General features: G+C 37.0%; 8 protein-coding genes across 13 annotated transcripts; 6 read left to right on the top strand and 2 right to left on the bottom strand.

Annotated features, from left to right (window-relative positions):
- Positions 1 to 8,328: 8,328 nt before the first annotated feature.
- On the top strand, positions 8,329 to 12,822 carry fgf8b (fibroblast growth factor 8b). Its single transcript, XM_052546414.1, has 5 exons — positions 8,329 to 8,521; positions 8,618 to 8,654; positions 9,730 to 9,916; positions 10,926 to 11,032; positions 11,276 to 12,822. Exons 1-5 carry the CDS (start codon positions 8,490 to 8,492, stop codon positions 11,549 to 11,551), a joined length of 639 nt encoding a protein of 212 aa, XP_052402374.1. The 5' UTR covers positions 8,329 to 8,489; the 3' UTR covers positions 11,552 to 12,822.
- A 4,285-nt stretch (positions 12,823 to 17,107) lies between these two features.
- dpcd (deleted in primary ciliary dyskinesia homolog (mouse)) lies at positions 17,108 to 19,790 on the bottom strand. Its single transcript, XM_052547046.1, has 6 exons — positions 19,581 to 19,790; positions 19,251 to 19,331; positions 19,042 to 19,157; positions 18,826 to 18,959; positions 17,796 to 17,898; positions 17,108 to 17,457 (listed from the first exon to the last, which is right to left on the bottom strand). Exons 1-6 carry the CDS (start codon positions 19,642 to 19,644, stop codon positions 17,353 to 17,355), a joined length of 603 nt encoding a protein of 200 aa, XP_052403006.1. The 5' UTR covers positions 19,645 to 19,790; the 3' UTR covers positions 17,108 to 17,352.
- Positions 19,791 to 19,873: 83 nt separating this feature from the next.
- On the top strand, positions 19,874 to 25,381 carry poll (polymerase (DNA directed), lambda). Its single transcript, XM_052547045.1, has 9 exons — positions 19,874 to 19,937; positions 20,161 to 20,292; positions 20,982 to 21,279; positions 21,368 to 21,476; positions 21,570 to 21,884; positions 22,062 to 22,235; positions 23,267 to 23,395; positions 24,498 to 24,666; positions 24,782 to 25,381. Exons 2-9 carry the CDS (start codon positions 20,184 to 20,186, stop codon positions 25,141 to 25,143), a joined length of 1,665 nt encoding a protein of 554 aa, XP_052403005.1. The 5' UTR covers positions 19,874 to 19,937; positions 20,161 to 20,183; the 3' UTR covers positions 25,144 to 25,381.
- Positions 25,382 to 27,142: 1,761 nt separating this feature from the next.
- On the top strand, positions 27,143 to 43,725 carry wbp1lb (WW domain binding protein 1-like b). Of its 3 annotated transcripts, none has more exons than XM_052545787.1 (4): positions 27,143 to 27,502; positions 37,844 to 37,943; positions 38,388 to 38,549; positions 40,893 to 43,725. In XM_052545787.1, exons 1-4 carry the CDS (start codon positions 27,443 to 27,445, stop codon positions 41,558 to 41,560), a joined length of 990 nt encoding a protein of 329 aa, XP_052401747.1. In that variant the 5' UTR covers positions 27,143 to 27,442; the 3' UTR covers positions 41,561 to 43,725. The 3 variants fall into 3 exon arrangements, with proteins under 3 accessions (XP_052401747.1, XP_052401746.1, XP_052401748.1); XM_052545786.1 differs by having other exon boundaries at positions 27,145 to 27,502; positions 37,841 to 37,943; XM_052545788.1 differs by lacking the exon at positions 27,143 to 27,502 and adding an exon at positions 36,618 to 36,929 and having other exon boundaries at positions 37,841 to 37,943.
- Positions 43,726 to 46,392: 2,667 nt separating this feature from the next.
- Positions 46,393 to 52,632, top strand: as3mt (arsenite methyltransferase). The gene is made up of 11 exons (XM_052546483.1): positions 46,393 to 46,518; positions 46,764 to 46,800; positions 47,033 to 47,160; positions 47,970 to 48,120; positions 48,457 to 48,593; positions 48,707 to 48,776; positions 48,970 to 49,051; positions 49,554 to 49,685; positions 50,092 to 50,234; positions 50,788 to 50,919; positions 52,062 to 52,632. Exons 1-11 carry the CDS (start codon positions 46,493 to 46,495, stop codon positions 52,164 to 52,166), a joined length of 1,143 nt encoding a protein of 380 aa, XP_052402443.1. The 5' UTR covers positions 46,393 to 46,492; the 3' UTR covers positions 52,167 to 52,632.
- Positions 52,633 to 53,787: 1,155 nt separating this feature from the next.
- cnnm2b (cyclin and CBS domain divalent metal cation transport mediator 2b) lies at positions 53,788 to 85,564 on the top strand. The gene is made up of 7 exons (XM_052544864.1): positions 53,788 to 55,698; positions 78,006 to 78,149; positions 78,449 to 78,586; positions 79,943 to 80,112; positions 80,418 to 80,511; positions 83,937 to 84,115; positions 84,860 to 85,564. Exons 1-7 carry the CDS (start codon positions 54,213 to 54,215, stop codon positions 85,070 to 85,072), a joined length of 2,424 nt encoding a protein of 807 aa, XP_052400824.1. The 5' UTR covers positions 53,788 to 54,212; the 3' UTR covers positions 85,073 to 85,564.
- Positions 85,565 to 87,904: 2,340 nt separating this feature from the next.
- Positions 87,905 to 113,943, bottom strand: nt5c2b (5'-nucleotidase, cytosolic IIb). Of its 4 annotated transcripts, none has more exons than XM_052545857.1 (19): positions 113,733 to 113,943; positions 111,752 to 111,875; positions 109,561 to 109,634; positions 102,372 to 102,489; positions 102,148 to 102,243; positions 101,949 to 102,040; positions 100,194 to 100,251; positions 99,651 to 99,701; positions 99,463 to 99,556; positions 99,213 to 99,266; positions 99,022 to 99,105; positions 97,229 to 97,270; positions 97,030 to 97,137; positions 96,169 to 96,235; positions 95,854 to 96,024; positions 95,320 to 95,371; positions 94,161 to 94,221; positions 93,563 to 93,739; positions 87,905 to 90,963 (listed from the first exon to the last, which is right to left on the bottom strand). In XM_052545857.1, the coding sequence occupies exons 2-19, from the start codon at positions 111,853 to 111,855 to the stop codon at positions 90,724 to 90,726; spliced, it is 1,743 nt and encodes a 580-aa protein (XP_052401817.1). In that variant the 5' UTR covers positions 111,856 to 111,875; positions 113,733 to 113,943; the 3' UTR covers positions 87,905 to 90,723. The 4 variants fall into 4 exon arrangements, with proteins under 4 accessions (XP_052401817.1, XP_052401814.1, XP_052401816.1 ...); XM_052545855.1 differs by lacking the exon at positions 99,651 to 99,701 and adding an exon at positions 93,297 to 93,384 and having other exon boundaries at positions 90,816 to 90,963; XM_052545854.1 differs by lacking the exon at positions 99,651 to 99,701.
- Positions 113,944 to 116,388: 2,445 nt separating this feature from the next.
- inab (internexin neuronal intermediate filament protein, alpha b) lies at positions 116,389 to 121,139 on the top strand. Its single transcript, XM_052544892.1, has 3 exons — positions 116,389 to 117,662; positions 118,447 to 118,571; positions 118,790 to 121,139. Exons 1-3 carry the CDS (start codon positions 116,625 to 116,627, stop codon positions 119,043 to 119,045), a joined length of 1,419 nt encoding a protein of 472 aa, XP_052400852.1. The 5' UTR covers positions 116,389 to 116,624; the 3' UTR covers positions 119,046 to 121,139.
- Positions 121,140 to 144,179: the final 23,040 nt, after the last annotated feature.

Here is a 144,179-nt window from a genome sequence, read left to right on the forward strand (position 1 = left end):
TGATGGTGAATAAAGGAAAGTCTGGAAGCAGATGCGAGTTAACAGATTTAATGAGAAGAGAGGATTATAAATCAAACAATAATGATGAGACGACGACACTCCGTGGTGGTAGTGAGGAGGTGAGGAATCCTGATGATGACGGCGTGTAGGCAGCAGGAGAGGATGGCACAGGAACTGCGAGGAATGGAGCCGAAAGTCAGTGTCCATGGCTGAGTGATCGTGTGGAGAGTGGATGAAGTTCTAGGGAAAACACAGACATCCAACGCATACAACACTAAAGCCAGATGAACAGGGTAACCACATCAAACATGTAACAACGATCTCACAAACACAAGACGTGAGACAAGCCAATATAGAGTGGATGAGTAATGAGTGGCAGCTGTTGCTGATGACAATTAACGGAGACGCCCACAAGCTAATCAGTGCAGACGCGAAACACACAGATTTCACCACAAAGTCCAAACACCCCGAGATCACGGTTTACCAACCGTGACAGTACCCCCCCTCTAAGAACTCCTCCTGGAGTTCCCAGAAGGGCCTACCTGCTGATTGTAGTCATCAATAAAGGAGTGATCCAATATGTCCCTAGCAGGTACCCAACTCCTCTCCTCTGGACCGTAACCTTCCCAGTCCACCAGATACCGGAGTAGGCGGATTAATACGAGCATAAAACACCAGAATCCACCAGAATCGCCACCAGAATCACTGTCTAACCAACCCATTAGTTCTACTTATCCCTGGGTGACAAGCCACATTAGAACAATGACCCCACTGAACAACTTCGGACCTTAACTCCTCCGGCACAAATAAATGGTTCGGTGGGCAACCGGACGGAGGTGTTACCCCCATTCGAGTGCTGAGACAACTAATTACTCAGACAAAATACACTTGGGAGTCACCGGGCGGGCGGAGGGATCAAAAAGAAGTGACAAAGAATCGGGTTTGACATTTTTGGAACCCGGGCGATACGATAGGGTAAATTCAAAATGACCGAGAAAAAAAAGTGCCCACAGAGCGTGCCTGGAATTGAGTCTTTTGACAGTTCTAATGTATTCTAAGTTATTGTGATCGGTCCAAACAATAGAGGGAACCCCTGAACCCTCCAACCAGTGACGCCATTCCTTTAATGCAAATTTGACCGCCAACAACTCTCTATTGCCAATGTCATAATTACGTTCGGCAGGAGATAGTCGATGTGAGAAAAACGTGCAAGGATGTACCTTATCGTCTGAAGCAGCACGTTGGGACAACACTGCTCCTACCCCAACCTCTGTCGTGTCAACCTCCACCATGAACTGCTGTGTGGGATCAGGGGCCACAAGGATGGGAGCCGAAACGAAGCGGTTCTTGAGGTTAGTGAACGCAGCCTCAGCTGCGTCCGACCACCTGAGCGGAGTACTGGGAGAGGTCAAGGCTGTCAGAGGTGAGGCTAGTTGGCTGAAATTACGTATGAAACGTCGATAGAAATTGGCGAACCCCAGAAACCGCTGTAGGGTCTTACGGGAATCTGGAGATGGCCAATCTATCACAGCCTTAACCTTATCAGGATCCATACGTATTCCCTCGGACGAGACGATATACCCTAGGAAGGGAACAGACTGTGCATGGAATACGCATTTCTCCGCCTTGACAAAAAGCCCATTCTCAAGTAACCTCTGGAGCACTCGTCTGATGCGTTGAACGTGTTCCTGGAGAGATTAAGAAAAGAATCAGTATGTCATCCAGGTAAACATATATAAACTGATCTACCATATCTCTCAACACATCATTCATGAGTGCTTGGAAAACCCTGGGCGAATTGGAGAGCCCGAACGGCATCAACAAGTACTCAAAGTGCCCTCTAGGGGTATTAAAGGCGGTTTTGCATTCATCCCCCTTCCTGATGCGTACCAAATGATAAGCATTACGTAAATCCAATTTTGTGAATATAGATGCTCCCTGCAACCTCTCGAAAGCTGAAGACATGAGTGGTAAAGGATAAGTATTCTTAATAGTAATGTTGTTCAGCTCTCGGTAATCAATGCAAGGTAGCAGAGAACCATCCTTCTTACACACAAAAAAGAACCCTGCCCCCGCTGGAGAAGAGGAAGGATGGATGGATGAACCCAGAGGCTAAGGAATCAGAAATGTATTTCTCCTTGGCCTCCCTCTCAGGAATAGAAAGAGAGTATAACTTGCCCTTAGGCGGAGACTTACCTGACACCAAGTCTATTGCACAGTCGTAGGGACGATGCGGAGGGAGAGAAGCAGCATGGGACTTACTGAACACTTCCTTCAAGTCCAGAAACTCAACGGCCACGTTTGGCAAAACCATGTTCTCGTTCTGAAAGACAGAAACAGGAACAACAGAACAAGCAGAAACCAGACAAGACTCATGACATCTTTCACTCCACAATGTGGCAGTGTTAGAACCCCATTCCACTCGTGGATTATGTTTGGATAACCAGGGGTGACCTAAAACAATGGGAGCAACAGGGGAGTTCATGAGAAAAAAGGATATGATTTCTTGATGGTTTCCAGATGTGATCAGTGTGATGGGTTCTGTATGGTTTGTGACGTGAGGCAGTTCCTGGCCGTTGAGTGCGGTGACATGGATGGGGAGAGACACAGGAAGAACAGGAATGTTCAAGTGATGTGCAAGTGAAGAATCAATGAAGTTACCTTTGGCTCCAGAGTCCAGAAGGCGTGACACTCGTGATGTTGATTCTTCCAACGCAGTTTCACCAGAAGAAGGGTCGATGATGTAGGTGAGGACTTCTCAGCGGAGATCCCACCCGATAGTAGCCTCAAATTTACTATCTAATTTACTAATTTACTTTTTACTGGGCATGAGTTGATGTTATGAGCAGAGCCTCCACAGTACAAACACAGTCCTTGGGACCTCCGCCGTTCCCTCTCCCTCCGGGACAGCCGAGCTCTACCCACCTGCATGGGCTCATGATCATCGACAGAACCGACCATGTTCTCTCGACTCAAGTGCCCAATAACAGGAGAGATGGTAGATCTAGAAGGATTGGGTTGGCGGCCCAGGCAATTAATCCTTGCGTCAACCTGTAAAACCAGTTCAATGAGTCCGTTGAGAGTGGGGGGCAGCTCGAGGAGGTAGATCTGCTGAACACGGTCGGATAACCCATGCAGGAATCTATCCCACTGCTCCGCCTCGTTCCACTGGCATGCAGCCGCCAGGGTGCGGAACTCGATGGAGTAATTGGTGACGGAGGAAGAACCTTGTCAGAGTTCCAAGAGACAATGGGCGGCTTCCCTGCCGGTCGCGGCCCGGTCAAAAATTCTCCTTATTTCCTTGGAGAGGGCGTGGAACAAGGCACAACACGGGTGTTGATTTTCCCACACCGCCGTCCCCCATAAGGCAGCCTTGCCCGACAGTAATGTGAGCGTAAACGCTACTTTAGACTCTTCAGTAGCGAAGGTGCGGGGCTTTAGGGCAAAATGCATAGAACACTTGGTTAGGAAAGTTCTGCAAAACGCTGGCTCACCCGCATAGTTCTCCGGCGCCGGAAGTGGTCCTGGAAGAAGTGGTCCTGGGGAATCTCCCGGGGGACGGACGGCGCAGGAGGTGCGATGGGCGCAGTGGGAGATTTGAGTTGATGGATCCTCTGGGTGATCTCGGACACCTGTGCCACCAGCACTCGGATAGCGCGTCCGGTGTAAGAGATGCTCTCCAGCTGCTGATCCATGCGTTGACCACTGTGATGCATAAAATCCGTGAGGGTGTTGGTGCTCGCTGCTTCCATGGTGGTGAGATCGTTATGTGATGGTGAATAAAGGAAAGTCTGGAAGCAGATGCGAGTTAACAGATTTAATGAGAAGAGAGGATTATGATTACTCAAACAAACAATGATGATGAGATGACGACACTCCGTGGTGGTGGTGAGGAGGTGAGAAATTCTGATGATGACGGCATGTAGGCAGCAGGAGAAGATGGCACAGGAACTGCGGGGAATGGAGCCGAAAGTCAGTGTCCATGGCTGAGTGAACGTGCGGAGAGTGGATGAGGTTCTGGGGAAAACACAGACGCATACAACACTAAAGCCAGACGAACAGGGTAACCACATCAAACATGTAACAATGATCTCACAAACACAAGACGGGAGACAACCCAATATATAGTGGATGAGTAATGAGTGGCAGCTGTTGCTGATGACAATTAACGGAGACGCCCACAAGCTAATTAGTGCAGATGCGAAACACACAGATTTCACCACAAAGTGCGAACACCCCGAGATATTTAGCCCTATGCCCTGCCGTTTTCACGAACCAATGGTTGTGCAGTTTCAGTGCTTGATTGAAAAAGGCTTCAGAAATCAGAGAAAATGACTTTTCCCGTAGTGTATTAACCTAAACGACTTATGACGGCAGTACTCATTCTGTATCTAAGGGAAATACCAAGGTTACGTCAGCAACCGAGTACGTTTTCTGAATGGGTTTTTGGTTAAATGCTCAAAATAAAGCATATGGTGAACAAACTCATATACATAAACTTTATACTTTCAAACTTTATTCTGTGGCACAATACATCACTAATACCTTACTTGTGATTTTTTAAAAAGGCTTTTACTTGTCTTGAAAAATGTGGTTGATAAGTGGTTAAATAGGACTACAGAGCTTGTCGGAGACAATAAACATGTTCACACTAAACAGATAAACTCATCTTCCCACTAGGCACTTTAACATAATGTTAATAATCGTGCTCTTGAAAACTAATCTTACTCAAACTATATTTTTAGATAAAGACTGACAGAGTTAAAGTAGTTTGTTTATGGCATTTTTTTTAAAGCTTTTTAATTTTGGCAATTGTGTTTAGGCTTCAAAACCTAGTTATCATGATGAACAAAACGTGTAACAAACATAAACGTTTATTGGTCACAGAACTTTGATTTGCTTGTGCTAAAACCATTAACACATGTCTGCTATCCAGGCAGCAGCAGTACAATCACAGCTGAATCCAGCATTTAGAACAGTCTCTGACAGCATGTATCATCCACAAGCGTATATAGTGATTGGTATTACTGGATGGCACCTGTGATCTACTGCCAACTTTGTTTCCACTTTCAGGCACATTCCGTTTTATTTTCCTCCATGGTGTCTACCTTTCCACCACTCTCCCTGTCTCACAGGCATGTGTATTTTTGTGCTTGGCATCAACTGGAGTGAATAATACTTTACTTAATGGAGTGGGCTCATATTAGCTGTTTCAGACATTTACTCATTCCCTTCTTCCTCTAAGAATAACTAGAGATCCCTGTGCCAGAGTTCTTGTTTCACCCTGTCTCTCACTTTTATTTTCCTGTGGCTATTTAGAAGGACAGGGACAATGTTTGGAAGAGCAAGAAGGGTAATACAACTCTGGATATACAGAAAGTCTATGGGAAGAAAACAAGTTTGGATTAAAACATGGCTGTGATATTAAAATGCACCCTTGGGTTTCCTCAGACTCGACAAAAGCATGACTCTTGGTTAACCACTGCTGCATTATTTTGGCTGTTTGACCACACAGAGTTAGAGTGAGGGGGAACAAAAAAGAAAATAAGCTCCTAACCGTGAATGTATAACATTGTTGTAGATGGTGTTTAAAAGATATGGGTCAAATAAAGGACTGTGTTCTGTTATATATACAAATTATGGATTCGAGTTTAACAATAAGAAGGAGGCAGTTATGTCCAGTAAAACTGACTACATGATTTGCTACATGTGTGTTATGTTGTCAATAACTAATGTAGTCAATGAGACCTTGTTGTAAAATGTTATCAATAAATTCAATGCAAATCAGTAAGGACATTTGTAACTTGAGTCATTTTGCCCTGAGTTCAGTGAAGTTTGTAAATCTGCACCAAAGAGCTGCTCCAAAAGTTTCTCAAATGAGCACTGTCAGTGCTCATGAACTCAACATATTTTTATTGCAGAAACACATTAAAATCCAAGACACGACCTGAACAAACGTTTCCAACACACAAATTAAGTGTAATATCTGAGAGAGGACCTGACTAACTATTGCACTGAATCATTCCAGGTGGCAAAATCACCCGTGGCCATCTCCCTCTGGATCTAATCAGTCAGGTACATTCTCACCCTCTAAGCCAGCACACAGACTGATATGAGTGATTTACGGGATGGAATTAAACCAATACCGATAATGACACTTTCTATGCTGCTTAGCAGCTGGTTTGTCGCTCCTATGTGTGCTCAAAGGTGTGAAATTTTTTTTTTTGGGGGGTTTTGAATCATGCATGGGAATTACAGTCTCAGTTTGAAATTGGTGGTATTTGCAGTGATCCGTTCTATGGTCATTGCAGCATATTGAAGGCTAGAGAAGAGAATGTGAAGAAAAAAATTCCCACTAGCAGATGAAAACATCTCAATATGCAATTGAGATACACCTTTGGATTCCAGTCCATTGATCCTCCAGCACCTTTAAAGCTTTGTGACAGATCAGTATTGAATTATACATGCCAATTTTATTGCATACAGCTGGTATAATGATATGAAATCGACAGATTACATTATCAAGCAGAAATATACGCTACATGTAATGCATGTATCTGTACAGTCTAGATGCTTTGTATTCTGGTGGATCTAATGTATCACAGTTAACTAAGCTGTTAGGAGTATTTGACAGTACATAACTAGCCATTATATGTAAAGAACTCTTGTGGAGCATATATTACTTGCACATGCATTGTGTGAATAAAAAAAAAAAAAAAAAAACTGGGGTCACCACAAAGGCACATTGAGGCAAAATCTTACAGGCAGTCAGGGAATAGTTTAATGTTGCTGCATATGTTCTGGAGTGGATATCAGAATATTAGCAATTTTCCTCTTTTTCTTTTGGGAGTTTTTTTTAAACAAAAATTCCTATTAGGGGTTGGGTTATATATTTATTTTGTTTGGGCTGGTTGAGAGCTGTACTTAAACCAGTACTTGATGAGAATTAAGTCTGTCATGATCTCAGAATGTTATGCGGGTAACATTAACTAAAGGCTATATTGGCAAAAAAAATAAAATAAATAATAATAATAATAATTATATATATATATATATATATATATATATATATATATATATATATATATATATATATATATATATATATATATATATATATATATATATATAATGCATATTTTCAATAATTTTAATTTTTGTTATATTTTTGTAGGTTTTTGTAGGCTGTGATTCCTTTTTTTATTTAACACTTTTAATCACTCTTGAATAGTTGGATAGCTTTATTTAGCTTGGATAGCTTAATAAAAATAGCTTTGGCTTTTCTAATAAAGTTTCAAAAAAGTAAAAGTATGTTTTATTTCTTGCTTGAATTGCAACTGGAAACAAATGGCAATTTAAGTAGCATTAATATTTGTATTACTCTGGAAATACTGAGGGAAAAGTTTTACTTTGTTTCATTTAATACTTTCATTTAATACAGTTTTTAATGTGAATTAATAATTTAATTAAATTGGGCTCTAGGTTTGATTTCATGATAAGACCAATGAAAAAGAGCGAACTTTATAATAGCCTACATTAACAATAGACCATTTAGATATTTAAATAACATAAAATATGTCTTAAATAGTTGTGTGTGCTGTTTGCATTATGACAAACTTAAAAATGCATCAACTCTTTTCAGTCCATTATTCAAACATTAAATTATCTTGGGATTAAACAGTTTTAAAGTGTAAAATAAAGTTCCATTCTATTGATAGTGGCCTGCATGTGTGTGTTTGTGTGTGTGTGTGTATACACACACATGCAAAAACAGGTAGCCTAAAAGTTTGTTTTATTGTTAAAACCGTTGTAACTAAAATACGGGGTTAAATTCAGTCAGTTGTGTGAGTGTATCTTTAACTTTATAAGCTTTTCTAGTACTGTTCAGGTTTAACGAAATGTCTGTCACCCTCAGTGAAGGTGTTTAAATGCAGAGGGGTGGGATGACGCTTCTGTGGAGGTAACGGGAGTCAGACTGCACGTGAAGAGTGGGTTTGACATCGGGAGTTTGAAAGTGGAGAGAGAGACACAGAGAGGCTTCTGCTCTCAGCCTCTCGCCAGGGAAACATCACAGATTATCAACCTACATGTGACTTCAGACTCTTCCACTGACATTTACATAAGCGCTGGAGATAGCGTGAGGAAACATAATGCAAAGTCTCTAGACGGGTGTGCGCACGCTGCCGGATGTTCTCTCTTAAGGTTTTATTTTTCGTATCTTCGCCTGTAATCGGACATCGATCATGATTTACGTTTGAGAACAGTCACTGTAATGTGCTTGAACTTGAAAGTTACGTGACGGATTAATTTGACATGGACTCAGCGGATGAATAAATCACTGTGATATCAGTATCCTGTCACTCAGTTTATTGTGATTTTTGCAAAAAGTCCGATGGACCGAACATCTTCACACAATATACACGCACAGAGGAATTAATGAAGAACTTGTTGTTTCGGATAATTATCAGAAAGGGCTTGAAAATCTCACAATGAGGCTGAAATCATCGAGGTTAGGTTACCTGTAAGTACACTTAATATAGACTTGTGCTGAATAGTTATTTTTATGCTTTTAAAAAAATCGAATTCCGTAATATTGTTTTTTTTTTTTTTTTTTCAGATTACTTCAATTTATGACTCTGTGTTTTTACACTCAGGTAAGTCTACTGCATTTTGTGTTTGCAAACAAGCATCTTTAGATAATAGGTAAACTGATGGGACTATGTTATGTAGTGTAATATCGGCTTAACCAATTAGAAATGAGTTAATTGGTGAAATCACCATCAAACACGACAACTAACCCTCTCAGAAGATTGAAGATTTTGTAAGTGTCTCTTAAAAAAAAAAAAAAAAAGGAAGGAAGGATGAAATAAAGAAAGTCAAATGTTTAGATCTGGTTTATACATTTAGAGATAGTGTTAGTGGATGTTAAAATACAGAACTGATTTAATCTGAACCAGCAGACTGTTTTCTTTAATTTTATACAGCCCTGTAACTTCCACAACTTTTTATTTTCATGTCAAAAATATAAATATCATGTCTGACCAGAGAAGGGGGATTGTGACAAGACTTTTCAGTGTATGAAAATCAACAAAATAGGACAGTGGAGTGATAACTTTAAGAGTGACACTTTTTTTTTTTAGCCTGACAATAATTTTTACAGTTTAGGAATAATTTAATAATAATGTATCAAATTCTGTATATAATTATAGGAATAGTGCAATAATAGTAACATGTTACAACACTACTCAGTCTTCCCATTCAAATATTTTCCAGTCAAATATAAGCAGGACACATAGTAAGCAATAAAAATGTTACTCCCATTAATCTTGTGATGTTATATGTGTGCAGTAAATGTGTTATAACCGTGCAAACAACTCATTATTAATAGAGTCATTGGCAAATTGTCAAACATCTTGAAAAGACGTAACCCCCTCACTTTAAAGGTAATGGCTCTAACATGTGGGCACGGCGCATAGCTGACTTACAAAAGAAAATTGTTATGAGAACGGGCCCAAAGAGACGGGGTGAAAGATCAGTGTTGGCCGACCCCTCATTGGCATGTCATTCAGAGTGTGGATGGGGCACTTGCCCTCAGATTGCCAACCATTGCTGCAAAAAAGAATGATTTGAATCTGATGAGAAACAGTATCACCTTTATTGTCCCTAAAAAAGTGTTGTTCTTATATACATCACCACACATCTGTATGTTCTTCTGTCCCATTTTTATAGATGACGATGCAGTCAGTCTCTGTACCAAATTTTAAGCACCATGTAACGGAGCAGAGTCGCCTGTCGGACAGGACGAGCCGGCGATTAACAAGGACTTATCAGCTCTATAGCCGGACGAGTGGTAAACATGTACAAGTGCTGGGCAATAAGAGGGTCAACGCCAATGGCGAGGATGGAGATATTCATGGCAAGTCACGGTCTTTGCAAACACACTTTCCTGCATTATTTTACTTTGTCAGCTTGAAACAACAGGACAAGACATTTCAGTTGAAGGTACTGCTTCAGAAAATCCAGTAAATGTCAATCCCAAAAAGTAACCTGCATAGTTTGAAATGGATTCTATATTGTTGAGCTTGGGAATCTCAAGAGAAACCCGTTTTGGTTCTGGAAAACACATCAGTACTCATCTTACCTCAGCCGTCTTAACATTTCCTGAATAGTTCTCCATATAATAAAGAGTTGTAGGACAGAAATATGACGTGCAATTTTGTAACCTTTCCTAACATCATTAGTTTTCATCTTTCATCTCTTCCTAAACAAATATGGTTATTGCAAATGTTCCTATATTACGCGTGAGGCAAGATGATGAGCTGAAGTTTCAATCACTTGTCGAGAGCTATTCGCTCCAAGATTACATGTGCATTTTTTTCTTTGCTAAATGGACGGTTGACATATGATTCATAGTGTGCATTGACGCTGCAAATAGGCAATGAAAAGTCAGTCTTATTTTAATTTGAACTCAATGTAATTTTAAAGCTATACAGTAAGGCACCTGTTAAGTGAGCTGCGCTACTTCTTCTCCAAACAAAACAGTGGTTAGAATCCCATCCGCTGGGAACTAATTCCTGTCACCGAAGTATTTCTGCGTGTCTAGCCATCTTTCCACTCGTGCAGTCCATCCACTTTGCCCACTTTTTTGGAGGGTCATTTTATGAGGAATTTTCATAGCTTTACAACTCAACATATGAGTCCGTTTATGAAGAGAGGTGAGGTCAGCGTCATCGGTTTATACCCTTCTTTGTTACTCTTACTCTTTACGCACATCTCGACTAAATATTGGCTTTTTCCCCGCAGACTACTTTACAACAATGTAAATCTCAAAACTCTCCAATATGCATTCAAAAGCATCATTCATTTGTACGTATCACATGAAAGTGGAAAAATTAACAGACTTTGCAATGCTTTAATAATTCCAGCTAAACTTGTTGTGGAAACCGACACGTTTGGAAGCAGGGTTCGAATCAGAGGTGCGAAAACCGGATACTACATTTGCATGAACAAGAGAGGCAAGCTTATTGGACGGGTGAGTTCAAGTAATTAAACATCTGGTGTGTTTATGTTTAATTATTCTTCAAAATTATGTTGTTGAAATCATACTTTGAGAAATATAGACAACTAAATTGGTTCGAACGGCACTAATGATATCACAGGTAAACCCATCATGCCCTAAGAACAAAATTGAGCCACATAAATCTCTCAGGCTAGAACGGTAGATTTCTGAGTTTGTCATTTCAGTCCTCCGCTGTCTGTCTCTTTTTGTTGCCAGAGGAAGGGCCGTGGAAGGGACTGCATATTCACAGAGATTGTTCTGGAAAATAACTACACGGCTCTGCAGAACGCCAAGTACAAAGGCTGGTACATGGCTTTTACACGCAAGGGTCGACCCAGGAAAGCCACACAGACCCGGCAGCATCAGCGAGAGGCCCATTTCATGAAACGTCTTCCTCGAGGACACCTGTTAACAGAACAGAAGCCTTTTGATTTAATCCCATATCCCCCAAACAAGAGGACTAAGCACCATCAGCGCACAAGCATGAATTGAGGACAGAATCGTATCTTACACCGGAGTGCTATCTTAATCCGAGTTTAACTATGTGCATCCAGAGTTACTGGACATCGTGAAGGCGTCTGTACAGGCTCAGATCTGAGATGAATCGCAGGACAATTACTGAACTGTTGACTGAACAGAGGACACTGTCAGCCTTGTAATAATGAGCAACACATCTCTGGGAATGAAGCAAGACAACAGAACACACGACACACAAACACTCAGAAAATGTGCAAAAATTCTATCTTCTGGGGTACAACAGCTAGTCACTGGGGCAGAACCCTTAAGACACTACAGGCAAAAACATTGTTTTTTTTTTATGGGCTGTTTTGGGTCCATAACATGTTTTATTAGACTAGTAGTAAAATAAAAATAAAAATCACAAACCATTCACATTTAAGTGTTAATTTTATTACAGTTTATCCATTTGCGTCTGTAGATGTCAATAACAACACATATCTTTAAAGCTGATTTTTTTTCCACTTTCATACACCAAACCTCATACTTGTATTCCTTGAAAACTTGAAAGTTTTTACAAAAGAGTCTGTTCATACACCATTCGCCTGATTTATACGCAAAATATATGTTTAAAATGCATAAAATATGGATAAAATAGATATATGTTTGGATGTTGATAGTATTTTCTGATTTGTGGAGTGATAAAAAAAAAAATCCCCTCTAAAATGAAACAAGAATTTTTTACTTGGCTTCTGTTCGATGAATGCAAATAATTGGATTTCATTGGATATGCCTCATTTGCATATCTAAAAAACATTTCTGAAAACCTAACATAATATTAATACAAAACAATTGTCTTTGTGTACTGTGATTAATCAACCGGCAAATGCATGATGACGATTTAAATGTATATGACATAGCTTAGGGGTACACATTACTGCTCAAATGCACTAATACGCACCTTTAAAAGTAGGTAAGGTACAAAGTTATCCCTATAAGGATTTCTGCCCTGGTCACAAGCTGTTGTACAATTTTGCATGCTTTATTCTGAGAGTGAACATGGCAGCTACCTACTGATGATCCCAAGCATATGCAGATACACATTCCATGATGATTGCATGATGTGTAGTGATATTATCAAAAAAGCATCTTTATCGTTTGTACATGACTATATATTTTATATTGGAAGATTGTAAGATACTTCAAAATGAAAATATTTATTTTGAGAGCGTGTATTAAATCCATGTAAAAGTATTGATCAGCAGGGTCTCGGGTTGTGTGATTCATTGACTCCCCTAACACCTTTTGTGGGAACTCGAAATTCGGCCCGTGATTGATTCGACTCCTTTGAGATGCGCTTCTACGCCAAATTTGCTTTGAAGGAGTCAGCGATCATTAGCTGACAGGTCGAATTCTCCTTCTCTCATAGATCACGCTGTATGTGTGTGGGCGCATCAAGAACACGAGCACGACAAGTGTGGGTTAAAGTCAAAGGCCTCCAGAAACAAGTCGGCCAAATTGGGAGCCAGTTTCTTTCAGAGTCAGGCTTATTCAGTTGACAACAACAGCAGCCTGAGAGAAACCTCAAGGGCATGATCGGGTCTATTCAAGAGGTATACTTCCAGGACCGTATAGCTGTTGTTATGTTTTTGGCCCAGCAGTCGAACTCCCAGAAAAAGAGGCCTGAGCCTCAGATAACTGTGAAGCAATATCTGTGACAGGCCGGTCTCGATTGAATGTGCTCAGCAAGTGAGACTGGGCCTTTGAATAGCTTGGGTCTTTCACTTTAGAAGAGATGAGGTCAACCCACCATTGCCGTCCCAAACAAAGGTTACCACCGTGTAGTTGCATTTCTGCGACCCGCGCACCGTAACCCTCTGATCAAATGCTCCCTTTGTAGGCGCCGTAGAAAAGAAACATGTCATACAATGGTGGAGCTGAATAATAACACAAGGAGGGGTCAGCAATCAAAAAAGGAAGCCCAGTCACACAGAGGGGGTGAGGGCGGGCGAAAGAGAGAAACCAAGAGCGACTCGGGGGAAGAGAAAACGTTCGGGGGGTGTTATGGGTTGAGAGGTGGGCGAGAGGGGCTGAAAGAGGGCAAATGGCTGGGAAGAGGCAAAGAGGGGCACAGACGAATGAAAAGGGCCAAAAAAGAGTGTCTCTCTGTTGAGGCAGTTGAGCATGACCATTGAGGCCTCAGGATGGGGAGGGAGAAAGGGAAGAAGAGACACTGAACAAAAATCACAGCACTGAGCTCTTCCCCTGTCGCCTTTTTCCCAGGACTTCTGATTTGTCAGTTGGACCTTGGAGCGCTTCCACGTGCACGGCCATGTTTCGGGAGAAAGGCATCTAGAAAAGTGTTTGATTGACCTGCTAAAACTCTTTCAATTAGTGCCTTATTCTGCTCCTGTCAAAAGACCCTGCATCATTCAAGAAATTAGACTTTGTCTTTGTGTTTTGAAAAGGGTTTTTGTGTCTGAATATTGATCATAAATGTCTAAGGGCTCAAATTGACAGTATCCGTGTTTTTAAAATACTACCCACACTGGTTTTCCTATCATTATAGAGACATTCCATAGACTAATAATTGTTATGCTGTATAAACTGTATCCCCTTACCCTAATCCTAAACTTACCCCATATGATTTATGGGGCACCAACAGTATCCCCACAAAGTCAAAATTGACTGGTATTTCTATAAATGTCCTTGGTCTCCATAACAGAAGCAAACACCTCATTGTTAAGAGATGCACAAGTCTTTGCTCATCATAGTCTACACTTTTCACAATTTTCTTCTCTGACTTCCCAATATCTGCAGACCGGCTCTGACTTTCAGCAATTAGACTCATCCCGACTGAAAACTGTTGCAAAATTGTGGGCAAATGTTGTGTAGTCAATGGCAGTCAGTCTGACGCATATTGACTGGAAAACTATTTCTAGAGCTAGTAAGACGCAATCTGATTTGCAGATTTCAAACGAATTCCGGTCATGAACAGATGGGTCTGCCTGGTCAAATAAGACATCTTTTAATGGTTATTCTGTTCAGTGCCTAATTAGAAATGTTTATGATGATGTTTATTATCCTAGACAACCTCTGTAGTCCCAATCAGACAATTGTTTTCAAGACACGTAGTATTACTTACATGTTTTAAGTCATAGAATGAATCGTGAACATATTTTGAGCTCGTGTTAAAAACAAACCTTAGGATGGAAACATTTAGATATCTAAACCAAAAAAAAAACCCTTTCAAAAAGCCTACTGACTTTAAGTTAGGTAATGCTAACTTCCGGGTTTAAAGGAGTCATTTCTGCAGCACTTTATTTAACTGCACATAATTTAATTTTAACTGTGACTGATCACTCTGCCTTTCTATGTAGGCCTTTCTTTACCAGAGTAAGCCATAATGTGGACCAGACATCCAAACAAAACAATGCAACCACCCAGATTTTAAAAAAGTATCAGAAATCAAGAGCTCACTGCAAAATGCTAACGGCATTAGCAACAGATCCCTCGTTTAGAACCCAATGACCTACAGATAGCAGTCAACAAGCAGTCTGTCTAAAATGCAGTACTTCTAAAAAATATAAAAGAGGACTGGAGGAACTATAAGAATCCCTCTCGGTAGCAGTTAAGCAATAGACATCTGATTCTTTCCATGTAAGACATTTCTATATCATTTTTTTTTTCACGGACCTCAGGCCAAAAATCTCCCCCAGATATTAGGTTTTGGTTGAATCTGGAATCTCATATTGCTGTGAACTGGAGCGTACCATCTTTGGGAAGTTTGAGAAGGGGTGAAGACAGCGCCAGGATGCTTGCTCTGCTCCTAGAAGGTTTCAATGGTGTGTGCAGATGTTTGGCTCGCAGCACTGCTTGTCAACACACGAGTGTAATGATGCACAATGGCTTCCGTCTCTCTGTGGTCAATACAAGGCCATTACGATGAGAGGTTACCACACTGCAAAGGCTCCGATTCAGGTCAATGGTCATTATGTTTTTAATCATTTTGACAACTCGTATCAAGGGCATATCCTTGCAGTTGCTACCATCAACAGAGCTAGAAGACTGATGCCAGAATTTAGGCTCCAAGATGCATCACGGGATGTTGAATGTCAGAGTTTACTGCTTTAAAAACCCTTGAATTTTTACTTGTATTCATTTCCGACTGCTTCTACAATGTTAATTTAGGGTAGAATGTTTAGTCAGAAAACTGACCTTGGTCAGTTTATATAACAAAATGATGCACACAGACAGGCTTATTTTTAGCTATTAAATATATTTATAATATATATGGGGTGTCCAATCCTGCTCCTGGAGGTAAAATATATAGAGTTTAGCTCCAACCAGCTCCAACACACTTGCCTGGAAGTTTCTACAGTGAGTTTTTAGGTGAGTTTAATGAGGGTTTGGGCAAAATTCTGTGGGACAGTGGCCCTCCAGGAACAGGTTTGGACACCCCAGATATATGGGGCTAAAATTATTTTAAATAATATTTTATTTTACATTAAAACATCATACATCTTGGAAAAATGACAGACTTTGAATAACCAGCGTTACAAAAGTAGAATATGCTTTTTTTTTTAAACAATATGCTTTTTTTTTTTTTACTATGACATGTCTAAAATGACCCAGAAAATTTTTTACTACTTAAATAAAATGCAAGGTTTAATAAAATAAATATTATTACTTAAAAACATGTCTAATCGGGTTTTATTTTTTATTTTTTCACATTTGTCACTCTAAAATATGACCTGTTCCATGTTAAAAACCAGATCAAGAGACTGCTGTGTCAGCCCTGAAAGCTGGCTGGTGAATTCCAGGGCAGAAAACATCCTCCTCCGAGGCTGTTATACACAATGGTGAGAATGACTTGTGGTTTAGTGCCTGTTTCATGCATACAGTCTCTTGGTTTGGCACAAAAGCTGTGGAGTGGGAACTAGAAGCAAAGAAACACCAGAGTCAGAAAGAGTATATTCACTTGGTATTGTTGTCTTTGCCTTAAACCAACAAAGAGTTTGTTTGTAGTATTCTATTTACAGTAGAAACACAAACAACAGCACTGTGGTCCATGCCAAACATTGTACATAAACATGAGGTGAATACAGATAAAATCATGGAACCAAGATGAAGGAAATGTTTAATTTTCCCACGATGCACTTCAGGAAAACGGATGAGTCGAGGGCAGCGATTACAGCAGACTGATGCTCAAGGTTAGTGACCTTCATGTAATATAAATTTCATGATGAATATCCAATAATTATGCAACTGTATTACTGCTAAATGCATAAGTTGTCATTTTATAAATTTTCTTTTTCTTTAGCTGTACATTCACTGAAAGTACATTTGCTGCATGCTATGGATTGCACTGTATCATTTTATTTTTATATTGTTCTCTTTTCTTTTCTTTTTATGTATTTTTTGCAGATTATTTCCTATGTCTTTCATATTATTGTTATTTTTTATTTCCTATGCATCTGTTATAATTATTTTATGATTAAGTCTTTAGATTATTATTTCTTAGCTAATGTATAGTGTGGGAATAGTTGGAATAAAGCAAACTTTTTCAAAATTTTAATAATAAAAATAATATAGTTTTTCCTTTTCATTTATTATTTATTCATTTATTCAAGGAACACTTGTGCAGGTGAAACAACAATCAGCATAACATTTGAAATTTTAAATTGAAAAAAAAAAAAAAAAACACATTGAAAGTGAATTGGTTGGACACACAAGGCTGACAGAAACATGCCAATATGAGACTTTAAATCCACATAAACAACAAGAATAACAGCCAGAAAAATACAACAATGCAAAGGCTCCGGATCTGCAGCAGTTCACTGAGTTTTACAGTCAATATCTCCTTCACTTGTCCCCTTCAGTTTCTTCAGTTCCCCAAGCAGCTCCTGTTCCAGTTCTAAAATCTCCTTGGGCTTCTTGTACTACAACAAAAGTGAGAGAAACTCCATATAAAATCCATTGCTGGATGAAACAGCTGAGTACTGAAGCAGACGACAGAGTTGAGAGCAGTTCAGTCCAACCTTCTCTACTTAGGTGAACTAATAAAAAGTGACGGCATAGTTGCCCTTTTGATGATCTGAGACCAGATTTGTGTGCTCTCTTAGTGTGGATTAGGGCTTTGGCAACCTGGTCCCAGATCCACGCAAAAGGGAAAGTTCCTCTACATCGTGTGGAAAAAAAACTGTGACTACATACTTTACACTACAGAAAGAGCTGAGAGAAAGTGATTAAGTGAGACTAGCGGTGAGAGTTCACTCACGCTGATGATTAAAGTGTTGTTGGCGTGGGTAAAACTCAGAGCTGCGCTCTCCAAAGGCAGCTGGCAACGGTCGAGATCTGGAATACTGAACTTCTTATAGTACCTGAGAAATGAGGAGATGAAGAATGAGAGAATGTTCTTTATGACTGGCCATCTATCTTCCATCAAGCTCAACAGTGCCACCTATAGGGTTACTGTAGGGCTATTACAACTAAACAATTTAATCAATACACGTTTTATTTGGTATGAATGAAAACAAAGACGATTTATAAGCAGAAGTTGCCTTTTTAGACTCATTTTACTTTATATGTTTATTGTATTTCTCCAGTTTTAAGAACAATGCATAAACATCTTGTGAAGTGAAAAGCTGCGTGTTTGTATGAAACAAATCTATCATTAAGATGTTTTAACTTTAAACCATTATGGACAAAAATCCATGATAGAGTCCATAATCCGCAATAACATTTCCTCCAGTGAAAAAGCCCATCCCCTTGTTGTCCTCTCACATCCACCCACAATTTTTGTTTACAACTGTTTTTGACTACTTAGACAGCGACAACAAGATGACTTTTTAACTGGAGGAAGCATTATTATGGATTGTGGACTCATATTTTAGCCAGAAGCAAGTTAAAAATGTATCAACAATGGATTTGTTTCTTATAAACATGCATCTTTTCGCTTCACAAGATGTTAATCGACAGACTGGATTCGTGTGCATTACTTGTATATTATTGGGATGTTTTTATCAGCTGTTTGGACTCTCGTTCTGATGGCACCCATTCACTGCAGAGGATCCATTGGTGAGCAAGTGATGTATTGCTTTTTTGTAATGCATTTCTCCAAATCTGTTCCCATGAAGAAACAAGCTCATATTCATCTTAGATGGCATTTAACTGCCCCCTTAAAAAAGTGATTCTATGTCCAATTCAACCAGTCGAATAAACAAGTTATTCTAAAACACTAAATGCATAAACCACAATCAACACTAATGGGGTTTTCCAATGATTTATATCAGTTTTAAATAACTAACTTTTTGTTTGAGGTTCGGATGACACAACATCTCTCCGCTGGCTCTGCTGATACACTGTAGACTTCTACAGGGTAAGAAATATTCCGTATCCTCCACTGGAAACTGGTCTTTGTGTCCTTACGCATGAACAATGGCTGTGTGCATAAAAAGAGGCATCATTATAAACAGACCATAACCATCTATTGTGTCAGAAAGTAAAAAAAAAAGTAACATTACATTTGAACTGCTCTCTTTTATTAAATCGGAGGTAACACCGTTTGGGTTGGTTTCTCCAGCTTCCACTATCCACTGTCCCTGGCCTCCAAAAGTGCTTTTATGTCGCCACTTTCGTACTGAGTTAAAGAAGCATGAAATAAATTCAAAATACAAAACTGAATTCGCATTTAAGTTACGTTAGGTAAACCTAGAAATTAGAAATGACTTACAGACAAGTTGATCTGTTTTCAGGTCATACTCCTCAGCCATCTCATCGCCATCTTCAAACAGATAATGAACTTTCCTTTTCCCTAAAGAGAAAGGCAAACGAAAGTGGCTCTCAGTTGAAACTTAAGCGTACATCGAACATGATTCAAGCTTTGAACTAAATAAACAATCTGTTTAACTGGTATCTTATGATGTTTCGCATAGATCCCGTTGCTATTAGCGTGTAGCATACGACATATAAATCCTATTAGCAAGACTATTTACACGACTGCCAGTATAAATACACATACAAATGAACTAATCTAAAAACAACAGAGAAGTTATAAGCGCACCATCAGACAGTAAAGCAGTTTTCTTGGCTTTCCTGAGAGTGTCTGCCCAGTGTTGAAGAGCCATGCTTCACACGTTCATTTCCTCAAACAATCCCACGCCAGAGGTTGCCAAGGCAACCGCTATTTCTCAAACAATATGTTTCGTATTTTTAATGATTCACCAAGTTTATATACAACAGTTATAACAAACAACAACGCATTGAAAATAAGTTAAAATAATAATGTACAATTTTAATCGTTTTATAAAAAAGAAAAAAAAGAAAGAAAAACGTCAGCGACCTTCTGACTATGACCCGGAAGTTGATCCGTTTAAAAAAAACACTCGTGAGTTGTTCATAAAAAAAGGTGCTGGAAGAGGTAAGTCTGTAATGTTTTAAGTAATCTAAGTTGCTATTATAATATACATTTTAATATAACATTTAAAGATATATAATGTTGAGTATATTTTGTAATGTAACGATCTGTTCAGTCGCTTCCTTATTTGGAACAGTCTTATGACGCTGCCTGCTGTAGATCTCTGTATTTTTTGTATTCTGTGCCTATGTGAAGCCTAGAGTTGACAGTGATTTTGTTTTTAAAGCTCCTCTCCTTTCCCTGAGCGGAATGGAGGGTCATGGCATCCTGAAAGCCTTCCCTAAAGTAAAGAGAGCCAGGTCTACTGAGCAGAAGGACGCGCCTGCCCTCAAGAAGACGCCTTCTGAACCAGTAACAGGTTCATACATCTCTAAAACACACTGGAGTAAAACAGCAAGGGCTATTTCAAAGAATAAATCACCATATTTTAATGCATGCAGTATTTTCAGTTAGATCCTCCTGGTGCACTTAATATAGTATTCCTGGTTGAGTAGTGAAGTGTTGTTGCTTTTAAAGGGGTCTTGAACTGCTTTTTTTTTTTTTTAGTTTGTACTGTTCTCTATGATCCACTTATGTTATCATGATTTATTTCTGTGACTGAGACGCATTTGAAAATGTAAAGCAATATTATTTGTTTAAAACAAAGCACAATTTCTTAAATCTATGTAATAATTTTGATTTGTCTTTTTTTTTAATGTGAGGTTTATAATTTTGTAGAGCTATTATTTAAAAATGTTTTAATTTTGAAGGTACTTTTATGGTTCGTTTATTTCAATTAGATGATCAATATTATACAATCAATCCATCAATAAATTGTATTAATTAGAATTAATTGGAAACATTTTGTGTAATGTAGATAGTTCTGTTCTAATATCAGCAACAATTTCAACTGCTGACTCCAATGTAGTTTTATTATACAAAAAATGAATTAAAGTGTATTATTTGTCATATTAGAATTGATCTCCACCTCACAATCTCCTGCATGCAGCCCAATCAATTATGTATAGTATTAGAGGCTGTATTTTAAATGTCTTTGCTTTTTCTTAGGAGCAGTTTTCCAAGGAACCGAAATATACATCGTTCCAACTGGCATAGGGAAATCCAGGTGTGAGATATTCCATCGGCAGGTCACCCAGAATGGAGGACAGGTAGTTTCCACATTCTCTCCCAGCTGCACACATGTGGTTGTTGATGATTCAGTTGATTGTAAGAGAGCTTTGAGACTCTTGAAAGTGGAAAGACTGCCCTCTGCTGTTCATCTGGTCAAATGCACTTGGTTGAGTGCCAGCATCAGTGAGAAAAGTTTACTAGACCCTGAAGACTACAGCCTTCTTCCTCCTGAGAGGTAACCTGTTGGACTCTTGAATACATTTGTAATTGTTTATTCAATGCAAACGTGCACAGATAAAAACTCTAAATGACCATCTCCTCAGTCCCACAGCTGGTCACGCTGAGGAGTCAAATGAGACCGCCGTCAGCCAAGTTCCAGATGTAGCAGCAGCACAGGATCCTTTGAAAATCCTTGAAAATCTCACAGAGACCGTAAGAGAGGTTGCAATTGGATGTAATTGTCTCCATCTGGAAGATCCATCAGTTGTTTTTCCCCTCATGCGGTGCTTCTAATGTGACTCACAGGTGCCAGAGGTTCAGGAGGAGCACCATGAGGAAGACGGTGTATCTCAGAACGATCTGGAGGCCTTGATCAGCGGCGTTCACCCATCTGAAAGCAACCCGACTCCGAGTCTGGCAGAGTATCCCATTTTGTCTGGGAAGTGGGTCTGTTCCCAACCATCCACAACTAAAGGGGAGAACCATAACAAGCATATTACTGACAAACTGGAGCCGCTGGCCAAAGCCTATACACACACGGGCGATAAATGGAGAGCTCTGGGCTACTCTAAAGCAATCAACGCCCTCAAGAGCTACCACAAGCCCATCACTTCATATGAGGTCAGTTCAGATACAGATATGAGACCCTAGAGTTTTTGGGGTTCACCGAGGTGCTTGTTTGTAGAACACATATGGTTGTCATTGCAAGGCGGTTTGTATATTATGACTAGTTTCAAGCATGCATCAGTGATTTAAAAAAGAAATACTTTAATAATTTTTTACGCTATCTTTTTATAGGAAGCATGTAAGATCCCAGGCATTGGTAAACGCATGGCAGACAAGATCATGGAAATTATGGAAAGCGGCCACTTGCGTAAACTGGATCACATTGGGGAGGAGGTGCCTGTTCTCGAAATGTTCACAAACATCTGGGGCGCTGGGGCCAAGACTGCTCAGATGTGGTATCAACAAGTAAGACTGTTTAATTTAAAAGATTAATATTGTATGAATAAAATTTCCACTGTACTGCAGCATGAATTGTTTAACTATACAGAGCCCCTCACATGAATTGCAGGGGGAAAATAATAGATATTGTGGCCACAAATTAAATGAGAATTAAACTAAAACGAGTGAGTTAATTAATACAGTGTGGCCACAATTGAAATAGAACCAATGTTACAATTAATTAAAAGGGGTAAAGGGTAGTCCACCCATCATCTTGTTGTTTGAAAGATACACACACACACACACACACACACACACACACACATATATATATATATATATATATCTGAAGGATATCTTTCCCTACTATGGAAATCAATGGGGACCAACACATGTTTGGTTCTTCAAAATATCTTATTTTGTGTTCAACACAAGAAAGCAACTCATACAAATTTGGAACAACATGCGGGTGAGTAAATTATGACAATTTTCACTTTTGGGTGAACCATTTCTTTAATTAACTAAAACGAGATGACGAATTGGTACATTTTGGTCACGACTTGACTAAAAATGAGGGAACAATTAATGCACGATGCACACAAATTAAGATAAACACTAAAATAGGTGTCTTGAGAAATAGTTTAGTCTAACAGCTCCTTTTGGCCATTGACTCTGTAAATGGCCAAAAAAACGGATCCTGTGATCTAATCAGAAAAAACATTGAAACGTCTGAAACCAATAATGTGAATGTAGTGCAGGGCTACCTGTTTTTCTAAAACACCTCCAAGTTCTTAGAACTAAATACTCAGAAGTGAAATTTATCAGTAGGCTCTGTACATTCAAACTTATGCCAGGTTTCCCTCCCTTTTTTAACCTTCCTTCCAAGCTAAGATGGGAAATGTTTGGGAAACTTTTTTTTTGCAATAATGTTTGGTGCTATTAGTGGTGCGGAACATTTACAGCAGGCTTTAAACTTTGTGGAACATATTCAGTAATATTAAGCAACAACCGTAATATTCTGTCTGAACGGATGATTTGATTTCTTTTTACTATCAAAGGGATTTCGCACATTGGAGGATATTCGCACTAAGGCGGTTTTGAATCCCACTCTAAGGATTGGACTAAAGCACTACGATGACCTCCTTGAGCGGATGTCAAGAAGTGAAGCAAATGCCATCGAGAAAACGGTTTGTACAGACCTTTTTTTTTTTTTTTTTAATGGCCTGCAGTAAAGAAAATAGCCATAACCAAGCAATTAAACTGAGGGGCTTTCTTTGTTCTTACCATCCATAACAACACCATCCGGTTGTGAAGAACAAGAATGTATCTACTTGATTTTCACAGCAGTAAATAATAAAACTGAATTTCAAGAAGACAAGCGATCCAAAAAACGAAAATAATTTTGTGTTGGCGGCAGCAAAACTGTCAATCTTCTTTGGTCAGCTGATGGACATAACAGAGATTGTTAGTGAGTCGGTCGTCCCATAGGAAGAGTGGGAGCTCTTGAAAGCTGGCGCTTCATAAGTCAGAAGCCACTGAGCTCCCTTACAGAGTCTTGGGCCCAAGCCAGTTGTTTTCTTGCTATTACTTGGAACGTCCCACTGTTTTCCTCTTAACAGACCTGATAGATGAAAAGGGCAGATGAAGAAGATGAGTGCAACATGTGCTTTCCTAGCTAGACAGGGATGATATGTAGAGCTTGTAAACTTATTACCTTCAGCATTTCAGCTCTAAATTAATGAAATGCTACGTATGAATTAGTGTTTTTTTTACTTCAGAACTTCATTTATTTTATTCTGCTATAGTCATAAATGCACAGGTTTTCTAAATAAAGAGGATGCCAGAGAGGCACAAATTTATTAATAAAATAAATACACACACACACACACACACACACACGTGTATATATACATATAAAAGGTAAGTGTTTTTGAAAATGTTGAGTTATGCTCCACAAGGCAGCATTAATTTAGCCAATAAGGAAAATGCTAATTTTATTAACACTTAAAATAACTGTTTTCTATGGAACTATATTTTAAAATATGATTTATTCTAGTGATGCGAAGCTGAATTTCCTGCAGTCTTCAAAGTCATATGAGCCTTGTTTGAAATAATTTTAATAAAAATAGTTTTTTTATTTTTATGAATACAAGTGACTAAAGAACACCATTAAAATTGTTACGATTACATTTGGTCACATGAATGCATCCTTATCATTAAAGTAGTAATTATATCATATTTATAGAAAAACCAAAGTAAATGACATAAGTAAATGATGTGACTTGACAGGTGCAGGAGGCAGTTCACAGTGTGGACACACAGCTGCTGGTCATGGCGTGTGGTTCATACCGCAGGGGCAAGAGCACGTGTGGAGATGTGGACGTCCTCATCACTCACCCTGATGGAGAATCACACAAGGGGGTTTTCAGCAAAGTGTTGCACCTCCTCCATCAGAGTGGTATGCTGATGCATCACAGAAACATTTTGAGTCATTTGAATTTATGATTGAATAAACCCAAAGTTTATGCAACTTTTGTTTCTTATTATATTATGTTCATGATTTTCTCATTCAGGTTTCCTGACAGATGACCTTGTTAGCCATGAGGAGAATGGTGAACAGAAGAAATACATGGGCATCTGCCGGCTTCCAGGCCCTTCACAGCGCCACAGGCGCTTAGACATCATTGTAGTGCCCTATGCTGAATTTGCATGTGCTCTTCTGTACTTCACTGGCTCCGCCCACTTCAACAGATCAATGAGGGCATGGGCCAAGACCAAACACATGAGCCTATCAGAGCACTCGCTGAACTGTGCTGTGGTGCGGCAGCATGGTGTGAAGCTGGTGGCGGGAACTCCTTTACACACACCGACCGAGATGGATGTCTTCAAACACCTCGGCATACCTTACAGAGAACCACATGAGCGAGACTGGTGACAAGGCTACATTCATATATTACATTGCATGACAACACTTTACAATTTTAGCTGTATGGAATCATGCTGATGTGATTCACATTAGTAATGTGGGAGAGTGCACTATAGAATTATTTTAATTTGCATGATGTGGCATCAAAGTTTTTGCTGGATGCATTTTAATGAGAGAAATGTCATTACCCCTTGATGTATATTACTGAAAATATGTAAATGATTAAAGCACCTCAAAAAATGTGTAACCATTTCTTTTATCTTAAAAACTACTTTTGCTTCAATTTAAATATTATAAACTCTTATAAAAGTTTTTTTTTCACATGCTCATGGAAGAGTTTAATACAGATCACCACAACTCTGAAGTTTTGTCTGTCGATTGGCATGAACTGTTTTGTTATTCTTTTTGAACAAATAGTTTAAGATATGGAAAAACAGTGATTCAGTTAAGATTCAAAACACAAACAACATTTGAATGCTTTAGAAGAGAATTTCATTATGATACGATCTTTACTGATGCGTTGGTGTTTCGATTCTGAACAATAGTGGAGACTGAACTAATCTCTTTCATGAACAAATTGAATTAACTTGTTGTTCAGGAATAGACTGAACAAGTCAACTCATTGCCAAACAATATATTGCTCGCCAGAATGAGTAAGATGCATTAGTGATGACTTTTTGTCAAATTACTACTTTGTTGTCTTTGTAGGGAAACACTTTTGTTTGAACATACTTTATGGAGGCCTTTAGTATAGCAGGTTCTGTCGAGACATTTGATTCAGCTTTCATGAATGACTCTAATGAATCATTTTAATTGAATCACTGATTTAATCCTAACACAAACACTCTCACTTACTTTATTTTTGTTCTAACACTAAACATGTCTGTCTTCAAATTCCAGGATCTCTATTTCTTTTTACCACATTTTAAATCATATTCCGTAATTCCTTGACTTTCACTGACTAAAAAGCTAAATTTCCATGACCTATATTGAACAGAAACAGAAAAACAGGTTGCTGTTGTGCTGAGCATTGAGCAGACAAAAACCAGCCACACACAATATTTTAAATCCATCCATTTGTAAGATTTATTTACTTGTTCACTGACATTTTAGTACAAAACGAAGTTAAACACATACACACGTTTTATTTTTGCTTTTACCTGTAAAATATTTCTGTACCTTTTCTAAAAGTATTCATGTTTTTAATGCTTTCAGGGGTTAAAATAGTTTTAAAAACATCCAGCATTTTTAAACAAATGAAAAAAAAAAAAACTTTCTGTCCAGGATTTTATTTTTAAATACACAATTTTTTTTATTTTTTTACACACCCTAGGACCTAGGTCTCGTTCTAATTCTCTGTCATGTTATTGCTGGAGCACTACAACTCTTGCAGATGTGACCCTGGACAACAAAACCAGTCTTAAGTCTTAAGAATATTTTGTATGGATCAAAATGATAAATCTTTTTTTTTTATGTTAAAAATCATTAGGATATTAAGTAAATATCATCTTCCATTTAGATATTTTGTAAATTTTCTAACGCAAATTTAGCAAAACTTAATTATTGTCTCATAATATGCATTAAGTACTTTAAGGCCTTTAAATTTCGACTTAATGTGGACAAATATAAAGGATCTCAATATTTAGATTTTTTTGCACCCTCAGATTCCATATTTTCAAATATTTCCAAATATTGTCCTATCATGACAAACATAATGTAGAAAGGTTATTTATTCAGATTTATGGTGATGTATAAATCTATTTTTTTTTATTATTTTTTTACTGGTTTTGTGGTCCATGTTAGCAAATAAAAATATATAAACAAACAAACAAACACCTTGTCGCCCCCTATTGGCGTTTCGATGTAAACTAAGGGTCAACTTCTCAGTAAATGATTCTTTTTCGTATTCGTAAACTGATTCAACTGAGTCGAGTCACTGAGTTGATTCAAATCCCCACCGCTACTCTGAAATCTACCTCGGTGGGCGGATCGAAGCACAATTTGTCCCATCACACGTTGCGCACATGGCGTATGATGTGACTGCACCACACCCAGCTGAGCCTGAACTACAGATCGTGGGGACTCGCTTGTGTAATAGTTGGGGGCAACCAGTGGCACGGAGCTCTTGCTGCTGTTCCACTGCTGTGCCTCCCCTCATGTCCCAATAACAGCAGAAGACGGGCGGCGCATGAGCGAGAGCCTTTGACACGTTTGTGCGATTGACGAACAATACGTGTATTTACAAAACTTGTGCGCTGTGACCAAAATCAACACTGAGACATTGTAATGACATATTAGCCTGTTTAAAATGGGCTCCTTTTTATATATCGCTGGATCTGCTAACCCCACCGAGGCCACCGTATATGAGGTGAGAAAAGTCTTGTTCAAATGTCTTCAGCCGGTTGTTTGTGTCAAACTTTATTTACACTGTTGGACTTTAAATGCACGCTGCGGGCTTTGCCACTTGTTGATTCGCCGATTGAACATTGTGCATCTTTATATCCCCAGTTTGGAGCGCATGTTAACTAAACAGCGGTCAACTTTCGTTTTATTTCTTTTGCAATGTGATACATCTGTTTGTTACAAGTCTTGCGTGCTAACCAATAGTCTTGCGTCAGATCACGGAAGTGTGGTACTGTGTCTCAAATCGTAGTTGGTTGCTTACTTGACAGCATTTTGGGTCGCTACAAGATGGCCAAAATGCTGTCTAGATAGACACATACATAGGTTTTAAGACACAGCCTAAGAGTAAGGCTGATAGTGATTATAGTCGGGACAACTTTTTGAGCAATGTTGCTTGGGCACTTTTTCTTTGAGAATGGGTAACTTATCTGGATATTTTAGATCGGTCGTGGGCCCTTGTGTCTCACCTTGTTCTCATTTTTAGCGGCAACATTTCCTAAAGTAGCCCAGAAACATTGCTCAAAAAGTTGCCTAGTGTATCATCAACCTAAATCTGGGCCAAGTTCTGTAAACAAAAGTCTTCAGTGTTAGCAGTTGCTAACAATTCAACTGTCACACATTTCAAGATTAATGGGCTAAATTTAAACGAGCATAAATTACCAGTAGTTTGTTGTGAATAGAAATGAATCGGTGTGTGTGCAAAATAACAGTTTAGGTTAAATATTACTGTTTATTAAGTTGAAACCGTCATTAATCTAAAGACGTAAACAGTCTATGTCTGTACAAGTATAATGTGTTTCTCCTTGGATTTTTTTTCTATGGATTTTGTTATCACTGGTGAAGACAGTGTTAATCTGTCTTTCTGTAGTTCAAAGAAGTGAATTCATCAATAAAGTGTGTTTAGTGACCCCCCCCCCCCCCCCCCCCCCCCTCCTGATTAACAATCAGTTAGTACACTGTAGGTTTTTATCTGTGCTTTCTATTACAGCAAAGCTTGCGCCATACTTGTTTTTTTTTTCTTCTCTTTTTTTCTACTGGTTCTGAGGTCCAAATTGTAGTTTAATGTAATTTATTGGATGTAACTGAAGTTCAATAAGAAATATACAATGTTAGGACACTTTTAGTGAAAAGAAGAGTCATTCCAAAAGGACATGAACCGGTTAAGATAGTCTTGTAGGCCTATATATCTGTTTGAAGTTGAGGTTTCTGGGGTCAGTGATTCTTTTTTTTGTTTTGTCAAGTTGTTTGTGGGTTTTTATTTTTTTATAATTGGTATAACTTTAGAGTTTGGGTTAGCTTCTAGTCTTGGGGTTTTGTCAGTGCATACAGTGAATGCTAAGTCAAGTAAAAGTGATTAGCTGTCATGTGTCAGGGTCTGTGCGGGAGAGAAGTACAATACACACACACACACACACACACAAACTTATTTATAATTAAAGATGCTTCCAAACTGGTTTATAAAGTGGTATAAAAAAATTGGCTTCCACAAAAAGTGGTGGGTACATATTATAAAAATTATTTTTTACTCTATAGGAATAGTCGTTAGGCTATTGACGTTTAATCATATTGAAACATGGTGCTATAAAGACATGTCACAAAACCTGTAAATCACTCACAAGATAATGACAATAAAGAAGGTTAACTACAGACTGTCTGTACTTTCCATCAGATGACCACACATAGCCTGAAGATAAACCTCACTCCCCAGTTGCTACTTCAACAAAATTCTGCTGTTTTGCTGAATTCTGCTGTTCTGAGGAGAGTATTGTGTAATACTGTGTGCTTTGTTTCCTCCCTCTAAATAGGTATTATAACCTCATGTTTACCCAAAAGACTCTTGACTTTTAGCTGACTCGGTGTTAATATTCATCACTTGCGTTATTTCTTAAGATATTTGACATTGCTGAAGAGAATGATAGCTGGGATTAATATTACACATCGGTGGCCAAGTTAATAAACTGCTGTTAAGTGGTCATAGCCAGTTCAGGTACAGGATTATCATATCATATGCTGTCACTGATACTCCACTTCTCACTAAGACTGTGGAAAGCTAGTCAAGTATCATTATTAAACAGGCCAACATTATCTGCCGTTTTCAGCAGCTTCTCATTATAACCTATTAAACTTGAATTAGTTTCTAATATAATGTTTTCTGGCACTTAAACCAGATATGAAAAGAGTGTCCACAGCTGCAATTAGTACAATTTGCTAAGGTCTTCGGTGCATCTCTCAAATGTTACATGTTTTCGGACAAAAAAAAAAAAAGGTGCAATTGCGTGTTATAAAGTCAGAATTGCAAGATGTCTAAATCTCAAAATGTATTAGGAATGTAACGATTCACTCACCTCATGATTCAATTTGATTCACAATTTTGTTTCACAATTCGATTTGATTCACAATTTCTTTCTTTTTTTTTACCAAAATGAGATTTAAGACAAATTATGATTTAAATGTGTCCTTTTATTATTATTCTGTTGTCCTCATTTGCGCTTTGGATAAAAGCATCTGGTAAATAACAAAATTTTAATAAAATGTAAATATCAAAACTAGCCCCATATCAAATAAATAAAAGAAATAAAAGAGATATCTTCATATAAACAAAATTAGGCTTTGTCTGTGCTCTTTCTGTTTAAAATGAGGCAACCACAGCATTTTAATAATGATCCAAACATAGATCCTGCATACATGCAGAACAGAATGGTTTGACCTTAGTTTTGTGAAACGATTAAAAAAATATCTGCATGAAACGATAAAAAAATATCTGCATGAAACGGAAACAGCAGAAAAGCTAAACATGACGTAGATTCACTCTCTGCCAGCAGGTGGCACTTAAAGTGTTCCCTTGGTTTGCATTGTAAACAAAGGAGCGCTGCACTTATCAACTTTAATATGTATTATACAAAGGCAAGATGAAAAAAAAAATACCATCTAAACTTTTTTTTAAAGACACTAAGTTCCCCTTAGACATACATTCTTATAAACTCCTACCCCTAATTGAATCCTGATTTGTTTAGCATCTCAACTGATTTGAATCGTCACACATTTGAATCGATTTTTTAACTGGCTAAAAACCAAATTTAAACCAAAAAAAAAGTCAGAATTGCGAGATAAAGTCACAGTTACCTTGTTTTATTTTTATTCAGTGGCAGGAACAGGCTTCCATACATTTTTCAGGCAAAACCCTGTTAAAAAAAGAAAATTCAGTTAGCTGGATTTTTATGTTGATGATTTGGCATGATCTTGGATTGGTTGGTTTTTCGAAGCTCATCCTGGAGTTGCTGTCATAGCAACAGGTCCTTAAGCTCAGGTATTTTATTTCATGTAAACAGGATTAGATGGCATCTTTGTAAGATGAACTGATCCTTCAAATCTGTCCCAGCCACTGCTACTTTATAAATCGAGTACCCTACCAATCCAGGGACAGAAATTTACAATAATAATAATAATAATAATAATAATAATAATAAAAAGAAAAAAAATATTATAGTGTTGTCAGTCATCTGTAACACTAGACACAGCCATGTTTACTCGTTGAAAATTATTTGTGATGAAATAATTACTTTATAATTGAATTGGAGTCTTACACACATGTAATACCGTTAATCTGAGCCGTGCATTAATTTGAGCGCTGAAAACTATTATGGGAGTGGCTTGATGGAGCGCAGGAGATGCAGATAACATGATCTTAACTCTTAAGAAACTTTAAATAATGCTGTCACATAACAAATCTGCTTCAAAAATAAAATTAAATGAATTGATATTTACAACACTGAAATAAAAATGTATAGCATATACAAATACTAGAAATCATGAATATAAATTGGGAATCATATAAAATGAAATAAAAACAGTGCACATTTTATTGATCTATTATTACATTTATGTCATTTTTTTCACTAGGCCGTTTCCAGAAATTTGTCAAGTTTTTTCGTCAGGTGTCTTTTTTAACTATATGGTGTCATTACATTGCTGTCTTGCCACCAGCCAATCACTGCATTGCTGATCGTGGTCTTGAGTATCGATACATCTGCCCTTTACAGGAAATACAAAAACACACACTAATCTTATACAACTTAATCCAGATCAAATCATCTCAGATTCCTTAAGTGAGGTACGAAGAACGGAAGAACGAAAATATGTGTTCATATAGTTATGTGATGAAGCCCAAAGGATCCTTATTGGCATTCATGGTTCCATAAAGAACCTTTAAATGTGGTCTTATGATGCGATTTCTTGGTGCATAAAAAAGATCTGTAAAGTTGCAAAGAATAAAGTCTCAAATCCAAAGAGATATTTTTTATAAAAATTAAGAGTCAACCACTCCTACCAAAAACGGCTTGTTCTAACACGCCCCACATGTCTACGTCACGATGTGGGAATATTTGCATAAATGTAGTCCAAATGTTCACGAAAAAAAAAAGCGGTATAACTTTTATTCTCCCTCTAGTATTGTTGTTGCCACTGCCGCCATGTTGTGAAGATGATGTGTGTTTCATTGTGAAAGCAAAAATACTTAGTTTGGTCTTCCAAAAGAGGACGATATCTGCTCAACTTCATGCTGTGGATCGCCGGATCAGCTTTCACCGTGGTTGAAGTGGAGTTCAGCCCGGGGTCATCACATGTGGTTGCCACAAGCCTGCCAGCCGCGCCGTTCTCTGACCTGCCATCGCTCACTCAAGCCGGCTTCCGTGTGGGACGCTGTTTTTCGTTATGAAAGCGAAACTACTTTATTTGGCCATCCAAAAGTGGAACTAGAAATCAGTGGCTAAGTTGTATTTACAACATTGTTACTGAACAGTTCAACCTAAATATTCAGATGTGTGCAGCACATTTTAGGGAGGACTGTTTCCTGAACCTGGAAGAGTAGACCACAACCCGCCTGTTCTGACTCTCAGACTGTAATATGTTTTTTTTTTTTTTATATTTAAAGGATTTGCCACTGTCCACTGATGATTCAAACGCTAGTTTTGAGCAGTGCAGAGTAGCTCTTGTTGTTTGTCATTTCTCCAATCACAAATCCAGTAATAGTTTTATGTTTACGTGGCATGATTAGATTAGATTAGATTCAACTTTATTGTCATTAAGCAGAGTACAAGTACAGAGCTAATGAAATGCAAGTGCAAGAATATAGTGTTTTATATACATAAAAGTGCTTAAAAAGTGATTGAGTAAAGCTTATGATATACAGATTGTACAGTGGAGTTGCTATATACAATATTGATCTGAGTATATACAGAATATAAATATGATTGCAATGTAGGGATTGTACGTACATTATGAACAGAGCGATGAAGGATTATATATTCATTATGAATAGCAGGGACCTGAGAACAGTGGTAATAAATACAGTTGAATAAGTGTGCTTTTACACACAACCCTTGAAGATCCCGTAACGGCACGTGACATCAGCGCGTGACGTGTAATGTACGAGTCGACAACGCTAGGCACGTTATACTTTCACTGAAGTAAGCAAACGATCTCTGCGTCAGCTCAGAAAGTGAGGAACTAACTGATCTCTGCTTCATTACAGTTTGCACATATGTTTTTGTCGCGAATGTTGATCTTCCTTCAAAACAACCGCTAAAAGAGTCGCGCGATAACACGCTTCATCACTTCGATACGGAATTAGATCTGGCTTTTGTTCACACAGCGCTCGTCCCGGGTCGAACCCCGCAATGTTTCTAGGTCCCCGACCCGGTTTCAGTTCGGTAATCAATTCCGGGACGTGGTTGCTTTCACACAGAAGGCGACCCGGCAATGTTCCGGAAATATTGCGGGTCCGACGTGCAGTGTGAAAGGGGCTCAAGTGAGGGGTGTAACATTTCCGTCACATGCTTGATGCATTCGGCCAATCACAACGCACCGGATAGCTAGTCAATCACTGCACACCTAGCTTTTCAAACCGATGAGCTTTGTAAAAATTGACACGTTTCAGAAATGTGGGGCATAGAGGAGAAACAATAATGTACAGTAAGTGGAAAATAATGTTTTTTTTTAACCTTAAACTGCATAAAATTTTATTACACCAAATACACAAAATAATGTTATTTTTAGCAACATCATATGACCCCTTTAACATCAATGCACTGTTTCCATTGCACAAACCATTATTTTTAGAGGAAAAGGTTCATCTGATTATTAATTTTTTTACTTTGAGAATCCAAAAAGGGTTTATCGCTGCAAAACAGCCCTTATGAAAGCTTGAGTTCTAAGAGTGTGTCAGTGTGGTTACTCTGCTAGGACACTTGTGTGAACTTGAGACTTCATACATAGACTTTAAATGACCTTGACAGCACTTTGTTGGGAGTAATTGCAAAAATGAGTCAGGAAAGCAGAATTGTTTCTTAAAAAAAGGTCTTGCATCATTTGTTTGCAGATTCCACATGGCTTGATATTTAGTAATCAGTAGAATGTGATTCATTGTGTTTGGATTAAGTGTCCAAATACTTTTTTTGGGTCACTGTTTGCTTAATAATATCCAGAAACAGTATGTCCAGTAGTAGTGGGAATCTCTAGGCACCTCACGCTTTGATTTGATTAGGATTCAGAGGGCTGCAATGATAAAACGATTATCAATGCATCTTTTTTTCTATACATATTTTCTTTTTTCATTTCACTGATTACAGGTCGAAAGTAAGGAGAGGTAACTGACAAGATCATACTGGAGGATTTGCTGCTCAACAGATCCTGAGCTCATTGACAAATATCAGACCTTGTAAGATATGCTCCCTTTACAAAGTGTATGTGACTGAGAAAGTGAACTGCAAGCGGTCATTCACAAGAGATTTAAATACCCTTCATATTGCTAGTAGCTCTCTGATGCTCAAAAATTATATACACTATTATAATGTTTGCAAGAGTGGGAAGATCTAGAAAAACAAATTGCGGATGCGGGATTAGGAAAATGTTGCTTCCATACACCAGCTTTTGTTTGTGTCTCTTACGTGCACGCCAGTCTGTCCTGGAGCTGCACTACTAGAGTTCCGGTTTTTTTGCATTTTTTCAATATTACTTCATCATTTAACATTTAGAAAATATTTTTTCATCCACATCCTGATGCATCCAAGAATCAATTTTTCCCCCACTCTTAGGCCCATCCACACAGAGACATGTAGCTGTATATGCATACATTTTGTATTGTATAGCCATTTCGTCCACATGGATCTGGCTTTTTGGGTGAGCGAACCCAATATTTTTTGAAACCGGGTCCCAGAGTGGATACATTTGAAAACGCCGCCCCTGCGCTTTCGTGTGGACCACAAATCTGTATATTTTCTGAAACTATGACGTCATCAGTCCTCATCTCGCCCCTAGTCAGACACCGCTACGTCACGTAACAGCAACAAAACATGAACAAATATTGAATGATTGTGTTTTTATTAACACCGATTAATAAATGTATTGTTTAATGTTGTTTGTACACCGTGCACAAGGTTTATGCGCATAGTCCAATTCTTCTCCGTTTTTAGTGTGCCACATACTGGTCTGGCATGTATACTACAACGTTTTGTGTGGATTGCAATATTTCTTGAGACAAGGGTAAAAAAAGATCGGATAGGGAAAGCTCTGGCTTCGTGTGGACGTAGCCTTAATGTCCTGCCTCATGTTGCAGAGTCAGCATTAGTTAATTGTTGATATTTGTGGTTGGTGATAAATGATACACACAAAGTGCTGTGACAGTCCTTGAAAAGAAAGTTCTCAAGGATGAGGCACAGGGTCATGGGGCTACACTTGACCTGCTCAGCAGAATGGAGACATTTCTGGAATTCTGTGTCTGGCCCTCTATGGCCATGGTTTATGTTGGACAGCTAATAGCTGTGTTGTGTAAACTGTGTGGTAAAAACGGGCAGCTGTTTTTCCTAGAATGTCTGTTTTAAAACAATAAATTGGCAATGTTTCGAGCATTATGGGAAGACATTTTGGTGCCTAATGTGCCTATATATTTTATAGTTAATTTAACATCTTAAATGAACTACTTAAATTTTCTACTTTTAATGCACTGACTATACTGATACATTATTATAAGATGTAAAATAGATGGTCACGCTGATTTAAAGTTGATCAAATTTGTGCTTTCCAAAAACAATGTGAACTTCATTAACCTAACATTAAATATTCCCCACACAGAGGACACTATATAATATGTGACAAAATACCCTAATTTGCATCTGTAAAGAAAAAAAATATATATAATAATTTATTTACATAATTATTAATGTCTTGTTAAATACATTTCGAAATTATATATGAATGTAGTTTCACCATAAGTTCTATACTATAGCCAATATTGACATCAGCTAAATCAATAGGCAATGCAGGACCAGGAAGTACAAACTCAATAGCCTATTATAAACATAATTCCTCAAATAAATGTTAGTCAAGCTAGTCAGAAAGCAAGTATTGTGCAAGATATTGTTGTTACCACAGCAACAGCCTTTGTGTGTCCAGGTTTTAATGCACTTCTTGTGTGTGAACAGTACCTTCCAGAAAATTAGCGAGAAAAGCTTAATGTATATCGGCAATGGTACATTGTTTAACTGTACACTTTTCTGTTTGTTAGGATATTGACATAGTAAGATTATCATATATTGTCCTTCATAATTAGTAGTATAAGCTTATTTACTTTGAAACAGCCTGCACAAAACCTTTCCATTTTATTTTCTGTTAAAATACTCTCTTGCTTGTCTACTGAGTAAACATTTTTCTGAACCCACAGTGAGTGATAGAGAAAAATAAAAACACAAAACATTTTCAAAAATGGTTTTCTGCTCAATATAATGTTTTTTTTTTCTTATGTAACAAGAGTGATTTTAATGTAGTCTTTGTAAAAAAAATAATAAAAAAAAATGTTTTTTTATTTTGTATTGAAGTTTTAATTATGTTAGTATATAAACTTAAACTAATTAGAAATGAGAAATGTTGCCTTGGAACCTAGATGATTTTTTTTTTTTTATGATGTACTGTTTCTGTGAAAATGTATTTCAAGTAACATAAATGTTTGTTTTATTTCTTAGTCCATCCTTATTATTTAATGTCTAGCAACACTTTACATTTATTTTCCTTACATTTATAGACAGACTGAAGTGCAAAAAAAAAAAAAGAGAAGGAAGTTTAGGCATGTTACAGGATCTAACAGAGACTCTTCATGTTATTTTGAGCTGTCTATTCCCGTATTGAGGGAGCATCTCATTATAATGCAGTCCTCCTTGCACTCCTCTGCTGCATGGAATTTTCCGTAGACCAATCCCTGGCCCTTGAGTGAAGAGTGTGTGTGTTTGTGAGTACCTCTGTTCCTCTCCTGTGTATCATGACTGTTGGGCTGAAAAGACTTTCACAAGGCTGCTGAAGGACTGTGGAGTATCATGTCTATACTGCAGCAGGAGACAAGAATGGTAGAGAACTGGATAACCTAACTTTCTCATTTAATCATTAACTGATTCATGAAATGAAACAGACATGCCTTTTTGAAGGTTTCTGCTTGTTTTGTAGTCGTTTTATTCTTGATTGCAACTGGGTTTGCTTGATGTCTAACTGCATTTATTTTAGAAAGAAAATGAAAGCCGATTCATCATTGTTAGATTTTGCTGTGCACAACATTGGTAATGTGACTCTATCAAATATGAAATGTTCAGGCAGCTTTTGTTCTTTTATGTTTGGATTTGACATGAAAAGTCTTTTTGTATTTTGAAGCCACCTGCATGATGCTTTTATATCCCCAGGTCTAACGAGGTTATTTCAGGCTGTAAACATCATGCGTTGCAAAGATATTTGTCAACTCCTTTTATTGTATATTGAATAATATATTTTGAAACTATTATCTAAGATGTTTAAAGAGTTTGTTTCTTCACTGGAACAGATTTGGAGAGATTTAACTTTACATCACTTGCTAACCAATGGATTATAGAGAATTTGTATCTTAGTTGGAAGCATTAGTTTGAGTTAAAAATGTCTCAGTACGTCTCAAACACAGCTTTTCACTTCTCAAGATGTTAATTGATGGACTGGAGTTGAGAGGTTTACTTGTGGATCACTGATGTTTTTTTATCAGCTGTTTTTTGGACTCTCATTCTGATGGCACCCATTCACTGCAGAGGGTCCAACGATGAGCAAGTCATATACTGCTAAATTTCTTTAAATCTGTTTAATGAAGAAACTAATTCATATACATCTCGAATGGCTTGAGAGTGAGTACATTTTCAAGAAATATGAATTTTATGGTGAACTATTCGTTTCCCATTTGCCGTTCTAGAGGTAAAAGCTATATCAACAAGCCATTTATCTGTTTTTCTATTTCCCCCTCCAGCAGGTTCTTCAGTGCGAGGGAGTGAATAATAAAAGCTATGTGTGTGAGACGGGACACTGCTGTGGAGAGTCCCAGTGCTGCAGCTACTACTATGAACTCTGGTGTAAGTACATCATTGTGTTTGTTACTGGGTTACAGTGTTTGATAAGAATTCATAATGGCTCGGTCACATTTATTACGCTAGAATGGCAAAGGGAGGAACTGCTTGATACAGGAATGATGTTTCAATCAAACATTTCTTCGACATCGGGAGAATTTCCTTATTGTGCTGATTGAATAAATAGACCAAGCCTTAAGAGGCTCAGAAGAACTAAACGAAATATATGAGGAGAAAAGCTCAAGATGCTTGACCTTCTGCAAAGTGTGGAGTAAAGATGAGGAGAAGCACAAATCCGTATGCAGAGGGTCTGACCATGTGCGCATTAGCTGTGCTTTTAGTCTAAGAGGAATTAGTCCGGTTTTAAGTAGCAGTATAGAGTACAAAGACATATTTTAAATATTTTGCTGGTTTGTGGTATTATTTCTGTGTTTTTTGTTTTTTCTTCAGGGTTCTGGCTGGTGTGGGCCATCATCCTTATCCTGAGCTGCTGCTGCGTCTGTCATCATCGTCGCACCAAACACAGACTGCAACAACAGCAGCGACAGCATGAGATCAACCTCATTGCCTACAGAGAGGTTCACAACAACACCTCACTGCCCTTCTACTACAGTAATATCACCCTTCTTTTTCATTACATTTTTTTTTTTTGCTACATTTATTTATTTAGCATTTCTTCATTCTTCAGCCCTGGAAAATAGCAAAAAAGGACTTTAAAGTCATTCCGAAGAAATTCCATTTCTATCATTTGCTAGATAATGTTGATTTTATGAGTGCTTGTGTAGAGTATCAATCAAAGGATTTGTAGAAATTGGGGCTGTCAGTAAAAAAACATTTATGATAATTAATTACATAATGTGACTTACTTTAATCACATACATTCTATGTCAGAATATAAAGTTTAAGTTGAGCTTTATTGTCATTCTGCTGCATGTGTGGACACACAGTGGAACGAAATGTGGTGCCTCACAGGACCACAGTGATACATGAATACAGACATAAAACAATGAAGTAAAACCTATACACAAACTAACCTACTGACAGATTTTGAATATGAATATACTATATATAAATGTTTGCCTATACATAAACTTAAAAATATAAACTATACAAATGCTTCACACAAAAAACGCCAGTCCAGCAACCAGTTTGATTTAATGTTAAGTTAATTATAATAGTAAAAATAGCATTATAGTCAATAGCCCTTTTACAGCATTAAGCAGACTGAAATCAAACCTTTAGGACTGTGTAGGCAACTACCGGTAATTGCATGATTAATATTGAGTAATATCAGTATTCCTGTTCTCTATGAAATTTCATTGTCATTCATGAACTGGCTCTGATTAAAAAAAAAGGCAAACAACACAAGTACACAATGATATTTGTATGACAACCACTAAAATTGATGAATGGATAAATCTAGATAGACACACGGTACAGACATAGTGTTAATCTGATCACGTCACATGATGAGAACTACATCAGTTGTTATTGTTGAGTTATTTTGCTCTATCATTTTATGACTTTTTATTAGTTAATCTTGAGATAGTGTAATAAAAACTTTTGTTTACAATAGTTTTCAATACCTGAAACTGAAGCGTACACAGTTAACCTAGCAGAACATTACCTGCCCTGAAGAGAGAGAGAGAGAGCGATACAGTATATTGGTTTCATGTTATTTTTTTCATTTGTATGATTTTGGGTGGGTCTAAGAATGGTAAACCTCCTGATCGGAGACCGTTGTTGATTTTTACTGTACTGTACTGGTGTGAATCTCAGTCGGACCATAAGCCGTGTGATGATGTAAGATGGATTTTGGTCTGGTGGTTTGCATGGTTAAATTATCAAAGCCTTGTAACTAAGTGGGTTATGTTATTATAAATATAGCAATCCTTCTGAATGAAACAATCTGGAGTGATCCTTATTAAATTGTATTTATCAGTCTTCAGACAGATTTTAAAAATACAAAAATGTTACATAGTTTGTATTTCATACTTATGGTTACAGCCACCTGAGCTCACAGCCATGATGAAATCTTCATTCAGTCTTTGTGGTTTATGTTAATGTTTAACCAAAAACAGAGAGAGAACATATGTTTAATGTAACAATTGTCCTGGTCTCCCCTAATACGTGATTTAAAGCTGTTAGCACAAAACTGAGCATTCGGTAATAAAGTGCAATCTGTTTTCATCATCCATAGATCAGACAGCTCACAAAATCTGATGAATCACTCTTGATTGTTGATGTAATGAACTGATAAAAACTCATTTTGATATTTTGGATTTTGTGTATTAACACAGTCTAATACAAATAGTGTATATTAAAAAAGTGAAATTCTAAGTCAAAACTGACATAAAAAGATAAAACCTTTGACAAACGTTGGAGTACAGAAAGTAGAAATGAATAAAAAGTCAAAACTATGACATGCTGTCATTATTATGAGATAGAAATACTACGTAATATGTAAAAATTATGGGATTAAGGAGTCACAGTTATGATATAAAAACTATAATTGTGACTTGGAAATGTCAAAACTGAAGCTGTCATGACTGTTATAAATTGTTATAAGTTGTCAGAACTATGATATACTGTGATAATTATAAGTCAGTTGACAGACTAATTTTTTCTTGTCATAATAATAAGCTTGACTTTAATCATGTCATCAATTTGACCTGCTTTTTAAATCAAAATTGATAAGTGTTTTTTGTCATGATTTTGACTTATTTAATAAATATGTCATAATTATGATTTTACCAAAGCATTTTTTTTTTTTTTATTCTTATATAGCAGAAGTAGGCTTCCATATGAAAGTCGTACAAGTTTGGAACAACACTAGAGTGTCCATTTCTAATAGAAACAACTGTAGCTGTTCAACCAAAACAAAGTCTGGATTCTGAATGCTTCAGATTCTCCCGGCTGTTCTCAGACATTTTCTCACCATTCTTTTCCTTTCAGGATTCCTACCCAACTATCTCCTTCCAGAGTACGAGGAAGTAGTGCATCGGCCCGCTACGCCCCCTCCTCCATATAGTGCCTTAAACGCCGGCCCCCCGACCTGCACCAGCCCTTTAACCACTGACCAGCAAGATGCACACTGCGCGCCCCGACAGACCTCTCCAGACCCCCCTGCATCTGAAACACTCTGTTCCAGACCCAGCCCAGAGGAGATCCACACCTCTAATGGGTACCACCAGAAGGAAGAGTTTGAGCGGGCCAGATCCGCACAGAGCGCTCCGCAGCCCCCCAGCATGGAGAAGCAGAACGAGTGCGGGAAGGAGCCGCTCAGGAATGTGGCAGTACCTGACGACAAAGAGAGGATTCTGGGAAGACACCGCAGATTCACGGGGGACTCTGGGATTGAGGTGTGTGTTTGTGGACGAGGTTTGGAGAGCCATGAGCCCAAAGAATTCGAGGGGCTTTTGAGCGAGGAGGACTCAGAGGATTTCTGTGAGGAATGTGGCCTTCGTTCCCACGGAGAGGAAAATCAGGGACTTCTGTCCCCAGAAAACAGGGTGGAGCGTGGACCATCGCCAGTGTCCCAAGCTCAACCTCATCCGGTCTGCTTCTGTTTGCATACTATTAATGAACAAGAGGGTCCACAGCATAGTAACACAGAATCATAAAGCTAAATGCATGACATTAATGTGAAAAAAAAGGTGAGAGGAGGACAAGTGTAATCGCACAATATATACATTTGTTTTAAGTATGAGATGGAAACAATTTGATGTTCTCTACATCATCGCTTTATGTACAGAGCATCTATTTATGCGGTTAAAAAGCTCAAAGGTGCACAAGGATGGGCTCTACTTGCTCCACTAGGCGATACATTGGGTGCTGTATTGAAGCGTTCAGGTATTCCCAGGAGATCCGCATTTACAAGTTGATCCATCGTAAGTCTGACATCAGATGCATTCGTTCAGATCACTGTGGTTGGAGAAAGATGGCGAAGTACCTTTTCTCATAAAAAGATGAATAAAGAATGCACATAACGTTTCTTTTTACTTTTTAACATATTTCTATTTAATGTATAAAGGTGCTGTAATTTGAATCATATCGTAATCGTCTATCGTAATTGTACAATACTTTTGTACATGCAACATAAATAGTTTTATTGTAAACGAAAAAGAAAACAAGTTTCAACAGATTTCCAGTCAGTCTATCCGGAACACAGAAACTCTGTATGGAATATCCGTAGTTTCTTGCTACATAATTACGACTTTGTGGTGGCAGTTGTGGGATTTCAACTTGTAAATATGATCTTTCTGATATGACTTGTATGCATCATAAGACATCCTCCAGGTGCGACCACATTTACTCTAAAAATGTTGTAGGTGAATTTCTTTGCAATCTCTCTGAAAGGTTACTAACGTGACCAGGCTTAGGACTGAGGTTTTTAAACATGTAAACACTAGTGTGCTGTACTCTTAGTGTCTCAGGACAGTTAAAGAGCAGTCTTAAAAGACGACTGAACACCAAAAAAGAGCATGTGCTTTTAATGTTGACTTTCCCCAGTGTGATGGGGCAAATCTTATTGGTGTGAATTTAGGTTTTGGTTTGCACAATCACGTTCTGATGAATCAGTCATATCCATGATTTTTCATTTCAAAATACAAAGTATTCACATAGTCTTAATTCACATTTTGTCTGATTATGTTGTCGACTTTTTGGCTGCTGTATGCTCTGAGGAACTGTTCGTGTTTATTTGGTATTCAGAACAAGTTTGATGCATAAATCTGAGTTTTTATAGCCAAAGTAGAGTACAGATTATGAGATGGGGCAGATGTTTGAATTAGGCTTGGAGTTTATAAGTGCTGCTTTATTCTACTAATCATCAGATTTTGATTGCAAGCAAACACAACATAATGTATATTCCTTTGAACCTGTAAGGATAAAAGCCTTGGCAAAGGGAGGTGTCTTCAGTACACAAGCAATTACTGTGTAAAGTCATTTCTTCTAGGTGCTTAATCAATGATATAAGCTATACCAAGTAAAAAAAAAGAAAAGAAAAAAAAAAAAACATATTCAAGTGAACTCCAAAGACAGAAACATGTTTTGTTTTTAAAATGATAATATACATAAATATATGTGGAAAGCATATTTTGTTGAACTTGATGTTAGATGACACATATAGGTACAGAATTGATTAAGCTGTGGTGGGAACATTTTTTTTTTCAAGTGCCTTTTATGTCATTTTTGCACTGTTACAACCACTCTGAATACAGTTTCACGTGCCAGTTGTCAAGTATCAACTTGAACATTAGCCTCATAGAATATTTTTTTTTTTACAAAAGCTCTACAAAACAAGCGGTGTCTTGATTTTATATTCAAATGCAAACTAATGACCCATATATGTAATTATAAAATGATTTATTTTTGTATTTCTGCACCAAAGTAGCTTCAGTTTGTTCCTTCATAACCACTGAAGCACTCTTTTTTTAGGTTCTCCGTGTTAACAAATTAAATTATTTCACTGTCCTAATGAATGTTAAAGAGATATGTTGCTCTTTCTGGTGTCTCTGTGATGACAATCTATTATTATTAGAGCTAGCTTAGAGTCAGATACCTAATCAATCTCTTTCTCTGATATATTTGCAATCTGCTGATTTTCAAAATCTTAAATGCTCTGATGCATCTCATTTAAGAAATATGTCATAGTCTGCAGCTGTTTTGTCTAACTATGTAATCATACGAGTTCTGGCGCAGTTCATATTTTTATCTGTTTATCTTGTTATGAAAAAAAAACTTATCGTGACACTGTTCATTAAACGCAAATCTAAACAAAGTGTAAGTGTTTTGTTACGTGTGTTTTTTTTTCAAAGTGGTAGGGATTCTGATTCGTTCCAGTGACTCGAATCTTTGAATCAGTTCACTAACAAGATCCGTTCAGTGGTCCTTTTTGACTTAGTGCAGTGAACGGACAGTAGTGAAGAATTTTACTCCGCTCTAAAAGTACTTTTCAAATGTCTGTACTTTAACGAATGTTTTTCTAAAAAAAAAAAAAAAAAAAATTCACAACATTCCAAAGCATAATATTGTACTTTTTTAAATATTAAATATAATGTAATACTTAATTACATTATAAATCTATTACGTTTTTTCTTGTACTAGTAATTCAAAGATTTACTTGAGTTCAAGAAAGTAATAAGTTTTTTTTTTTTTTTAATACATCATAGTGACAGCATATTTATTTCGTTATTTTTAAATAACCGTTTGTACACTTATAATCACCGCACTTCTCGTTCAGTCGGTCAAAGGCCTCGGTTCAAGAAGGAGAGGTCACAGTACATTTAGTTTGTTTATGAACGAGATGTTCTAGTTCACTTTGTTCACAAACGATGTTTCGTCCAGTAAGTGTCGTAAGTCTTCTTGCCAGCGTCTCGTCTTCAAACCAAAAGCAGATTTTAGTCCTGCTGGGGCTGGCGCTCTCTCTGGCAGCGGCAGGTCCCAGCGCAACTTCCGGAGGCATCCCCAGATGCCATGGCAGCTGCAACCAGTAATTTCTGTTTTATTTTTAAATAAAATATTTGATGAGGATGCATATTATATACCAGCAAGCATATGCGATCAGAATATGAACTAGTTGCATTCATATTGCTATATTATACTCTAAAAAGCACATAAGAATGCCTTATTATTATGTGTGACCATATTCTACATCTTGCCCTATACCTGAACAGTAGGCTAATAAATAATGAATAATTTAGTGAGGTAAAAGTCAAAAGTTAGTTAATAATGAGAATTGGATCCAAAATAAAAGTGTGACCATATGTACAGGTGCATCTCAGTAAATTAGAATGTTGTGGAAAATTATAATTTATTTCAGTAATTCAGCTCAAATTGTGAAATTCTAGTATTAAATAAATTCAATGCACACAGACTGAAGTAGTTTAAGTCTTTGGTTCTTTTAATTGTGATGATTTTGGCTCAGAAAAACATTGCTCCATTGTGCTTTTTTGGAAACCAAAGTCACTGCACCTGTTTACCAAGAAATTTGTGGAGCACTTCATGCTTCCTTCTGCTGACCAGCCTTCTGAAGGTGCTGATTTCATTTTCCAGCAGGATTTGGCACCTGCCCACACTGGCAAAAGCACCAAAAGTTGGTTAAATGACCATGGTGCTGGTGTGGTTGACTGGCCAGAAAACTCACCAGACCTTAACCCCATTGATAATCTATTGTCAAGAGGAAAGCAGTGCCACAAACTGATCACCTCCATGCCACGCTGAATTGAGGCAGTAATTAAAGCAAATGGACCCCCTACCAATATTGAGTACATGTACAGTAAATCAACATACTTTTCAGAAGGCCAACAATTCACTAAAAAGTTTTTATTATTATTTTTTTATATTTATTTATTTATTTATTTTGATTATTGGTCTTCTAAAGTATTAGTTGAGATAGTGAATTGGTGGATTTTTGTTAAATGTGAGCCAAAATCATCACAATTAAAAGAACCAAAGACTTAAACTACTTCACTGTGTGTGCACTGAATTTATTTAATACACGAGTTTCACAATTTGAGTTGAATTACTGAAATAAACTTTTCCACAACATTCTAATTTATTGAGATGCACCTGTATAATGATTTTCATTATAAAATAACAGTTAAATTGTTTGCAACAAAACTTATGAAAATTACACATGGTTTTGCAACAAATAAAAAAGGTTATTACAGTTAAAATGTTTTGCTACACTCACTATAGTTTAAGCATGCTTTTTGTAGTAAAACTGTAGTTAAACAAATCGTTTATCACTTTATTAATTTGCACGCATGAAATGAATGTAAAATAATCTGCCAAAATTTACATAACATCAAAGCCGCAATGATCATATTTTAAGATGAATAAATGTATGATGTTTCTTTGATGTATGGCTACTGCCATTAGTCGTGGCAATGGAGGTAGGGTCTCTTTAGGGGGAAAAAATGGATGAGAAAGTTATCGATATTACAAAAATATACAAAATGTGACATTGAAAAGTGTAACATTTTTAAAAAAGTAACAGTCCAACAGCGACACCCGCTGTTAAAGTTAAAAAGAACAGCTGAACATCAGTTGACAAATAAAATATATTGTATTGTTACTGCCTTTTGCTATTATTTTAGAATAAATGTAAAGACACTAGTTTGATTCGATTTCATATATATAATTTTTTTTTTTTTTTTTATATTTGTTTAAACAGGGAAATGTGACAACAGAGAGGTTATAAGGATGTATATACATAGTGTAGTTTTTACCTAGCAAACAGCAGAAACGGAGAGAAGGACCTTGGCAGATGTCTCGAACTCTGGCTGGCAGAGATGCCACCGGAAGTGGCGCTGATCCAGATCGACTTTAAGTTATCAAATTGTAGTATTTTGTAAATGTATTAATTTGAACCCTTATCTTCGTATAAATAATTATATAATATTTTTTTTTTATTGCATTATGTCTCATTTACTGCAATACTTTATGCATAATCATCATGACAGTAGTTCGGTCTCCAGTATTGCTCTCTGATTGGCTGACCGTGTTACGGAAGTCGCGAGAAAAAACACCTTCTCGTTCAACATTTAATCATGGCAGACGGACGTACAGCAGCCAGGTAAAACTGTTTTTGTTGTATATTTATTGTTATTTAGTAGTCTAATATTTTACATTTGATTCGCAATATGATTCAAGCAGACAAAGTGACTAGGCTTTCAGTATCTTGCCCACTCTTGGTTATAACAAATAGATTTTTACGTTAACTTACGAAGCGACTGGAGTAACTTAACGTTAGCCCAACAGCTATTCTGTTACACAACAAAGTCAAGCATTCGCAGTACAATGTCTTATTGTTGTTCACAGTAACACTGCAGTTGCAAGTGTCTACAATGACGTTAAGGTATGTTTTTTTCCGAACTTGAAAACCAAAACCAATTTGTCTTTTAAGGGCTGTACAACTTAAAGTGGTTTTGTGTGACAAAATGAAAGTAATGTTATCAATGCTATCTTCTACAGCCCAAATTGCAGCCAATACACCAAGTTACCATAATAACATTAATATTGTAATGGCTGGATTGTGTTAAATACGTTTAAGGCTCAGAATGGTGTGCAATTCTGAATCTTTAATACAGGAATACTATGGAAAGACACTGAAGAAGACATCTGATCTGAAAAGCAATGCCTGTGTCCCGTCTGCCAAGCCTGTTCCTGCATACGTGAGAAAAGTCATAGCTGAGATCCATCCAGATGTTGTTGCAAAGTGAGGATTACTTCGATGAATGTTGTGATGATACACATAGAAGATGTATTTGTGACATAATGAAGAGGGAAGTACTGTAATGGCCTCAATAAGCTCATAAACCATATAATGTCACTTTTAGTTTCAGTCTGAAAAAAAGACAAGTGATTTACTGAAATTGTCATTTATTTCCTTGGTATATTTATGTATTTGGATGAAAAACTGTTTGGGAACTGTAAGATAGAGAAGGGTCTTACGCTCACCAAGGCTGATAAAAAAAAAATACAATTAAAACAGTTAGAGTAGTATTATTAAAAATGTTAATGTTAATGTTTACAATAATTATATATAAACCATGGTGCATTTTTTCTGGATTATTTGATTATTAGAAAGTTCAAAAGAACGTCATTTATTTGATAGGGAAATCTTTTTGTAACATTTTAAATGTCACTTTTGATCAATTTAATGCATCCTTTGTGAATAAAAGTGCTCATTCTTTCAAAAGGAAAAGTCTTTATGTAAATCTATACAATATAAATACATAAATTCATATATACATACATATATTGCTATGAATTAAAGCTCTACCTAAACACCTAATCTATTGGAAATCTGTTCTCATTAATAAGGAATAATCATAAATTAATATTCAGATTTCAGTGGGCTTAAAAGAGTCACTTTCCCTGATGATATACTGCATCTAAAATAAATGATATATCAAATCTAAAAACATAGCCAGAAATTGATATAAGATTATATGAAAATAAGATTGATATGAATACGTTATATAGCTTTATTCTGATGATTCAGTACTGACCCCTTGTTGGCAGGTACTATGGCTGTGGTCTGGTGGTCCCTGAGTGTCTGGAGGGCTGCAGCGTGCTTGATCTCGGCTGTGGGAGCGGACGAGACTGCTACATGCTCAGCCAGCTTGTAGGAGAGAAGGGACGTGTCACAGGCATCGACATGACTGAAGATCAGGTAAATTCACTTCAGGTTTCAGATGACTCTGTAATGCGGTAATGCAGGCTTTTGCTACAGGTTCATTTATTAGTACACCGTTAGCAAACCTGTACTTCTGCTTTTCAATTAAAAAAAGCTAACTGATCATTTAAAAAGCATGCCCTTTTAAAATATACAGTTGTATTGTTTGATTGTTTTTTAAACAAAATATGAGATTAAGAATTAGACATTAAATATTGTAATTGATAGCACTAATAAATATTTATTTTTATATTTTTATGTACTATCCTAAATGCATTTGACATAATGGCGAAAACAGTGCATGTGAACTGCTCGGATGTCTTTGTTTTACAGCTTGAGGTGGCTAGGAAATACATTGATTACCACACACAAAGATTTGGTTATAAAAAGCCAAACGTGAACTTTGTTCAAGGCTACATTGAGGCCTTGGCAGAGGCCGGTCTGGAGGAGAAGTCGTATGATATCATCATGTAAGCTTTCACAGTTTCATAATAGTTGCTTATTTGTGAAGATTATTTGCTGTTGCGGAACTGTTATCGTAGTTAGCAATTTATTGGCAGTCTTTGTTCTTGTCTTTCAAAAGCTCAAACTGTGTGGTGAACCTGTCACCAGATAAAGCCAGTGTCCTGAGGGAGGCTTACCGTGTATTGAAGGTATTTCCAGTTCACGCCGAATTCAGTTGAATTCTTTATTTTTTAAATCAGATTTTTTTTCCAACCCTGACTCTCAGATGCTATAATAATATCCTAGAACCCTTAAACATATTACTTTATTTCAAATATGCATATCTGCACAACTTTATCTCATTAATTAATAAACAAAGATGTTGATCTGCTTTGTCATTAGGATGGAGGGGAACTGTACTTTAGTGATGTTTATAGTGATGCTAGAATCCCCGAAGACCTCAAGGCCAACAAAGTGTTATGGGGTAGGAAAGAACATCAAAACTTTTTGTCCAAATTAGCCTGTTTTCTTTCTTTAAAAAGTCTTTAAAAAGTTCTTACAATATCCCAATCTGCCTTCTACAGATCAAGGCTTTAAAGGGATTTAATTCGGAGCAGAAAGTCTTACATTTATTAAGTCACAGTGTTGCATGTATTGTCGAAAAATGAAATGAAATCTTCCTCAGTTGTTTTTGTCAAGCTTATTTTCTTGTAAAACAAAGCAGAAATAAATGGAGATCCATTTTAAGTTTGTATTCTAAAATGTATAATACAACAGCTAATACAACTCATTATGCTGCCTAGACGTTTACATTTGCAACAGATGATGCATTGTGTTCTCTTAAATGTATTCCTTACACTTTCTTTACTTAGTCTTAAACCTAAAATCATAAAACCCACAGAAACCCTGCTTTCTAAACATTGCAAGTTTAACTTTTCTTGTGTTGAATGTCACTGATTGAGTCTTCTTTGCTTTGTATTGATCAGGTGAATGTCTCAGTGGAGCATTATGGTGGGAAGACCTGATTCGACTGGCTGAAGAGGTTGGCTTCTGTAAACCCAGACTGGTTACTGCTAGTATCATCACTGTGAGCAACAAGGAACTAGAGAAACTGCTTGGTGAGATGCTTGTTCAAATATGCCACCTTCTTATAGTAACAGTTATGATTTTTAGTTCAAGAACACTCTTCCTCGATGGTCTGGAGGAAATGACTGCTCTTATACCACAGTTACCACATTATGTACCACATGTGGGATTTTGTACCTAAAAAGTTCTTATGTGTAGAACTATTGAGTTTCCACCACTGAAAAAAAAAAAACATCCAAAGCCTCTGTTGCTAATTTGAAAGTGGTTCAAAGTTTAGAATTGAATCAAAAAAATAAAATAAAAATAAAACTGATGCCATGATCATTTGAACACTGAGAGGATTTCCCCCTCATATTATATACATTTTTTTTAAAGTAATTTAAAAAAAAGTCATAATTGTGTGAGGTCATAGTTTTACTTTGAGTTGAATTTGTTTAGGTGACCACAAATTTGTGTCAGCCACATACCGGCTCTTCAAATTACCGAAAGGTTCAGAGAAGAAGTCCTGTCTGGTCATGTACAATGGAGAAATGACCGGTGTGGAGGAAAGCTTCGAGTTTGATGCCCAGTATACCTTTAAGGTGTGTAGATACATCTAGATCTGCTTTACTCCTTCAACAGAGCTCAAAATGAATATAAGGTCCAGCAAATTGTCCCCTAATTTATTCCAATAGTTGATATGTCAGAATAACATCCAAATGGCTTAGCTGTATTTGAATCATGACTAACTATACCTTGTGTAATATTGTTTTTCTAAGAAAAAGGATGCATTACATTGATCAAAAGCAATATTAAAGACATTTATAATGTTACAAAAGATTTCTATTTCAAATAGAAAAAAAGTTTCTTTTGACCTTCAACGAATTGTGAAAAAGTGTCATGGTTTCCACAAAAATATAAATCAGCTGAATTATGACACTTATAACACAATTATAACAGAATAAATCACATTTTAAATGCTTTACAATAGAACTGTTTTTTTTTTCTTTTCTTTTTTTTATTATTATTTGGACCAGTAAATGAAGACTTCTTCAGAAAAACAGAAGAGACTTCTTTCAAAAACTGACCCAAACCTTTAAACCGTTGTATATGTTGTGAACAAGAATGGTCATGACACTGTAGTCTTTTCTGTAGGTAGATAAAGAGACATGGGTTGATGATGATGTGGCCAGCATCTTGAGCAACTCCAGATTTTCTGGAGAATTTACATTTCGGCATCAGGGGCTGAAAACCTCCGGCTCTGGAGAATGCTGGGCCAAACCCAAGGTAAGTGACTCATTTCCTAGCAGTGTGTTAAACATGCCTCATTTTCTTAGTCTTACAATACTATGCCTTTGCATAATGCTCAAATTGAGTTTTTGTTGCAATTTTAGACTAATCAGCTTTCAAAATAACAACTTGCATTCAAAATATTTCTCATTGGACCCACTAAGTTGCTTTAGTCTGATCAGTCACAGACACACAAGGTTATCCAGCTGTAGCAAAAAGCTTTAGCCACAGAGGATTGGCCTTCCTTTCGAACAAAGAATGGTATCTTATCAGTGCTTGTGGTGATTCAGTCCCTTCAAACACAAGGAAGGATTATTTTTAGAATTACTTACAACACCAAAGAACTATTTTAGAAATGCTGACTTATAGTTTTGTGCCTTGTTTGGATTTATTCTTGATCTAAAAAGATTCCTGACATGCTTCAGCTGTTTTTACCTTTACACATGGTCGTTTTAGACCAGAGTTTTTCAAACTTTTTGATACCCCAGCCTCACAAAATGTGATGGTCCCAGTTAAATGCAGCTATATATCTTCAAGTATTAAAAATCCTATGTATTATTATGAGAAAAATACTTTATTAAAGTATACTCACAATGTATTTATGGAGATCTGGCTGGCCAAAAAAAAGTTAATACTGAAAAGTTAAGGATTGGAGGATTATTGTAGTGATGACCTTGTTTCCGATGAGTTATATGTTTAGCAACAATTCTTTTAACCCTAGCTAATGTAGTGCATAGATGTTAAACAACCATACTAAAAGACATACTCATGTAATCCAGGACAACAATGCCAGAATTCACCAGGCTTCATTTATGTAATAGTTATTTGATGAGCTTGAGGCTTGAGGATTGGTGGCCAAGCTTTCACAAATTGAGCCTGATGACTCTTGCTATTGTTACATTGGTACATCTTCCCATATATATATATATATATATATATATATATATATATATATATATATATAAACTGCATCAGTTAGTGTAAACATACAACATGCAATAATAATAACATAAATATGGTGAACCTGCATAATAAATCAGTGTCGGTAAATACCAAAATGATGTCAATTAGGAATAAAGTGTACTTTGCACCACTGAGAATCTTCCTCTCTCTCTCTCTCTCTCTCTCTCTCTCTCCAGGCAGTGTCAGTCAATCCCTTTGAGCTGCTCCAGCAGTTGGGCAGTGCAAGTGTAGCTCCTTCCACTGGGGCGTGCTGTGGAGACCAGAAATCATGCTGCCAGTAATCCCAGCTCATTTCAATGCAGTATTCTTCGATTTGGACTCGAAAAGAACACATTTGTTGTTAATTGTGACCGTGATTGTGTATACAATTTAACATTACTCTATACAGTAATATAGTATTACTTATAATTTTGTGATAGGCAACACAAAGAAAAATCAAGAAGAAATCAATGGATCTTGTAATGGCTTAAATGCATCTGTAATCATACTGATAAATGTATTTCATTGACCAGTACCTCGCACAGGTCTATATTGTTGCATAATCTAAAGCTTTCACCTGGCAGGTTGAATCTTTATTGTAGTTTCTGTTGTGTTGCCAAGTTAACTGAAAACACAAATGTCTTGAACGTCTTCAAAAAATCTTGAACTTTTGTAATCAACCCACTGCTGTAATACTGCCTGGGTATTACTATCAGCTGTAGCATTCAGATGTGATATACATTTAAATAAATCATTTAATGATTCTGACATGCAAATCATTTTTTCTAAAATTTAATCTAGCTCTTTCCCTTAAGGGTTCACAACAGGACTTTCAGGTGGAAGGGGAACTCATCTACCGTTTGCTCCCATTCTGGGACCGGTGTTCTTTTCTTTTCTTTTTTTTTTTTTTGGAAAAAGAACAGAAATTGAGTTATTTATGGAAACTTCTGCAGAGTTCCTGTAAAAAGTGATTTATTTATTCTGTCTAATTTACTGAAAGTGAACTTTCACTGCCTGGCTGTGAAGATTGTAGGATTGTGAAATTTAATTAACGATCAGTCAACTTTCCTACAGTCTGGACTGATCTCTGATCCCTGATAATGATAAAATGTTCACTATATGGAGATCTGAGTCCATGATTATTTTTATATCCTTTCATAGGTTTTGCACGTCTTGCGTTTCTTAAGATCCCTCTAATCCCTGCCTTATCTATGCAAGGTACATACAATATAAGTTTTTGTGTTGTCACAATTCATTTATAGCATTGTTAATTTTTTTAGGATTACTGGGTGTGTATTCAACTATGAGCACCTTTATGCCTCGGGATGATAATTTTATTTTATTTTTTTCTAATTGTTACAGTATGTGGAGGTCATGTTAACCTTTTATCATGCCTTTGACATATTTTTTGTCTACATTTATCAATTTTAATTTCATTTTTTAATGTAAAGATTTTGTGTTACTCTTGTCACAGACCCAGACATACAATGTCAAACTAAATATGTCTTCTTGCATGATATGTGGTGTAGTGGACTATGCACACACTTTGGACGTGTGTCCCCGAGATGTTGGGGGTGAGGTCCATTCTTACCCCTACTTTCCTTTTATTTGTTTAGGCCTATTTATTTATTTTTTAGCAAAATAAGATATAGGATAGGCCTATATATAGGATATAGTTACATCTTGTGAAACTTTGGTGATCCAAACTGTGATGCAATTTAGGACAGCTACATTATGATATGCCTTCCCCCCTTTTTTTTTATTCCACAGTGACATTTGCACCACAGAGTGCTATCGGACACATTCAGACACAATAATTATCCTAAGATGCTTGTATCCACTTTTAAGACCAATTAAAGAAACCAGTGAAAAGCGTGATTTCGTTTGATTTTTCAGAAGTCCACAGGACGTCCCTACGCTGTTGAAGAAACACTATAATCTTATTAGTTGTTTACTACATTTCGAGAGTGTATATTGGCACAATTTAAAGATGCTGTCAGCAAAGAACCCTCTCAAAACACCAAAAACAGTCACGAGTTTGAGGAAACTCCTGTTTGCGCTATTTGCATTAAGTGCCACTATTTACGGAGCTCATTGGCTGCTCCGGTGGCGCAAGCCCCGCCCCCGCCCAGCTAAGCCTCCGGATTGGCTGCTCCGCTCGCCTGTCACCGAGACATCAGCGGAGGCACGAGTTCGCGCTGCTCTCGCTGGAGTGTGATCAGTTTGAGCCGCGTAGCGGGGCTCAGCGAGACCTGATGCACAAGTCAAGGCGACGCGCAGCGGTGATGAAGCCGGATTGGCTCTGATTTTTAAAAGCCCTTTCATTCAAGAGGCTGTCCATTATCAACATGGCAGAACCGTCGTATCCAGTACCCCCTCGAAAAATGGCGTCACTTAGCCGGGTCCGAGCCTTAACTCTGATTTTCTTAACTGCAAGTAGTTATTTAATTACTCCCACAAGTGGCAAGGAAGGAGGGGGAGAGGAGACGGTCATCATCGGGCTGAGACTTGAGGACACGGACGACATTTCCTTCATGGACAGGGGCTATCTGCGGGTCAGCGAGAGGTCTCGGGTGAGATTGAGGGTGTACGGGCAAAACATCAACAATGAGACGTGGTCCAAAATCGCCTTCACGGAGCACGAGAGGAGCCGAGTGATTGGCACCATCGACAGATCCTCGGGGGACAACAAGAGTCAGGAGGACACGTCGGGCTTGCACCCCTGTGGCATCAGGACCTCGGATATCCTCATCCTGCCCAACATCATTCTGAACCGCAAGACATCTGGCATCGTGGAGCTCGAGGTCAAGCCTCTGCGAAAGACTGAGAGGAGCAAAGCGTACTACCTGTGCATCGCCACCTCCACACCTGCCGCGGCGGGCGCGCACGACCCGTGGACGGAGAACACGTGGATCTATCACGACGGAGAGGACACCAGAGTGATCGTGGTGGAGGAGAGGAAGTTCCTGCTGCCTTTCTGGCTCCAGGTCTTCTTCATTTCCACGTTGCTCTGCCTCTCGGGCATGTTCAGCGGCTTGAACCTGGGTCTGATGGCGCTGGATCCCATGGAGCTGCAGATCGTCCAGAACTGCGGGACGGAGAAGGAGAAGAACTACGCCAGGAAGATCGAGCCCGTCAGGAGCCAAGGAAACTACCTGCTTTGCTCGCTTCTTCTGGGGAATGTTCTGGTCAACACCACCTTGACCATCCTGCTGGATGATATCGCCGGTTCTGGATTGATAGCTGTAGTGATGTCCACCATCGGCATCGTCATATTTGGAGAGATTGTGCCTCAAGCAATATGTTCACGACACGGTCTTGCTGTGGGAGCGAATACAATCTTCTTGACCAAATTCTTCATGCTCCTCACTTTCCCCGCGTCCTATCCGGTAAGTAAACTGCTCGACTATCTCCTCGGACAGGAGATTGGCACGGTGTACAACCGAGAGAAGCTCTTGGAGATGTTGAGGGTCACGGATCCTTATAATGACTTGGTGAAAGAGGAGCTGAACATCATTCAGGGCGCGCTGGAGCTCAGGACTAAGACCGTGGAAGATGTCATGACCCCGTTGCGCGACTGCTTCATGATCGCCGGCGACGCGTCGCTCGACTTCAACAGCATGAGCGAGATCATGGAGAGCGGCTACACGCGCATCCCGGTGTTCGAGGGCGACAGGTCCAACATCGTGGACCTGCTGCTCGTCAAGGACCTTGCGTTTGTGGATCCCGACGACTGCACCCCGCTGAAGACGATCACCAAGTTCTACAGCCATCCCTTACATTTCGTCTTCAACGACACTAAACTCGACGCGATGCTGGAGGAGTTCAAGAAAGGTGAGAGAGAGGCTGACGATGTTGGTCGCATCGAATGTTTTCTTACTAGGCTATGTAAAAGTTGTATTGTTATTTGAAAACGAGACTAGTTATGTATCTTGTCATATTCCAAAGCAGTCGCGTGTCTTTTACGCACAGGCTATTACGCACGACTAAAAGAGTTAGATTTCATTCATAGTTACAGACGCAACATTGCTTATAATAAAAAAAAAAAAAAAAAAAACAACAACAAAAAATTGAATATTCAGATATCTAACCTTGATTTGCGTAGTTTATTCTTTCAATTAAGTAAGGAAAGGTACTCTTTTATTTAGATTTATTGATTAAAATAGTAATTTAATACCCTGAGCACATATATGTCCACAATCGTCATGTTCATCCCTTGTTATTCTTTAAAATATTCTGTCTTCCCAGTTTTTTTATCATCTATAAGGATTCAAATTTCCTAAAATTGGGATGAACATTTAAATGTTGTCTTAACTTTTGAGGAAAATCAGTGGTGCCAAACATACAGTAGCCTACATTTTGCAGTAATATATATATACATTTGCAAGTTGTTGTAATTTGAAATAATGTGAACTTTAGACAGGGTCTAGTTTATCCATTTCAGAGTTTGCTAAATACTTCCTCTCCATACCCATATTGTTTTCTCCTCCTTAAGTGTTCCTACACTATTTAAAACTATTTGGAGCTTTATTTGACTCTCACTTGCTGCCCCCAGGACCCTGCAAACACATTATAATGTGCCTGAGTGCAGGGAAGTGCTTGCACTAAGTGCGGTATCTTGATGTGCCCTCACATAGCTAAGGGTTAATGCTTGTGGCAGAGGTGAGAATGTAGTGATGCAATGGAAATACACTGCAGGTGTACTCACAGTTGCTAAAGGATGACTCAGGGGGGTTATTAGGTGTAATACTTCATAATGCATGAAATAACATGCCACTTCAGCAGTCTGTGTTTTGTGTTATGAAGGGACAACCGCGAGAATCTCGATGGTAACTTTCTAAGTGTAGTTGAAAAAGAATTTGGAATTTAGAAAATAGTTTTAAAAGGTCATTATTTCGGTGTAAAGAAAATAAGGGAAACTGCATTTAACAGCATGTTCCACCAAACACAGAACATAAGAGTAGATTTGCAGTTTATGGTGCGAATCAGACTCTAATGTACAGACTAAACGTACATTATAATTTTGCCTTATAAGTAAGTCTAATGACAGCATGCCCACCTCTGCAAGTCTGATGTTTTATTTAAAGTTGAACCAGCTTACAAGTATTATCAAAATTAACTATATTAGTGTATTTGATCGTATCATTAAAACATGTTTTTTTTTTTTTTTTTTTTTTTTTTGACTGTTCTGGGAAAAGTCATTCATGATTGCTACAAGAATACTTGGAGATTATCAGAATTTGAGCAAGCTTGGCTATGACTGTGACTCTTTTGTTCTTGGCTGCTCTCCAGAGGAAACTCACCATTGGCTGTTGGTTTTCTAATGACTGATTAGGGGAGTGGGCACAAAGTTTCACGTCAATCTGGCCGTGGTTCGAGCACTCTCTCAGTTCAAAGTGCTTTGTATTGTAAGTCAGTGTTAATTAATCTAATGCCTCTTGTGGAGCTGAACAGCCATCCAAAGTAGGAACAAAATGCATCACTCCAGCCAAGCACACCTTCAAACTCTAATTTGTTTCTCTTTGATGTTGCTTTTTGAGTGCCGAAAGTGGCTATTTTATTATTTCTGCTGGTGACTGAGATGATAACTTTGAAACATGAGGAAGATGATACTCAATTCTGACAGAAGAAAACGGACTCAGTTGTCTTGTAATGGTCAACTCACTGGGGGTCCAAATGAAAACTGCTTCTGACTGCAATCATGACCTTGAAGGTCAGCCTTAAAATTCCTGGAGCTACAGACTAGTTCCTGTATGATTGAAATAATTAGTGTGTCATAAAGGGACCCCTGCCAAACAGCGGTTTTGTGTTTAATGAGAATGGCATTGTTCATCATCTGGGCTTAACCCAAAGCGGTGTAGTTCAGGAGGAACTTTTTTTCTCTCGTAGCATGCTGCGAGTATATGATGTTTATTTGTTGGCATATTTCTTATTATTTGCTGGAAATTGTGATAAAATATTTAAATAAATTAAGTACTATAAGGATCAATGTCAGACAGTTAAACAAAACTTTCCCTTTTGGGCCAGTGCTGCTATTAAAAATATTCATATTACTACCAATTATAAAAATGCCTTAAAAAAAACAGTATTTTAGGGTGAGGCCACTATTGGCTCAACTAGCCAACCATAAAAAAAGAAAAACAGCCCTGTCTAATGCCAATTCATATATATTTGATGAGGTGGCTATTTTGTATGAATTTGTATGACCTCATTCATATGACTTTCTATGTTTTGTGAAAAATCTTACATATTTTACGTGGTGGCAAATTTGTAGATACTCGCACAAATGATCACCTAACCCCACCCCTAAACTTATCCCTCACAGAAATCATGAAAAAATCGTATGAGTGAGGCTGTACGAATTCATGCTAAATTAGCCACCTTGTAAAATACTAGGGCCGGGACTTTAACTCGTTAACTAAGATTAATTAATTACAGAAGAAAAAAAATTTCCGCATTTTTTATAACTTATTTTTGCACCGCGGAACGTTTCTCACTGGATTAGTTTCGGCGGACCGATTATACTGGAGCACCAACTAGCGTTCGCACATCACCGCAGCAGACATCGAGCCTCAAGTATCACCTCAACGCAAAACATATAGCAGCTAGCGTGGACTTTACACTTTATGTTGAACTATGTATTATTTTGTTGATTCAACAGTTTATGTTGAACTCTTTATTGTTTTGGCCAAGGTTATTGAGAGTTGGACTTAGTATTTTATGGCCTCTGAAGCAACAGAGAGATGTTTTCTAATAGTCAGGGTTTCCAATGTTCTGAATGTAATTGACAGTATTGTGTTTTACTTAAAAAACACTTTACAGAAGGTCCCTGCACCTATAAGCTTCCTGAATTTCTGAAATGTACTATTTCTAAATTGTTTCTAAATATGCTATTGCTACACTTCATGGCAAAAATTGCACTGGTCTGCTAGACTTGGTTGAACAAAAATAAACAATATTTTGTTGCTTAAGCTTATGTATTCAGTCATTATTCAATGGTATACTATAAATCCATGTGTAAAAAATTACTTCTCACTGTTCTCAGGTGAAATATTTATATGCGATTAAAATGCGATTAATTTCGATTAATTAATTACAAAGCCTCTAATTAATTAGATACATTTTTTTTATCGAGTCCCGGCCCTATAAAATACATTCGAATCGGTCATGAGATAGCACTGAAAAATGTGTTTTGTTATAATACTTAGAAAGACTTTTTGTCTTAGGGTAACAACTGACTCCCATCGGATTTCACAGCTAAAAAATTACATTCTGAAAAACACTAAACAGGACTTATTTCAGCGCCAGCATAATCATCACCCGCTTGAGGTAATCAATCCCTTAATTTATGCAGGATATGAAGATCTGTTATCTTCTTGAATCATACAGATCTTTTTAGCTCATCCATGCTCATCTGTATCAGCATCTGTTTTGCAATATGTTTCTGTCATTACGGCTATCTATAATAAAGACTTCATCTTATCATATATTTATGTTGTTCTATATTTAAAATCTATCACAAATGTACAGTACTCCATAAAAAGATAATAATCAGCCTTTATATCACTTATTACAGGGCATATTATCAGTATTGACATCTATAGATGTCGTAATCCACTGTAATTCATTTACAGTACAGTAATTGCTGTGTATTTGTAACGCAGGGCCACTGGAGGTGGTTGGCCTTCACTTGAGTTCTTGCACGTATTGAACCAATCCACCTGCTAATGTAGGCCAATCTATGCTTAATTCAGATTCAACAACCTCCTTTCCTTCTGGTTTTACCTTGGGAATTCTTATAGACTACACTCGGCCTAGTTAAGGCTGCATTATATATCATAATAGAGGACATTCCTGCTTCTTTTACTATTATACTTAATTCGAGAAACATCCTCTTGAATGATATCCTGCACTTTCACATTTGATAAGCAAGCAGTGATTTCTGCTGAGATGCTGGAGCGTATTCTTGGTAAGACTTGCTTCTGCTTGTAGGGATTATGTTGCGTCATATTGGCGGGAACTGTGCTGGATGCAGCGTGTGGGATCCCCCTTTCAACTCACTATGGTTTCACACTTAGACTCTTAGAGATGTACTGTATTACTAGGGGTGTAACAATATGTTGTATCAATATATTGCAATACAGAATATGTGTCATGGTAAGCAACAAAACATAGTCTGTACAGTTCACCCTAGGCAGTTTTAATTCAGCATCAAATATGGTAGTGGCACATCAAATACAATAAACTCAAAAAGTCACACATTTGAGCTTTCATGTGTTTCACTTATCATCAATAAATTCAAATAAATTACATTTTTAAATATGTGTAGTCAGGGACAGAGTGCAAGCATTCGTGTCTAATGTAATTCTGTATATTTATGTAAGCAGAATAATTGATCTTTCTATTCTGGTGTCATCATTGCCCTGTGCATTAGAGAACAGACCAAATTCACCTCGCTGTGATACTAAAATTAGAATTTACTGAACATTAATTTTTGTTAATAAAAACAAAAACAAAAAAACATTCTAAATATATTTTGATTTAACGACGGGAAAAATGGTCGACGTGCCCTGCACATGGACTAAAATGCTATTCTCTTAATGAGTAATGGGTGTGTTTTTTCGACATAACCTGCAATAAAACAATCAGAGTCTCATCCCCTATTCCCTTTAAGAGGCAGTTGCACTTAGGCTATGGTGGGTTTGCTGTTTATTTAATTTGCAAGATCAAAGACTGAACACATCTCCAGAGAGGAAACAGAGCTGCTCATCCACAAGCAAATAGATTGCCTAATTCATACATGCAAAGACTGTCCATGATGACATGTAGGTATTTATACAGTGCTCCCTTCCTATGTAAAAAAAAAAAAAAAAAAAAAAAAAAAAAAGAAATATATATATATATATATATATATATATATATATATACACATTTCAGATCATCATACTACTTTTAATATTACACAAAGTAAATACAAAAAGCAGTTTTAAAATAATGATTTCATTTATTAAGGGAAAATAAATTGAAATCATCATTTAAAAACTGCATTTTGTATTTACATGCATTGACTTTGTGTAATATTAAAATTAGTTTGATGATCTAAATCTTTGTTTGACAATCTGAGTGGCACAAATATGCAAAAAAAAGAAAGAAAAGAAAATTAATTAAAAAAAAAACAGGCATGAAGGCAAAAACCTTTTCACAACAATGTAAAGTGTTGCAGCCAACTCAAAAAAAAATCTTTTACAGTGCGATCCTTTAATTATTTATATTTGTCACATTTGTGTGCTGCTGCACATCCCTGTGTGTGTAGTAAGCAGCGTTTACGCGCGTTATACGTTATACGCAATGTGCCTATAGGCGCATATTACTAACATGCTTTTTAAATAAGAAAAAAAGACTGCGCCTTTGACTTTAGACCAGGCTTTAGTTGGTCAAAAGTACTCCATAAGCTCACATGGACTGTTTTAACAATGTTATTACTAACTTTCTGGGCCCTGAATGTGGTAGTCACGTTGCTGTCTATGCAGGGTCAGAAAGCTCTTGAATTTCATCAATAATATCTTAATTTGTGTTCTGAAGATGAACAAAGGTCTTTCAGGGCTGGAATGACATGAGGGTGAGTAATTAATGACAGAATTTCCATTTTTGGGTAATATCCCTTTAAAGCACCCTTTGTCATTTGTAGCTTTGATTTATCTTATTTTTACCATAATGTGTGAATTGCTTGTTTATATGCATTTTTAATAACTGTAAGATTTGCTTTTTCTTTTTTTTTCTTTTTTAAGTTAAACTGTTAAAAAACATGTTACATCAATAAAACTTACAAACATTAGTGTGAAATTAAAATGTTATATTAAAATATAAAATATATAAATATGTGATAATTATAGGTGTGTGTGTGTTTGTAAGTGTAATATATGTATGCGTATGCTATGTTTAACAGCTTTTGACTGCTAAATTCATATAATATGAGAGCTGAAGTGCTGTCGTGATGCATTATTTTGATTTTGTCAGGCTATTGGCAGTAGTAGTCCGTTCTGTCAGGGTTAAATGTTAGTGAGCATAGACTCCATTGTCATTCCATGTGTGCATGGAAAGCTAAGATGTGGCTTTTCAAATGGCCTACATTCCTCAAATTCTGGTACAAGAACATGAAATGGCCTTAAAACCGATTAGTAAAACAACTGAGTAGTACAAGTGCAGCCAGAGTACCTCCACAAAGTCTGTCTGATCTAACATTTCTAGCCTCGGCGGTGGCTTGCTCATTTCAGCGAAGACAACAAGCTTATATTGATGTTGCACTCAATGCATGAGTGTTTCGAAAAAAATTCTTTATTTAGAAGTTTACTGGCAAAATCATTTCTAATTGACTTAGTTTAAGTCTTTGTCAAATCAAACACTGAGTGCTGACTGAGTAATGGTCTTTTATGTTTCCTGACTATTATGCAATCAGACTGTTCTCTGATCCAGGCATCTGCTCCGTATCCTCACTCATTAATCTGTCTCCGCTCGGAAACTGGAAACCCTTCAGAATCAAACAAACAAACACACAAATGGAAACATGTGCTTTCCAGAAATACTATTTAGAGGATAGTATTTGTAAACCGTTTGTGATATTCTGGGAGACAGATTGGACAAACTGTTTAAAGTGATAGGGATTTAGGTAATAAGGATTTTGTGTAGATGTTTTGAGATTTTCACCAATTTTATTTTAGTTATCATAAGTCTTTGTGAAGATCGAAGGAATATTATGTCACTAATGCAATCTTTTAAGACATCCTTTAAGCCTCCGCCTAGATTCAGCTTCAAGTCTGCCACTGTACTTCAATTCTTGGAAAGAAAATTTGGATCCAGCTCACCTTTGTTACTGTAGCTAATTAAAGATCAAGCGAATTCACCATAACACTTCTCTTTCAAGCATTAACTCTCGTTCCTCTGCCTTTCTCCCTTTTTCTTTCTACCATCTACTTCAAAACACATTCAGAGCCGCAGAACCCACTTGGGTTTCAAAACTGCCCCCTGGTATTCCCAAGCCTTCCGTGCCATGCCCCCTCCCCCCATATTGTCCTTTTGCCCGTTTCCCTCAATGTCGTAAATTACAAGCTACACAAACCCTTGCCTAATGCTCTGGCATGGATGTCTTCCAACCAGAAGAGCTCTGGGCTGGCATCATTAGATTGCAGTAAGCAGTTCACTCTCTTAGTGAGAGGAAAAACAGCCATGCCAAAACGGGTGCTGCCATGGAGGTTTACAAAATACAGTGCTAGTGTCAGCTAAAGACAAGACTAAACTTAAATAACTCACATTAAGCAGTTTATCATGTGAGGCCCAAAAATGTCTTTTGCATTTATTATATTTACAGCCAGTTCATTCATGTTGTTGTAAAGGCTGAGGCAAGATCATGAAATTGGCCCCCAACCTTATTGATAAAACTTTAAATTGTGATATATAAAACGTATATGATGACATGTTGGGAACTGGTCCTTTATCAGAACCGATTCCAATTGAAAATAAAGAAATGCCTTAACTCAATGATATTCATAATATTTAGTTCTGTTAACTTGTGTCAGCATGAAGAATGAACAGTAATCATGACAGTGTTTCCTGCTCCATAACTTGGCTTCATTGGCAGTGTCCCTACTGAATGTATACCAGCACAGCAATATAATCGTTTTAGTAGAGTTGTGAGCTTGCAGTTCAAACTGAATACGATGAGAGAGTGAGTGAAATAAACAGAAGACATCTTTCTTTGCAAAAACAAACAGCCAAGTCTTCACAAACAAATGATTCTCATGAAAAGTTTTTGTAAGAAATGACTCAAAAATACTTAATTTCTAACACATGAGTTATCTGTTTTTTATACTGAAGTTGCACTGGCCATGGTTTTATACATTTATTGTTGAAGCTGGAGAATTGCTTTTTAGCTGAGGAATGAAAGGGATCCTGTGGAGCTTATAATATGACTAAACTATTTGTGAATTGTGGAAATTTGAATTATTGACAAGTGTCATTTAACAAAACTGAATTTTATGTGGCATTCATAGTTCTGAATAAGGCTTTGTGATTAATCGAAATCAAATCGAAATCATGATTTGAAATGTTTTGATTTGCTAATTGCAAAAGCCTGCGATGTGGACGCGATATCAATCTGTTCCAGAGCATATGCTTGACTGCCAGCCTTGAGTGGCAGTCTTACTAACCAATAGAGTGACCATTTTTTTCGGACTATAAGTCGCACCTGAGTATAAGTCGCATCAGTCCAAAAATACGTCATGATGAGGAAAAAAACATATAAGTCAAGTCGCACTGGACTATAAGTCGCATTTATTTAGAAACAAGAGCCAAGAGAAAACATTACCGTCTACAGCCGCGAGAGGGCGCTCTGTGTTTTCAGTAATAGACTACAGGAGCACTGAGCAGCATAGAGCGCCCTCTCGCGGCTGTAGATGGTAATGTTTTCTCTTGGTTCATTTCTCTTGGTTCATGTCAAATTAATTTTGATAAATAAGTCACACCTGACTATAAGTCACAGCACCAGGCAAACTATGAAAAAAGTGTGACTTATAGTCCGGAAAATATGGTAAATACCCACTATAACCGAGGTATGCAGCAAAGCATTTGTGAAGCCACAACACGCACAACCTTGAGGCGGATGGGCTACAACAGCAGTAGACCCCACCGGGTACCACTCATCTCCACTACAAAAAGGATAAAGAGGCTACAATTTGCATGAGCTCACCAAAATTGACAGTTGAATTGACAGTTGAGAACATGAATCCATCACTACTTGTTACCACTGTGCAGGCTGGTGGTGGTGGTGTAATGGTGTGAGGGATGTTTTCTTGGCACACTTTAGGCCACTTTAGTGACACTTTAGTGACAATTGGGCATCGTTTAAATGCCATGGCCTACCTGAGCATTGTTGCTGAACATGTCCATCCCTTTATGACCACCATGTACCCATCCTCTGATGGCTACTTCCAGCAGGATAATGCACCATGTCACAAAGCTCGAATCATTTCAAATTGGTTTCTTGAATAAAATGGCCCCCACAGTCACCAGATCTCAACCCAATAGAACATCTTTGGGATGTGGTGGAACGGGAGCTTCGTGCCCTGAATGTGCATCCCACAATTCTCCATCAAGTGCAAGATGCTATCATATCAATATGGGCCAACATTTCTAAAGAATGCTTTCAGCACCTTGTTTAATCAATGCCAAGTAGAATTAAGGCAGTTCTGAAGGTGAAAGGGGGTCAAACACAGTATTAGTATGGTGTTCCTAATAATACTTTAGGTGACCAATATTATTCAAATATCATACAGTCCTCATCATTTAGTGACATTTAAACACATTTTAGGCTTAATAATAAGAAATGTGAGCAAGCAGTGCTCAAAATATATCAGTAAATATGTTAATATATCCAAGAGGGTCTGGCTGCAGACTTGCACTCTCAGACTTGAATTCTCAGACTTGCACTCTCAGACACTTGCACTTCCGCTAGTGACATCACTTGCAGTCTTTATTTTTTATTTTATTGATTTATTGTTTTTTGAAACTTTTTGTTTGAATTTCCCAACATTTTATAACAGTAGCCAGGTGGCGAAGACAAGAAAAAATAAACTAAATTACAATGTCACTTGCAATCGCTACTTGCACTCTCTGCTACCTGCGACACTTGCAATGGACACAAATCGTGCGTGTTGCCAATGGAGACAAGAAGCTGTGGTGGTGAATAAACGCAACTCATTTTTCCATATAGAATAAACTGTCTACAACTCGTTTATATCACTGTCTTTGTCCATTAAGCTACATTATGTGTTTTATTTATAATGATTTTCTATAGGAGGAAAATGTTTAATGTACAATTTAATGCACTGCTTTCTGTACTCGTCTGCTTGCCTGTATGGAGTTGATCATTTCAAAATCACTTAATGCGTTTCATAATGCACGTTCATATTTGCTGATCTGTATATATATATATATTCAATATATATATCGAATTTGGTCTTTTAATTGAACATAACGTATCCTAATACATTATGCCATATTAAGTATTTGTTTTTTTCTACAGGAGGTAAACGCTTAACGAAAGACTTTGTGTACAGTAGTAGGCCTACTAATTTAGTTTTAATCGTTTAATCACCACCACAGCGTCTTGTCTCCATTGGCAACATGCACGTTTTGTTTCGATTGCAAGTGACGTCACAGGTAGCGGAGAGTGCAAGTAGCGATTGCAAGTTACATTGTAATTTAGTTTCTTTTTTCTTGTCTTCACCACCTGGCTACTGTTGTAAAATGTTGAAAGATTCAAACAAAAAGTTATCAATAAATAGAACAAAAAAAATAAATAAATAAAGACTTGAAGTGACGTCGCTAGCGGAAGCACAAGTGTCTGAGAGTGAAAGTCTGAGGCTGCAAGTCTGAGAGTGCAAGTGCAAGTCTGCAGCCAGACCCTTCTCAATATATTTGAAATGTACTTTGTAAATGTTTTTAAAATATATTCAATATATTACACATTGAGAACCACATGAAAGTGAAATGACAATGGATGACACAATTTTATTTTCTCATCTAGTGTCCATGTCCCTTTATTTAAGAAAAGTAATTTCTTTTTAATTTCAAGCACACATGTATGCTCAAACGCTTTACGAGGAGTTTTATCTTTCAGTTATTTTGGAATTTTGTCTGCGTGTAAATGCACCACAGCAAAAGAATAACTCACTTATATATATATATACAGTACAGACCAAAAGTTTGGACGTACCGTCTCATTCAAAGAGTTTTCTTTATTTTCATGACTATGAAAATTGTAGATTCACACTGAAAGCATCAAAACTATGAATTAACACATGTGGAATTATATATGGAATTATATACATAACAAAAAAGTGTGAAACAACTGAAAATATGTCATATTCTAGGTTCTTCTTTTGCTTTGATTACTGCTTTGCACACTCTTGGCATTCTCTTGATGAGCTTCAAGAGGTAGTCACCTGAAATGGTCTTCCAACAGTCTTGAAGGAGTTCCCCGAGAGATGCTTAGCACTTGTTGGCCCTTTTGCCTTCAGTCTGCGGTCCAGCTCACCCCTAAACCATCTCGATTGGGTTCAGGTCCGGTGACTGTGGAGGTCAGGTCATCTGGCGCAGCACCCCATCACTCTCCTTCTTGGTCAAATAGCCCTTGATGCCTTCAGTGTGACTCTACAATTTTCATAGTCATGAATAACTCAAATATTTGTATTATGGTGTTGTATATCTGTCATTCCTTTGGTTTTAAATTCATATGTTTCATTCTTTCTCTATTTTACGTTTATGGTTTGATTTTAATTTACAATTAACAATTTACAATTTACAAATTTAGTTTTTGAAGTTTTTTAATCCACACATCATATTGTGCTGTTTTTTTTTAAGGTTATCCACACAGCATATTAAATAGAGTTTGCAAATATTATTTGTAGCAACTTTGCATCATCTTCATTTACTTGGCCAGTTTTATCTGTACCTTCTTATAGTGCATTATTGCAACAGACTTCCATTAGATAAGTGATCCAAGGACATCTATTAGGATGTTGCCTCCTGAATTAGCCTATCCAAAGTCCTGCAAAGCCTGGGAATGGACTGAGGGAGTCAAACCCATGGTGATAAAAAGTTAAGGGAGTAGTATTGTGTTTTTCTTCTTCTTTTTTCATGTAGTGAAATGCACCTGATGAATCAATCCAGTGTTGTTTGAAAATGTTGCTTTTTTAGTGTTATCTCATCTGTAACAATAGTATGGCATTGACCCATTGCTCATTTTTGTCGATAAATCCGACAATTTTTTGAGTAGAAATGTACTGAATCAAGCATTATATAAAATATTTGCTGTAAGAAACTCACTTATTATATATTGCATTGCTTGCTGGTTAACAATAGCTGAGTGGTGTTTAAAATAGTGGAGAGGTCTTGTGACTGTGTCAGTTTGTGCTCAAATGGCCCCTTAATGATGCTGAATCTGTAAGCAGCATTAACCTGGAGCTCAGGCTCCAGTAACACAATGCTCACAGACAGATCACTGTTTTTCATTGTGAACTGATACAAAGATGTTGGTTGGTTTCAGTGGTGGACAGTAACGGAGTAGCTTTACTTCGTTACTGTAATTAAGTACATTTTTCAAGTATCTGTACTTTACTGCAGTAGTTTTATTTTGAGCAACTTTTACTTTTACTTCACTACATTCCAAAGCATAAAATCGTACTTTTTACTTCACTACATTTCATAAAACATATCGTTACTCCCTATAATATCATGTGCTCCGACACGCAGAAGCGGTGTCTGATTCATCATGAACGAACTGAGTCTTTTCAAAAGAAACTTTTAAATCGGATCGCGAATCGCACCAAACGATTCGTTTTCGAATTAGAATGATCCGATTGCAGCTGTTCTAGAGTCGACCACTCACTGATTCAAATGAACCGTTTAGTGCGAGTCACCAGAAGTAAGAACCGGGAGATCTTGTGAGCGGGCGTGCGTCTGATGTTGCTAAAAGTAAGTTATGTCGAAATTTTGGATTAATTATTGTAACTGAAAATCATGTTTAGGTCAAAACTGTCAGTTGTTTGGGAACTAAATCCCTTGTAAAGAGTGATCTATTTAAGCCCACTCAAATGCTCGAGTGCAGACGATGCAGACACATCAATTTTAAAACAACAACAACAACAAAAAAACCTTAAAACAACACAGATTAAATACAATAACTCATGCATGTTCAAATTCACCGCTGCCGTAATGTTAACAGTTTTATTAAAATGTCCTATGTGACGTCTGTTTTTATATTGTTTATCGACAGTAACGTTATACATATGTATATTGTTTGGATTAACTAGACGAGTAGACAGACATGGATGTTCATCGTACTGAAAATAAATAAATATTGTTAGCTGATGCTAACTGTCTAGCTAACAAGCTTGTTGGTGCTAAGTTGATGTAATTTTTATAAATGTCCAAATATTTTTATTCAGCCACATGGATGTGATGTTCAGAACATGGTAACTACAGTAATTATCAAAGTGGGAAGAGATGCACCCCGTTTGGCCAGGGGTGTTTTTAAACCACAGACAAGATTTGAGAAGGAAAAATTTTCTTAAAATGTTTTTTTTCCTTAAAATGTTCTTCCTAACTTCAGGCCTTATTATCATGTCATATATACAGTACAGACCAAAAGTTTGGACACACCTTCTCATTCAAAGAGTTTTCTTTATTTTCATGACTATGAAAATAGTAGATTCACACTGAAGGCATCAAAACTATGAATTAACACATGTGGAATTATATATGGAATTATATACATAACAAAAAAGTGTGAAACAACTGAAAATATGTCATATTCTAGGTTCTTCTTTTGCTTTGATTACTGCTTTGCACACTCTTGGCATTCTCTTGATGAGCTTCAAGAGGTAGTCACCTGAAATGGTCTTCAACAGTCTTGAAGAAGTTCCCCGAGAGATGCGTAGCACTTGTTGGTTCTTTTTCCTTCTGTCTGCGGTCCAGCTCACCCCTAAACCATCTCGATTGGGTTCAGGTCCGGTGACTGGAGGCCAGGTCATCTGGCGCAGCTCCCCATCACTCTCCTTCTTGGTCAAATAGCCCTTGATGCCTTCAGTGTGACTCTACAATCTTCATAGTCATGAAAATAAAGAAAACTCTTTGTCTGAGTTTTCCAAACTTTTGGTCTGTACTGTAACTGTGATGTGCTGTAAAACAACTAACTTTAAAATACTTTTTTCGTACTGGTGAAAATCAGATGGTCATCTCTGTTTTCTCTCAGATACATCACAGTGTAAGCTTCACAGTGAACATTACTCTCATCAGCGTAGTCCATATCAACAACAAAAATATATCTTGACTCCATATAGTGGTTATTTTGGAAAAAATCCCAGGTATTTTGAGCAGTAGGATTATAAAAAAATGTGCTAATATAAAATTAAATTAAGTAGCCTATGTAAAATTGCAAACATCTATCTTGCAGTACTTTTTTACTTAAGTACATAAAAAATTTAGTACTTTTGTACTTTCACTTGAGTAAAATTGAAAAAGGAGTACTTTTACTTTTACTGGAGTAATATTTTACCATATGTATCTGTACTTTTACTCAAGTACTTGATTTGTGTACTTCGTCCACCACTGGTTGGTTTAGTTACAAAGAGAAGAAATTAGTCATTTTTAACAAAGGTCCTTGGAGGTCAGTGTAGAAAGTTAACTTACTGTTGCACTCAATAGTTTTTTTTAAATCAACAAAGCCACGAGATGAAGTTGCTATATTAAAGTCCATTTGTATTTACAGGAAGAAACAAGTTTAGTGACATGTTCTGAGCGACTTATATTTAGAAAGCAGGCTGATTTGCAGCAGTGTTACCTGGAGGTTGTTTTGAGTTCATAGACAAAAGAATCTATAGTAGACTTAATTACTTCAGCATTTCTGGGGGTTAAAGAGTCTGTTTTTTATAGTTGGATTTGGTTTACAGCTTAGATGTTACTTAAAGGAGTCATCGGATGTCCATTTTATTATAAATTTATCAATGGTAGTGTAAAACAACACCCTATTTACCTGGCCAAAAACAGCTCTGTTCTTAGCAAGCCGTTTTGTTGCATGTCTCTTTAAATGCTAATGAGCTCTGCTCAACCCCGCCCCTCTCTTCTGTGGAGTGAAGAGTCATTCTCTGAGAGACTTTTAACTTTAGCCGCATTCTTTGTGAAACTTGCTAATTAGCACAATATTAGGAAAGGTGATTTGCAATGATCCATAAAAAACAACAACCTTGTACTCGCTTGTTCTGGAAAGTGAAGCTGTATCACAAATGTTTTGCGTGAACATAGATGTATTTATGTTGATCGGGAAGCGAGTTCCTTCAAAAACAAATGTAACCCACTGCGTCTTCAGCGGAAGTAAATGACGACTGCTATGTTCATTATTGCAACAGAACAACAGAACACCGCAATCGCTCAGGAGACATTTTTGTTTACCCCATTGCTCCAGTGTCGAAACAATGACGGACTGTTTACAGATCACTCATGGTGGGTCTAAGGTAAAATGCCAATGTGGAATCCTCGGGTGGATTTGATAAAGGTGTTGATGATAAAGAAACATTCATTAGTTTCATATTATGAAAAACTTTTATTTTTAAAAATGTAATTGCTAAAGTAAAAACCTTCAAGTAAAAGATAATATAATTTCCTTATACTGTATTTTAAGTATATGTGTGTACACATCCATATTTTATTATTTTAAGGTAAGTTTTTTTTTTATATATATATATATATATCATGATTATTAGTTCATAAATATCATGAATATTTGGGGAGTTGAATCACATGTTATTTTACAGTCTGAACTAACTTTGCCTTGTCATAAAACTGATATTTTAAGATTATTATTTATCTAATATTATTTACTGACCTTGACTGACAGTCAGTGATATCATACTGGCCTTAACACACACCCGATGATATCATAGTTCTATTTTTCTGCTTATTTATAACAGCACATGACTTTGATTTAGCAGTCAAAAGCAAATATTAATGGACATGAAGCTGTTTTGATAATTCTTGTGTTTCTGATATCCACTTTTCTACAAGATAAATGACTTTTCAATTTATACCATAAAAAATATAAAATCCATCAAAAAGTACAAATATATATATATCAGAGGTCAGAGGACCTGGCCTCCACAGTCACCGAACCTGAACCCAATCGAGATGGTTTAGGGGTGAGCTGGACCACAGACTGAAGGCAAAAGGGCTAACAAGTGCTAAGCATCTCTCGGGGAACTCCTTCAAGACTGTTGGAAGACCATTTCAGGTGACTACCTCTTGAAGCTCATCAAGAGAATGCCAAGAGTGTGCAAAGCAGTAATCAAAGCAAAAGGTGGCTACTTTGAAGAACCTACAATATGACATATTTTCAGTTGTTTCTCACTTTTTTGTTATGTACATAATTCCATATATAATTCCACATGTGTTAATTCATAGTTTTGATGCCTTCAGTGTGAATCTACTATTTTCATAGTCATGAAAATAAAGAAAACTCTTTGAATGAGAAGGTGTGTCCAAACCTTTGGTCTGTACTGTATATATATATATATACATACATAGATATATACATATATGATTTGAAGTCACCCAGATATTTTTGTCATTTATTTAAATGTAATCTATAGATTAGAGCTATTTATAGGTTATGGCTACAAAGTTATAAATGCAGAAGTGTCAAAAATTCAGATAGCAATACACCAAGTCCTCTTATGAAACATGTCACTTGTTCTGTGTTGTCCCACTGCTCATTTCCGTGGTCCCAGTACTTGTCAGAACTAAACTATTTTCAGAGAAGGCTGATCGCTCTCTGAGACAGTGTTCCTGTTGCCTAACGTGACTATTTATGGTGGGAATTACGCTATGGAAAAATATGACAAACTGCATTCCAAAACTTCAACTGGAAATGGTGGAAGAGAGCATACAATAAGTCTCAGAAGAGCTGAGGGGGAGCAGTAGACGTTCCCATGAAGGGTTGTGGGGCCATCTCACATCTACTCATTACTGCTGACCGCTTATCTGTACCACATTTTACACAATATATGTGTAACTGTCTTTGTGTAATTGTGAGGATAGAGATGACCTTGACGATGACAGTGCTGAAGATAATGATGAATATAAACTAATGTAACCATGAATGAAGTAAAAATATCACTTTAGCATGATGTTGCATTAACCTATATTGATTCACTAATCATATTTGTGAATAAGGTTATCTGCTGCTTAATGTATGGTTAGGATGATATTAATTTAAGATTTTACAGTGCTACACAGTGGGACGCAATGGATAAATTAACAGATACCCTAATAAAATACTACACCAGCTAAAATACTTTAAATAAAGTACCTTGTAAGTATTAGAAGGAAAAAGTACTGCAACTTAAGAAGCTACATCAGTGAAGATGCATTGTTTTGGCCAAAGATAGCCTACCCTGAACAGATTGTGACACAAATGCAGACGTGTCCCCATTCAAGCATTTCAGTGGGCTTAAACAACTTGCTCTTTTTTTTAGATTTAGTTCACAAATAACTGACATGTCATGACCTACGTATGGTGTTCATTTATGGTAATCAATACTAAAATTCAGCATTAGTAACTTACTTTTTGTGGAATCAGATGCGTGCACATTCAGGCTCTAACAATATCCCAGATGTCTACTATTTTAAGCAGATCATTGAGTCAGTGAGTTGATGAGTCAAGAACAGCTGATATCAGATCACTCCAATTCACAACAGAATCTTTCAGTGTTATTGTGAGCCAGTTCATCAGATACATTTGAAAGAATCAGGCTGTGCACGAATTGGACATCATGAATCACGGTGGCAATTTATTCAGTTAAAAAAACTAAGAACAATATATGATTTTAAGAAATGTAGTGAAGTAAAAAGCACAATATTATGCTTTGGAATGTAGTTAAGTAAACGTTTCCCAAAATAAAAATAGTCTGATGAAGTATACAATACTTGAACAGTGATAAGGTAAAAATTTTCCTTTACTGTCCACCACTGTATACAAAGCACACATAATATTATAAAAGCCTGAATATGAACTTGTAATTGAGATATACATTTGAAATTAAGTCTTTGTATTCTTGATTTCACGCTAGATGCCATGTATTAACTATTTAAAGAAACAAGATATTAGGTTCTGTACTGCATATGTTTGCTGTAACGCTATGTTTTAAATATGTGACTTTAGATTTAAGATACAGTCACACTTACCATTGTTCTGTGGATTTTCAAGGGCAAAATAGTTTTGAAAGTGACTTCTGTGTGAGCAATGCTTCACAAATCCTTACACTATTAACAAGCAACCTTTATACCCACGGAAATTTGCTAATGTTATGCACCTTCGGAATGTACAATGTGTCAAAACAATATTCTAATGTGTATAATTTCTGCAGCAAATATTATGTAATTGGTATCCCATGGAATATACAGCATAATGACTTGTGTCTATGTTTTCCTGTCTTCGATTATTTAAACAATAATTCATTAGAAACCCCTGCAGTGATTTTATGGAAAAGCATATCAATCCTCAGAATTCTAAAAATCATAATATCTACAAATCATTATTCAAGTTTCCTTTTATTCAAGCTGTGAATCCACAAATAATGAAGCCAAATTGTAATCTTGGGATAGAAATAATCCCTGCAGAGAACAGATGAGAAGCTAATATCCTTGTTTCCTTGAAGGGGTGAGATATGGTGTACTCAAGGGAACCTATGAGGGAAAATACATAAAGTAAACATGTTTTTTCCACTGTGGCCTGAATAAACCCCTCTTTTTGTGCAGAGATTTAATGCTTGAGCACTTATTTATTTAGTCTTGTGGCTTCTACTACCCCTTGACCCTTGGCCTTACGTTCTCTCTTCAAGGGTGATTCATTTCCACTTGCATACAAAGGGTTGACTGATGTTATTAAAACACTGTCTTGAGGAGTTGTTTTCTGTGGTAACACTGGAAACCCTTGCTATCAGGTATCTTTTTTTTAAGATTTAGTTGTTTAAGTTTGTCTGACCTTGAATGAGATTTGTAGATTTAGATTACAGTGTTGTGCAGATGGGTTGTTTGGCAAGAATCTAGATCAGACAAGAGGTTATTGGTCGGAATGCACCACATTTTTGGCAACCAAAATTATTCGGCTGTAAATAATAAAAAATTGTAAAAAGAATAAGCGAAAAGACTGAATAAATTGTATCAAACAATGATGTGAAATAGAGATGAACACTAATGCAGTAAATATGTCAGCGGTGTAGAAGCATTTAATAGAATTTCTAATAATGATTACATTTATGGATGCTACAATTACGTAATCGTTCAAAGCAGCAATTAATCATTTAAAGGAAAAAATCTAATGAAAATCCCAAATTCAGTATCTCAGAAAATTAGAATATTGTGAAAAGGTCCAATATTGAAGACACCTGGTGCCACACTCTAATCAGTTAATTAACTCAAAACACCTGCAAAGGCCTTTAAATGGTCTCTCAGTCTAGTTCTGTAGGCTACACAATTATGGGGAAGACTGCTGACTCATTTAAAATGTGGCGGAGATTCACAAAGAGTGGACTGCAGCTGGAGTCAGTGCTTCAAGAACCACTACACACAGACATATGCAAGACATGGTTTCAGCTGTCGCATTCCTTGTGCAAGCCACTCTTGAACCACAGACAGCATCATAAGCGTCTCGCTTCAAAAAGGACTGGACTGCTGCTGAGTGGTCCAAAGTGAAGTTCTTTGATGAAAGTAAATTAAGCATTTCCTTTGGATATTAGGGTCCCAGAGTCTGGAGGAAGAGAGGATAGGCACAGAATTCACGTTTCTTGAGCTCCAGTGTAAAGTTTCCACAGTTTGCGGTGCCATGTCATCTGCTGGTGTTGGTCCACTGCGTTTTCAGAGTCCAAGGTCAACACAGCCGTATACCAGGAAGTTTTAGAGCACTTCATGCTTCTTGGTGCTGACCAACTTTATGGAGATGCAGATTTAATTTTCCAACAGGACTTGGCACCTGCACACAGTGCCAAAGCTACCAGTACCTGGTTTAAGGACCATGATATCCCTGTTCTTAATTGGCCAGCAAACTCGCCTCACCTTAACCCCATAGAAAATCTATGGGTTGTTGTGAAGAGGAAGATGCGATATGCCAGACCCAAGAATGCAGAAGAGCTGAAGGCCACTATCAGAGCAACCTGGGCTCTCATAACACCTGAGCAGTGCCACAGACTGATCAACTCCATGCCACTTCACACTGCTGCAGAAATTCAGGCAAAAGGAGCCCCAACTAAGTTTTGAATGCTGTACAGGCTCATACTTTTCATTTTCATACTTTTTAGTTGGCCAAGATTTCTAAAAATCCTTTCTTTGTATTGGTCTTAAGTAATATTCAAATTTTCAGAGATACTGAGTTTGGGTTTTTTCTTAGTTGTCAGTTATAATCATCAAAATTAAAAGAAATAAAGATTTGAAATATATCAGAATGTGTGCAATGAATTAATATAATATACAAGTTTCACTTTTTGAATGGAATTAGTGAAATAAATCAACTTTTTGAAGATATTCTAATTATATGACCAGCACCTGTATATTACTAGCTTATTGAATTGTATTAATTTTAATGAATACATTTTAATTCAGTTTAAGTGTTTTGTTAGTATAATATCTGCTGGATTGTAAAAAAAAATATTCAGTGTTAAGTAAATCTTTTTTAAATTGTTTTTTTAAATTTCCTTTTGGGATAATAAGACACCAAATTTATTTTTAATAATATCGTTAATCCAAACTTTGGTGATGAAAAAATATAAGATTGCAAACGTAAAGCACACTTTTCCCATGCTACATGCTTTATCTGAAGTCACTGTAGAGGCAAAATAAGGAAAAGAAGATACACACACTCAAGTTAATGCCACACTCCTTAAGCAGAGATTTATGCCCAATCATTGTTTGTGTGTTGTCATGGGGTTTGCCACAAGTGCGTCCCAGGCTTCCTAGTATTTCAGCAAATGGCCATCTGCATGTAAACGACCAGCTCTGAGACAGATCAGATCACCCAGCAGTCGCTTTGGTGAGAATATTGCCCAAGTGGAATGGAAACTTCATTTCAGGGCTAATATTAGCCTGGCTCTCTGGAAAATTCCTTCTAAAAGTTCACAAGCTGAGAAAAGGCAAAGAATTTGTTTGGTTTTTTGAATGACGGTATACACAAAAAGAGTTCGCGCTTTTGTCTTTGGGATGTGTATTAAAGCTTCACCCTTGTCCTTCTACAGTCTTTCAGTGTTTATTTAGTTCAAATAAACACAGATTATCAGAAACAGGAGCATGTTCTATTCTTCTTCAAATGTGTTTTTAAAAAAGCACAAGGCTTATGACATGTTTGTCCACTCCAGTGGATATCTCTCGCTAAGACTGGACTACTTTTGCTCAAAGACAAAATAGACAATGTTTTGAGACTGAACCTAGTTATTCTAGACCTTTAGACCTTCAATATCAAAGACTAAACACTTCAGTGTTTTGGGAAACAGGGTCAGACTTTTGAACTTAGTAAAGAGAGCGTGGCTTTGTGCCGTAGACACTATGAAACAATATTGCGTGTTGATTGTACAGAGCGTAATAAAATAACTAGTAAGTGTAGGATTTGTTAAGATTTGGTGCAGAAACCACAGGAGGATTGTTGCTGTTGTCAAGCATTTTGATGCTAATACCATTATCAGACTGCCAACAGATAAGAGTCATAATTTATTCCCCCTCATGTTGTTTCAAACACGTTCGATTGACTTTCTTCTGTGGAACACAATAAAATACCTCAGCGTTCTGAAAGGAAATTAGGTCCAGTGTTATTTTGTGTTCTGAACAGAAAATAAAGTCATGCAGGTTTGAAATGACATGAAGTGGGTAAGAGTGATTTAGGATAATTTTTATTTTTGAGTACCTTTAACCATACCTTTTAAGCTTGTTTACATTTCGAAATAGTTAGAAAACACATTTCACGTGTGTAAATATGTATATTTTTTTACTCATACACAACTGTTACATATATCAATACAGTCTATGAAATATGTTGTCATATGAAGTAAAAATGTGTAATACATTTTGGACATACTGTATATATATATATATATATATATGTGTAATTATTATTTTTTGAATAAATAAGCTTTCTATTGGTGTAAAAATATAAATCTGGAATCCGAGGGTGCAAAAACTCAAAATATTAAGAAAATGGTTGACATAAGTTGTCAAATTAAGTTGTTTGCAAAGTTTTCCATATTTACAGTAGGACATTTACAAAATATCTTCATGGAACATGATCTTTACTTGACATCCTAATGAATTTTGGCATAAAAGAAAAATCAATAATTTTGACCCATGCAGTGTATTTTTTGGCTATTGCAAATTATACAAATATATCCCAGCGACTTAAGACTTGTTTTGTGGTCCATGGTCACATAATGTCATGTATGACATTCTGTAAGTGTAAATAAATATATGTTTTAATGTGTAAACAGTTTACATCTTTAAACCAAGAATGATTTGTGTCTAAAAAAAACAATCTAAACAGCTCTATTACCTCCTAGGTAAATCTCACCTGGCAATAGTCCAGCGGGTTAACAACGAAGGAGAAGGCGACCCGTTTTATGAAGTGCTTGGCATTGTCACCCTAGAGGACGTCATTGAAGAAATCATCAAGTCTGAAATCCTGGATGAGACAGACTTATATAGTATGTGCCATTAAAGTCTTTTCTTTAGCAGCTTAAAAATTGCACTGTAAAATGAAAAGTCTAATGTCATATGCATGAGTTGTACAATAACTCATGTTCATGTTAAACTACCTCACAGTTTCCTCAGTTTCTTGCTATGGCATGGTTTTAAATAGAGAAATCTCTTTTAGCTTCCACTTAAAAATTTCACTTAACATCACAGAAACTTTTTAAAAGTATCACTGTGAATATACATTTGCAAATATACGACGAAAGGCATTTTACACAACTTTCTTCCCGTCGCCCCATTTTTCCAACAGCCGACAACAAAACAAAAAAGAAAATCACCCATCGAGAGAGGAAGCAGGATTTCTCGGCTTTCAAGCACATGGACAATGAAATGAAGGTTAAAATATCACCTCAGCTTCTACTGGCTACTCTGCGTTTCCTAGCTACAGGCAAGTGTGCTGCATTGCTGCTTGATTTACCCCAGTGTGTCCTGTGACTGTAGTATGGTTATGGGCTGCTCACAAAGAGGAGGAGTTGGGCTCTAGGTTTTGGTGAAAGTTGAAAGTGAAAGCCATGTTGTTGATGTTTTTTTTTTTTTTTTTGGTTTGCATTGTAAGGTTTTGCATTTAGAGAGGGGCAGCTTGTTTGGGTTAGCATATAAAAGAATGCCTTTGAGCAAACAGCTAAGAGAAAGAATGAAAAACATCTTTTGACACTTGCAAGAGAGCTTTCTCTTTCACGTTTCGGTTTCATAATGTGTGTTTCTCTAAGAAAGGAAGAAGATTTTGTGTAGAAGCCACATTAGGATTGCTGTTATGGTTTTCTGCTGTAAAAGGTTATGTTGCTGTACTGCTTTTACAGATATATTTCTTTAAAACCAGGCTGTGGAAACAATCTATCTATCTATCTATCTATCTATCTATCTATATCATCTACCTTCCTACAATAATAAAAAAAAAACAATTATGCAGCAGAACAACTGTTTTCAACATTGAAATGTTTTTACTGTATTTCTGATCAAATAAATGCAGGTTTGAAATGCATAGGTGAAAACTTCTGAATGGTCATGTACATTCTATTTTTGTAAAACTGCTGATTCTTGCCGAATTGTTCTGGCATTTGGCACAACCTCCTACGAGTCATTTCCCTTTGCCTTACTGTCGATCAAGCCACTGTTAAAAGGTCCCAAGGGCGGTTGTGTATAATGGAGACAAAAAGGGCATGCCAAACATATTCCGACTGGAGTTCCCCTTTAAACCTAATACCAGGATTTGGTGAGAACTTTCCTATTGTGGCTTACACTAATCATTGATTAAATAAATACAATACTATTAGCGTTTGCTGGTCAAGGAGGGACTGGCTGCCAGATTACATGGATATAGAACAATGTTACAAAGAGTTATTTAGCGACAGACGACCAACATAATGGACGAAACACTGCGTACATCATTAAATATTCACAGAAACTGTTATGCACACGATTGAAGGCATTAAATAGGATTTAAAAAAAATGGTTTGGTTCGCATTGTTTTAGAAGACTTAAAACAGTCAGAGAAGATTCACAAGGCAATCTTTTCACAGATGGATAAGCAGTTATTGAAACCTACTATTTGTCCAAAAAATGCTGGAATATCGTTATCCCTAGGTTTACTAATATACCGTGTGATCCTTTGAAACCAGGAAATGCGATTAAATGTAATAATTACCTTTATCCAAGGTTTAAAATGGCCCTGCGTTAACATTTTCAAGTGCAAGCAACCCACAGCATCACAAAGATGATGATAATGTCTGCTTTTGCTTTACAGAAGTAGAAGCATTTAGTCCAAACCAGATGTCTGAGAAGATCCTTCTACGTCTCCTCAAGCACCCCAACGTCATCCAGGAGCTCAAATATAATGAGAAGAATAAGAAGGCCGTCGAACATTACCTCTTCCACCGCAACAAGCCTGTGGACCACTTCATCCTCATTCTGCAGGTCAGCTTGGCTGTTTGGTTCAGGGCCGCAGAAGGCGTAGAGAGAAGGGATTGAGCTTATTAGCCTAGAACAAGCTGGGATTTTCGCAAGTATTTAACACGCCCATTATGAAAAGTTTCAACTAATGTCTCTATGTGAAAGAAGAATATTGTAGTGAGGATTGCGAAAGACAACATTCCTTCTAAAGGGAAAAAGTGAAACTAAAAATCTCCATCATTATTATTAACAGTATCTACTTGAAGCTGCTTAACAATAGTTTGTAGATATATTGAATGTCTGGTTTTCAATGTGATCTGTTCTCTAAGGGGAAGGTGGAGGTGGAGGCAGGGAAGGAGGGAATGAAGTTTGAAGCTGGAGCGTTCTCCTCGTATGGGATGATGGCTCTCACCACGTCTCCAGGTAAGCACAACTAAATACGAATGTCTTTTTTTATTTTAAAGTAATAGTCCACCCAAAAATGAAAATGTACTCATCTTCAGGCCATCCGAGATTTAGATGAGTTTGTTTTTCATGGACATAAATGTGGAGAAATTTAGCATTACATCACTTGCTCACTAATGGATCCTCTGCAGTGAATGGGTGCCGTCAGAATGTGAGTCCAAACAGCTGAAAAGAAAAAAAAAACCATCACAATAATCCACAAGTAATGCACATGGAAAGCTGTGTGTTTGAAACAAAACCATAATTAAGAAACTTCAAATCCTTTCGTCCAGTTGAAGTCCTCTATCCATAAAATTGCTTTCTCCAGTAAAAAAAAATGTCTTGTTTGAATCTGGAGATAAATATACTCAGATCAAGCACCATTTACAAGTCCAAAACAGTTCTAAACAAAGATGTTTGAGCACAGTTTTTTGATGTAAGAGGACAACAGGTTGGACTGGAGGAAGCTCGTATTTTGGCCAGAAGCAGTGGTTTGAAGTTAAAACACTTTAATGATTCATTTGTTTCTTACAAACACACAGCTTTTAGCATCTGGACTGGAGTCATGTGGATTACTGTCATGTTTTTATCACCTGTTTGGACTCTCATTTTGATGTCACCCATTCACTGCAGAGGATCCATTGGTGAGCAACAAGCTTAACTACCTACATTTTGGATGGGTACATTTTCAGCAAATGTTCATTTTTGGGTGAAATTTTCCATTAAGAAATAATACTGCAATGCAAAATTATCATGATACGACATGATACACCCACATACCCTGCTAAATTGCAGAAGTTTCTGGGCTGTATTAGTCCAAAAAGTATTCGTGGATATATACTTTGAAGATCTATGGAAGCGGAGCCTCATTCTGGCACCTTTGACATAATACTTTCAACCTACTTTGCACTAATCCCAGTCAAACATTATTGTATGAAGATTGTGATTCAGACATTCAAAAAATAATATCATATTTCAGAAGGTCTCATTCCAGAGGTCTGTGGCAGAATAAACCTGTGAAATGATTAAGATTCTATGTTTATTTCACAGTACACATATTTGTGCACCTGTCACCAGAGTTTTTCACTACAATGCTTAAAAAAAAAAAAATTAGACATTGTAGTGTCAGTATATCGAATGTGGCTTATCTTATGCATTTTATAATGTTTTTACAGTTTTGAGTCATTTTATAAGCTGATGTTTATGCACTGATGCCAGCATTCTAAAAAAGTGTGTGTGTGTGTGTGTGTGTGTTTAAACAAACACGATTATCCATATTTTCATTATATATTATATAACCTATACTTATATACTGCCAAAATATGTTGACATGATATAACATTAATCCAGTAATCCTGTGTCTGCTGACTTTTTGCAAATATAAATCATAGTTATACATTAAATACATGAAAGTCTTTTTGGAGGAGCATTCACTAGCTTTTTTGAAATGATGGTGGACTGGTTTCAAATTATTGTGAACAGTTTTAGATCAGTTGTAGATCCATGTTCTAGTTGAGGGGAATAACCACAGAACATAGGGGACCTCTGGTGGTGACATCACGGGCCTACAGTTATACTAAGAATGCCTTATTATGGAGGAATGGAGAATCTTTTTTCATTTTTCCAGATTAAAATAAGTGGTATTTAGTGATTTTCTCTGATCCTTGAAAGGATCTTTCAGTCCTTTTCCCTCCAGTTCTACCTTTTAGTCACCTTGTAGTTTGGTTTCCCACCTTTTTTGCTGCTTTCCTCTTCTTCCTACTCTTTATTCTTCTCTGCAGTTCCTCTCTCCATGTCTCGTATCTTTGTGGTCAGTAGGGCTGAGTCTGTCGCTGGATCTCCAGGTATAGTTAAACTAACATGCTTGTCAAGTCATACCATCCTTGTATGGCTCAACATGCGTATCCTGAGTTCGGTTTCAATGCTTATTTTCCAGTTGAAGCAATGACCAAATCATTTGTGACTAATCAAACAATGTGAAGGTCAAACATCTGTCTGTGACTCATTGTAAACCTTGCCATATATCACAGTAAACCCACAGAATCCCTCCCACACATTCTTACTTCACAGGCCTCCTGGAGTAAAGGGCGACAGCGGGGCCATACATACACACACACACCTCTGTACATATTCACCCACACACACATGCACACGCATACTGTTCCATGTTCTCACATACCTCATGCTGACTACCAGCATGTAGGGTTCATGGTTGGGCCCCTTCAGGCCAGCACTGGAGCCTTGAACAAAAGACGCGGTGGATCCCTCACTCCACTCACACATCCGAACACGGATTACATACATTCCAACCAAACTGTGGCATTAACACACCGCCGCCTTTAAAACCAGTGTGTGTATACATGCAAATGTGTGTTTATGTGTAAGAGCAAGAAAGAAAGAATAAATGCATGTACTGAAGTGTAAAAAGCGGCCAAATTAAATGTCTGTTAGCAAGCATTAGTGTGTGCGAGTTAAGAGAATGTTTGTGTGTGTGCACTTGTAAATTTCCCCTCTCTTTATGAAGTGGAAAACATAAGCTGTGTTTAATTAAAAACAAGCCAGTCTTCACTTTGAAAGCTCTTAGGCTTTTTATCGTACTCTTGCCAGCGGCAACACTTTACATACATGAAACACCCCCTTCAGAACTAGCGACGCTATTATTGACTTCTAAAAAGCTGTTACAAGCTATAATGAAATAATAATATACCATGTGCTACTTAGAGTCTATATAAAGTTAGATTTGAGGGTCCAGTCACTGAAGGATATAGTATAATCCATGAATATCTACAAACATACACTACTGTTTGAATCTATTGGGTAATAGGGGTGATCTTTGAATATTTTTGGAAGAAGTCCATTATGCTCACCAAATGAATTTATCTGATCAAAAATACAAGACTTTTGTGAAATATTATTCGATCTATTGTCTATATTTAAGTATATTTTAATATGATGCTTTGTCACTCAAGAAGCATTTTATTATTGTCAGTGTTGAAAACAGTTGTGCTGCCATGACAAAATTATTTTCAGGATTCTTCGACGAATAGACAGTAGAACAGTGTGTGTGTAACATTATAAATGTATTTACTGTCACTTTTGATTAAATGCACACCTGCCGAATAAAAGTATAATTTAAAGTATTGCTTAAAAAAAAAGACCCCAAACTTTTGAATGAAATCCTTTTAAACAGGTTCGAAACACACGGCTATAGCTCGTACAAACAGATAGTCCCGTCCCTAACTCAGCGCCACTGGTTGAGCCATTGTTGCTACATCAGGCAAACAGCAAGTCAGATAATTAATATTCATGAGCAAGGCTGATAAGTTATACATTCTGCACCCCTGATTGTATGTCTTTGTTTTTTCTCGTGATGTAATGATGATGCTTTCCTTTTTCCTGTGCAGAAAACAAATCCCCCCCTCGGTCATTTGGACTGAACCATTCTGACTCGTTAAATCGTAGCGAGCGGATTGAAGCCATCACACCATCACTGGGCAGCAGTAACCATCAGCTCAATGCCTTCCTGCAGATGTATGTGCCGGACTATTCTGTCAGAGCTTTGTCAGACGTACAGTATATTAAGGTAAACAGAATTGCCTGAACACAGCAGCTCACTTTCAGTTCCTGCACATTTTCTTGTCATCACAACCAATATGCCCAAAACAAAAACATGTAATTCTTCAGAAGCCATTAATTGCACATTTTTGGTACCATTGTGGGCACCCATTGTTTGGCTTGGGGATCAGACTAGGGGTCCTCAATTCTGCAGAGTTTAACTCCAGCTCTAATCAAACACACCTGAGCAAGCGGATCAAAGTTGCAGGTAGATGTGTTAAATCCAGTTTGGAACTAAACTCTGCAGGAAACTGGATCTTGAAGTCCAGAGTTGAGAACTACTGGTGTCCTTTATAATTTCAGTCTGATATACGGTAAGAACTTTATGTGGTTATGAGGAAGTAAAGAAACTACACTGGGCATGTTTCTTTTTGAGGGTAAAAGAGAATGTAGTGGACAATGAACAGATCATTTTGAAATTCCAAAATAAAAGACAACAAAACCAATTTCCAATGGACCTATTTCATATTTCCAGGTCCTCAAAAGTGCAAGTCATCATAGTCGGGTAAACTTATAGTGGGGGATGGAAACTACAACAGATATCATTTTTGCGTTTCCATTTGTCCCAATAGCAAATAGTATTTCTATGATTTTGCAAGAGAGGGAAAACATGCATTGCGTGAACAGCTACATTGCAGAAATTCACACTAAGCTTATTTGAATTATTTAGTATTGTTTTTACCCAGTTTTTTTGTGTGTGTGTTTTTGACAGGTGACGCGCCAGCAGTATCAGAACGCCATCATGGCGTCCCGCATGGACAAGACGCCACAGTCCTCAGAGAGCGAGTACACCAAAATCGAATTGACTTTGACAGACCTCCATGATGGAGTGACTGATGAAACCACCACCCTGTTCAACCAGACACAGAACTGTGTGGCCCACAACAAGACGAACCACACAGGCCACAGCGAGGGGGCCATCTAGCCCTCAGTGGGGTGGTAGAGCGAAACCCTGGAGCTGCTCACCACCCCAAACCACTCCACTCTGGTAACGCAATACTACTACTGGGACCTGAGCTTGGGTTGACCCAAGGCAAAATGGGATACTCCAGAGACCCGGTCCGGTCCCATTCATTCAGATAAACCATGGCGTCTATGTTCCCCAGACCAAAGAGTTTGGAGGATGGACAGTTTTTTTTCTCCAGCTACACTGGAACTGCCCCGGGATGTTCACAAACACAAAGGAAAAACTCCAGGCAGATGTTGTAATAGGGTTAATCAAAGACTGTTCCAAATACTGCTTTGAAGGAAACCGTGAACCAAGAGGATTCTACTCACATATTTATTTATTTTGTATGCATTTGTACATACGTGCATGTCTGAGGATTTAATTGTGGGCACATTCAAGTACCAGTCTGTAAATTGTGCATGTGTATGTGTGTGCCTCTATGAGTGTCACTGATATCATGCACATGCTATATATATATATATATATATATATATATATATATATATATATATATATATATATATATATATATATATATATATATATATATATATATATATATATACATAGTTAAAAATATGTACCGGTGAGGGTCTTTTACATGTATATTTCAGAAATGCTTATTTTTAATGTTCTAAATCTGATATATCCCTTAGTACCTATTACTTCTTTTAAAAAAATGAATCACTATATTGCCTTTAAAAAAATCGTATTAATTTTTAACAAGTGCAATGAAACACATTTTATTTAAAAGATGATTTATCATGATTACTGTATTGTAAATTCTAGTTCTATTTCATGCATGTATTGTATCACATCTGTATATCTGTTCAGAGATATTTTGGATTCACTTCCAAGGATGAACAGGTCCTATTTGTCTGCTTTAAACGTTTAATTCCATCAATGGCATAATAACTTCTCATTTAAATCTGAAGGCAGTCTGTCAGGACTTCATGCAAGGGAGATTCCTAAATGAATCTAGGCTTTAACAAAATCATTAAAAAAACTACTACATTAAATTGTTCTACCCATAATGTGTCTGTAAGAAAGGTGCCATGGTGTTTAAATGGCTGTACTTGTGTGTATTACCTTTATGTATATAATGTTGACTATAATTTTTATTTATATGAATGCTGGAAACTCCTGCTATGCATATGTGTTTAGTATTATACACATTTATACACTCAAAATGAAAATGTACGCACTCCAGGGGCCATACATGAGTTTGTATCTTTGTGGAAACAGATTTGAAGAAATTTTGCAATGGATCCTCTGCAGTGAATGGGTGCCGTCAGAATGAGAATCCAAAATTGTATTTGTATAATAAATAATTCTCCAGTGAAAAACTGATCTTGGCTGAATCAGGAGAGATATATGCACAGATCAAGCACTGTTTACATGCAAAAACAGCTCTAAGCAAATATGTTTGTGGATTTTAATGCAAGAGTACAATGGGGGGTGAATTTTACTGGAGACATCAATATTATTATTATAAACTAATAACAGACTATGGCCAGAAGCAGAGGTTTAAAGTAAAAAAAAAAAATATATATTGATGGATTTCTTTCTTACAAACACGTAGCATGTGGATCAATCTGGATGTGGACATACTTTTTTTTATTAGCTGTTTAGACTCTCATTTTGACGGCACCCATTCACTGCAGAAGATCCATTGGTGAGTTACTGACGTAAAGCCACATTTCTCCAAATCTGTATTCATGAAGGGACAAAGTCATCTACATCTTGGATCGCATGAGGGTGAGAACATATTGAGTAAATTTTCATTTTAGTGTGAACTATTCCTTTAATCACGAACCACTTATATTTTCTCTGTTGCCATACTTTTTTTTTTTTTTTTTTGACCCAACCGCCAAGATAATCAAACAGCATACAACTTATTCCTCTAACTATTCCTATATGTTATTATAGGTGGCAGCTGCATGACCCTGTTTCTACAGTGTCAGACTTTGTGGTAAATCTGACTCAGGCAGCTTTTAAGACATTGCCCTTGATGTTTTCATGTGTCCAAATGCTTATTTGAACCACAGTAGATTAATAACAGTAATGCCTTACTTGCATCATTGATACCTGAGTCAGTACCACAGACAGCCACTGCTTGGCACTATGCTCTAACAATTTAGCCTAAACCTTGACAATGTTGTCATCTTAAAACTGATGCTCTTTATACCAAAGAATATACTTAAGAGGTGAGATCAGATTGTTGGGCTTTATTCAGTAAATTAAAGCCAACTTTGATTTATTTTTTGTTTTTCTTCCTAGGCAGATGCTCTTTTTGGGTTTAATACAGGTTCTGGGTTTTAAATTTTTTTTTTTTCTAATTTGCTTTATTTATGAATTGTAGCTACTTTGAACTAAAATGTAAACCCTAGGGAGAAAAATGGTTCTAGAAAGTGCCATTAAACATTCATCCGTTTCACTGTGGTACTGTGTTCTTTGTGCTGTCCTTTCATAAACATCTACTATTCACATCACTGACTGTGATCGTTACATTCCAGCATTGTTGCTGTCAGATGATCCGTCAGGGCTGGTTAGGAAAGTGTACGGCTCATGTTGATCAAGAAACTGGTTTGTTTGAATGTTTCACATCATGTTCCAACATAGTTATTTTGTAATAAATATTTTAGACAACTGTCACAGGAAAGCAGTAATAGAATCTGAATATTTTCCTGGTTTAAGCTAGTTAGGATGCCATGTTCTTCTTTATTCTAAAGCAGAAAACCTGCTATGGCATATAAATGTAGTTAAATGCTAACGTGGTTAGAAGTAAACAAGACAGGAGAGCATAAGTTATTATGGAAAACTATTTTTATTTAACATTGCAATGCAATTTCCCAACTGTATAAGTTTAGAACTCTATAAATCAGAAGCTATAATAATTCAGGGAACAATGAAATCGGAGTCATGAAATCACATGCCCTAAACAAACAACAAAAACATTGGATTAATAAACGCCATGTCTATTTTGCTAGATCTCTTTTACAGACAAAACCGTTTTGCACCTTTTCCGTTTACTAAAAGGAAAACTAAAAAGTCACAAAAAAATAGTTTGTATTAAACATGGAATTAGGAAAAAGGTAAAAAAAACGGAAAGGAACAAATACTCAGTATATTAGTAAGTTATTGGCACAGTTAACGCTACTACTGTATACTGTGCCAAAATATAATTTGAAAACACTGGTTCAAACAGAAATATATGCAATGCTACCTATGACGATATGGAGACCCTCACCTGTTGAAGATGTATCTATGATGCACTTCTGGGAAAATTGGACGAATACTGTTTAAACTCAATGCACTTTCTATTATTTATATTATAATATAATCTAAGCCAGTTTTCCTTGCATAGACAACTAAAAAAGGACCACTGCCAACACTAATGCAAATTAGCCCAGGACTAGTTTTAATCCATGTCCAGGGAGCTGGCCTTATTATATATATACATATATATATATATGTATATATACACACACACACACACACACACACACCCACAACACTGAGTTTTTATATAAAAAGCTAATGAAAACAGAGGAAAGAGAGATACTGGATCTTTTTTTAGGACATAAAAAAACACTTTCTCTATACTGTGGTCTCTAAAGAACCAAGAACAAGTATATTTTGAAAGAGCTGCCCCATTTTTGGATGTCCAGTTGTATAAAAAAAAAAAAAAAAAAACTGACAAATAAAATATGCATTGTATGTTTAAAAAAATGTCTCTTTAACTTATTCCTTTGAAAACCTAGAAACCATTTTTGGGCCTCACCAAAAACCTTTACACTGTAGACCTAATTGGTCTTCCCTTTTAAAAACTCACAGTCAGACCCATGGAAAAAAAAAAAAAACTAAACAAAACTACACTTTTATAAAAAAAAAAAAAAAGTTATGATACGCATATGAGTAATACACATTGCACTATGGATTGGGTAGCTTCATTCAATCAGATCCTACATACTATTTTTGAGTAATGCATATAAAAGTCACACTAGTCATCCTAATCTACATGTTTCATGCACTTGAAACACTTTCCACGGCTAAAACCACTTCCTCTCTAAACCGTGAACCACCATTATACTCGACAATAACGTTTATTTCTTTACAAACTTCACATACTTGCTCTGGAGACACCTAAAAGTCTCTAATGGGACCGTTGAAGCTAAATCGAACATAATTTCTCAACACCGTTTGGTCCACATGAGAGTAAACCATCAACAGAGTTCAAACGTTCTCCAGGACTGCTTTCATTTCTAAAAAAACATTTACCAATGCAACAGCACTTTCTTTCTCAAGCTATCATCTTCACAATGTCCAGCTTCTACTGGTGTGTAATAAGCTGCTCAGGACATAAAACAGTTTTAGAAATAGTTTTTGCATATCAAGGTCACTTACTATATTAATGGCACGTAATGTTTGAGTGTTCTGTTTAGCTTATATAACAGTATAAAAATACAGTATGTCATTGTTCAGTGTGACATTGTTGCCAAAATTAGAGCAGGTACTGATATGATGTCTCTGTGTGTATTCGGACTCATTTACACGAGGAATTAGCGCTAACCAAAATGTCTGCCTTAAAAAAAGTTGAAAACCACGTGGTTAACAAACAACTAAAAAAAACAAAAAAACAGCAGTTGCATGCTGTCGCCAAGTAACTGGATTCTTGTGTTGGCTACACTTCCATACGCACGTCACAATGAAACCGTGCTCCGGTTTTCTGTGCTTCATTCAGATTCCCCACACGCGCAGGACTTCAACACAAATACCTTGCCAACATACACAGCTTTAACACACAGAGTTTTTTGTAAAGGAACAGTCTTTGCAGGAGGTAGTAACCAAGCTAATCTGACTGAATGGACTGGCTACTTGAAAAGTAATGTCTAAACTGATTAAAAATAGAAAACAATAGAAAAACATGACATGTATCACTAAGGATCCAATAACCGACTTTAACACTTGTCCTAACAGGCTTGGATTTTGTGTAAACTTGCGAGTTTTACCATCAGTTCATAGTAAAGTATGTATCCCTTCCACTGTGTTTCCATTGGATGTTTATCACATGACATTATGTGCTTTTATAGAGATAAATAAATCCAGATCCTACGGAGCCCCGCACATGACATGCAAGAAAAAATAAATAAATTGTGCGCACAATTTACTAATTCGCTCCCTCAATTTACTAAAACGTGCACACGATTACTATTGCGTTCCCTCGATTTACTATTGCATTCCCTCTATGTGCGCACGGTTTAGCAAATTGAGGGAACGAATTAGTAAATTGTGCGCAAAATGTACAAATCGAGTGAACGAAATAGTAAATCAAGGGAACGCAATAGTAATCGTGTGCACATTTTAGTACATTGAGGGAATGAATTAGTAAATCATGCACACAATTTAGCCTACAATTTTTTGCTGCATGTCATGTGCGGAGGTCCGTAAGATCCCAAGGTTTATTTTTTTATTTTTTGCTTTAGTTATCTTTATGTCAGTTTGGGTGAAGTCTGGTAAGGTTTTTGAGCTTGGTTTGACAATTATAGTCTACTCCTCACACGATATCCTCATCATTCTATCATCCTCACCCTACAGTTCATTTCCCTAGAATAGGTCAAAAACATCTACTCTTCCTCCTCTTCCTCCTCCTCCTCTTCGTCGTCATCTTCGTCGTGGCAGTGGGTGATTTCCTGCGGTGGCTGAGCGAACAGGTGGGGTGGTTTGATTTCGCTGATGGAGCGTGTGAGGTGGTTTCTTTTACAGTCAATGTCCTTGCAGTCCACACAGTGGCGGTTGCGTGTGGCCAGAGGAGACTCAGTATCTGTGTCTACGTGAGTGTGCTCCACTGTGGACTCATGGGGCATCTGGGACAGAGAGAAGAAGAGACAGAAACAAACATGTAAACAGGTATGTTAAATATAGTGCTTGGCACAAAAGAGAAAACCAAGTAAACAGGACAAATGTGGGTGTGTATAGGTGTGTATCTTGTAGGCAGTATTTTGGTATTCATTTCATAAAATCTAACAACACTAGTCTTTTGTTAGTACTGAGGACTCGATTCGGCACTTGCAATTATGTTTTTCAAAGAAGTCTCTTATGCTCACCAGGGCTGCATTTACAATATGTGATCAAAATACAGTAACATTTTTAATATTGTAGATTATTATAACAATTTAAAATAACCGTTTAATATGAATAAATATAATAATAATATATATGTAAAAGTCCGATTTTCGGCAGTCAGTCTTCAGTGTCACATAATCCTTCATAAATTATTATAATATGCTGATTTCCTGTTCAAGGATAATTTCTTATTACTATCAATGTTGAAAGCAGGTGTCCTGCTTAATATTTTTGTGAAAAAGTTTTTTTTTTTTTTATGTTCAAAAGAACAGAAAATTATTGTAATTATGTAAAAGTATTTGCTGTCACTGTTTGATGCATCCTTGCTGAATTAAGGAATTAATTTCTTACCAAACAAACAAATAAACTCAAATGCCCTATTTATGGTGTAAATGCCAAAATATATTAACATAAACACAGTTGCTCTGGTGAACGTAAACATGAATAAAAATTCTATAAAAATCACTACACTATCACTACAAAAAAAAAATAAAAAAAAATAATAATAAATAATATTTATATATATATAGCCATGTTTTGTATTAAATACTTGTGTCAAAAATATCAACATATCTAGCCTTTATCTCATTATTTGAGAAATGTAACATTTAGGGGTAACAGTTTATATTAAAATGTCCTTGTTACACGTTTCATGTACTTACTATTATAATAACAATACATTATGTGTAATTACATGCAAGGGACCCTAGGCCAAACCCTAATCCTAACCCTAAACATACAGTAAATACTAGTGTTGCACGGTGCACCGATACTTCAAAAGTATCGCGATTCTCAGAAATTAAAAACGCCACGATACCTAAATTTATTAGTATCGATACTTCAAAGAATGACTGCGCTAAAGACTTGTAAGAGACGTATTTCATGTTGGTGTGTGCAACGCACACTTCCATTGCCTCCTTATGGACGTCTGTTTTTTTTCTCCTTATACACGCAGCAAAAAAAAAAAAAAAAAAAAAAAAAACACTACAGCGAGCGAGATGCCTGCATTAGTGGCTTTACTAAACTGATTTGGCATTACTAAAATGTGTGCATAATCGCATTAAATAGTTTAAATAAGTTGTTCAGATGAACAGAGCACAACGTTTTCTTGCGTAATTATCATTTTAATTGTTTGGTCAGACAGTTGATATATAATATTCACATTACACGGGGATTAAACGTGGAGTTATGTTCTGTAAGCTAAATATGAAAACGAGCGTATCTGCACAGCACCTATAACTGCGCTTTGTATCTGCTGATTGCTGATCAAGATTTACATGCTTGGCTCACTGACCCTGTATACTCATTCATTTCGTTCATAAACGAGATGTATCAGTTCAATTCATTCACAAATGAGAAGATCTCTCGATCTCGTTCAGTGAAGGGCGGATTCGTTCACTACATTCAACAAATCACATCCTCCGTCACATCTTGAGTAACTCTTTGACAGGATTAAAAAGTTCACAGAGCTGTTCACGAGCTGTGCATGCGCTGCTAATAGTACCAAGCTTGCGCTTCTCCGCTGAGTCCGCTCGCGCGCTGCTGTGGAGGGAGGAGCTTCGGTGAACGAGAAATATGAGTCTAGTAGCAACGTATCTTCCGTGATGTCCCCGATGCGCGGGTCGGGGTGGGTAAAGAAATGTTACTTTATTTGCGGGCTGGGGCGGGCCAAATTATTTCATAATATAAATATGAAATAATTAAATAATAAATATATTCAATTAAATAATAAATATCTTCATTTATTAGTGTGTTATATGATTAGAATGTTGTCCCGGTTTTAAAATAAAGCACATCAATGATATTTGAGAATGTATTTTCCCTTTACAGGAAAAGTATCGAAAAAGTATCGAAATCGCAATTCTTGACTAGGTATCGTATCGAAACAATAATTTTGGTATCGTGACAACACTAGTAAATACATGTAGTTCATTAATATTACTCAGTGCTTAAATGTATAATTACACTGTAAAAATTAAATTAAATTAAATTAAAAAATTAAGTTTATGCATTTAGCAGACACTTTTATCCAAAGCAACTTAAAGTGCATTCAGGCTTATCAATTTGTACATACCATGTGTTCCCGGGGAATCGAACCCCCAACCTTGCGCTTGCTAGCGCAGTGCTCTACCAGTTGAGCTACAGGAACACTTATAAAAAACCTTAAAACAAAATGTAACACATTTAAGCTACATACTAATTCTTCCCATTAAAATTTAACCTTTAAAACACATGAATTGTTTTTTATAGTATTAATGAAATTGGTATCTGCTTTTGTGAACTTCCACAGGTATTTGTATCAGTCCAGCCTTGTGTTAATGGGTGTGTGTGTGTCCTCACCAGCACGTGAGCAGCTCTGAACAGGTAGCTGAAGGGGTAGTAGAGCAGGTTGATGAATGAGGCAGCATACAGATCAGCGTAACGCATCACCTGAGACGCAAACAGAGTCTGCCGAGAGCCACTGCGGAACAGACTTCCCATCATCCCGTAGCACATGTCCATGTCATGAGTCACTTTCTGATGACAGAGAACATCACTAAATCAACATCTCAGTGTTACTTTTTTAAGGTGTTTGTTTTATTTTTATTGTTTTGTTGACAATAATAAGCTTGTATTATTTAATACACGGTATAACATGTCTCTAGTAGCTTATTAATGTTATCTATGGACAACACAATGTGGCCTGCTGACTACCACAGAATTTAATTTACAAGACTTATAAGCTACCATTACAAGCTTATTTACAGGAAACACATTTCTTGAAGGCATGTAACATATGCTGTTCATAAAAACAAAAGAAGCCGGAATATTTCTAAAATGTAAAATTATTTCATGTTATTGACACTTGGTAAGCCCATACTGTTAACGAAGATTATCTAGTGAAATCCGATATAACTGAAATTTAAAGAAATGCGAGTGTGTGATTTAGGTTGTGTACCTTCATTCTTCTCTGGATGGCACTGATATCTGGCCTCTCATTGCTGCTGCTGTCCAAATGCCTACAGAAAGACAGAATGTGAGTGAGAGAAAAGCGCTTCGATGGGTTTAAAGTGAAAAAGAAGTGAAATGGGGAAGGGACAGACATCAGCTGGAATCAGAGATCGAGAGGTCACTGAGTTCAAATCTTTGCTTATCAACAGGTGAACTCTCACGCTTGTGAAAGCCTTTTATATTCCAATTTAATTCTTAAATTTGAATTGAATTTGAACTGAGGTAGAAAACGCACTGCAAAAAATGTAATAAAGGGAGCATGAAAATGGAATGAAATGAATACAGCTGCTGTATTTCCCATATACATTATCACACACACAACATTCAGATTATTTCTAGAAAGATGATTATATTAATAATCAGTATATAACACCTAGAAGCTTATAATATTTTTTAATTTAAAACTTTTGTTGTTCATTATGACATAGGACACTTCATTTCCCAGAATCTTCTAATATACTGAATACTATTATGGTGTATAATTGCTGTAATTACTAGATGACTCAAAAGGTCTACTCGGAGCTGTTCATGTAGGGTACTCTGACTCAGAAGTATGAATTTCTGTGTCAACACTGAACACCAATATGAATTGGTGTAATTTAAATAATTAAAAAACAGAACCACAACACAACATGTAACATTTGATATGGAAATGCCTTGTTTATGTTTTTTCTTTAGTAGTTTATCATGCATTTTGCATTAGTTATCCAGCTCTGTGCTAGCTATTTTAAAACTGCATCGTATGTGTTACATTTCAGATTAGTCCTGCATTATTAAAACATTAGAACTGATAATTATACAGTCAGACAAGCCTAGGAATCAATAAATTGAAATAGTATGAGATAACAACTCAGTCCCATTTTACTGCTGAACCTTTATTATAGTAATATAATACATTCAAACCGTGAAGTCCACGTTTATTTTTTATAATGTCATCTAAAAACATCATGAGGACATTTTGGGAATGGTAAATATGTGTTGATGGCTGTGTGACTTTTTTAATAATTGGAATTCAGTCAAGTCCACTTCCTGTCAACAACTAGCAGGCCCCATTTCTAAATTCTGAATGTACACACACACACAGAGAGAGAGACAGCTTTACTCACTTGTATAGTTCTGCCAGGAAAATGTCCAAGCCCTGCAGTTCCTCGAACAGAGCTGTGAATGAGAGGCCAGAACCCTGTCATGATTGGGTTTCACATCTCTTTTTCTTAGCCTTTCAAGTGTGACATCTCATCTCACTCGTTCTCTTTCTCTTCCTCTGTGTGAGCATTCCTTTCTATACTGAGATTCTCACAAGAAGGCCTTTTTCACACTACACACATAAGCGTAATTGTGACAGCAGGCGCACATTGTGCTTTCACAGTGACAGAACTGCAGCTCTATCCAGAATATAAAGTAAGTTATAGGTTACAGTAATATTTCCTGTAGTAATGGCCGTACTTTGATTGCATTGATGAATAGATTTCCATAGAATATCCACCATATTTTCTGCAGAGTTCAGCACATACTGGCAGTTATGCATCAGCAGTGTGCTTACAGCAACCTGTTATTATGGGCACCCAAAATAAATATGTGCTGCTTACGTGCAGTGTGAAACAGGCCAATGGCTGGTTTTACTGATATATGGCAACACTTACAGCTTTTGTCTGTCCAAACATGCAGCTCCTGAGCCAATTCAGGAATCACCAGGAACGTCCGCCAACCCTGACGCTTCTTGGACTTAAGAATATCTCCGAAAATGTGATCGCCAATGTACAAAATATCCTTCCCTTTTGCTCCAAGCAGGTCACACACAATGTCAGAAGAACCTGGGCGGAGATGAGAATACGTTTGCCAGAAATGAGTAATTTTCACATATACTGTAAATAAGGCATACTCAGTACTCAAAAAAGCATGTTTGTTTGTTAATACAAGTGTGTCATTTTTCATATTTATCCAAGAATTCCCAGTACCTCCAGAGTAAACAATGCCATGTTGTAAAGGTCCAGTGTATGTTCCTATTTTCAGCCGGCCTGTAGTCTGTGACAGAGAACATATTTATTAATATTCAGACTGTCTGGATTTTCATTCCATGCACTTCAGGTAGTTCTCAACCAGGGGTCCAGGGCCCACTCAACACACTAGGAGCCCACAAGATGACTTCAAATTGGAAAAACAAGCTTTAAAATAAGTTAAAATACGAAAGGTTGTGCAATTGAAAATAATAACAATAAAAAGTCATGAAAACGTTTCTCTAGATATGCAAAGCTCTAAAATAATTTAAGGTGTACAAATATTAAAAGTATCTCTGGTGGCCTTTACACATTGTCTTAAAAGATGGGGGTCTTGGAGTCTAAAAGGTCGAAAAACATCAATATTGTTGCCTATTTTTGTCTGCATAAATAAATAACAACTCACGAAGAATAAATAGTGCCTGTCCGACTCACTAAATAAACCTTACAAATCAGGGAATGGTTCAAATACACCCACAAAACAAGAACGGCTGGTTTTGCATCTTGTTGGTTAGATGCTGGTTAAAGTGGATTGTGTGGGTTACAGACAGGTTTTTGAACTAAAATATCTTTCTTAGAACTGTTCAGTGAACTGTTTAGCTGCATTATACTGCACACGGACAACAGGAAGGAGAATGTTTCTCTTTCACGTATTAGTTCTATCATGCTCAGCAGACTTCAGTATAATACTCAACGCTGACTGACCTTCTGTGTAATCGTGTTCAGGATAAAATGTTCCTGAATGTGCAATACTGCACCTGCTGACTTTGAGAGTCTGCTTCTGTTTTTGTAATAGTAGAGCTTTTCGTTTGATGTACTCACCGTATCCACCTGTCTTAGAACAGTTCCCTCTCCGAAAAATAAAGGCTTTCTAGCATCCACTAGGATGAGGTCGAAGTATGACTGCCATGGACGGTGTGGAGTGCCATGCTATGACATAAAACATTATTATGAGCAACAATATATGACAGGAAACTCTTTGGAAACGTTTAATGACAGACTGAAAAAACTATGTCAATACCTTTGGGCCATAGGGGAAGTCAAACAAGTATGTCATAATTTTCTGTGAAACAAATCAAAATAAAAAGTTTTTAACAAACAAGTAGCATGTGCAGTTGTCTATTGCTCTGATTTAAAACCTAGTGAGCTGCATACAAAGGTACAAAGCTGTTCGAAAATCATAGCTTAAATATGCTGCCTACTAAGATTAATATTTATATTTAGCAAATGTATTTAGATTTTAGAATTATTTAAGGTGTAAGCTTACACACACACACACACACTGCTTTCCTTATTTTAATCTACATCCAAGAAATAACACATTTTTTAAATTTTTGTTGTTGTTTTTTAGCTCTCAGGTCTTGGAATCTGGAAATATGAGGGAATTTTAAAAGTGTGTTGAGTAGATTCGGAAAAAAAAAAATTGACAGGTAAAATGAAAAATAATAAAACTGTTAAAAGCTCAAAATAGTAGCATATATTGCATTTCTTATTTTATTTTGTTGCCAAAAAACAACTGTCATATTTATTACAGAAATATATACCGTAGTACATTATCTATTAAATTGCTATTTGTACGTAAAAAGCTAGAAATGTTAAAAAAAAAAGGTAGTTGAGCATAGCACCATATTCAAAATTTGAATGAATGAAAACAAAGTACAACGACTGACTGATTATTCAGCTAATGAAATCTTTCCAAAAAAACTTCCAGTAGACCAAAAGAGTTTTGAAAGCTATGCTGTCTACCCTGACCAAGGTCTATTAAAATGGATTATTTTAAAGGGGTCATATGACGTTGCTAAAAAGAACATTATTTTGTGTATTTGGTGTAATGCAATGTGTTTATGTGGTTTAAAGTCCAAAAAACGTTATTTCACATTTCTGAAACGTTTCATTTTTTACAAAGCTCATTGTTCTGAAAAGCGAGGTGTGTTCTGATTGGCCAGCTATCTAGTGCATTGTCATTGGCCGAATGCCTCAAGCATCTTTTACATATTTAAATGTACTTACAGACTGCGAGTCAAAAGCCCGTTTACAGCCCAACATTATTCAAATGTGCGCACACACAGCTCTTTTGCCTTTTGTTAACAATAAGTCATTTATACATGTTTTAACATAATATATTCATAACTAACGTAGACTGGACCACTTGGATGTTGGAATAAAGAAATAAATTAAGTCCTCTGTGACATCTTAACATCCGTGTTGATCCGCGTTGATTATCGGAGCGCATTCCTCGCGAAATTTGTTAATAAAACATCACATTGTAGGCTACTCACACAGGAACTGTCCTCATCCTTCGTAAAATACGTTGCACACATATTTAGGTTGAACTGTTCTAAAATACTGTTGTAAATACAACTTATGCACCGATTTCTAGTTGTGTCCTCTTTTGGAAGGCAAACAAAGTAGTTTTACTTTCACAACGAAACACAACAACTCCACAACATGGCAGCGGTGACAACAGTGAGAATAACATAAAATAAAAATAACGCCTTCTTTCTGTGTGAACATTTGGGCGGCATTATGCAAATCTTCCCACATCGTGAAGTAGACATGTGGTGGTGCTAGAACGAGCCGTTTAAGGGGGACTTTTGTCTTGCGACTTTACATATCTTCCGAAATCGCCTCATATGACCCCTTTAACCAACATTTGTGTGTGGCATGTTATTAAAGTACTGAACTGTTCGTTTACACAAATCGGCCAGTGTAAAGCGATCCAAATCTCTCATTTGTGAGGTTACCATGTTAGCATGTTCTCAATGTGCAGCTAGTTCTGAAACAAATATTATGTATTTGCATCAGTAAACTTACGTCTGTGTATTTGAAGTCACTGTTGGTAGCTAAGAAAACTTTAGCGACTTCATTCATGCGGCTCAGCAGCAACGGCAACTTGGCCTAAATAACAAATAAAATAAAAATAAAAATTAGTTATTACATAAATACAACACACATCACCACAAAAAGGCAAGTCAGTAACATCAGAAAATAATAGACAAACTTACATCTTTAACAACATACTTCTCCAGGTTTTCCACTGTTTTCTCTTTCAATGTTCCCTGAGAAAATAAATAAAACTTTTAAAAACAGAGCAAGTTTATGATAACGCATTTAAAAGAGTTGAATCAAGAATCTCATACCTACCTGTACCATTTACATCCATTTCACAGTAATCATAGCTGCCTGCTATTAATGTACACAGCAATGTTACTTTGGCAGGTTACTCTGACACAAAGAGAAACAGAATCTCTTTACCTTGAAATGTACCCAGTCTACAGCGTCTCGGACATCTTGGAACATGCTCTTGAAGGACATGAAGAGGTCTCCATCCTTAAAGCCCTTTTCACAGCTAAAGGTTTAAAAAGAAAAAGGGGCAGCAGAGTAAGAGGCTGAGCTCCTGCTCGGACACATTTTATCGACAGTCAGACATGTTTAAATGGGACAGTCTTCCCTTGTTTGAGGTTGTCCGAGCCAAACAGGAAAGCTCTCTCCCCCTAAAAGGACCAACAGGTGTTTCAGAGGACATGCATCCATACCAAAACACAAATCACAGACTTGTATTTAGACTAAATAGGTCTGGCTGGTTTTTTTTTCTTTTTCTTTTTTAGAGCATGAGTAGAATTATTTCCATGCTATTTAAAAGTTACAAATGTAAACTTTACTTATTATTTGACATGCACTACGATTAGTCATTAGCCAGTCACAGTAAATGGAGGATAAATTATGGCATGCACGAACATGAATTCAACCACAGACTACCATCTTCTTGTGTCATCCTGTTTTATAGCATAGTTGTAAATGCTTTATGCTCTATTAGGATTTTCTTATCAAGATATAACGTGTTTGCTGGTGAGCTGATATAGACAGCTTCAAATAGCCTCACCCACAGTAAATGATACTGATTTACTGATACTGAATCAGTGGTATGGTTGTATGCAGTGTCCAAGGCAACAGAGTAATAGAATCATAGTCACTGGAACTCCTACCTTGAATATCGGTCACAGTTTGAGAAGAAGTCAACCAGGCAGGCTAAGAGGTATGTTTCTGTGCAGAGAGAGAGAAAAATATATATAGAAAGAAGGAGATTGTGAAAGTTGATCTCGGATCCTGTTTATTTTGTATATAATTTAAATGATATATAATACTACTGTTCAAATGTTTGAGGTCAGCAAGAATTATATAAATATTTATTTTATTTCTTAAAGACCAAAGACAGTAAAAACATTTCCATTTCAGATAAATGCTATTCTTTTGAACTTTCTATTCATCAAAGAATATTCTAAAAAGCAAAACAAAAAGGTTTCTACAAAATCATTAACCTGCTAAATCTAATTTCTACATAAATAAAAGTATGAAATGTTTCATGAGCTGCAAATCGACATAGTATAATGATAGGATCATGTGACACTGAAGACTGGAGTAATGGCTGCTAAAAGTTCCAATTTACATTGCAGGAATAAATTACATTTTTAAATATATCCCAAAAGAGGACAGTTTGTTTAAATTGTCATAGTATTTTCACAATATTACTGTTTTTAATGTATTTTTGTTTAAATAAATGTAGCCTTGTTGAGCATTAACAACAGTAGTGTACATGTTTCTAACTGGCAGCAGAACATCTTTGATGAAAGTGCATTTGAAAATGCAAAAAAACATTTTTTTTTCTTGAAAACAATAATCTCATTGCAGGTAAGAAGGTATTTGTCTAAAACTGTCATGTCATTTGATCAGTTAAAAGTGCTAATTAGCTTTCAATGAGAAGTTCTAGTAATATCTACTCACCTAATGCAATTCCAAAACACATGGCCTTTTTTATTTTCAAACAAAATGGCAAAGCTGCCTTTTTCCATATGTTTTCACATAATGCGTTATGATTACAGATCAAGTTCAGTTGGAACTTAGCATAGTTTATTAAACGCTATGTTTTAAAATATGAATGAAAAAATGTTGTCGGCTTTAAAAACAGAGTTCTGACATGAAACTCTAGATGGCAAAGTCTGATAGGTCTAACTCAATCTGACCTAATGACATCATCACATGGCACAGCGGATTGATTCTCTCCTGTATCGGTAGCCAATGAGCTCGCTGCTCAACATTCTAATACATGACTAGTGCTTGCCACAGCAGTTGCAGCTTGCTTCAGATACCCTCCACCTTCCCCAGCTCCTCCTGTATTGATCTGCTACGAGGTGATTCATGTACGCTATATGCTTTTTTTTCTCCATGTATGTTATATTTGCAGCAGCAATATTCTTACATGCTCACAGCAGCATGTTGTGGATGTATTGGCAGTAGCAAGTCTCGGTACTTGCTCTGCCGCAGCAGCAGCAGCAGCATAGCAGATGTATTCTGCCAAGACCAAATACATTAACATTGTCATGTACATTACCATGCCAATCCCTCCGAGAGTTGTCATGACAGAAATGTAATTAATGTGTTACAGTTACGACCTTACATTTCAAATCAAAATGAATCTCTGAATAACCATGAATGTATCATGTCATTACTAACTCTGTTCTACAATATACAGAAACACACAAATAAAATTGGAACCTGTTTCTGATGAATATATACATTTATGTCACTTAGTTAAAACAAAGACTCTCAGGAAGTGACTCAGTAATTTCAAATAAATACGCACTGCTCGTACACACATACTATAAGTTAAAAAAGCCACTGTTAATGTGTCTCTGGACGGCAACCAGTGACAGGGCTGTGTAGGACAGTGATTAATTGCCTACCTGGAAGGTTAAAGAGTGTGTTGAGGATGTAGAAGCGTTCTGTGTCATCACGCTGGATAAACTTGTTGGGATAGAGCTCTCGGGTGTCAGGGCTGGCAGGGAACACAGGAACATTATGAGCACATACTGCATAGGTTTCATCAGAGATCAGTGACCAAGACCTTAAAGGCAGGGCTTGACGGGGGCCGGGATTACTCACCCTCGCAGGAAGTTAAAGCCATGGACACAAACCAGGATGTTTCCATAAGCATCTACCTTCAGAAGGTTGCCATACATGGTGTCAAACACCAGACCTCTGTATAAAAAAAATAATAATAATTATATACGGTTAAATGTATTTTTTAGCCTATAAACATAATATAAAATGATAGTCTTGGTTCTGAAAACGGTGTCAAATATGGTCTGCCAATAAGAATTCATTACCTTGTAGGGAAAGTGGGGTCATAAACAAATCCGAGTAGTTCCTGTGGGTAGCCAATGGAGACCAGCCGCTCCACAGTCAGATCAAAGCCCAACGATTCGTATTCAGGAGACTTGTATACTATTGATAAAGAGATATTCAGTAAGATATATTGAATAGAATGAAAGTGGTCGACTGATATTGGTTTTTTGACAGCTGATGCCAATATCTTGGAAAGCAGGGGAGCCGATTTAAAGCCAATATAATTATACTGTATATATATTTTTATATTTAAGAAATCTGAAATCATTTGACAATGGATTAAAAAATAAATGTGTAAAATAAACATACTTATACTTTAGATGACAATGAATTTTTCACAATAAATAAAATAAAAAATATATATTATTAAAAAGGAAGAAAACATTGTAACCAACAGGACACTTTGCGAATGTTTGGGAAGTTTGTGTGCACTGGGAATCATATTTTTCAAATAAAGCCAGGTTAACACTCATTTTACATACAGCACACAGTGAAAATGACATGAATATGACAGGGGGCGAATGCATACTGTAGCATAATCACGAGTTCAAAGTTTAAAGAATTCAATTCACACGGACTGACCATCACACAGCCGTTTCCTGCATTTAATTCATGAACAGAGTTTTCCCAAATTTCGCAGAGGTGAAAAAAAAAAGTTTTTATAATGTTTGAAATATGGATATTTCTCTTACAAAAACACATGGATTCGCTTTATTCACTCCCCAGAGCCGTGTGAGGGACGTTTTATTACAGATGCGCGCATTTTATTACATGTCTTCTGAACTGTAACCACCTGCTTACCCCGATTGAAAGGCACGGAAGAGCGAGAACAACATTTAACTGAACTCTCCGATTGGTTTATTCTGAAAGAAGAACGTCACATACACCTAGGATGCTGAGGGGTGAGTAGAAAGAGAAGACGAATTTTCATTCTCGGATGAACTAACCCTTTAACAATGACAGTGAGGGAGAATGTGATCTGTATGTGCTCAGGCACTGCCTTTCTCAGCGCCATCAAAATAAAAGTCCCACCTCAAACACACTGGCCAAGCTGAAAAACATATCGGCTGATGCAGGCCTTGGCGATATATTGGCCAACCACTAAAACAGAACAATAAAAATAAAGACTACTATAAAATTCCATCTGTTAGATCATGTAGAGTCTTGTAAAATTAAGATTTCCCCATTTTAGTTCAGTTGTTACATTGTTCTAATTTGTTCCCTCGTTTAAGTTTCATTGTGGCCCCTTTTTACCAATTAGTTCCTTAGGTTAATTAACTTCAAATGTGGCACTTGTATTAGAATAAAAGGGAATACATTACTACAACATGGCGAATGTTTAACTTAAACAAGAATCCCTTTTGTGATCCCCCATGTTTCCCTGCATGCCTTGTACACTCCTAAAGCACAAAACCTAAAAGGTAAATTTTAGTTTACCATTAAATAGTACATATTAGTACTTTAAAGGTGCATATTAGTAACTTTTGAAAAGGTACCCTCCCAGAGACAGTTTAGTATCTTATTTTCCTCCAAGTGTGTGTAGTTTTGTTACATGCTAAACTATTAGTTGCCCAAAGAGTTCTCCCATTTACAAACTGTAGACACAAGGCTAAATATTTTTGGCTAAAATTACTTTCAGTTTAAGCTAAGTTTATTCCAAGCTTAGTTTATTTTGGAAGGGATCACAACTGATCCAAAATAAAATATAAAGATGCATACATGGCAGCGTAAGAGCTGTATTTAAAGACACTATCTGGGAGCGCTCTGTAGAACAGCACCTGTGATACGTGTCGACCCCAACCTTGTCCTTTCACAGAGCAAGCAAAGGGTACCAGAATATTCACATTACAAAGGCTTAGCAGGGCCATGTATGCCCTGTGATCTAATCCAATATGAAACCGGACCCACTTGCCCTAAAAGATTTAAACCCAATTAGATCCCAAGCCTCTGCAGAGGGATTTGGGTGGTATTTCAGCAACAAAAGGCATTTCGCAAGACCCTAACCACAAAATCTGTTGTTCCATCCTGACACCCAACTGAAGAAGAAATTAAAATAAGACAGACATGTATAGAACAACGGCTTCACCAAAGAGGGGGGTCACTTTACCGTTTACAGACACTCTTAAGCTCATGTTGTTGTGGAAGAGCTGGAAATGTGTTATGCTTGTTGTTGATGAGGTGGCAGGTCAAAAGGCAGAAGTCCAGAAGCATCTCTTGAGAGTATGGAATGAAAAGAATAGGAGTGCCTCAGGGTGAACTCCTAGGTCCACTGCTAATAAGGCAGATACATGTTTGACCATGAAAACCTGCTTGTATTTTTATTTTTATTTTTGCCGGAATGTTTTTCTGTAATAGGTTTGTGTTTGTGCAAGTCTGAACATTGTTTTTCAAGATAAGTCCACTAAAATGACTAGCTTTATTATGTTATGGTGCTTGAGAATACTTCTGTATCTGCAATTATTTTGTGAGGTTTCTCTATTTCAAAGCCATTATTTTCCATAAACAAATAATTAAATTCCTTGATGGTCACGGACAGGTGTGGCACAATTGATATAACAGAAATCAGCAATGGTTCCACATTGTCGAAGACCTTTGTTGACCTTTGACCAAAATGCTGTGTTATTTTGTACAAGCCACAGCAGTGTAAGAGTTTTTCTATTTTTCCACAGCTAAATTTATTTGGTATTTTACTAATCCATATAAAAAAGCCTATCAAAGCCTAGTTTTTCCAGTTCCATCTTAATGACTTCACAATTTACCAATCTTTAAGTTATATGAGACTTATTAGTATGATTGCCTCCAGTGAGTTGCACGGTCTGTTCTAGGCTTGTATCTCTACAGATGTATAACAGACAAGCTGTTGGGGGTGGGGGGATAGAAATTTATTCCCCACAGAGCCATGGCTAGAAGTACAGGCACATACAGGCAAGCAAACCCCAACAGAGTCACTAACTCAGGCCAGATTCTTCCACCCAGATAGCAGCTGTACACAAACTCAACAGACTCTCTCTCTCTCTCTCTCTCTCTCTCTCTCTCTCTCTCTCTCCTCTCCTCTCCACGATGTTCCACGAAGATACAGCGAAACCTATTTTAAACCTCTTTTTCCCTCTCAGTCACTGTTCCCATCATCACTCTTTGCTTAACTGCATACAGCAGTGTTGACCTTGGACAATGTTTGCCTTGAGCTGCATACTCCTGCTAGGGTGAAAATAAAATATTTTTGGCAGTATTACTGAGGCCTGCAGACAGAAAATCTATACCTCATTATATGTGTCCTACATTAAGAATAGGTAAAGGTTTGAGGGGCGAAATTCATTTACGAATATAATGAAAAAATGCACAGGTATGCATTGCTGTGAAATACAGGTCAAACTTCAGTTTACATGACCATTAATGTATTTACAGTTCAAGTAACATAAAGGAGCCTCAGATAGATTTGATAAACTATTAGCCAACAAACATTCAACATTATTAAATCCACATCTCCTTATACATAAAAATATGCTTAAATAAGCTGGGAAAATACTCCTTACACATAAAATATCTAAAATATCTATCTAGCTATTGAAGTAGCCCCTGAGATTTCAATAATTTAACAACATGGTTAATGCTAATGTAAACAGTTACATTTAAGGGTGTTCACATTTGGGTTCAAATATTTATGTCTTAGACTTATGACTTCAAAGTTCAAATCCTCAAGCGTTTATTTTGGTAGAAAACTGGTTAAATGCTGCAAACATATTTGCACAAACAAGTAAAAAATTACGTAAATGTGAATGTTAATTAAGTAACATAAGTAAAATTAAGTAACATTACACTCCCAAATGCACATTAAACTAACAGTTCATGAAGTTTGTGAGAAACAGGATTTATCAAGCAAAAACATGGCAAACTGCAAAAGTGTAAATTAACACAGTGCCGTTTTTCACTTGAAACATGCGGTGCAACTATTTAGTTCTTTAATTACATTATATCTTTTTATTAAAACAAATCACACTTATTCCTTAGTGGTTTTCAAACCCTGGGAAGTTAAGTAATAGGGATTTAAAATTAATTCCTGAATTAATGTTTTTAATCAGCCATTTTGAACAAATCGTTTGAATTAATGATTCAATGAATGATTCATTAATACACAGACTTGCTCCCACCTACTGCCAATGTACAAGCACAAAAACACACTCAGAAAAATATTTCTTAATTACCATCATCAAAAAAATAAATCCCAATAAATATCAAGATATCATTTTTTTTTTTGTCAATATCGCACACACACCAACTGGGAACCATGCCCTAAACCAAACATGGTTAACCAACCTGACAAAACTGTTGTTAAAAAGCTGGTTTATCTAGTCTGTGGCAAAAAAACTGCCTGGTGATCAGCTAAGACCAGTAAACTCCCTTTTCAACAGGGATATGAGTGTTCATGGGCAAGACAGAATCTTCATCATGACCAATTTAAAGGTAACGTTTTTCGTGTATTTTTGAAGCTTTGATTGTGTTTACAGTGAGCAATATAACATGTGTTCATGTTTCGTAGGTAAAAAAAACACAGCATTAAACTAGTTGAGATTGAGGAAGCTCGCTGTCCTCAGCAAAATGTGCTGCACATAGTTTTACCTGTGGATTATAATTTTCGGTAACCGAGTTAAACATAAATTGTAAACATTGATCTCTAAGTACAGCGTCCCTGGGAAGCCCAAACAAAGTTGATTGGACTCCGAGATGAAAATACAGCGTTTCGACAACATGGCGACAAACACACTCTACAAACACAACTTTTCCTTCTTCTCTGTGGTAGCGCAACAAGACCACACCCCCTTTTTTGTGTATTAATGTGGGAGGAGATAGTCAAAAAAACGGTTCTAGTGACGTCATTAATGAAGGAACTAGAGGGATGTAGTCCAAACTGGTCGTTCAATGTAGTTTTACTATGTAGAATTTTACAATGTAGTTTTTCAATGTAGAATTCTGTTAAATAAAATATCTCGCTTGGCACTGAACTTTGAGCTTTAGAATTTTACAGATATTATTTATACTCTAACAACAACATTACACACTAACTAAAGTTTGAAACACAGGATCACGAAGGAAGGACTTTAAGGTGACGCCAGAGAGTTTTCATCTCCAGTATTACTGAAGGTGGTAAGATGACACCAGCTAAATTATGCCTTAGACTTCTGTATACATGACACAAACAAGAGTCCTACCTGTCCACTCTATAACATTGAGGCAAATTGATTATTAGTCAATAGTTTAGAAAAAACATTTCACCACTATATGAAACTTTTCCTGCAGCTCCAAACTAGTTTGCATTGACCCGCGTGTAAGCATAGAGCCACTAAGGCCATGAAGATTCATGTTTCTTCTCCACACACTCCTAAACAGATTATTACATATGCATACATGTATTCAGAATGAGGGTATGATGTCAGGCTGGAGTTCATAGATCAGGTTACCTTTAGCATGAAAATAAAATGTGTATTATCTTACAAGCTACAGTAAACAAACTCCCCCAACCCCTCAGTCTGTTCATCAAGCTCTTCCTAACTAACCTGCTTTAGCTGCATTAAGCCTCTGGTTGACTTTGGATTATGCTCTCAGGTTTTTATACAACAGAACACACCCTTAAAGACTGTGTCTTAAATTTACTAAATTGATTAAAAATCTGAAGCATTCTGAAATTGCTCTGCCATTTAAACCTTTTTAATTTTTCAGTCCTGTGAAAAACCATCTGGTCTATACAAAGAATGCAGTGGTGGCGGGTTTCATCTGTGATTTAATGGACTGTCAGGTTGAAGAGCTGTCAACACCAAGCTTTGATGGAGAGTCTGTGCCACAGCTCTGTCCACGTGCAGGGTATTATCTTGCACGCTGGTCCCAAACACAGGGGATTTGGTTATGGAATGGACTCAATTAGTAATAGGAAATATTAAGCAGGGTTTGGAAAGTGGTCTTAAAACCCTGTTTGGTTTGGTTTATCGCTTCTTGATCTCAAAGCCTGGATTTAAGATCAACAATAAATGCTAACATCTCTTAATATTCTATCATAGAGCCACAGAAAAAGAAAGATTGAAGACTGAAATTTTTCTAGAGAGGCTAATTAGTATAACATAATTATGGAATAAATTAGTGCTAACATTAGCCTGATAGCACTGAAAGCAAACATCCCAGTACTGTGGACAACAGTACTATGATAGGCTACAATATCAGCGGTTCCCAGTTCCAGCCCATGTTCCAAAGTGAAGTAAACCCCTGCTCAGGGAGTGGTGAGCAATGTACACGGTGTAGGGATCATTATCAATCGGAACACAGTTCATTCACATAGCTCAATTCTAACAAATTGGTAATCTGAATCAAGTGTGTTAACTAAGGAGACATGCAAAATATTTGTGCAAGGAATAGAATTGGGAACCGCTGGGCTACATCATGTGTCATTTACCAGCGAGAACATTTTTAAAAGTACTACATTACAGAGAAGGAAGCCCGGGTTGTTGATGTTTGTCTGCGATTTAAAAATGCTCGTACAAAGCATTTTGATTGGACTAACATTTCTTGGTCTTAGGCCTTCCACAGAATATATGAATACATCTAAACCATTTAACTTAATGATGTGAAGAGACTTTCAACCAGCATAACAAAAAAAAACTTCTGAAGACAATCACCTATCGCACCTTTAATATATCTGTGTGTTCTATGTATATTTATTATGTCTGTATAAATACACACATACGGTATATATTTTGAAAATATTTACATGTCTATATTTATATTCATATAATTTATACAATAAATAAATATATTTTTCATATTTTTCAACATTGCTAAAAATTAAAGAATTTTGTGTCATTTATTATACCTTTTTAATTATATCTTTTTTTTTTATTTTTTTTTTATAAAATCATGAGGGGGGAGTAAATGATAACAAAATCATACTTTTTTGCTATTAATCAAGAATGATATATTGTAAGATTGTAAGCATTTGTGTCTGTTTCCTCTTGTTGACTGTTATGAATTTTTGAGGACCTCTAAGCTGTGGTTGCAACTTGATCAGAGGATAAGAAACGATATAGCTTCGTACTTGTAAACATTTGCACGTGGTTACAGCCAGCTGTAATGTGGAGGATGTCAACAGCTGAGCATAATCCTCAGAGGAAGTAGGAAACATCTTACCTGCTAAAGTGTAATCCATGTCAAAGCCGAAGAATTTAATCTTTTCCATGGCCAGACTTCTGTTCACAAACACTCTGGGGAAGAAGGTGAAACAGTCAGAGGTGTGTTTGGTGCCAATAGTCTGCGATTTGTAATTTTGAGAAATAAAATAAAATATAATGGCTCGCTTTCAAAAAAAAAAAAAAAAAACTACTACAGTATTACATTACCAGCATTAAATACCTGGGCCAACATGCTAAAAGTGATCTGATTTTATTTTGAACACTGACAGCTCTATGCTTTATTCCACAAGCCATGATATTTAATGCCAGGATATGAACACAAAGGAAATTCTGAATCACTCTCTGTGGATCCTGACACAGATAAAGCTCAAACAATATCTGACAGATTTTTACACTACTTTTTAGATTCAAAGTTTACATTGCAGCCATAAACAATTTCAACAAAATATAAATAGCATTTTTAAACTTTCAAACAGCAGCTGAATGTATGTTAAGTAGTATATTTTTATCACATAAAACAGAGAAAAGGTGGAATTGATCATTAGAGACGTCATACCAGTATTAAACGCTTTTGTATCCCAATAAAAATGTACAAAACTCTAAAAAGAAAATCACTGCTACCAAAACAGAGTTATGTCAACCCTACCTTGTGGTGGCATAACACTGGACCACATCCCATGATTCACTTTTCCAGGTAGGACCTTCGCACTGCATTCTGAGTAGATCTCACTGCTCTAGCTGTTCTGTCAAGCCCATTTCTCTGTTCACCCTGTTACCCCCACAGCAAACAATAGCCCACTCTCTCTGCTTTCTTGTCATTGAGTTTCTGACTTGTTGCAAAAATGATTGTGCCAGTTCTATAGCATTCTCTGCTGTTTTGCCAGTTGTTGAGTTAGGAGTTGTTTGCTTCCCTTCAAAGACATCTAGAACAATCAACAACAGCAGGAAGAACCAGACGGCTGCAGCGGCTCAGACAACAGAGTGTGCATCACTAGTTAGAGACAGCTGGTAAACAGATTACTCTTGTATATCCAGTGGATCCTCATTGTTGCCCTATTCTGTAATGGGCTACTTATACTGTACCAGAGACACTACAAGGGGAGGAGAAAAACCTCTCATATAAAAATGAATGGAAGAAATATGTTGACTGTAGAAATGGGAAGTCCTGCCTTTTGGCTAAAAGAGCCAATTAGAAATACGCATTTGAGTTTGAGTTTGTTTACTTAGAAAAATGCATGTAAATCTGATCAAGTAGTATTTGTTTAGTAATGTTTTGATGAAAATAAGTACTTACTTAAAGGAAACTTTTCTTCTACACAGCAATGAGGGTCACAGATTTTGTGTCATCGGGACCTCATTCTTTTTTCCTCTGTTTTATAGCTTCATCACTATGTTCCACAGAGTTTAGCAGATTTTTCACTGTGCATCTCACACACCAGATAACACCACTGCCTTTGGACCTCAGATAGACTGTACAGAGTGTGGAATCCCTGCCATGACGGCGCTCACATTTACTTTTCCTTATCTGAACCCACTTATCTGGGTAATGGAAGAAGGCAGAGAACTTTTGGCTTCGGCACGGATTAATGTAAAGTCGAAGTTCATGTATAGTAGGAAGAGTAAACTACGCTCTATTTCAGACGTGACCTTTGGCTGGATTAATGCCACAAGCGACGGTGTGTGCTTAAAGGGGTAGAATTTTGAGAAGAACCGAAATGAACCCCTCTTATCTACTGAAGATTGCATAATGCCACTGCATGGCAAATTCCATGGTTGCACAAGCTCCTCTGTATTCCCTAATCACGTGTTCCATGTGCCCGTTTTCTCTATGTAATTTGAAACATCGCTGCAGGGGTTTGCCTATAATTAGGTAACTCCATTCTTTATTTTAATTTAAGATCCCAATTTACCAGATGAGCTGCTGTCTAAATAATAGGATCTTTTCTTGACAGAGTTGCTTACATTCTTAAAGTGACTCGTAAAATGAAAAATAACGGAGTATGGGATGCTCAGTGAAAAACGATTATCTTCTAAAATGAGTGGATTGCAAACAAATGGCACTTTATCGAAATAGAAAGAATTAAAGATGACACAAAACGCAATTTCCTTTTGTCTCTGAATTCTAACTGACAAATCGATCTTTCCAAGCCACCAGAACACAGCCGTTATACAGTCAGTTTGTTCTGTACCTATGATAGGCCTCTCTCCTGTATTTCTTCATCGCCAGGCCATCCATGTTCGCTGGGAGATCTGCATAGTCCTGAAGTCGATCGCTCCATGATGTCGTCATCATTAAATCTCTCAGCTGTGAATCTGTAAAAAGTTATTAAATACTTTGAGAAAGAAACCTTGATTAATGTTTTTTTTTTAAGTGGCACCATTAAAGTATGAATGCACTCAGATTTCCTGGATTGGATTAGTAGTATTCTGCAGATTTGATCACCTACTAAACAAGCCAATACACAACCGCTGCCTGTTTACGTGCTAACTTCTAATCTAATTGCATCAGAATCGAGAAAGACAAACACAATGACTTGATTTGATTATCTCTAGTTTAAACAGATAGTCTTTAAACACTTTGATTGTTTCACATACAAGAAAAGCCTCCTCAGTCATTGTGAAACCCATTTCGTACTGTTGACTGAAGTGTTTTACAAACATTAAGTCCTCTATTACATTTTCACAACTCCTGGTAAAGATACTACGTGTTCCAAATGAGCTTGCCAACACAAACAACCTCTGTGTTTGAAATGCTTGGTTTTTGGTATGGAAATGGTTCAAGTATGTGAACAAAATGATGGCAAGCAACCAGAAAACAGACAACCTCTCTTTCTCTTGAAAGAAGTTCAATTACACCTTACAAAAAAAAAAAAAAAACTGAAGCACCATCCAAATGATTGAAGCAAGATGAATGAGATGCAGCAGAGAAGCTTGAGTCAGCATACTGGGGCCAGTGGCCTTCACAAAGGCTGACTTGCACAAACAAGCTGGAGACCTTAAGGGCAATGGAAGGAGATTTTCCCACCAGCCGTCTATTTTATGATCGTACGATAAGAGAAACAGGGATGTGAGTTTGAAAAGAACCTCAGGCGGTGCTGATACAATTCTCTTCTGTAATATAGAAATATTAAAAATATAAAACACTCTTACTCTTTTTAAAATATTCAGACATGCCCCCTAGAAGAAACAACAGAAAAACAGGCCTCTTTCCACCAAAAAAAAAAAAAAACAAACAAACAAAAACAAACAAACAAACAAAAAAAACTCTTTCATCTAATACACAAAAAATACCCCAAGGAGGCAGATTTAATTGCTTGGTGTCCCTGTCAGGCTGATTTGCATCTAATTTTTGGGGGAAAACCAGACAGAGAAAGAAGGGTTTGAACACCAGATGGACACACACAAAAAAAAGAAGAAAAAAAAAATGTTGTTTGTATATTGGCAGGATGTTCAACTGTCATGAGAGATGAGTTTTGGTAACCTTTCAGCATGTATCTCTATATTTAACAATATTTAACACTATATTCTTAACAAATAGTGTAAATTAGATATCAGCAAATATTCAACCACATTTACACTGTAGCTTAAAAATTTTACAAGCCATGGCCTCCTTGCAATAATTTAAGACAGCAGCAGGAGAGACTAAACACTGGAGACTAAAACATACTCCTATAAACTGAACTAATTTGTTGACTTGCACTATTTAAATGTGTTTTTCCAGGTCATAACCACAAAGTTACACTCAGCTGCTGAAAAACAAGGACAAAGCCCCCGAAGACGGTTGAGGAGCTGGCTGGTAAGCAGCTAACGTTACAGAATTTCAGACGAAAATGGCTGAAACAGAGCTTGACAAAATCCAGCATATTTATACAGTTTTTATATTTAAAGGATGTATTAACATTAAGCATCCACGGTGTTTATTATAGCGCCTGGTATCCTATTTATTTACGCTAGTGAAAAATATGTTTTCACGGGAGTTCGTCAGAACCTGTCTAACGTTACGCACACAGCGCGTTAATAAGAATCATTGTGAGCTTCGCGCAAAACACAAATATTTCAGATCTAACCAAGCTGAGCACAGGCAAAGAGAAGAGTAAACAGACAAACAAACCACTGACACTACAACAACAACAACAACAACTGTAAGTTCAACCGTATTCGCTCACTTACCTTCCTTCCGTCAGTATGCTACAACAAAAGCTTAAATGCACAGTCAACACTGTAAACACTTCGGGAAATATCTATAAGACAGAATGCACTGCAGTACTCAAGTGAAGCTGCAAGACTAATGTGAATCAAAAGCTCGTCTTTTTCATAACCGTTCTGTAAGCTGTTGTTGAGGGGCAGGACGAGGCGGTGCTTGCGGTGTGGCTACATCCAGAGGAGGTGGAGCAAAACCTGTCATCACATCAGGGACGGAGAAATGTGAAGGCGGGACCTACAGTCTATGGGCGGGACCGCCTCAGCCTCTTGAAGATGATTGGTCTACTGACGGCTCATTGTTTACAGGATTTTTTTTTTTTTTTTGTGCCAGATTGTTAACCATAACTGTACTTTGACATCACAGTTTTTGTTAACATTAGTTTATGCAACAGCTAAAATGAACAAACAAAAATGTTCCAGCATTTTGATCAGTGTAGCCTATTTAATATATAAGGAAAAGTTTAGAGAAAAAACGTGTAAAAAAGAAAGAAAATAAAAATCTAAGTATAACAATAATATTACATTTGAAAATAAATACAAATATTATTGAAATAAATTAACACAATTGTTTAATTAAATAATACATCTAACAGCACAACTCTATAATATTTAGAAATAAACATAATAAACATGATAGAATCTAAATATTTTCATTATAGAAACAAAATGTAGTTTTTAATATTTATTAAATAAATGAAGCACTTCATTCAAAATATCCCAAACACATCTCAAAAGCAAACGTTTGCAAACACCTTTGCCATAATATTAATTCCTGTTAGATTTGTGTGTGTTACAGAGGATTGTGTTGTGTTTTGCAAATTGTCTATTTTATGAAATTAAAAACTGAGTTGAAAGGCCAAGAATCAGTTTATGGGTTTGCAGATTTGGTGTGTGGTACCGGTGTTTGTGTCAGCTTTCAGAAATTGTGTGGCAAGTAAAGATTTTGTGTAAGTTGAAAAAAAAAAAAAAAACATGTAATAACACAGCTTTTTCATGGACCTTTTTCCACAAGCAAGTGGTACATTTTCAAAACTCTAAGTACTAATTTAAGACCTTCAAAAATGCACTCTTTTCTATGATTTCAGCATATTTTTGATTATATTATTGCAAAACACAAAATCATTTTCAGTTAATTTTCACTACAAGTTTTATACATAAAACTTTTATTCACAGTAATTGCCTTTCATAATGCTAAATCAAACTTTCTTGCTTCACTTCTCTGTTTTATTTATGACTTGTCAATGAATCATTGGTACAGCTACAGATTTCTAGATTCTATAAATGTAGATTCTTTGGAACTTGTTTGGAGTTTCTGAAATGGATAACCAAATATAAGGAATTCTCGTTAAAAGCTTAAGCCCTTTTTCTCAAATTTTCAAAGCATGTGTGTCTCTCTGTGTGTATATGTGTGTGTGATAGAAAGAGAATTAGAGAGAGAAACCATTTGCAGTTTGTGAACATTGAACCAGACAGTGTAAAGGAGAAGAAACAATCAATGACTGTGAATCTAAATTGATCAGAGATGCCTGAGTGAAGACCGTCAAATTACCGTAACTCACACTTCCTCTGAGAAGTCAGTATTCAGTCATATTGCACACTGAGAACATCTGTATTGGTAGCAAACTCTGTTCTAGTGTTCCATGCCATACTGTACCTTCAATATACCTCTTGATAACACACTGTAGATAATGTTTCTCAATCGTCAGTTACAGTTGAATCTGAAGGCCACACAGGACATGGAAATTGGGCTAAAGTAAACCTGTCTTTGTTTGCCTGCAATCTGTTCTTATCTCAAAGCGCCCAACAGATGGCAGCACTGTATAACTACTGTCTCCTAGACATATTTCTAGTGTGTAGCCCTATCTGACAGGCTTTTTATAGTCTCAAAGTTAACATATTATTATGGCTGTATTGCGTTCACTGATTATAGAAAAATAAATCTACGCTAGACTGTTTGATATTTGTGTTTGATATGTGAGAATCTAGCCTAAGGCAAGTTAGTTTAGACGCTACGTTCCTTTTACATTAATAATTCTCAAACAGACAAAAGTAAGCTATTATTACTATAATCTACACTGTACACATGTTAATAATTTGGTAGTAAATAGGCTAAGTAAAAAAAGAACAATTCCACCGTAAACGAAAAATCATAGCTACAAATCATTACTTTATACATTTATACAGAAAAAGGAGCGTTCCCCGAATTCCCTGCACCACCCACCGCAGTTGAACTCAATGAACTCGTCACCTCGGCTATTTGGCATTTCACACAACCAGATTTTATGAACAGATCTTAACAGCAAATTTAACATAACTGAATAATCTAACTTATTTACTACATGTGCAGAATTGTGAAACATAACTGCCATACTTAATGCTTGTAACACCATAGCCTACCTTTTTTTAACAGTCGCCAGTTTTTTTTTTTTTTTTAATATTCTAAATACTGTAGCAATAATAATAATAGTAAAAATACAAGTAGGTGATAAAAATAAATAAATAAATAAATAAATAATATTACAAGCAGATGTGACGTGATCGTGTAAGTGTGAGTAAATAATAACCGATATGATATTTTGCTGACATCAGCACTGCGCCAAAAAGGACAGTTCCATCCGCTCGCTGCTGCCAACCTGCGGGCTTCCGCGGGCAAAAAGCACTCTTTATGCCTTTAAAAGTTAAAAATAACCTACAGATCAGCTTATTAGTCGTTTTTTTGTTCAGTGTCTGTCCATCTGAAATATCCCCAGTAAGGAAGCTTGAATGCAAGGAGCAGCACGGGTAAATTATTGATTGGGACAGTCCTGCTATAAAAGGAGAAGCCGCCTGGGTTCTGCTCCTTGTCTTCAAAACGCCAAGATGAGCTACGGATCCGACATCTACTCTGCCTCTTCCTACCGGAAGATCTTCGGGGACTCCACCCGCTATTCAGCCTCTCCACCCCGGCTGAGCAGCTCTCGGAGCGGCTTTAAGTCCCAGTCCACGACCCGCTCCAGCATCCCAAGCTCCTACAAGCGCGGCACCCGATCTGCATTCCCATCTTCATCTTTGACTCTGGAAAGCTTCGACTTCACCCAGAGCACAGCGCTTAATAATGAGTTCAAAATCATCCGCACCAACGAGAAGGAGCAGATGCAAGGGCTCAATGACCGTTTCGCGATGTTCATCGACAAAGTTCGCAATTTGGAGCAGCACAACAAAGTGCTGGAAGCCGAACTCGTGACCCTGCGCCAGCGCCAGACAGAACCGTCCCGTCTGGCCGAACTCTACCAGCAAGAGATCCGAGAACTGCGCTCCCAGCTCGAGGAACTTAACGCGGAGAAGAACCAGATGATGTTCGAGCGCGACAACATTGAGGAAGACCTCCAGAAACTCCAGGAGAAGTTCGAGGAGGAGATGAGAATGCGCGAGGAGGCTGAGCAAACGCTTAAAGCTTTCAAGAAGGACGTGGACAACGCCACCATGGTGCGCCTAGACCTGGAGAAGAAGGTCGAAGCCCTTCTGGACGAGATCAACTTTATAAGAAAGGTGCACGAGGAGGAGGTGATTGAGCTCATGAACATGATCCAGGCTGCCCAGGTGTCCGTGGAGATGGAAGTGGCCAAACCCGACCTCACCTCCGCCCTCAAGGAGATTCGCGGCCAGTACGAGGCTATGGCGAATAAGAACTTGCATTCCGCTGAAGAGTGGTACAAGTCCAAGTTCACCGATCTCAGCGAACAGGCAAACAAGAGCAACGAGGTCATTCGCGCTAGCAGGGAAGAGCTCAATGAGTTCAGGAGGCAGCTTCAGTCCAAGACCATCGAGATCGAGAGCCTAAGGAGCACCAACGAATCGCTGGAAAGGCAGATTCATGAGATGGAGGACACGCACAATGCAGAGGTCATGGGCTACCAGGTTGGTTTCCTTAATTTTATCTTACACACGGGTGCAACTGAGTTACAAAGTATGGGTATCTGTAAAGAGTTTCACTTCTTCAAAATGATCACAAACATTGATAATATTCAATTTTTCTTAAAACAACCAGTTGCTATATGTTTTGTTTAAAAATAGAAAAAGTCGTTTTAAAAACGTGTGCTTCTGTTAACCAGACAGCAGACAAAAGAGCTCCGTGAAATGGGCGTCACCACAACAAGTGACTGTGAATGTTACTGCTTCTCTGTCCATGGTGCTAGAATTACTTCAGTCAGCTCGGCTAAATGAAGAGTCCATATTGGATATTTTATTAATACGTTTTTCCAGACCTTTCAATAAATTAGATACCATCAAATAATAATGGCAAAGTGTCACTAAATAATAAATAACGAATGTAAGTGCTTTAGCCCATAAAATAAAATCTAGTCTTTTTTTTCTCACAAGAATTTAGGTTAAAGTTGCCTACTGCAAAGTTTTTCTTTCTTTCTTTCTTTCTTTCTTCAAAAGGTTTAAAAAAATAAAGGTTCTTTATCGGCATCAATGGTTTCATGAAGAACCTTCCATGGAAACTTTCCATTCCACAAAAGGTTCTTAATAGTGGGAAAATGATTCTTTAAATTTTTAAGGATTACTAGATTTTTAGTTCACACACACACACACACACACACACACACACACAAAAATGTTATTGTAAGAATTGTTCACTTAAAGAATGCAGAAGTTTTTCTTTATAATTATTATAACTATATCATGTAACATCACTCAGGACACTATTGGCCAGCTGGATAATGAGCTGAGGACCACTAAGAGTGAGATGGCCCGTCACCTTAGGGAGTACCAAGACCTGCTGAATGTCAAGATGGCGCTTGACATAGAAATCGCTGCTTACAGGTAATAAAAAGTGTTTTTTATTGATATGTGAATGCAAGTGATTCTGACACAAGTGCATTCTGTCCATTCTAAATGAAAATCATGAGAGTTGCTTTAACAGGATTAGCTGATATGATACATAAATGTATTGCACTGATATCTTCTCTCTTCACCTTTTCCACCACACCCTGCCTCGCCACCTTCTCTTTGTTCACGCTTTGATTTATTATCCATCTCAGGAAACTGTTGGAAGGGGAGGAGACACGTATCAGCACCGGGATCACCTACCCCACCCCCACCTCAGGGTCCAGCTACAGCTACCAGTCCCGTATGTACAGCAGCTCTAGCGTTAGCGGAAAGAAGGAGGTCAAGGATGATGATGACAAACATCAGCAGAGCAGCAAACCCGGCAAAGGCTCCTCCCAGTCTGACGACTCCAAGAAGAGTGACAAGATCGACTCTGGAGACGTGAACCCCACCAACCAGAAAAACTAAACATCTCAACCCTCTTTCTTTCTTCCTCTCCTCCCTCTGCCTTCTCCATTACCCTCTTTTCCATTTTCCCAAGAATCTCCCCTCCACACAGGGGGTCTTAGAGAGGAATCTAGCATACTCACTACTCAATACACACTCTTTGATGCATATATTCTCTGTCTCCAGTGAGTCTTATTGTCACTAAACTGCACTTAAACAGGCTTCTCTCAGCACATTGCGTTAAGAAAATGTCTCTGTGTTAAGCTTTGGTGAAGGTAGCTTGTTGTGCTGCAGTGCAAAGCCAGCATAAAACTTGACTTGCAATAATATTTTCTGTTTTACAATATAAGCTGTGAAGAAAACCAGTTATTGTTGTATTTGAACCATGCCAGCACTAGTAAAAATGGCATATGGGAGTACCATTGCATCAGAATTGTATCTCCAGTTAACTTCTTGGCATGCTCATAATGCATTCTTGGCAAAAACAAATAAATAAAGATCTGAAACTAACATGCATAGTTTCAAAAACACACCACCCAGCCACATTCCTCTCCAAGACTGCTCTTGATTCCATTTTCAAAAACATATTCTACCCACTTGCCCTTTAAAAGCAACAAGGATTTGAGCCTAATAGCAAGTCCTCACTGCATGAGGTGTTTCTGCTGTTTGCATGGTGACTGTATGTGGGTCCAATAGATACTTTCATAGCGGCGTGCCTGCCATTCCTCTCAGTACTTAAGGCTGCATTAGTTCACCAGCCAATGGGCAAGACTGAGAGCTAAATGTTACACAGTACTGCTGAAGCCTTTCACATGCTGCTAAACGCTTGTGATGAATACCATTTCTGACAAATACTTTAAAGCCAATCAAGTCAGGGCACTTAAATGTATGTAAACAGCATCTCATCCATATAAACTGTCAGAATGAAGGAATATGGGATGCTTGGGAGGATATTGTGAAAACATGGTTAATAGTGGGAGTAAGAAACACGAAATAGAAAGAAAAGGCTTGTTTGAAACAGCTTTAATTCAGTTTGCCTTGCTGCTTCTGAGTCCAGAATTGGTTGTGTTTGGGCGGTTACTGTTAATACAAATATATTGAATTTGTTAAGAAAGGTAAAAGTATGTACTTAGAAGTTAGAAAAGGCATTACTATTTCAACATTTTACTTGTATATTCATGGATGCCTGAAGCACATTTACAGTGTGGAAACGCAGTCACTAGCACAACTTTTCACAATGCATCTCAAACACCTATATCATACTTGAATCTAGTGTACTCTCATACAAAGAAGTCACTGTCACATTGAACCTCCGTTAACCATGGGTCAACAATGAATCCCTTTGATAAACCTATATTAAAAGGTAACGCTAGTTAAATATCTTCATACCACTTCTGCTACACTGCCAGGTTTTGATACCACTTGCCTCTTTGTCATGGCTTTGCTATGCCTGACTTGCTGCACTCTTTCTATAGACAGTTTGAACAGATGGATAAAGTTGGGCTTGATTGACTTTAAGAACTGTATGATGAGAACTAAATCAGAATTCATTTTTCTGATGAACACTGTGACATCGGCATGCTAAGCTGCAAGGGAATGTCAGGCAAATCTGGAATTTTGTCTTTACATCCTCACAGATGCTCCTTAGGCCTTTTATCTTGGTAAATCAGAACATTTTGGGATTGCTCTGCCGGTTTTGCAAGAGCTAAAGATGATTGCAGAAAGCATAGTGACACAATGCAGTTTGAAGAAGGAGAATTTCAAACCTGCACTGCCAAACCGTAATGCATGTGCAATCAACATCCCTCCATAAAAAGGCAACCCGCTTTTACACCAATACAATACAATTTATCTAAAACATGCTACTGTTTATGTATGAATGCTCTAGGTAAAAAAAATAAATAAAAATGCCTTAAGCCACCAGCAGCTTTCTGAATCTGGCTGTTATTTCTGCTAAGAATGTGACTTTGTTTGCTATCTAGTGTGTAGGGGCCACTGTGTACTGGATGACTGAAAACTTTAGGAGCTGAATGTAGTTGATGTAATTTCTATTTAGTCATTATCTTACAGCTGTATGGCACATGACCAATAAAGACTTGTCATTATAAAACCCTCTTTAATGTGTCTGTCCGATTTCTGAATGCTCACCCGAAAAGTGAAACTGTTTCCAAATTAATGAGACATCTTTTCTCTATAAAGCGTTATGACAATCCTTTTGCAGTAGAACTCAAGACATTAAGTGTCGATGTCCAAAATGTTTGGCGAGTTTGTGGTTTAAAACTAAACAGCCGATGCATTTGTATTACTCATGTTTCAGGCCACTTGAAATATGAGCAATAATCAATTTTGGCAACGTTCCAGTCTAACTAAAAGTTGGTGAGATATATTTTTCTTATATTTCTTGACCCAAGTGCACTGAAAAAAAAGGTAAACTATAAAAGCTGGTTTTATTAAAGTCAAAATGTTAAAATTACCAAATCTACCAAAATATGTACCTAACATCTACCATAATATAATATAATATAATATAATATAATATAATATAATATAATATAATATAATATAATATAATATAATATAATATAATATAATATAATATAATATAATATAATATAATATAACTAAATGGTAACACTTTACAATTAACACTGGTTAATGCATTAAGTAACATAAACTAACAATGAGCAATATATTATTAAACTTTGTTAATCTTAACAATGTTAATCTTAATGATGTGCCCTTATTCAGATAAGACTTTGTGCCTGTTGTGATCCAGCGGTCCCATCATCCATCATGTTCTAGTTTACTTGAGTCTTTAGGGATAAAGAGGACAAGGACAGTTCCACTGTTGTTGTTTTTTTTTCTTTCTCAGTGAAAAGCAATGTAGTAATTTCTTTCTAAAATACATGTAAACAATTTGATTGTACATAGGACACACATAAATAAGCTACATTACTGCTGTATGTGAACACACACGAACACAACTTTTACCTGTACCGAGCTCACATATGGTGTGTGGTAGGTAACACTCGTGACGGCACCTCTGTGCTGTGTGGGCAACATACACTGCAGTTATACAAAGATTTATATCCCTGCAATGCTGCGAGCAAGCTATAAACCACCCATTGTGACAAATGCACACTAAAAGCCACCACTCACGCCTCAAGCCTAAACAGATATTTTATTTAGCTCATATTTCATTACCATTCTCTGTATCATCTGGTAAATCTGTCTTCACCTCACTAACATCATAAAAGACTGTAATCCTGATTCTATTGATGACTGACTTCATACTGCATATGTTATGGACAGGTATAAAGTTGTTTATCTTGTACACAAATCTCTATTTAGTTTTCCTTCCTGTGACAGAGATAAAGTAGAAATGGTCTTACTTGAAGTGACTTGGTTGTGTCTACACCTCACTGCACATAGACTCTAAATGATCTACTTAACTATCCTGTAGAGACCAGGCTGATATGAGCAACCAGGCATCACAAGATAAAGAAGAGACATGCCCTAAAGTAAGAATGATAGACATTGTGTGAATGCATGTGTATGTGTTATAGAGATTTAGATTAACTAGATTACCTAAACGTGATTTGTCTAATGAAAATGGTTAGTTCTATAAAAAAGGGAATTATGTTATTTTGTTATTCAGCCATTATGAAATGTTTAGCTATCCACGCGGGTGCAAGACAGGTTGTGGCATATGGCGAATCACACAGGACAAAATTAATTCTAATTTTTGGAATTATTTATTTCACTTAATTATACTATGGTTAATTATAAAACAAAGCCCCACTCAAGTAAATTTGATAAGACAGCCTTTTTATTAACATAGCAACTGCAAACCAACAAATAACTAATTTTAACTATAAAACCTGTAATATAACTGAAATAAAGACAGTATTTGTGAAAACTAGCAAGACTTAAATTCATAATTGAAAAAAATAATTGCACACCCAAAGCTTCTCCACAAATACATATGATGTTGTTGATGTCCAACCTACACCACAAATGTAATTTAAATGGTTAGTTCACCCGAGAATGAAAATTTGTCCATCTTCTACTCACCCTTGAAGCATCCTAGGTGTGTGTGACTTTCCTCTTTCAGAATAATCCAATCAAAGTTATATTAAAAAAGGTCCTTGTTATCCCAAGCCTTTCAATGGGGGTAAGCGGGTGTTTGTTGTCAACTGTTCAGAAGACGTGAAATAAAGTGTGCGCATCTGTAATAAAACGTCCCTCACACTGCTCCGGTGGGTGAATAAAGGCCCCCTGTAGTGAATCCATGGTTATTCTAAGATAAATATCCAGATTTATAATTGTAATAAACACTTTATTTCTCACTTCTGGAGTGGAATGACAAGGTGAGTAAATAATTAAAGCATTTCAATTTTTGAATGACTATCCCTTTAACATTATCAAGCATGCATATGCACACAGAGGCTGCTGAATTATTCATGTTTTTCTCCTGTCGGAAGGACAATAAATGGATGAGGCAACAAAGGGAAAATCTCAGTGGCGTCCTCATCATGACCTTCTCCTATCAGAGAGCAGTCGTCTTGCATAGGATCAGAACAATTTTCTCAAATAAAAGAGATTTTATTATTACATGCACATAGCAATCCATTCTTGAAGTTCTTGAGGAAAAAGGCCGCTGATAACAATCCAGCCGATGCCACCTAATCTTATCACAACCTATATCAAAAAAGAGTAACTATTTATATGATAAGACACAATCTAGACATCAGTCATTAAATAAGAGCTGGCTTTATCAGCTCTTCAGTCATGCCGACAGGCTCACTGAATCAATCAATCTGATCAATACAAATGTCCCTCAAAATGAGAGAGATGAAACAGAAGGTCAGGTCGGTGATGTTACCTGTCGGTGAAGGGTTAACCGTGCTGCTGCAGCAGCTGTTGCCGTGGATACTGTTGCCAAGCCCCAACCCACTGTGCCCTTGCAGCAGTGAGAGATGCTTGTGGGAAGCCACACTCACAATTCACTAGCCCACCCTACAGACACTGAGTAATCAACAGAAAATGGATTTATAAAGAGACAGATGAAAGAACAGCCTGAAGTTCTGCACAAGTGAGACTTTCAGTCATCCTCAATAAGTACATCATAGTCACTTAAAGTGCTCCCAGTAATGTGTCCAAGTGTCACCCCTAAAAACTGTTTCAAATGTGGATAGAAATGGATCTTAAAAATAGGACAAGAGAAATAGACACGCTTTAATGCTACAAGCTATTCTCGTTAGACCACAGAGTGTATGCTAATGCTGCTATTGCACATTAAACAAACCTTTCCATTTTCAAATGGAGAGAATTAATTCAGCTAGTTTAGACCTTATTATAAGCTGAAAATCCTAATTTGGTGTTCCTAGTAAAATAAAATTATAATAATAATAATATTGGCATACAAAATCTTTCATGCTATATATTACTAACAAATCTTGAATTCAATCTTTTATTAACTTCTTTCATTTCTTTTCAGTTTCTTTTTGGAACTCATTGGTCATAGACTATACAAAACTTGTGCTAAATGAATGAAAACAAGTAGTCAGAGATTGAATCCCACATTTGGCAATAATATAGCACAACATGAAATTTATTAGCATTTTGTTTTTGTAGGCCAGTAATTTTTGACCAGAGTCCTGTTGCCTAAAACATAACCAATAAGAAGTAGTTTGACCAACTAGCAGTAAGCCAAATCTTAATCAGTCTTATTTTACATATTCATAATAGACCAAGACTAGTCTAAGCAGTATAATGTAGTGTAGTATAAACAGTTTATGCAACCAACCCTGGGAACACCAAAAGTGGAACATCTACGTCCACATCTATGTGGAACATCTTCTTAAGCCGCTGGAATGCCACTCTCTCGTGAATGCACACAAGATAGTTAGTGGAAGCTAGAAATTACGGTCTATGTAGTTTGAAATATGGATATTTTTCTAACACAAATGCATCACTTCACTACAGAAGCCTTTATTAACACCCCCAAAGCCATTTGGAGCACTTTTTTATGATGGATGGATGCACTTTATTGGATTTTAAAATCTCAGCCACCATTCACTGGCATTACGAAGCTTGGAAGAGTCTGAAAGAAGAAAGACATATATACCTAGGATGAATTGAGGGTGAGTAAATCATGGGGTAGTTTTCATTTTTGGGTGAACTATCCCTTTAAGTAGCATTTTGGGGGAAAAAATGAAATCCTCTCCAGTCAAAATGACTGTAACACAAACTGAGGGTTATATAGCATTTCCTTGTTGATGATAAATAATACAGGCCCCATGATGCAGCGGAACTGTGTTCTCATCAGCATTAGTAACCTGCAGGACTTTCCTTTGGGAAATCACTGGATACAGTGTAATGAGGCTCTACAGAATCTACCATGAGTCATCAGCTTATGGGTATCCTGGGGAGAAAGGGACACTGAGAAAACTAAGATGATATAAAGCTATAGTTCACTGATAATGGGAGTTATGGAGGAATTGCGTTGTAAATGTGATTCTCTATGCTTTGGATGAATGCGATGCTGTCTTTTTTCTGGATTGGCTGTATGTGAGTGTGAGTCTGAGAGAGAAAGTAAGTTAAAAATAGAACAGACACAACAGAGTGAGACAGACACCGTCACGGTATACAGAGAGACACTGACACCAGTCTACTTGATGCCTCACAAAACACTGTACACACACACACACACATACGCGCAGTTTTGCTATTTACATGGCAGAATTTGCAAGTGTTAGGACAGAACATGTCTCCAGAAAGGAAACGGAGCTGCTCGTGCAAATAGGAAACCAAATTCTGGCATCCATGATGTTCCTGATGGCTTTGTTCTTGTGCAGTCCCATGATTCCCAAGCACTTGAGGGCCCTGCGTAACGACTGGCCAGCCAAACCTCAGCAGCCAACCTCGATGGGGAGGCAGCGAGTCTTCCATCCCCTGTTACGGCATTCACCTTCCAACTCCTCGTACTTCACACCCTTCCAAGGGCAGAGTGAATTCCAGTAAAACCTGCCTTGATGATTCAGAGAAAAGGACCATACCAGGCCTAAGCGTGGTCGTGGTGATGATTTTAAGCTGCCTTTCCATGGTCAACCTTTAGCTGCCAGTCTCAAGCTGTTGCCAGGAGTCGACCCGCTAGGTTCCTGCTGGTTTCTTTCCAGCCTTAACAAGTGTGATTGTGCACTGTGCTGGCTGCTGGTGCTTGCTGAGAGAGATCCCTGTTCTGATAGTTCCAGCGATCACCCTTAGCACCTGATAGTGGCGCCACCGAGAACGCCCCTCTCCCAAGGCCTTAGGGCAGCAGCTTAATATGTGCTCCAGGGATCCTCTTTTTGATCATAGGAGGCATGCAGGGGTGTCTTTCAGGCTCCAGGAGAAGAGATTGGTTGGACTGGGGAGGACATCGTAGACTGATTGGATAAGTAACTGGATCCGGTGGCACCGCTTTTCACACAAAGATCTTTCAGGCTTCTGCTTGTTCCCATCAAATCCACGCCCGTTGTTGTCGCATCTCCACCATCCTACTAATGCGCTTTTCCTCCACCCCTGCTCGAATTTCTTCTTCTTGGACTAGTTTGATAGGCCTGTGAATAATAAACATATTTATAAAATGAATCTCATTGATCTCATGTCATAATGCCATATATAACTGCATTTGTAATTTGTTTTGTAAAAACATTCACAAAAACTTTTAGCATTTAGGGGCATGGTCCTGGTCAAGACAATCTCCTGAACTCCAAACTGAATGTCAGAATGGGAAATAAAGGTGATTTAAGCAATTTTGAGCGTTTCATTGTTGTTGGTGCCAGACGGGCCGGTCTGAGTATTTCACAATCTGCTCAGTTACTGGGATTTTCACGCACAACCATTTCTAGCGTTTACAAAGAATGGTGTGAAAAGCGAAAAACATCCAGTATGCGGCCGTCCTGTGGCAGAAAATGCCTTGTTAATGCTAGAGGTGAGAGGACAATGGGCCGACTGATTCAAGCTGATAGAAGAGCAACTTTGACTGAAATAACCACTCGTTAGAACTGAGGTATGCAGCAAAGCATTTGTGAAGCCACAACACGCACAACCTTGAGGCGGATGGGCTACAACAGCAGAAGACCCCACCGGGTACCACTCATCTCCACAACAAATAGGAAAAAGAGGCTACAATTTGCACAAGCTCACCAAAATTGGACAGTTGAAGACTGGAAAAATGTTGCCTGGTCTGATGAGTCTCGATTTCTGTTGAGATATTCAGATGGTGGAGTCATAATTTGGCATAAACAGAATGAGAACATGAATCCATCATGCCTTGTTACCACTGTGCAGGCTGGTGGTGGTGTAATGGTGTGGGGGATGTTTTCTTGGCACACTTTAGGCCCCTTAGTGCCAATTGGGAATCGTTTAAATGCCACAGCCTACCTGAGCATTGTTGCTGACCATGTCCCTTAATGACCACCATGTACCCATCCTCTGATGGCTACTTCCAGCAGGATAATGCATGACAATGAGTTCACTGTACTAAAATGGCCCCCACAGTCACCAGATCTCAACCCAATAGAACATCTTTGGGATGTGGTGGAACAGGAGCTTCGTGCCCTGGATGTGCATCCCACAAATCTCCATCAACTGCAAGATGCTATCATATCAATATGGGCAATATGGGCTTTCAGCACCTTGTTTAATCAATGCCACGTAGAATTAAGGCAGTTCTGAAGGTGAAAGGGGGTCAAACAGTATTAGTATGGTGTTCCTAATAATCCTTTAGGTGAGTATATATATATATATATATAAGCCATTCACAAAAATGTCAAAGATGCGTCCACCATTTTGGTGGATAAAACGGGATGTATAGTTTATAGACGACATTCTTTGCAGCAACGTTTTCAACCAACAGATACAATACTTCACATTCATGCTGCAATTCTCTAGAGGTTTGCAAGTATTTATTTTCTCTCCAAACTATTCCAGCTTTGCGTTTTGTTGAAACAAGCCTTTCTGACAGCTAAGCCTTTTAGATAATGGCTTTCAAAGGTACGTGTCTATTCAGAGGAGGCTCATTATTTTGGTTGCAGTTGCACCAGACAACAAGCTTTTCCTTTGAGACCTCTCCTCAAATGCACAATGGTTGAAGGGTGCGTCCTTTAGTGTGAGCATTCGTTCACAACAGATCGCCCCCAAATCCTCAAGCTGCATACATTTGAAGCTATACAGAGAAGGTTTACACCTTTTCTTCTGCTAATAGCCTCTTGCAGGAAGGTGAAAATTGAACAACTGCACCAGAGAAAGCCACAGTAACACCTTAATAAAACACCAGAAATGTAGAGTAAAAAAGCGCAGCAAGACACTAACTCAAACTGACATGTTGCGCTGCAAAAATCAGGAGTAATTTCTTTGTTTTTCTCAACGGTTGTCTCCAAACCCTAAGGCAGCTGCCTCACTGCATCACTGCACTCAATGACTTTACAGACTGCATTCTGGTCTGAAGGCACTGCTAAAGGAAACTAGTCTCAGACAGGCTTCCAAGGCACCATAATTATGTCATGTCTGATGATTCAGAACAATTTCAAGTAAAGTTTAGAACAAAATGGAAAGAACCAGCAGACATCATAACACTTTAGCTAAATGCAATAGCTTACATGAAATAACACTGAATAATACTTTACTGTATTACAGCATTGTTAGCTTAACAACATGATAAAAGCAACATCTGTTGCATTTGTGTAAGGGCCATATTTGTTTGAAGAAATCTTAAATAATAGTAATCCAAATAACCTTTTTTTATTATAAAGAAACCTTTAATGCAATGGAAAAGTTTCATGGATGTTAAGCCATCAATGCCAACAAACTACCTTTATTTTTAAGAGTTTATATTCTTCCTCATATCATTAGCAGTTCATAAATTACTCCGTAACGTCACAATTAAGAACTTTAATTACCAGTGTTGAGTTGACTTACTACACCAGTAAAACAAACTCATTAATCATGTGTTTAAGCATCATGGGATGATTTGAATATTATATGATGTGTCTGTGTGCCATTTTAAAGAAACAGTTCTCCCAAAAATTTAACATTTCTGAAAATGTGCATGTGATAAAAAAAAAGTACAATTTCTTCAAATGTGTCCCTTGAGGAAACAAACGCATCTAGATCTTGGGTGGGCATAGGGTGAGTAGTTTTCAGAAAATGTTTATGATTGAGTGTAACATACTGCCCACATACATATCTACTGCAGCAAATGAAGTGTGAAGGACTCATGTGGTGTCTATGTTCACCTGCAGTGAAGGGCAGTGCAGCAGTGCTCTCCCCTCCCTCTCCGCTGCGGTATCACATGCATGCATCACGGGTGAGATGTGCTGGTGTGTGCTAACCACTCTCTGCCCTGATCCCTTCATGCATCGCTTCACCCCCACCACACACACACATTTCACAGGGTGTGGCACTCCAACACTTTTATCTCCACTCTACCATCTTAATCTGTGTTGCTGTCTAGCCTGTGTTATTTTCTCCAACCTTATCTTTGTCTCTGTCTCATTATTTTCTCACCTTATCAGTATTCAGAAATACTCCTCACATCAAAAAATGTGTACAGTGCATAGAGCGTATACAAATTGCCCTTCACATCGCATTCACTTATATTAAATGAAAAGCTAAGTACTAGACAGTTTGCTAAATTCTAACGCTCTATTGTGTTAATTTAGTGATTTTTGCCATATTCTTGCCATATTGTTTATGTGTCAAATTAATAACACTTTAGCCTACTCTCTTAGCTTAGATGATTTCTGACCTGCCTCTTCTGACCTCTGTGTGTGCATGTGTGTGTGTGTGTGTGTGCATATTCATGAACTGATTTGTGTTATTGTTTATTGTGTCTATATGAAATGCCTTTATTCAAGTCAACATTATTTAACATCACCATAAATCACCATGAATCAACAATAAATACATACACCAACAAAACAAATTTGTATGTGTTTAAATTAAGTAGAAATATCTCTTTAAGGTAACAATATGATTAAATGGATAATGTGGTGTATAATAAGCTGCCAGTACTTCTTTGTTATTTTACAGATAGATTTTTTACAGTATTCAGTATTGCAGAGCAGCGCACATGAGTATTTTACAATCGTGGTGGGACTTTCTGATTTACTGATGAAAGTTTTTATACCCCATTTTCAAACTTTCTAGAGTTTTATTAAACGTTATTTATTATATTTATTAAGCCATATTTGTTCTTGAGGGAACTGCTGGCATGTCCACATCCTCTGCAAGTGATTTCAGCTTTTACTATCCTTGTGGGGACCAAATGTTGGTAAAAACAGCCACACACACACACACACACACACACACACACACACACACACACACACACACACACACACACATACACACACACACACACACTCACACACACACACACACACACACACACACGCACACACACACACACACACACACACACGTGATCAGTGGTTCTATCACACTACGTTTCACTCACACACCAGGTCTCCTTCGGCACCAATGCTGATTTGCTGACAGCAGCTAAAGGGCTGCTGGGAGAATTGTGTGTGAACATAAACAGATATTGATTAGCCCAGGAACCACTCTTAACATTAATCTGATCCAGACGTAATTAAATAAGCAATGTGCAGAACTGCCATAAGACTTCTGAGCTCCCCAGAGCAGAGGCTGTAGGAAACAACCTTTTAATGGCATTGTCAATTACATGCCGGTGGAACTTTGTCTTTAGTTGATTCGTGTATTCAAATGCAGCGTTTTCTCTATCATATGAGGACGTGCTTCTTTTTTAATATTTGTAATATAGTGCATGTTAATTGTATAGAAATTTGTATAAGTGAGGTATCTACTTATGCCCTTTTCTTAGATCGTATGAACATTCCACTGAAGTCAGATATTACACTCGGTTCTTCACAGAAGCAGACACGTCTTTCAAGTGGTGAGAAGAACTCTTTCACTATCTCCTCTTTGATTCTTTCCATAGAGATATTTCTATATCTGACCTGGGTTGTGTTTCCTTTAGCTTCGTTAACCAGCTGTGGTCACTTGTTCTGTTGTTTGTTGAATATGTCAATCTCTTTAGTATGTGAGCAATTGTTGCAATCAACCAATGTTTTAAAAGAGTGTGCATGTGCATATATGCATAAGGAAACCCCAGAGTATGACATAATGTAAGTGGGAAGCAGCGATGAATCAAACAACAAATCAATGAATTAGTAGAAGTTGTTACTCCATCATTTTCATGTTACATCAATTACAGTAAAAGTTCCGTGTTGTTGAACTAATGTGGTTCAATCGACAATGATGTGACGTGATGTTATTATTCTTTCGGGACTAGTTGTGATTAGCTGGTTAGTTTTTCCAACATTGCATCTAAAGTAATTAATCCATGAGTTACATCATTGTAGAGCAAACACACCCCTGATTGGTTAATGCAAATGACGTCATTGACACTTTCAGTCATTCAAATACATATAGTGTATTTCTGATTGAATTCTCCGTTTTTTAAACAGATGGGAGATTATTTTAAAAAATTTTGTATTTAACAAACTTGTAACAAAACTTTTCATATTTTCATCTAAGATCTGCATTCTCCTGGTGAAATAATTTTACATGTATTTCTATGGTTTCTCTTCACAGGCAAATAAGATTTGTCACAGAGCCAATTGCATTCTTTTATTTGAAGCTTGTGGATTTAATAATTTAATTCAAAAGGCAAGCACTAATTTCAATTTGAAATATTTTGACAGGGAATGAAAAAAAAGAGATTTCACAGCATTGTCACAAATCAGACTACATTACAGATAACTGTCACGCTATGCAAATTATGCTATTTAATTCTATTAAATGACATTTAAAGATATTTTCATGAATATGTCCATTTAATGTCTCATTGTGATGCATGAATTCCAGCCAGGATTTAAAAACTTGCTATTTGGATGGTTGAATAATATAAATAAATAAATAAACAAACGAAGAAATATATAATTAAGTAAAATTGGTATTGACAGTGTGTTTGTTAATGAATTACATGCTCAGTGTATATTGTAATGTTTAATATTTCCCTAAATTCTAAATAGGTCTAAGATAAGATAGATAAGATTTAAGAAACAACACGTTTTTAGAGACTAAAGATTATGGTTCAGCTACTTATTAATCTATTCTTTCCTGAATGAAGATGTTTTCTCTGGTTGTGCTCCTTTCATTGTTTAAGATGACTCCAGTTTTCATAAGCCTACAGAGGTCAGATGGTCTGGCTTGAAGCCACATCTCTGGAGCTTAATGGTGGGGGTGTGATTTGTAGAGTCATCTTTAAACACACACACACACACACACACACACACACACAAAGCTGTTGAGAAGCCTGTTTCCAGTCTGAACCACCTGCCCTGTTTTCTTAATGACATGTCAAGGACTTCTACCATGATTAAATTGCCAGTTTAGTCCATGCACACACACACACACACACACACACACACACACACACACACACACACACACACACACACAAATTTGCTGTGGTCAGGAAAGTCTGAGTCTTTGGTGGTGAGTCAACAGTAGTGACAGACAGCGGTGAGAAAATCAATAGGCTGACTATAATAAATAGTGTATTGGGACATTAGAAGCATGCCGCTGTTTGTTGTGCAAAGCCTCTGACACTTCTGTAGTGTTATTTCTTCTTAGACTCAGTGACCCTCTGAGTGCTCATCTGTGCATTTGAGAAAAGCAAATAGCTCACTTCTTAGTTTTCCCTTTATTTATTGAATTGACTGTCAGGACAAAAGGCCCAAAGCTTAAGCAAAAAACATTATCATTCGTTTTTTGGTTTTTCTTCCACCCATTTAAATTCCTCAAATAGTGTAGAATGGACAGGAAATGTTATGGAAAAGGAAGGAGGGGGGTAATTTGATCAGGAACTGTCACAAGCCAGATTTAAATAAGCACACGACTCAAAGCATGTGCATAACTGCAATAGCCGAACAACCTGTTTATGATCTAATGATGTAAAGCAGGGATTCACAATCCCTTTTACCTGAAATGTTTACTAGAAGTACTCCCTGAAATTTTCATTGTGCTATTTTGCTCCCATTTTATGTATTTACAATGAATTTATTTTACATTTGAATACATTTTGATGATTAATTATTACTATATAATTAACTCAGTTTAGGCATGAGACCCAATCTGAAATAAAGGTATAGATCAAAACAAAAATTCAGTCTTTAATTTACCTTAATCTCATCAGTAAATTTTGTAAACATGGCTCAGGTGAAGAATATTATACTAGCTGAGAAAAGTCTGTAAAAATGAGAAATTTCTGCATTGATTTTTCAAAGGTGTTGTATCCACTGCATTGGCAGGCGTTTAAGGCTTTAAGATTTGTTCATAAATTAAATTAACAGTACTCTTATTTTTTCTAGGGATTAAATCTTTTTTTCCTACAGTGCAGAAAAATGTCTTAAATTACAGACTGTCTCTTATACAAAGCTGTCACATGATTTCTTAACCACACAAGCAGATATGCACAGTTTTTGTATAGTAGATCCTGATAGCCCCTGTTTTCAGAGCTGTCTGTGACAACAGTCTCAGGGGATTTCCCTGTCACACACCCCAGAGCTCTCTAAACATCTGAGTCCACAGCTGAGCCTCACCCTCACAGTCACAGCAAATCTAATCGAATGGTTAAATGAATTGAAATAGATAAATTAATTCAATTAAATGTATAATAAAGGATCAGATGAGGTCATTACAGATTTATTTAAACCCTAAAGTGCACCGGATGTATAGAGGATGATGTATTTGTAATGCCCTTCAGGAGACCCTGCTGTAGTTGGTTCTGTATCAGATGAAATGTGATGGATCAACGCCAGGCCCGTAAAGTTGTGGTCTGGCAGTCATCCTTGGCAAACACTCCCTGCAGTAGGTCTTTGCTGACATACAAGTAAAACGACACCCCAAAGAGTTCACTAGCTGCCTTTCACAACATAAATCACCACAGCTACAGCCTGTAATTGAGACATTACTGCATAAATTAAACAGATGTGTGTGTTTTTATTATTTTGTCCAGCTATTATTTTCTATTTCTATCTTTGTATATTCTTCAAACAAAGAAGAAACAACACACTGCAAATAGGCAGAGACCACCTTAAGAGAACCACAAAGTGACGAACATGGCTGGGACATGTTTATCAATGTTTGCTCTGAAAGGTGAGGTTTTTAACATCATGACCATATGATTACATAGCTATTTTTATTATTATTATTTTTAAATATTATTAGACTAAATAAACTGAAATACACAATTACTGTAATTGTGAATGTAAGCTGGTTAACTTTTATAACTTTCTTTACAAAAAATAACCATAGCCTATGGTTTTACTATTAAAACTAATTAATGAATTAATACATTTATTATGTAAAAGAAAATGGTTATAATTAAACTATGGTGACATGCACAAATGAAGCGGTGGATTCATTACACTAACCATGGTATTTGTACAACTGTGGTTTTACAAATGGTAATAAAAAAATAAAAAATAGAAAACATGGTTAATTTTCATTTTGCTGGGGTAATTTTAATGTGGTCTGTGCTACTTGCATTTTTCTGTATTTGGCTGTGTTGTGAGCATGAAAGTGATAAAGATGTTTTCTTAATTTGCTGGTGCTTTTTCTATTTGCATGTGTTTTCAGATGTTGCAGCGCGTCAAGCTCTCTCTCTCTTTTTTTTTTTTTCAGAACATTTAATGGTACCATTGTCATAATGTTTGTAAAATTACTAAATAAAATGTTCTCTTAAGCTTTGTTTAACCAAGAGAATGCATTTTTACAAATGTAAAAACTGGGCATCTTGAATATCAGAAATTATGTTTTTCATAACTTAATCGGTATGTTGGCAAAATGTTCCTAGTCCTAGAACATATTTTTGTTAGATGGGATATTGGCTATATAAACTTCCACATATCATTTAGTAAGAAAAGACTCGTTCCTCACAGGTCATTAGCTTTATCCCTTCCACTATACACATCAATCGCTCTTTGTCACACTCCTCCTGTCCACTGAGTGTGTGCACATGAACCGCATTACTTCTACACCCTAGAAGCTGAGTAATGAGACTTAATCAGAATTACACCACAAACATATATAACTTACCTTTTTGGCTCATATTTTTTTAAACAATGTCGATTTTCGTTACTTATATACAAATGTATTTAGCATCTGAAATCAATTTAAATTGCCATCGGCCCCCCCATTTTATTTCTGCAATGTGATATATTTCAGAAAAAAAATAGACAGAGCATGGTTTAATTTTCTCTGTAAGGCAGTGACTTGATCATGAGAAGTGAGTGTGCCGATTGGTTTAAATGATCCAATATTCCACATGGGCTGATGTCAAGTGATGTTTTTTTTTATTACATGAATAACATTCACATGCAATAGTTAACAAAAGACCAAACAGGTTCATTGAATATGTAAGGGTCCATTTTGATTCCACATAGGGTCAATATGTTTTATTTTATTTTATTTTATTTTATGATACATAAAATTAACACTTTGAAGAATATCTTTGAAGAATATTTAAATGATAAAATATTAAAAAGCGGTTAAAAATTGACCTTCAATCTTCAAAATAAATAAATAAAATAAATAAGAAAAAATCTAATCATAAACACAAAATTGGCCCAGTTACAACTTTGACATCTGCAATTTATTATCTGTATATAAATTATGCAAACTAGAAAAAATGTAACCTAAAAATGGTAGCATATAAATTAAATGGTTTTAGGTATGTCAAAAATAATTATTTAATATCACTGAACGAACCTAAGTACATTCATTCATACCACTTTAAATGAGTTCAATCAGGAAGAAAAGACTCTTTAAAGTAATAATTGCAGGTTACCACTAGTGCACTGAATAAAACAAACAAACAAAAAACACATTGGGGTATGAAAAATGACAAGAATCCAAAGTAAATGCAAGCGATGCAATATTCTGCTCTGTATTGCATGCCATGCTGTGTGCCTGTGGTTCTTCTGGAAGTGCCTGCAAATGTCAGCTGCTGTTGAATTATTCAACAAAACAAAATAAATATAACTTCTCAAGGAAAGTATATTTGTTCGTAATAATATGTCAGATGATTATCTTTCACATACTTAGCACATAATACACATTAACACAGTAAATAGTTCAAACAATAACCATCTCCATCAAATGCAGGCTCAATTCTAGTCTATAGAAATAAATCTAACAAATGAAACTGATTTAACTAAACTCTATTCATCAGTTGATCAGTTGTGACCTTGTCTAGTGTCACACTTTGAAGGTTTTGTAGACGCTTTGATTCATTTTTACACAGTCATGCTGTCTCCCTCTCTATTCTGGGAAAGAAATGTACCATTGTACTGAGCTTGCGTGGAGCTCTGTGCCGTAATTTCAGAGAGGCCTTGTTCAATAATTCAGCCTAAAATTTACTCAGAGCACAGTGATTCAAGATCCCAGTGTTCCAGTAAGCATCAGCCTGCCATTATTACGCCTCACTGGACTAAAGGTAGCAGCCATCCAACCCCCCAACTCACTAGAGAGAAAGAGTGAGAGGAAGAGGAATAGAGAGATGAAAGTCCACCACCCCCTCAAATAAAACTTCAAATGTGTGTTTGAAGTGGATGTGGGAGTGAAGCAGCACAGAATGAGGTTAATCTTATATTGAGCAGTTTCATCTTAAACCATTTTAGTTCAATGGGTGCGTAGATCCATATACAGTAACATACTGTATTATCCAGAATACGAAGATCTGCACACAAATAATACAATGATACCACTTTTTTGACACTCAGATTTGTTTAAACACACAGCTTTTCACTTCACAAGACTTTAATTGGCGATCTGTGATTGTGTGGATTACTTGTGGATTGTCGTGATGTATTTATCAGCTGTTTGGACACTTCATTCTGACGGCACTGCAGAGGATCCATGGTGGGAAAGTGATGTAATGCAAAATTTCTCCAAAATCTGTTCCCATGAGCAAACAAACTCAACTACATCTTCATTGAAAAAATAACATTTCAATGTAACAATTTGCACTAGCATATTTTAAGTAAATGTTACTGCTGCTGCTCTGTGCAAACTGCTTACTGTTGAACTTAACATTCATAAATTAAGTAAATATTACATAATTGTATATACAATTGCATCTCAATGAATTAGAATGTCGTGGAAAAAAGTAAATTTCAGTAATTTAACTCAAATTGTGAAACTTGTGTAGTAAACAAATTCAATGCACACACTGAAGTAGTTTGAGCCTTCAAAATGGTTTCTCAGTTTGGTTCACTAGGCTATACAATCATGGGGAAGACTGATCTGATCTGACAGTTGTCCAGAAGACAATCATTGAAACCCTTCACGAGGAGGGTAAGCCACAAACATTCATTGCCAAAGAAGCTGGCTGTTCACAGAGTGCTGTATCGAAGCATGTTAACAGACAGTTGAGTTGAAGGAAAACTTGTGGAAGAAAAAGATGCACAACCAACCGAGAGATCCACAGCTTCACGAGGATTGCCAAGCAAAATTTAATTAAGAATTTGAGTGAACTACACAAGGAATGTACTGAGGCTGGGGTCAAGGCATACAGACGTGTCAAGGAACTTGGCTACAGTTGTTCTATTCCTCTTGTTACTGTAAGCTACTCCTGAACCACAGGCAACTGCAGAGGTGTCTTACCTGGGCTAAGGAGATGAAGAACTGGACTATTGTCCAGTGGACCAAAGTCCTCTTTTCAGATGAGAGCATGTTTTGTATTTCATTTGGAAACCAAGGCCCTAGAGTCTGGAGGAAGGGTGGAGAAGCTCTTGGCCCAAGTTGCTTAAAATTCAGTGTTAAGTTTCCACAGTATGTGATGATTTGGGTGCAATGTCATCTGCTGGTGTTGGTCAATTATGTTTTTTGAAAACCAAAGTCACTGAACCCGTTTACCAAGAAATTTTGGAGCACTTAATGCTTCCTTCTGATGACCAGCTTTTAGAAGATGCTGAATTCATTTTCCAGCAGGATTTGGCACCTGCCCACACTGCCAAAAGCACCGAAAGTTGGTTAAATGACCATGGTGTTGGTGTGCTTGACTGGCCAGCAAACTCACCAGACCTGAATGAAAATAAGTAACTTTAGCTTGGCCAATAAAATTTTGAGCAATTTTTACTTAAAGTTAAAGTGTTCTTTTTTTTTCAGATGTTTTTGAAGTGTTCTACCAATATTGCCTGAAGTATATTTAAATTTGTACAGTGATGAGTATTTGTTGGAGTAACAGATTTAATTTGCCTCATTGGGAGCCAGTAAAATCATGAAATTAATTTTCTCTGGTCCTTAACATTAAATAAAAAGGGATTTTTTTTTTTTTTTTTACCTCAAATCTTGTTTTCACCCTTAATTACTCATTATTTTACACAGTTCTGTTTATCAGACTGGTTATTGTGATTTTATTCATATTTCTTAAGTGCCACATCTAGTTTCTGTCACTAGTGGAACTTTGGTAGACTGTAAAGTTGTTTTTCTCTCTGTAGTTATGCAAAGCTCAATAATTAATGCGTTAGGTTGAACACATGATGCTGAAAACACCTGCAGCAAGAGAAAAGTTTATTTTATTGTTATTCAAGTCTCCAAACATTCTAAAATGGTTCCTTACAAAAAAAAATAGATCTTGCAGGAATTATTCTGCAGGGAAAACAATGAAACGTAGGTCTTTTGAAGTAAACTGCACACATTTCAAGACATCTCACACAAAACACAATGTCACCCGCTTTTTGAAAGTTGATCTAAATATAGGAGCATCCGCAAAATAATAGATATCAAAAATGATTTCATTTGCTTACTTTGGTAAAATCTATGTGGCTTGTGCAAGTTAAGCGTTAGTCTGGTCAGCAAAAGATATTAAGTTAATGAATTATGCATATGTGCATGGTTGGAAGTAGGATCAATTTGTCATATTAATGTTGCAAGTTAACTGAATACACACAAACCACAACTCATTCGTAATTCTAGTCATAACTATGCCTTGCAATTCCTATATAATGCATGTGTGGATCTCGCTGCACAACTTGCATCTTATTATTTGGACACATTTATTTCTGTTAAGATAATATGACATTAATACACAAAAGCTTCCATATCAGTGGTCAACACCACGCATGTAGTATCTCAGGAACATCAAGAAGAGACACTTACAATTTTGAATGTTAATGCTCTTCACAACCTTAGTCTCAAATCAAAATTTCTCTCTCATTCACCCCCCTCTTCCGCCCCCCCCCCCCCCCCTCACCTCTTTCTTCCTCCCTCTCCTCCCCTGAGAAAATATGCAATAGGAAACACCCATTTCATCGAATGAGAAAAAATGGGACACCAACAGAGACATTCTTCACCTTATTGGTTTCATTTCCTAATCCTGCACATCAGAACGCCAATTTATCATTCAAAGCCACAAATGTCTGGTCTGAGACTTTTAATTATACAGGTTATTTCTTCAAAATCACATTCTGCATCGTAGGGATGGGCCTGTATTTGATTATTAGAGAAAGCATTATTGATCTGACAAGAGATTAATGGATGTTCAGACTCACAGTAATCAACCTCTGTCAGCTGCTGTTGCCTTGTAGAAAGTCTTCATTACAAGACATGAACACGCATACAAACACATTCTAGTTACAGAAAAGTGCACGGATACACACACACACAAACAAAGATACACAAAACTCCTGCCTTCCATGTTCCACCTCCTTCCACCAGCAGTCCATTCTATTTTCACAAATAAAACTGCCACTGAAACAGTTTTAGCACATACAGAGTCATAAAACGTCCCAGCGCATGCCAGATCACTGGATGGAACGAAGCCACAACACTTCTTCATAATGAAACCACAGGAACAGGATTAAGAGCAGGCTTACTGCTGACAGATTTAATATGCTTTTTCATCAGAAATGTTAACATCAGCCAGTCCATCTGAGCCAACAACATACACATATTCACTACATAAATGTTTAACGGCGATTAAGTCAGCTGATGTTTAAAGGGATAATCCACCCAACTGTATGCCTTTCATTCATCTGTGGAATATTAAAGAGCGTATTTTAATAAATAATTCTGTGTTTTTGTAACCAATGAACGTCTATGGGTCCCAGTGTTGTTTGGTTACCAACATTCTGTAAAATATCTTCTTCTGTGTTCTACAAAGGGAAAAAAAAGTCATAGGTTTGAAACTACATGAAGGTGAGTAAACGCTGACAGGATTTTCCTGAGGAGTGGAGCATAAATGCCTCACAAGTACTGTATATGTCCCTGCATGTCATGTACAACCTCAAAGAATACTAATTTAATTCAGACTTCCATATATTCACTATATTTCCAAGAATTCTAATTTATCAGCCATTATAGGTAAATGACTAGAAGAATAACAAAGTTATTACTTACAAGTGTCACCCTTGTAATGTTAGTTGTGTTTTCTTTTCCCATGTGCTCTTTGTGACCTAGTTTCTGCCTACAGTTCATTAAGTTATTTGGTTCAGGTGTGTCTAGTTTAATTATTGTCATTTGACAACCTATTGTATATCATTTGTGTTCTATTAACTGTTTGCTGTCTGGTCTACTTTGTATGTGTTCATCCTGACTTTCCATCCTGTTTTTGCCCTGTTGTGGAATATTAAAGACTATTTGCATTCATCTTCATCTTCTTTCTGTGTTTATCTCACCATAGTGTGCCAACAATGGAGGAAAATTAGCAGTTTGTCACAGATCTAACAATATCCATAATATACAGAGCCATATTTAAAGAACTAAATTAGTCAACGAGCAGTGAGGAAGAGGTGTTTCTTCAGCTGATTCTTGAGATTGGCAGCTCATTGTGGAACAGAGAGGGGGAGGTCTTGGTCTTTGTGTCCCGTTGTGAAGGAACAACATAGCTTGTTCAGTGACCAAATGTGGCAGGAGATTAAATAATAGATTATTTGATTAATACTGTATGTTAAAAAATATGATAACCAATACAAGTTTGCAGTATCAAGCAAAATAACAGACTGCTATACTATAAAGCTAAAATAACTCTTAACAGAAGCCTCGCACATTCTGGTCAGAAATGGCAGTACAGCCGTGACCAAATGAATCAAATAGTAATTTTTACAAAGTCTGCTGCTACAGTGTTTTTAGATCTTTTTGTCAGATGTTACTATTTTAAACTGAAGTATATTTACAAGAATTGCATTAGTGTCAAAGCCTTTTATTGACAACAACAATACGTTTATGCAACGACTCAGTATTTGCAGTTGACCTTTCTTTTTCAAGACCTCTGCAATTCGCCCTGGCATGCTGTCAATCAACTTCTTGGCCACGTCCTGACTGATGGCAGTCCATTCTTACATAATCAATGGTTGGAGTTTGTCAGAGTTTGTGGGGTTTTGTTCGTTTACCCCCTTTTTGTTGACTGACCACGGGATTAAATGGGATTAAGGTCTGGGGATTTCCCCAAAATTTTAATCTTTTAATCTGTAGTTCAGTTTTTTTGGTTCATTTCACCAAAAAGGAAAATGATACATTTGGTCCTGGTCTGCTTAGTGTTCACACTGGCGTTTTTGACAGCGAACCTAAAGACAGCAAACCTGAAGGCATAGTGATACGTCCAAAACCTGATTGGTTGGCTTGAATGATATATATCGTGATGGAACTCACCGAACACCGCAATTGCATTAGACTTAAAATTGCAAACCAAAAGGAACAGATTGCGCAAACCTATCTGGTTCATCTTGTCATATTTTACCCATTACACTTTGGGACTGGCATTGGCACTTTTGTGTGCTGTGTGACTTATAAACTGGTAAAAATACCACCCTAAGTAAACACATACAACAAATGCATTCAGCCCAGCACAAAGCAGTGTTTAAATGTTTGGTAAGACTGCAAAATTTTTCACAAAAGCTGTCCAGTCAGGTTGACATATTCTTATGCCTATTGTTTTATATGTTTAGGTTCAGTGTTAAAATTACATGCTAAGCAAAATAACCGAACATCAAGGGTAAAAACACCTTTACTTTTACAAATAGGTGTATATCAATAACAGTGAGGAAAAGCTTGTTACAGGAAGATGTGTGTGTGTCTGTGGGATACGTTTGCTATGGTGCCTTGAAAATCATTCAGAGCTGCTGGGAGCCACACCCTGCCAACCGGGAGGGAGGGAGGGAGGGAGGGAGAGAGAGAGAGATAGATAGATAGATAGATAGATAGATAGATAGATAGATAGATAGATAGATAGATAGATAGATAGATAGATAGATAGATAGATAGATATGTTTGCCCTGACACCCAGAGAGAACACATCAGACTAACCCAGGGAGGTGACAAACAACAAGGACAAAAAAAAAAAAAAAAAAAAAAAAAAAAAAAAAAAAAAAAATGCATAAATAAGATGCACAAAATACAGGGATCAAACCTCCCCAACCTATATACACAAACAAAGTACAATACTGCACTGTAACACAAAAAAAAAGCATTCTTGACATCATTATCATCATCTTCATCACTCCTTTTAATACCAACACTTTCAGATCTGCTTACAGTGGAACCTTTATAATAATAAAATTATTTTCCAAACCCATGCCTTCCCATTCCATAGTTTCCATGTTTCTACAGTATTTCATTAAAACAAATACAGAGGGCAGTTTCCAGTATTGTTAGGTAGAAATGCTGTACTGATCCCAGGTCAGCAGACAAAAGGCAGAGAATGCTGCAGTGATGATTGCAGACTGCCGTTAGCTGTCTCTTCCTTTTAATTGCAATTGATCAAACAAGCACAATGTAGCAATTGATCCAAAATCAATAACCTAAGGTCTATTGTAAAACTCAAACCCATGCACAAGACCCATTTCCTTTGTGAAAAGAATTATATTTTACAATTTGTCTATTAAGAATAGGCTATTATGTGATATATATTTTACACATATATTGTATTTATATACAGTATAAAATAGGACCAGGACTTTTATGTAATAATAACTTTGATCAAATGGATTGTCGATCAATGTAATGTCCATTCTAAAGGAAGCAGATGAGAGTATTGACACACATGGACTGCATGTGTGGTAAAATCCATGCATGACCACACCCTGGTGTCAGACTGCAACGTTTGCCTGCTCTTTCTCCCTCACACTCAGCACTGCAGTTATTATGTAACACACTGCCAGTGACTCTCTAACACATATCTCATATGTGACTTTCATCATTCAGCTCTTGCACCCTTCACTGTTCACAGTCAGCCAACTGTTCTGCCATCATCTCATCAAACTCTCAGCCTTAAATCAAGCACTGCAACTGACTATATCAGATTTGGGCTGATCATTGTGTCTGTGATACAAGATCAGAATGATGGTGTTAATTGCTGAAGTCACGCTCAGGGTGAATAGCACAGACTTTGACAAGCATATCTGGATATTCTTTAAATAAATATAAAGGATGCTAAAGAATGAGTTATTCACTCAATGTGATCTGATGTGATCAATGTTATTTCTTTTTACAGATTTTTTTCTATATGGTATAGTAAGATATTAATGAGAAACCAGTTAACTGACCAAAACATTTCCAAAGTGATTGATTATTATATATTGAACAAATCTTTTTAAGCTACACCACACATTTTTAATGTCCCAACTCGAGCTTTGTCGAATTCAAAGGCATTAATTGAACTACCACGCCACCTTATGGTCAGTTGGAACAAGCATTATACAAAAATGGTTATATGATGGCATTTCCCATAAAATGTTTTATAACAGACTATATTTGCTCCCTTTTCAAAACAAAACAAAACAAAACAAAAAAGGAAAACAAAAACAAAACAAAGCAAAACAAAACAAAATACAAAACTAAACAAAAAACTAAACAAAACAAAACTTCTCTTTCGGATGGCAAAAATGGCATACAACATCAGGGATCTAAAGACAACAGGTTGGGGGATCTTGCAAAGCTATCGGGTGCAGCAGTAAACAGGAATGTGAATTATTATTGAGATCACTAACCCAGCTCTGCCATCACTGTGCCCCAGAGCTCTTAACCCCTAATGGATAAACTTAGGTGTGGAGGACAGATAACATTGTATTATTCTAG

The sequence above is a fragment of the Carassius gibelio genome, chromosome B1 (genome assembly GCF_023724105.1).
Source record: "Carassius gibelio isolate Cgi1373 ecotype wild population from Czech Republic chromosome B1, carGib1.2-hapl.c, whole genome shotgun sequence".
Taxonomy (NCBI): Eukaryota; Metazoa; Chordata; class Actinopteri; order Cypriniformes; family Cyprinidae; genus Carassius; species Carassius gibelio.

Excerpts from the sequence above, each read along its gene's own strand:
- poll (XM_052547045.1), top strand. The coding sequence starts at position 20,184 with ATGGAGGGTCATGGCATCCTGAAAGCCTTCCCTAAAGTAAAGAGAGCC. Across the intron at positions 22,236-23,266 it reads CTCAGATGTGGTATCAACAA|GGATTTCGCACATTGGAGGA; the intron begins GTAAGACTGTTT and ends TTACTATCAAAG. Across the intron at positions 23,396-24,497 it reads CAAATGCCATCGAGAAAACG|GTGCAGGAGGCAGTTCACAG; the intron begins GTTTGTACAGAC and ends GTGACTTGACAG.
- cnnm2b (XM_052544864.1), top strand. The coding sequence starts at position 54,213 with ATGGCAGAACCGTCGTATCCAGTACCCCCTCGAAAAATGGCGTCACTT. Across the intron at positions 78,150-78,448 it reads GGATGAGACAGACTTATATA|CCGACAACAAAACAAAAAAG; the intron begins GTATGTGCCATT and ends TTTTTCCAACAG. Across the intron at positions 80,512-83,936 it reads GGCTCTCACCACGTCTCCAG|AAAACAAATCCCCCCCTCGG; the intron begins GTAAGCACAACT and ends TTTCCTGTGCAG.
- wbp1lb (XM_052545786.1), top strand. The coding sequence starts at position 27,443 with ATGGGCTCCTTTTTATATATCGCTGGATCTGCTAACCCCACCGAGGCC. Across the intron at positions 27,503-37,840 it reads CCGAGGCCACCGTATATGAG|CAGGTTCTTCAGTGCGAGGG; the intron begins GTGAGAAAAGTC and ends TTCCCCCTCCAG. Across the intron at positions 37,944-38,387 it reads CTACTACTATGAACTCTGGT|GGTTCTGGCTGGTGTGGGCC; the intron begins GTAAGTACATCA and ends TTTTTTCTTCAG.
- nt5c2b (XM_052545857.1), bottom strand. The coding sequence starts at position 111,855 with ATGATGACGACATCATGGAGCGATCGACTTCAGGACTATGCAGATCTC. Across the intron at positions 100,252-101,948 it reads CACACTCTTTAACCTTCCAG|AAACATACCTCTTAGCCTGC; the intron begins GTAGGCAATTAA and ends CTCTCTGCACAG. Across the intron at positions 97,271-99,021 it reads GTGACTTCAAATACACAGAC|AAAATTATGACATACTTGTT; the intron begins GTAAGTTTACTG and ends TTTGTTTCACAG.
- inab (XM_052544892.1), top strand. The coding sequence starts at position 116,625 with ATGAGCTACGGATCCGACATCTACTCTGCCTCTTCCTACCGGAAGATC. Across the intron at positions 117,663-118,446 it reads CAGAGGTCATGGGCTACCAG|GACACTATTGGCCAGCTGGA; the intron begins GTTGGTTTCCTT and ends AACATCACTCAG. Across the intron at positions 118,572-118,789 it reads ATAGAAATCGCTGCTTACAG|GAAACTGTTGGAAGGGGAGG; the intron begins GTAATAAAAAGT and ends TATCCATCTCAG.
- as3mt (XM_052546483.1), top strand. The coding sequence starts at position 46,493 with ATGGCAGACGGACGTACAGCAGCCAG. Across the intron at positions 48,777-48,969 it reads AGGCTTACCGTGTATTGAAG|GATGGAGGGGAACTGTACTT; the intron begins GTATTTCCAGTT and ends CTTTGTCATTAG. Across the intron at positions 49,686-50,091 it reads GGAACTAGAGAAACTGCTTG|GTGACCACAAATTTGTGTCA; the intron begins GTGAGATGCTTG and ends GAATTTGTTTAG.
- dpcd (XM_052547046.1), bottom strand. The coding sequence starts at position 19,644 with ATGGCTCTTCAACACTGGGCAGACACTCTCAGGAAAGCCAAGAAAACT. Across the intron at positions 18,960-19,041 it reads TAAAAGAGAGCAGTTCAAAT|CCATTGTTCATGCGTAAGGA; the intron begins GTAATGTTACTT and ends TTATGCACACAG. Across the intron at positions 17,899-18,825 it reads ATCCGAACCTCAAACAAAAA|GTACTATAAGAAGTTCAGTA; the intron begins GTTAGTTATTTA and ends CTCATTTCTCAG.
- fgf8b (XM_052546414.1), top strand. The coding sequence starts at position 8,490 with ATGAGGCTGAAATCATCGAGGTTAGGTTACCT. Across the intron at positions 8,655-9,729 it reads CTCTGTGTTTTTACACTCAG|ATGACGATGCAGTCAGTCTC; the intron begins GTAAGTCTACTG and ends CCATTTTTATAG. Across the intron at positions 9,917-10,925 it reads CGAGGATGGAGATATTCATG|CTAAACTTGTTGTGGAAACC; the intron begins GCAAGTCACGGT and ends TAATAATTCCAG.